General features: G+C 42.6%; 5 protein-coding genes and 1 long non-coding RNA gene across 15 annotated transcripts; all 6 read right to left on the minus strand.

Annotated features, from left to right (window-relative positions):
• Positions 1–20973: 20973 nt before the first annotated feature.
• LOC115202705 (uncharacterized) lies at positions 20974–22065 on the minus strand. Its single transcript, XR_003880023.1, has 3 exons — positions 21973–22065; positions 21421–21553; positions 20974–21257 (listed from the first exon to the last, which is right to left on the minus strand). It is a non-coding gene; the product is annotated as an uncharacterized LOC115202705 (long non-coding RNA).
• A 22241-nt stretch (positions 22066–44306) lies between these two features.
• LOC115203181 (liprin-beta-2) lies at positions 44307–77108 on the minus strand. Of its 9 annotated transcripts, XM_029767612.1 has the most exons (24): positions 76662–76679; positions 76065–76132; positions 73863–73949; positions 71865–71978; positions 69037–69168; positions 67128–67406; positions 66673–66765; positions 65813–65921; positions 64942–65003; positions 54345–54420; positions 54037–54161; positions 53699–53766; positions 53526–53586; positions 53340–53381; positions 53030–53150; positions 51347–51479; positions 51067–51195; positions 47599–47749; positions 47178–47289; positions 46919–47007; positions 46630–46752; positions 46341–46466; positions 45957–46145; positions 44307–45761 (listed from the first exon to the last, which is right to left on the minus strand). In XM_029767612.1, the coding sequence occupies exons 2-24, from the start codon at positions 76065–76067 to the stop codon at positions 45558–45560; spliced, it is 2628 nt and encodes an 875-aa protein (XP_029623472.1). In that variant the 5' UTR covers positions 76068–76132; positions 76662–76679; the 3' UTR covers positions 44307–45557. The 9 variants fall into 9 exon arrangements, with proteins under 9 accessions (XP_029623472.1, XP_029623471.1, XP_029623476.1 ...); XM_029767611.1 differs by lacking the exon at positions 76065–76132 and having other exon boundaries at positions 76662–77108; XM_029767616.1 differs by lacking the exon at positions 67128–67406 and having other exon boundaries at positions 76085–76132; positions 76662–77106.
• Positions 77109–105839: 28731 nt separating this feature from the next.
• On the minus strand, positions 105840–108729 carry LOC115203182 (serine-rich adhesin for platelets-like). Its single transcript, XM_029767620.1, has 6 exons — positions 107944–108729; positions 107688–107818; positions 107032–107221; positions 106754–106935; positions 106569–106655; positions 105840–106465 (listed from the first exon to the last, which is right to left on the minus strand). The coding sequence occupies exons 1-6, from the start codon at positions 108185–108187 to the stop codon at positions 105884–105886; spliced, it is 1416 nt and encodes a 471-aa protein (XP_029623480.1). The 5' UTR covers positions 108188–108729; the 3' UTR covers positions 105840–105883.
• Positions 108730–113489: 4760 nt separating this feature from the next.
• LOC115203183 (serine-rich adhesin for platelets-like) lies at positions 113490–117153 on the minus strand. The gene is made up of 6 exons (XM_029767621.1): positions 116368–117153; positions 116112–116242; positions 115459–115645; positions 115181–115362; positions 114996–115082; positions 113490–114892 (listed from the first exon to the last, which is right to left on the minus strand). The coding sequence occupies exons 1-6, from the start codon at positions 116609–116611 to the stop codon at positions 114311–114313; spliced, it is 1413 nt and encodes a 470-aa protein (XP_029623481.1). The 5' UTR covers positions 116612–117153; the 3' UTR covers positions 113490–114310.
• A 4756-nt stretch (positions 117154–121909) lies between these two features.
• Positions 121910–125573, minus strand: LOC115203184 (serine-rich adhesin for platelets-like). Its single transcript, XM_029767623.1, has 6 exons — positions 124788–125573; positions 124532–124662; positions 123879–124065; positions 123601–123782; positions 123416–123502; positions 121910–123312 (listed from the first exon to the last, which is right to left on the minus strand). Exons 1-6 carry the CDS (start codon positions 125029–125031, stop codon positions 122731–122733), a joined length of 1413 nt encoding a protein of 470 aa, XP_029623483.1. The 5' UTR covers positions 125032–125573; the 3' UTR covers positions 121910–122730.
• Positions 125574–130966: 5393 nt separating this feature from the next.
• Positions 130967–134022, minus strand: LOC115203185 (uncharacterized). 2 transcript variants are annotated; one of them, XM_029767625.1, is made up of 6 exons: positions 133237–134022; positions 132981–133111; positions 132325–132502; positions 132047–132228; positions 131862–131948; positions 130967–131758 (listed from the first exon to the last, which is right to left on the minus strand). In XM_029767625.1, the coding sequence occupies exons 1-6, from the start codon at positions 133478–133480 to the stop codon at positions 131177–131179; spliced, it is 1404 nt and encodes a 467-aa protein (XP_029623485.1). In that variant the 5' UTR covers positions 133481–134022; the 3' UTR covers positions 130967–131176. The 2 variants fall into 2 exon arrangements, with proteins under 2 accessions (XP_029623485.1, XP_029623484.1); XM_029767624.1 differs by having other exon boundaries at positions 132325–132514.
• Between the last annotated feature and the right edge of the window lie 10157 nt (positions 134023–144179).

Below are 144179 nucleotides of genomic sequence, written 5' to 3' on the forward strand. Positions count from 1 at the left end.
GATTCTCCTGGGTGATTGAAGCTCAGGTCCAGCTCTCTCAGATGGGAGGGGTTGGACCTCAGAGCTGAAGCGAGATAATTACAGTCCTCCTCTGTCACGCCACAGAATGATAGCCTTAGTATCTCTAGTTTACAGTTCGGATTCTGAAGACCAGCGGAGAGCCATTTCACTCCTGTATCGTGCAGGTCATCGTGACTTAGGTCCAGTTTTCTCAGGGAAGAGGAGCTGATGCCAACACTTCACAACATTTCTTGGTCAGGGAACATCTGTATAGCCCTAGTGTCTCCAGTTTACCGTGTGGATCTTTCAGTGAAGCAAAGAGAACATTCAGTCTGTGCTCCTCAACATCCTTAACCCCCTTGTTGTCATAAAAATCATAGTCATGCAGTGTCACTCTGACACTCAGGTCAAGCGCTCTCAGAGGTGAGCCCGCTGATTGTAGAATGGAGGCCAGTGTTTCACAGTACTCCTCAGAAGGTGTAAAGTCAGGCAGTTTTGCCTTTCTGCATTTCCTCACAGCTGGGCTCAGTCTCTCAAGCCCCTCCTCTGATATGTTATATTTCCTCATATCAATCTCATCCAGCACACCCCTTGACATCAGCAGTGCATTGGCCAGTGTTGAGCAGTTTGTTTCAGAAAATGTTGTGTCTGTTTGATATCCTGACTTCAGGAACTTCTGTATGTCCTCATGTGCAGAATTGTCTTTCATCTCAGTCAAGCAGATGAGGAGATTGATGTACCTATCAGGTGAGAGATTCCTTATAGAAGGCTCTCTGAGGTATTCCTTAATTTCCTCGAAAGACTCTGAGCTATTTTGGTGTCTGTGGAAGTAGGTCTTCTAGAAGACTCTGATTGGATCCCAGTGAGATGCCAAGAAGGAAGCGAAAGGAACTGGCCCAAGGGGTCCATTATCACTCTCCAAGGTTTTATCCGCGATCATCTTTAGCAACTCATTCAAGGGATGCTCTGTAGACAAATTCTTCATAAAAGACTCCTGGGCCTTGATGTTCACACAGCAGTAGAGCACTGGCTTTCATTCTCCTGCAGACTCATCTGCAGACTCACCACTGAGAGCGCTTGACCCGAGGAACTTTAAACTGTTCGATGATGATGATCATTGTGTTGTTATGTGTTAATTCCATTTAGACTACATTACCCAGCAGGTTATGCGTGGGGGGGGCAGGTGGTTGAAGAATGCCTTGCATGGCTAAACAATGGGTTTTCTAGCTGAAGTATATATTAATTAAAAGTAGTTAAACCTACGTCCCGGTTTGTCATTATACAAGGAACAAACATAACATGGTGTCAGATTGGTAGTCGCTATGACGAGACAGAGAAAAGAAAGGAGTAACTCTGCAAATTTCCGTGACGAAAATGGAACATTCTACCACAGGTCAAGTGACGTGAGTAGTCGAAGATGCTAGCTTGCAAGAGTGAGGGCAATGAGCCGCAGCAGCGACAGCGTCAGCAGTGAGAGCGAGGCTGCATTGAAATCTGTTGATGAGTAAGTTGATGAGCAACATACTGAAGTAAGAGAAATTGACACTGTTCCTGTTCTCTGTCATGGATAGGCTTAGTCCTCCTACTCCTATGCAGTTAACCTGATATGGATAGGGGGCAGTATTTTCACGGCCGGATGAAAAAACGTACCCGATTTAAACTGGTTACTACTCTTGCCCAGAAATGAGAATATGCATATTATTCGTAGAGTTGGATAGAAAACACTCTGAAGTTTCTAAAACAGTTTGAATGGTGTCTGTGAGTATAACAGAACTCATATGGCAGGCAAAAACCTGAGAAGAATTCAACCAGGAAGTGTAGGATCTGAGAAATGTAGTTCTTCTTTCTAGTCCCTTTCGAAACTACAGTATCTGTGCTGTTACGTTGCACTTTCTAAGGCTTCCATTGGCTGTCTAACGCCTTCAGAAAGTGGATTGAGCCTTCTCCTGTCTCTGGGCAGAGTATAGGAGCTCTGTTACTGAGTGGTCTGCCTGAGGACAAAGAGATTGGATATGCGCGTTCCCGCGAGCACACTGTTTTTTCTTTTCCTCCTTGAATGAATACACTATTGTCCGGTTGGAATATTATCGCAATTTTACATTAAAAATACCATTAAAATTTATTTTGAACAGCGTTTGACATGCTTCTAAGTACAGTAATGGAACATTTTGACTTTTTGTGTCTCGATTTGCGCTCGCGCGTTACCCTTTGGATAGTGACCTGAACGCACGAACAAAACGGAGGTATTTGGACATAACTATGGATTATTTCGAACAAAAACAACATTTCTAGTGGAAGTAGCAGTCCTGGGAGTGCATTCTGACGAAGATCAGCAAAGGTAATGCAATATTTCTAAAACTAATTCTGAGTTTAGGTTGCCCCGAACTTGGCGGGTGTCTGAATAGCTCACCGTGATGGCGAGCTATGTACTCAGAATATTGAAAAATGTGCTTTCGCCGAAAAGCTATTTTAAAATCTGACATAGCGATTGCATAAATGAGTTCTGTATCTATAATTCTTAAAATAATTGTTATGTATTTTGTCAACGTTTATGATGAGTATTTTTGTAAATTCACTGTAAGTTTTTGGTGGGAATACATTTTCTGAACATCACGCGCCAATGTAAAAAGCTGTTTTTGGATATAAATATGAACTTGATTGAACAAAACATACATGTATTGTTTAACATAATGTCCTAGGAGTGTCATCTGATGAAGATCATCAAAGGTTAGTGCTTCATTTAGCTGTGTTTTGGGTTTTATTGACATATATGCTTGCACGGAAAATGGCTGTGTGATTATTTTGGTCTATGTACTCTCCTAACATAATCTAATGTTTTGCTTTCACTGTAAAGCCTTTTTGAAATCGAACAACGTGGTTGGATTCAGGAGAGGTTTATCTTTCAAATGGTGTAAAATAGTCGTATGTTTGAAAAATTGAAATTATTGGATTTTTTAGGTTTTTGTATTTAGCGCCATGCGATCCCATTGGCTATTGCCTAGGGGTTCCGCTGGCGGATGGTGTTCCGCTAGCAGAACGCCTAGATGTAAGAGGTTAACAGGCAATCTAGCTGACAATTGGAACAGTTTCAAGCAGAGATTCAATATCTACCTATCAGCCAGTGGAGGAGGGGAGATGATGACAAACTGAAAGCTTCCATTTTTCTGCATGTTATTGGAGAGGATGCATTGGACGTTTACAATAGCCTTCAGCAAGACGAGGCAAACTTGACATTGACTGTGCTCATGGCTAAATTTGAGGAGTACTTTGTACCAAGCCGGAACGTCCCGTTTGAGAGATACAAGTTTTTCTCTCATGATCAGAAACAGGGAGTCAGTTTTGACCAGTATTTGGTTGAGCTGAACACTGAGCAAAACGTGTGAATTTGAAAATCTGTAAGACTCACTAGTGAAAGGCAGAATAGTCTGTGGCATACTTGATAATGGACTCGAGAAGAGATTGCTGCGTGAGCAAGATTTAACTTTGGATAAAGCAGTGAATACGTGTTGGGCAGCTGAAACCACCAGAGCACAAGCTAAAGAGCTGAGCAGGGATGAGACATCAGTGCATGCAATAAAAAGAGAGGAGCAATACACACAACGCCTTACAAAACAAAAACAAGCAAAAGAGAGAAATGTGGATTTATCCACAAGCCAAAAAATTGCCCTGCATATGGCAAATCATGTAACAACTGTGGGAAAAATAATAATTTCTCAAAATGCTGCAACGCTGAGGCTAGAAAGAAAAAGGTTCACACGGTCAAGGCAGAGATTGAATAATTATTTGTTGATTCTGTGGAAATAGGCAATGCAGTAAATGCTGAATGGATTGTGCCATTGACTGTGAATGAAACTATAATACCATTCAAGCTTGATACTGGAGCACAGGTAAACCTGTTGTCGCTGGATGACTACAAAACACTGAAGGTGAAGAGCAAAACACACCTGGTGAAAATTAACGTTACTGGTTTAAACTGGGGAGAACATACCAGTCAAAGGAAGCTGCATAGTAACTTTACAGCACAAAGGAAAACAGTTCAGAGCACAGCTGCTGGTTGTGGAAAAGAGTGTACAGCCAATTCTAGGAATCAATGCATGTGAAAAGCTCAATTTGTTGAAAAGAGTGTATGTAGTGACATCACAGACTGAAAATGACCAAGACTCGCTACTGGCTGAGTATAAGGTCATGTTTGAGGGTCTTGGATGTTTACCAGGAGAACACAAAATATGTACTGATGACAAAATTACTCCAGTTGTGCATAAATGCAGAAAAGTTCCATTTGCACTGAGGAAAAAGCTCAAGAAGGAACTCGGACGCATGGAAAAGATGGACGTCATCACCAAAATGGATGAACCTACAGACTGGGTAAGCTCACTGGTTATTGTGGTGAAAAAGAATGGCAATCTCAGGATATGTCTAGACCCGAGAGATCTCAACAAAGCAATCAAGAGAGAGCATTTCAAGTTGCCAACCAGAGAAGAGATAATGTTGCAGTTTGCTGGAGCAAAGTGGTTCAGTAAGCTTGATGCCTCATCAGGATTCTGGCAAACGAAGCTAAATGATGCAAGCTCAAGGCTATGCACATTCAACACACCTGAGGGCAGGTACAGATTTCTTCGTCTACCATATGGGATTCTCTCAGCGCCAGAGGTCTACCACAAGACAATCCACATGATCTTCGAGCACATTCCTGGAGTGGAGACCATGATGGATGACATCATCGTTTGGGGGTCCACAAAAGAAGAACACGACGCGAGAGTGAGACAAGTGCTGGACCTGACACGGAAAATCAACCTAAAACTAAACAAGGACAAATGCAAGTTTGGTGTGAAAACACTTACCTTCGTGGGAGACGTACTTTCAGAGGATGGAGCCAAACCAGACCCAAGGAAAACATCAGCCATCAACAACATGGAGTGCCCGAAGAACAAGGACGACATGAGACCCTTCATGGGCATGATCACCTACCTTGCAAAGTTCATACCTCAACTGTCAGCACAGTCCGCTCCACTCAGATGTCTTCTGGAACAGAAAAATTAATGGGAATGGTCCCATGAACAGGAAAACTGCTTCAAAAACCTAAAGAAGACAATCACAGAAGAGCCAGTGCTCAGGTTCTATGATCCAGAGAAAAGCACAAGGATTTCTGCAGACGCGTCACAGTTTGGCCTGGGAGCAGTTCTTCTGCAACAGCATGATGACACATGGAAAACCGTCACTTATGCATACAGAGCCTTGACAGGTGCAGAGACAAGGTATGCCCAAATAGAGAAAGAACAACTTGCGAGCACATACGCTTGTGAAAGGTTTCACCAATACGTCTACGGATGAGACTTCAAAGTAGAAACCGACCACAAACCATTTGTGTCAATCATGTATAAGCCACTGAATGATTGTCCAATGAGAATCCAGAGAATGTTGATCAGACTGCAAAAGTATGATGTGAAGATGATCTATACCCCGGGAAAGTTGATGTTCGCCGCCAACACTCTTTCTCGAGCAGTCAACAAGAAAGAGAGCTTCGACACACAGAAAAACATTGAGATTCAGGCCTACGTCGACATGATCGTAGCATCACTTCCTGTGTCTTCTGAGAGAATGGAGCAGATCTAAAGAGAGACCGCAGCTGACCAAACAATGACAGAGTTGAAAGAAACAACACTAATAGGATGGCCCGCACAGCAAAACAACTGTCCAAGGAGAATACAGGATTACTGGATGTGCAGAGCAGAGCTCACCATTGTGGATGACATAGTGTTCAAAGGCAACAAGATTGTCATTCCCACAACACTACGCAAACAAATGCTACAGAAAATACACAAGGGCCACTTGGGTGAGGAAAAATGCAAATGACGAGCACGAGAAGTAATGTACTGGCCAAGAATGAATCAGGAAATCAGCCACACCCCTGTTTCATGTGAACTGTGTTTGACCTACAGGTCAAAGCAGCAAGCAAAGCCACTAATGCCTCATCCAGTACCCAACAGACCCTACTACAAAGTTGGAGTTGACCTTTTTGACTGCAATGGCAAAAGTCACATTGTTGTTACCCACTACTACTCAAACTACCCTAAAGTAGCAATACTGCCAACTACCTCAAGCAAAGCTGTAATCACCTACCTAAAATCAGTCTTTGCAAGACATGGGGTTGCGTCTGAACTGCACTCGGACAATGGTCCGCAGTTCTCAAGTTTCGAATTCCGATCGTTCGCTAACGACTGGGGATTCTGACACAATACCTCCAACCCCAACTACCCAAGGTTCAACGGCTTAGCAGGGAGTTCAGTCAAATTATCAAAGGTCGGATGAAAAAGGCACACGATTGAAAGGAAGATTTCCTAAACAATCTGATGATCTACAGCAGAACGGAATTTCACCTGCACAAATGTTGATGGGATGTTGCATCAGAACCAACCTACCCATCCATGAGGACTTGCTAACACCCAGAGGTGCTCACAAAGTCAAACTTGCAAAGGAAAAACAGAAAGACAAACAAAAACAGCGGCACGATAAAAGTGCAAGACACTTACCTGAACTGAAACCTGGAGATCATGTACGACTCTGAGACATCACTACAGGAACCTGGATGCAGCAAGGGTGTGTGCAGAGAGAAGTTGCACCGCAATCCTATGAGATCCAAACGGAGCATGGATCTCAACTGAGACGAAACAGAGTGGATCTAAGGCTTCAGCCATTCACTCAAGGGATTGGGGATCATCAGGAGGATACTGCTGAAGCGTCAAATGCCTTTAGAAATGGACAATTCAGGGTGTTCAAAAAGGACTGTCAGAGCCCCTGAAAGGCTTATTGAGAATTGCTAAAAAAAAATAAAAAAATAAAAAGGGGCACCTGGACTGAATTTTTTGTTTATGTGAAAAGAAATAGAGCCACAATAGACTATTGTTGGACAGACTATATTTAGTTTAATTTTTTTTAAATAATATATCAGAATATCTTTATTGCCTTTTAATAATTAAGTGATGAGAGCAATATAAAAGAAAATTGGGCGAAAGAAATGTGTGTAATTATAAATTGCGTGTTATGCAGGTTGAGTAAACAAATGTGATGTGACGTGTAGTTACATAGAAAAGTATTTTTATTTTAAAGGAAGGAAGATTTGTTGTTATGTGTTAAAAACATTTAGACTTCGTTACCCAGCAGGCTATGCAGGGGGAGGGGGGGGGCAGGTGGTTGAAGAATGCCTTGCATGGCTAAACAATGAGTTTTCTTGCTGAAGTATATGTTCATTAAAAGTAGTTAAACCTACGCCCCGGTTTGTCATTATACAAGGAACAAACATAACAATCATGATGACTATGATTGGTCACACAGCAGTAGAACACATAACGAGCAGCAAGAAACTCCTGAAAGCTCAGGTGAACAAAGCAGTACACCTTCTTCTGATAACACAAAGACACCTTTTTAAGAATTTCTGTGCAAAACCCAGAGTACACAGATGCTTCACTGACATCAATTCCACACTCTCAGGTCATCCTCATAGAATATGATATTACCCTTTACCAGCTGTTCAAATGCCAGCTGCCCCAGTTTGAGAATGATTCCTTTGTTTGTTTCCATGATTCTTTGTGGATCATGCTCATTTTGACTGTTCTGCCTGCGGCTACGGAACCCTGACCTGTTCACCGGACGTGCTTGTTGCACCCTCGACAACTACAATGATTATTATTATTTGACCATGCTGGTCATTTATGAACATTTTAACATCTTGACCATGTTCTGTTATAATATCCACCCGGCACAGCCAGAAGAGGACTGGCCACCCCTCATAGCCTGGCTCCTCTCTAGGTTTCTTCCTAGGTTTTTGGCCTTTCTAGGGAGTTTTTCCTAGGGAGTTTTTCCTAGCCACCGTGCCTCTTTCACATGCATTGCTTGCTGTTTGGGGTTTTAGGCTGGGTTTCTGTACAGCACTTTGAGATTTCAGCTGATATATGAAGGGCTATATAAATAAATTTGATTTGATTTTGCCCATCATACTTCTTATTCTTCAGGTTTGTCTGAATAAGCACAAGGTGAGTGTACATCTCAGTCATCACTCTCATCTTCACACAACATTTCCTCAAAAACCAATCAAGTAATCCAACAGAAGACTGGTATGTGACACATGATGTAGACACTCCTCATTCCCTTTATCTGTGACATAACTCTGCTGGCCAGCTTCTTTTCATCTGAATTGCTTGTCACTGAACCGCTTCCTGAAATATTCCTCTTTCTGTTTGTCATTGAGCCCTCATACTTCAGTCTTTGGATTAATGCGCTGACGGGGTATGAGATTGGCGGCTGCTGGTCTGGATGTTATCCAGAGGAGCTTTGGGAAGCAGATTTCTTTTGATAAGGTTTGTCAGCACCACATCCACTGATGACATCTCTGTTAGATCACTCAACTTCTTGTTCTGCCTAAAATCTAATGGAAGTCTGCTTTCATCCAGACCATCAAAGATGAACGTCACTTTATGGCCAAGATATGTATTTCTGTTGGTTATTTCTTTAAGTTCAGGATGGCAGTAATGTATAAGTTCTTGAAGACTGTACTGGCTATTTTTTTTAAATCAAATTCATCTCTCTGAATGAGAGCACAAAGATGAAATCAACATCCCAATGGGCTTTTCCTTTCGTCCAGTCAAGTATCAATTTTTGCACAGAGACTGTTTTCCCGATGCCAGTGATGTGCTTTGTCATTACTGTTTTGATGGGTGCCTTTTTTTGTCACCTAAGGGTTTGAAAATGTCATTGCAGTTGATTGGAATACGTGGTGGTTTGTTTCTCCCAGATGTATTTTCTAACACCCGACCCTCATGTTCTTTATTAACCCTGTAACTGTCTCCCTCTGTGATGTAGAACTCTGTGTAAATTCTTTCAAGGAGTGTTTGATCCATTGAAATACCTTCAAACACAAATGCAAACCTCTACTTTAGACTGGCTTTATGTTTCTCTTTAACTCTCTGTATAACATCACCCACTTTCATCTGGCAGTGCTCCAAGTCTGTTGATCATGGTCCATGGCTGTCGACAGTTCCACTCAGCTCCTGGACCAAGACAGGTTCTGTCTTCAGTAGGATCCTGTGGAAGGCTGATTTGACTTTTACTCCCCTTGAATTTAAGGCCTTGAACAGCTCCCTCATTTGTTCCTCTCTGGTCCGGGTAGTGTGAATGTTTGAATACACCTCTTCATGGATCATGCACTTCTGGAGCAGGTGATCTGCTATGGGCATCACTGTGGAAACCCTCTAAATGAGATCAGCCCTGTGCCTGTCCACAAACTCAGCATCTTCATTTTCCTTTTTATTCAGTCTCTCTAGAGAGTGTTGTTCCGTTGTTGAGATAGCCAGTGTTATTCTCTTCTCTTCTCTCTTCAGTGTCTCCCTCTTCTCTCTCCTTTTCTGACTGTTCTCTCTTCTTTCTCATTCCCCGCCTTCGTTTTTAAGGTAGTGCCATCCACATCTCTGTATCCCCAGTCTCAATACAAAACATTTATTGTAACATTAATGCACTTTTCCCAGTGTGGTGTTGTGGCACTCAACTTTGACTCTCTGCCTTCCTGTCATTGAGAGTGGGGAGTGTGTGGGCAACCCATTTGAGCAAACAGGAAACCTGCTATTCACAGAGTCAAAGATGACGACGACAGAGATAATATAGAGCTGACTGGGTTTTCTGTGCATCGGCAGGACAGAGCAGCTACGTCTGGTAAGATGAGGGGTGGGGGTGTGTGTATATTTGTCAATAACTGCAGGTGAGCGATGTCTAACATTAAAGAAGTCTTGAGGTATTGCTCGCCTGAGGTAGTGTACCTCATGATAAGCTGTAGACCACACAATCTACCAAGAGAGTTCTCATCTACAGCTGAAGTCGTAAGTTTACATACACTTAGGTTGGAGTAATTAAAACTCGTTTTCAACCGCTCCACAAATTTCTTGTTAACAAACTATAGATTTTGCAAGTCGGTTAGGACATCTACTTTGTGCACGACATAAATAATTTTTCAAACAAATGTTTACAGACAGATTATTTCGCTTATAATTCACTGTATCACAATTCCAGTTGGTCAGAAGTTCACATACACTAAGTTGACTGTGCCTTTAAACAGCTTGGAAAATTCCAGAAAATGATGTCATGGCTTTAGAAGCTTCTGATAGGCTAATTGACATCATTTGAGTCAATTGGAGGTGTACCTGTGGATGTATTTCAAGGCATACCTTCAAACTCAGTGCCTCTTTGCTTGACATCATGGGAAAATCAAAAGAAATCAGCCAAGACCTCAGAGAAAAATTGTAGACCTCCACAAGTCTGGTTCATCCTTGGGAGCAATTTCCAAACACCTGGAGGTACCACATTAATCTGTACAAACAATAGAACGCAAGTATAAACACCGTGGGACCACGCAACCGTCATACCGCTCAGGAAGGAGACACGTTTTGTCTCCTAGAGATGAACGTACATTGGTGTGAAAAGTGCAAATCAATCCCAGAAAAGGACCATGTGAAGATGCTGGAGGACACTGGTACAAAAGTATCTATATCCACAGTAAAACGAGTCCTATATTGACATAACCTGAAAGGCCGCTCAGCAAGGAAGAAGCCACTGCTCCAAAACCGACATAAAAGAGCCAGACTACGGTTTGCAACTGCACATGGGGACAAAGATCATACTTTTTGGAGAAATGTCCTCTGGTCTGATGAAACAAAAATAGAACTGTTTGGCCATAATGACCATTGTTATGTTTGGAGGAAAAAGGGGAGGCTTGCAAGCCGAAGAACTCCATCCCAACCGTGAAGCACAGGGGTGGCAGAATCATGTTGTGGGTGTGCTTTGCTGCAGAGGGACTGGTGCACTTCACAAAATAGATGGCATCATGAGGTAGGAAAATTTGGTGGATATATTGAAGCAACACCTCAAGACATCAATCAGGAAGTTAAAGCTTGGTTGCAAATGGGTCTTCCAAATGGACAATGACCCCAAGCATACTTCCAAAATTGTGGCAAAATGGCTTAAGGACAATAAAGTCAAGGTATTGAAATAGCCATCACAAAGCCCTGATCTCAAACCTATAGAACATTTGTGGGCAGATCTGAAAAAGTGTGTGCGAGCAAGGAGGCCTACGAACCTGACTCAGTTACACCAGCTTTGTCAGGAGGAATGGGCCAAATTTCATCCAACTTATTGTGGGAAGCTTGTGGAAGGCTACCCAAAATGTTTGACCCAAGTTAAACAATTTAAAGACAATGCTACCAAATACTAATTGAGTGTATGTAAACCTCTAACCCACTGGGAGTGTGATGAAAGAAATAAAAGCTGAAACGAATCCTTCTCTCTACTATTATTCTGACATTTCACATTGTTAAAATAAAGTGGTAATCCTAATTGACCTAAAACAGGAAATTCTTACTCGGATTAAATGTCAAGAATTGTGAAAAACTGAGTTTAAATGTATTTGGCTAAGGTGTATGTAAACTTCTGACTTCAAATGTATATTATTCGTAGCCGTCTATTTATCACCACAAACCGATGCTGGCACAAAGACTGCACTTAACGAGCTGTATAAGGCCATAAGTGAACAAGAAAATGCTCATCCAGAAGCGGCGCTCCTAGTGGCTGGGGACTTTATTGCAGGCAACAACAACAAAACAGCATATCACATGTGCAAACAGTGGAGAAAATACACCTTTACTCCACACACAGAGATGCATACAAAGCTCTCACTCACCCTCCATTTGGCAAATCTTACCATCATTCTATCCTCCTGACTCCTGCTTACAAGCAAAAAAACTAAAGCAGGAAGTACCAGTGACTCGCTCAATACGGAAGTGCTCAGATGATGCCGATGCTACTGTTTTGCTAGCACAGACTGGAATATGTTCTGTGATTCATCCAATGGCATGGAGGAGTATTCCACTTTAGTCACCGGCTTCATCAATAAGTGCATTGACAACATCGTCCCCAAAGTGACCGTACTTACATATCCCAACCAGAAGCCATGGATTACAGGCAACATCCGTACCGAGCTAAAGGCTAGAGCTGCCACTTTCAAGGAGTCGGACACTAATCCGGACGAACCATCAGACAGGCAAAGCGTCAATACAGGACTAATATTGAATCCTACTACACCGGCTCTGACGTTCGTCGGATGTGGCAGGGCTTGCGAACTATTACGGACTTCAAAGGGAAACCCACCCGCGAGCTGCCCAGTGACGCGAGCCTACCAGTGGAGCTAGTGGAGCTAAATGCCTTTTATGCTCAATTCGAGGAAAGCAACACTGAAGCATGCATGAGAGCACCAGCTGTTGCGGACGACTGTGTGATCACGCTCTCCGTAAACCATATGTGTAAGACCTTTAAACAGGTCCACATTCACAAGGCCGCGGGGCCAGATGGATTACCAGGGCATGTACTCAGAGCATGCGCACACCAACTGGCAAGTGTCTTCACTGACATTTTCCACCTCTCCCTGACCGAGTCTGTAATACCAACATGTTTCAAACAAACCACCATTGTCCCTGTGCCCAAGAATGCAAAAGTAACCTGCATAAATGACTACCGCCCCATAGCACTCACGTTGGTAGCCATGAAGTGCTTTGAAAGGCTGGTCATGGCTCACATCAGCACCACCATTCCAGAAATCCTAGACCCACTCCAGTTCGAATACCGCGCCAACAGATCCACAGATGACGCAATCTCAATCGCAATCCACACTTCCCTTTCTCACCTGGACAAAAGGAACACCTATGTGAGAATGCTGTTCATTGACTACAGCTCAGCATTCAACACCATAGTGCCCACAAAGCTCATCACTAAGCTCAGGACCCTGGGACTAAACACCTCCCTCTGCAACTGGATCCTGGACTTCCTGATGGGCAGGTGGTAAGGTGGTAAGGGTAGGCAACAACGCATTTGCCACGCTGATCCTCAACACCGGGGACCCATAGGGGTGTGTGCTTAGTCCCCTCCTGTACTCCCTCTTCACTCATGACTGTTCGGTCAAGCACGACTCCAACACCATTGTTAAGTTTGATGACGACACAACAGTGGTAGGCCTGATCACCAACAATGATGAGATAGCCTATAGGGAGGAGGTCAGAGACCTGGCAGTGTGGTGCCATCACAACTACCTATCCCTCAAAGTGAGCAATACAAAGGAGATGATTGTTGACAACAGGACAAGGAGGGCCGAACAGGCCTCCATTAACATCGACTGGGCTGTAGTGGTGCAGGTCGAGAGTTTCAAGTTTCTTGGTATCCACATCACCAACAAACTATCATGGTCCAAACACACCAAGACAGTCGTGAAGAGGGTATGACAACAACTTTTCCCCCTCAGGAGACTGAAAAGATTTAACATGGGTCCCCAGATCCTAAAGAAGTTCTACATCTGCACCATCGAGAGCATCCTGACCGGTTGCATCACCAACCTGGTATGGCAAATGCTTGGCATCCGACCATAAGGCGCTACATAGGGTAGTGCGTATGGCCCAATACATCACTGGGGCCAAGCTTCCTGCCATCCAGGACCTATATACTAGGTGGTGTGAGAGGAAGGCCCAAAGAATTGTCAAAGACCCCAGTCATAGACGGTTCTCTCTGCTACCGCACGGCAAGCGGTACCGGAGCGCCAAGTCTAGGTCCAAAAGGCTCCTTAACAGTTTCTACCCCCAAGTTATGAGACTGTTGAACAATTAATCAAATGGACACCCAGACTAGTCACTTTACCCCTACCTACATGTACAAATTACCTCGCCTAACCTGTACCGCCGCACATTGACTCGGAACCGGTACCCTGTACATAGCCTCGTTATTGTTATGTCATTTTATTGTGTTACCTTTTGTTAGATTTTTTACATTAGTAAATATTTTCTTAACTCTATTTCTTGAACTGCATAGTGGGTTAAGTGCTTGTAAGTAAGCATTTCACGGTAAAGTCTACACCTGTTGAAATCAGGGCATGTGACAAAACATTTGATTTGATTTGTAATATTACTCAAGGTACTGTATGCTAGATGTTATACATAGATAGAAAACCCACAAAATAATTTATCCTTTCAAAAATATGTTTTTGATTTCAAAATAAAAAAATGTGGCTTGGTCAAGTGGATCAATTTACATAGCTATTACAGACAAAAAAGGACTTCCTTCCAGATATCTGTACAATGTTTTACATCACATGCCTATTAAGTGTTTAATGTATTCATGTTTCAGAACGACCTTGTCCGCTTGGGGATTCAATCTAGCACCCTTTCGGTTACTGGCCCAAGGCTCTAACTACTAGGCTACCTGCCGCCCCTAGAATTGATGCTCCACAGGTTGGCCCTTATCCCGATCTGGAGAGCACCAGAGTTAGGAGAATTTGCACCAACACAGAGTTATGCCTGGGCCTTTGGACACTGATTGCTGTGATAGCTCTTGGAGTTCTGGTCACATTTCAGAGCACGCTTGTTAAGTTCAGGCATGGTTAGAAATCATTAACCGTGTTCGAAGTGGATGGAGGAGAATGAAACTTCTTGGAAACTTCATGGAAGCCATTTATGCCCCTAAATTATTTTTGAGCAGATTTTTCAACTTCAAAGCTATTTTCCTGTGCACATATTTTGAAGAAGTCTCCATTATAGTATACAATTTTTTAAGCAACCCTATGCTTAAATTAAATAGTTTCCTACATTTATCTAGATGCTATCCATACTTATAAATGATAAATGCATGCCTAACAGTGATAGATTGCTACTATGGCACAAGTAGCCCAGAGTAACTCTCGCAGGATTCCAGCAGACTGCAGCCTGTGTGAATGAGGTCCAAAGTTGAAATGATGCTGTTTATTACTGTAATTGGCGAAAAATGGAGATCGACATTTACAGCATTCTGGTGAAGGCAGTAGTTACCTGCCTTTATGGTTTTACAGCTTATGTTTCCTTATTAGCAGCCAGCTATCAGCCTCGCTTTAAAAAGGACACAAGAATAAAAGGTATGACACATTGGACAGATTTTACTCAAAGGTGACTTGGTTCATACAGCTGCTATACTATACTCTGGGAATGTGTACAGTTGGAACTAAGAATTCCAGACCAGGTTTACTGTATATCTGACAGATGACAACCGTTCAGCTATCATGCCCTTGAGCTCAGTGAGCCATATTGCGTGGACAATGATATATTCAGAAGAGAGCAGATCAGAGCACACAAACACCAAATAATTATGAGACCATTTAGACATTGATTTGTATTCCTACATTTCCTACATTTGTGACAGCTTTTAATTAAATTGTACTACAGGTCTCTCCACAGGTGATTAGGGACCAACATACAGTAAGTAGCAGCATTCAAGTTCCATTAAAATACTTCTCAATAAGCTCTCTATAACTAGGTCCTTCATTTAACCCATTAGTGTTAACACTCAGCGTTTCAACTGGTTCAACCACATTACTTAATTATAGGTAATAAAAAGACTAGGTGAACATGTCCTATCAGTTTGATTTCAGTTTGATTGCACCTATATTCTTTTACACCCTGCACCCGAGGGGAATTTTATTACGTAATGTGTTTTTACCTTTCTGAGATCCTCATATCTTCAGGATGGTTTGGGGAGGAAGGACAGGAGGAAGAGAAGGATGCCAGCCGTATACAGACATGCAGTAAATCAATAAATCCACAGATTTAATATACTGTCCTTATCAAATTCTTATCATGGCCTTATCAAAATATCAGCTCCTAAAGCCTTATGGGTGATCTGTGAAAACATTTCTACTGCTAAATCAAATCAAATCAAATTTTATGTGTCACATACACATGGTTAGCAGATGTTAATGCGAGTGTAGCGAAATGCTTGTGCTTCTAGTTCCGACCATGCAGTAATATCTAACAAGTAATCTAACCTAACAATTTCACCACAGCTACCTTATACAGACAAGTGTAAAGGAATGAATGAGAATATGTACATAAAAATATATGAATGAGTGATGGCCGAACGGCATAGGCAAGATACAGTAGATGGTATAGAGTACAGTATATACATATGAGATGAGTAATGTAGGGTGTGAAAACATTATATAAAGTGGCATTGTTTAAAGTGGCTAGTGATACATTTAATTACGTCAAGATGGCAAGATGCAGTAGATGGTATAGTGTACAGTATATACATATGAGATGAGTAATGTAGGGTATGTAAGTAATGTAGGGTCTCGAGGTTAATAACGAGTTTGGAGGGTACTATGGTGTTAAATGCTGAGCTGTAATCGATGAACAGCATTCTTACATAGGTATTCCTCTTGTCCAAATGGGTTAGGGCAGTGTGCAGTGTGATGGCGATTGCGTCGTCAGTGGACCTATTGGGGCGGTAAGCAAATTGGAGTGGGTCTAGGGTATCAGGTAGGGTGGAGGTGATATGGTCCTTGACTCGTCTCTCAAAGCACTTCATGATGCTACTGCGGCAACTAAAGGGCATCCTCTCACAGAGAGAGACAAGAGAAATAGAACAAAATAACCTCACAAATAGTTGGACTCTTAATTCAGTAAATTAAACCATGCTGAAGCTGATCTAGTAAATCCAATTTCAATGTACTTTATGTAGGCCTATATCAGACATTATGATCATTCAGGAATATGTCCAGGCAAAGTCGTCTTCTAGCAGTCAGACAGAGTCTGTGTCTTATCCAGGTTGACACTCTGGCCCACTGTTGTTACTCTAGCATACAGTCCCACCAGGAAAACTATCAGTGTCTTATCTGTGGTGGAGTAAAGTTGGTGTGGGACATGAGTGTTTGATGAATGATTCACCCAGCTAGATAGAACAGTATGGTTAACATAATCCATAACTGGAGAATAAGGACAGCCTCTTCACAGTAATAAACTCGCAATGGAGAATACTGTAGGGGACCACATCAACAAAAACATTTTCTCATCAACAGAAATATCACTTTTGAGGGAGACATTTTATCGAGTGTAATACAACAACATGAGCTCCCACATGTTCACATTGAAAATACAGCAAACTACACCAACTTTAGTCACACATTTTCTCATCTATGACATCAAGGTTTATAAAATAAAAAGGAGGTTTTGTTTGAACTGGATAAATAGCTGTTTTTAAAACCCAGCGTGCCTCAATGTCATGTAGCCCATGCAGCAGTGCTGAGGACGGAGGCGAGGGTAGACAGCTTACACGGCCCCAGCAGAGGATCACCTCATCTGTCACTCACCCAGTGGGGGAGGTGAAGGGTAAGGAGGAGACAGGCACGCTGGCTAATCATTTTGTAATCAGGCGTCAAAACAAAACAAAAAAATGTTTATCTGATCAACGCGGGCGGCTGCCAGAGTTGACACGAGCGTTTTTTTCCCCTCCCGTGTCAGAGTGTCAGGCCTAATGGACAGCGGTGCGGAGGGGAGTTAATTATTTTTGACGACGTTCGCTGCTAATTTCCCATTTATATGGAGCCTCTTTTCTCCTCCCCCGTCAGCGAGGATTTATCAATCAAATCAGTGCCCTGCAACGGGCCTGCTGTGTGTTCACACACACACGCTAGGGTATCTGTACACCATCTATACACACATGCACACGTGCGCACAAACACACACACAATGAGTATTGTTCTCTCTCTCCCTGTTACCTCTTGAGGACGTTTGCTGTTTTTTCTGTCTTAATGAGAAAGGAGAGGCAGCATTGTCTGAGAGAAGGCAAGGGAAACCTTCTGATAGTCAGACATGCCACACAAATGGCTCACTCATAGTGTATGGGTAAATATGCTTTGCTTAAGGTACAATATACAACATAACACGTACATGCATAAGGATTGAGGAGTTACCCATGTTCATAAAGCACACATACAGTGCCTTCAGAAAGTATTCAGACTCCTTGACTTTTTCCACATTTTGTTAGTTACAGACTTATTCTAAAGTTGATTACATCGTTTTTTTCCTCATCAATCTACACACAATAACCCATAATGACAAATCGAAAACAAGTTTTTAGAATGTTGTGCTGATTTATAAAAAACAACAACTGAAATATCACATTTACATAAGTATTCAGACCCTTTTCTCAGTACTTTGTTGAAGCACCTTTGGCAGCGATTACAGCCTTGAGTCTTCTTGGGTATGACGCTACAAGCTTGGCACCCCTGTAATACTTGAAAGTACTACTTAAATCATTTTGAGGTATCTGTACTTCACTATTTATATTTTTAACGACTTTTACTTCACTACATTTCTAAAGAAAATGATGTATTTTTATTCCATACATTTTCCCTGACACCCAAAAGTACTTGTTACATTTTGAATGCTTAGCAAGACAGGAAAATGGTCAAATTCACATACTTATCAAGAGGACATCTCTGGTCCATCCCCTGCCTCTGATCTGGCAGACTCACTAAACATAAATGCTTTGTTTGTAAATGATGTCCGAGTGTTGGACTGTGCCTCTGGCTATCCATAAATTAAAATGAAAAAAATAAAATGGTGCCTTCTGCTTTGCTTAATATAAGGAATGTGAAATGATTTATAATTTTACTTTTGATACTTAAGTATATTTTAGCAATTACATTTACTTTTGACACCTACTTGGCACACACATCCACACACACACACAAAAATAAAAAAATACTATAGTTTACTATAGAATAATACACTGCTTACCTCAGAATTCTGCAGTACACTGTAGTATACTGTAGAATAATATACTACACACTGTAGTATCCGTTGAAAATGTGTAATTCTTACTATATAATTGTATAGTATATTGTAGAATACTATAGTTAATACTACAGTATACTATAGACTGCAAAAACACCATGGTAAATATTACAGTAATGTTTGCAAAAACACTACAGTTTGCAAAACACTACAGTAATTACTATAGTATATGCTATAGTATTATATTTGCATATACCCTGCCCATTCCCCTCCCCCATATCACAATTTGTGCCACCCACATGTGAGAAACCTACATGCCAAGTATAAACCATGTTTGTGTTCCCTACAGTTATAGGGACACAACTGTTTCCAGGTTATATCCACCAGGCAGGGTTTTGAGAAAACACCTCCAACATGGACAACATTCTGAGATTGGCAGAAGACACTCAGAGCTTTTAACAGGAAACAAGTAACCATTGCTGTGTTCTTTGACATCAAAAAAGCATTTGAAAATATGTGGCACAACGGGCTGCAGGATGCCAACTTGAAGCTTCCAAAACAGATGGTTGTGTTTTTAAACATTTTTTTTTAGATCAGCGGGAAATAGCAGTGGGAATGATTATGTCTTACAGGTTCAAGGCTCCGCCCTCAGCCCACTCCTATTTGTAATGTACATTTCAGATATTTATTACCCCAATCCTAGAGAAGACCATGTCTCTGTTCGCTGATGACCTATGCTACTGTGCATCTTCTTTCAACTTCCCCCATGCAGCCAAAAAAGCTTAAAAGAAGCATCAATGAAATTGAATCGTGGTCAAACATGTGGAGAGTAAAACTGAACCCGCTAAAAACCCAGTGTCTTATTGTCCAAAACAAGAAAGACAAACAAAACAGTTGACCTCACTCTCTAAGGGCAAATACTTAAGACCACTCGCATTCCAAGAAGACATGAAGTGATGCGCCCATATTTATACTATAGTTGTCACGTCCTGACCAGTATTAGGGATTATTTGTAATTGTAGTTTGGTCAGGACGTGGCAGAGGGTATTTTGTTTATGTGGTTCGGGGTGGTGGTTTATTTAGTAGGGTGTTTGGTTAGTTAGTTCCGGGTTTTGGGGTTATGTTCTGTGTTAGTATTTCTATGTTCTTTCTGGTTAGTTGTATAGCTATGTCTAGTTAATTGGGGTTGGACTCTCAACTGGAGGCAGGTGTTTTCTAGTTGCCTCTGATTGAGAGTCCTATATATGGGTATGTGTTTGGTTTAGTGTTTGTGGGAGATTGTTTCTTGTTTTGCTGTGTGTGCCTGACAAGACTGTCTAGTTCGTTTTTGTATACGTGTTTATTTTGGTTTTTCCTTCTTTGTCCGTAATAAAGATGAGTATACACTTCCCTGCTGCATTTTGGTCCTCTCCTTACGACAACCGTGACAATAGTAAACTGTCAAAACTACAGTATACTACAGTCATGTCCAAAACACTTAAGTAAATACTACAGTCTCTATACCATAGTATACAATAGTATTTCTCACACACACACACACACACACACACACACACACACACACACACACACACACACACACACACACACACACACACACACACACACACACACACACACACACACACACACACACACACACACACACACACACACACACACACACACACACACACACACACCAGGGGCCTCATTTATACAAATGTTCTTAGATTTAAACTTTAACTTAGTCGTAAGATCATTTCCGACGTTGTGCTTACGATCGATTCATAAAAGATACTGAGCATAAAAAAGCCTTGCTTAGGCAGGTTCTAAGAAGCCCATTTGTAACTTTCGCATCTGTGATCTATAAATCTCAAATTAACTTAAAATTGATGGCACCTGACGGTGCCTTACAATCAGATATTTCCCCTTATAGAATGCTAGCACAAATTAGGGTTTTGTCAGGATTTGCCATGGACCAAAAGAGAAAAGCAATCTTTTTGGAAGGCGAGATCACGGTGATGGTAGAGGAGATTGAAAACAGGCAACGCGTATTATTTGGTGGAGTAAATAGTGGGTTGACAAACAAAGCCAAACAGGTAGCTTGGGAGTGTGTCGCTGCTGCAGTGAACGAGGTGGGGCAGCAAGACAGAACTGTGGCTGATGTGAAAAAGAAATGGTCTGACAAACTGCAAGGGATAAAAAGAATAGCCATACATAACCGCAGCATTAAGGCAACGGGAGGGGGGCCTGGCACGCCGGAGCTCTCCCTAATGGACCAGCGCATCGGGGCAATCATTGGGGAAAGTGCATACACTGGCACATATTTTTCATATGGTTAAATTCCAAGTTTTACATGGTTTAGCAGTAACATCGGAAACGGTGAAGTTGGCGTGTGAAACCCACATGACTACATCACTGGATCACGGTAAGTAATTAAGAGAATGTGAAACTTGGTTGTCAGTAAATTAATGGGCGGGTGAGTGTGCCCCCTCCACCAAGGGAAGCTGTGTTGCAGCCCGTGCACCCTCCACCCAAGGATAAAGTGAGCGAGGCTCCCAAATCAGCAATTGCCAGGAGTGAGGGGAAGGTTTGGCCACAGGTGTCGAGGGTCCATCCACATCTGCAGTTCGCATGTTGACCACCTCAGTTCTGCAAACCCAGAACGAGTTCAACACATTGGTTGGGCAGATTGTGACTGAACTCGGAAGAATACGCAGTGTATTGATTCATTTACATAACACTTGTTGAACGTTTTCCACAACGTAAATAAAAAATCTATGCTTTGTATGTTGTCTGGCATTCTGTTTCTTACCACAAATCTCTCTATGAGCTGCTGCCGCCTCCTCACTGTATCAGCCGGGGCAGGTGCCCGTTGGGTGGTGGGTTAGGAGGCTGTTCAGGGTCCATTCTAATCTCCACATCCTTTTCAATACCATGCATCAGGGCTATGTTGTGGAGCACACCACATACCAGTATTATGCATGTCACTTTTGGGGAGGGAAACCACTCATTCTTAAAACAGGCCAACATTTTATATTTAGGTTTGAAATTGCACACCCCAATGTTCTTGTCAAACAAACTTGCACTACAGTTACTGAGATGTCGACTTGAAATCTGTTTGCATTTTGTTGCAATGCTAGTGGAAATGACAGGAATCAGCCGATTATTCTTTTACACTAGCATTGCTACAAAATGAACAAGCTTCAAGGGGACATCTCAGTAACCATAGGGCCAAATTAAAAACTTTTTTCAGCTATTTGGCCAGAACCTTTGGGTGTGCAATTTCAATAAAATGGTATGTTGCTTTAAGTTGACCCATTTTAAAACTACATTTAAGTTGAGTATTTTTATTAAATGAAGTTACCTTCTCTGGCTTGTAGAGGAGTTTTCCACCTGATGCAACAAGGCAATGCCTCCTGCTCTTCAGCAGTCCGATGGTGCGCTCCACAACCAACCTCGACAAAAGGGAGTGAGAAGCCACTCAGTGGATAGGCCCTGTTGCCTAATAGGGTAAAACCGTTGTGTTACATTATTTGGACGATTAATAGGCTACACTGGAAAAAAAAAGAACTCAGGAGGAAGCCACCCGCCTCCACTCTCACCAGCTTCTAGACGCAGGCTTACTCTGCTGTGGCTCTGAATGAATGAGTCGTGCGTAGACTCTGACCACTTGCAGCATACATTTAGTAGTTGCATTCGGATATTGCAGATGATCTGAACATTCAATGAATGGAAATTCTTCTTGTTATCATATACATATTCATCTACAGACGGTGCGCGTAAGGCAATATGCGTGCAGTCAACTGCACCTATGACACCTGGGAAATTAAATGAGCGGACAAACTCGGGCTTTGACGCGCAGCTGTTCGTCGGCTTTAAATGGGAAAGTAATGTGTCTCGTGGACAATACGTGTAGAATCGCCTCGATCACTTGTGGCAGGATGAGGCTGAATGATGGCTGTGATATACCCCGACCTGTCACTCATTTCCATCTGGAATGTCCCAGTAGCGAGGAATCCCAGAGTGGATTGGACAGATACGGGTATGGCATGATTACAGCGTGTCTTCCTTTCCAGATTAGGGGCTGTTAAGCACAGTTTTCAATGTCTTCCAATAACGCAAGAGCAGCCATGGTTACTTTAAAAAAAATGGACACTATTTATAGGACATCGCATCCTGTTTTGAATTCAAAACACCTTACGTCTGGCAAATAATTCCTCACACCTTTAATTGATCATCCCTAACAAATTGTTCATAAAGCTAATGCAAAGTTCACCACAGGCTAGGACGCAAATGCGTCCCAAACTGCAATACGCCTACATAACCAGCAGGAAAATCACTTTGTGTAGAGATAAGATCATTTCCATGTCAAAGTAAGGTTTTATAAAAAACTACTTATACTTGGTTTTCTGCGTAAGTCATACTTAAGATCAAAATTGATCGTAAGTCCATTTTATAAATGAGGCCCCAGTACTTTATACAGCTGTCAGGACCTGTGTATTTGGCCCTATTCCTAAACTGTATTTGAGCTGACTGGTCCTGTCTTCACCAGCTCTGTCACTGTCCCATCAAGTCTCTGCATCATCACTCACAAGAATGTTAGCTCCTCTACACAGGCACGCATGCATGCATGCATGCACACACACACACTCTCACATTTTCTCACACATTACACGACCATAACCACTCATTTTATGTGAACCATAAAATGAATCATTGCTGCTCCTGAAGATACAAGAAATGTGTGTGTGTGTGTGTAACAAGAGTGATGTGTGTGTTACTGTATAATGGTTCTGAAATGTAAGAGTGGTTTAGTTCAGGGTGACTCAGGGAGTACCAGTGGCCTTCAGCTCTGACAGCAGCTGTCTTACAGAGGAACACCAGCACGATTGGCAGGCAGGTGGGGCTGCTTGTGTTAGAGAGAGGTAGAGAGAGAGAGAAGGAGAGAGAGAAAGACTGTCCTTTAACAAACTGAGTGACACAACATCAGAGGGGACACTGTCACTGTAGACAGAACCTCTGTCACTTCCTCTGTCCCTTCCTCTGTCACTGTCCCTTCCTCTGTCCTTTCCTCTCTGTCATTCTTTCCTTTTGATCCCCCTTTCCTTCCTCCTTTTCTCTCTAATGCGGTCTCTTCATCCCTTTCCCTCATTGTATATCACTTTCTTTTGCTATTCCTGTCATTTTTTCCCCTCTATCTCCCTCTTCTCTTCACTCAAAATGCCCTCTGCCCCTTTCTCAACCTCTCAATTGGTGAAAACCATTGGGGTTTGCTGACAGATCCATTTTGAGTGCCAAGACCTCTTATGCCCGGAGCATTCACTCCACTACATCACTGAGCCGAACCACAGATACCCATATTTCACTTTGCCCTACCCTTGCCAATGAGCAGTACTGTATATGAGATGGATGGATGAATGAATTGATGGCTAGATGGATGGTTTTATGGACCGACCTATGGATAGATTGATAGATGTCCATACCTGGGTTTACCTCAGTATGCAGACCGTTAGTTCATCTAAGAACCCAGAAAGCCCCAACCCCACAAGCTCTGTGGTGCAGAGCAGTCTCATTCCATCTCCCCCTAACGCCGCCAACCAGAGCTAAATCCAACCCACTGACAGCTGGCTCGCTGACCCAAGGAGCCTCTCTTAAACCCTTTTACATTATTATATGTTATCCTAATGGTAGCAGTCAGCATACTAAATAGCAGTATTGTGCCTGATAAACGATGGGCCTTTCAGCTGATATATGTGGCAGGGCCAAAAGTGAGGAGCGACGTTTTATTCCTGGCCATCAATCTGGCCCAGGATCCCTGGTCCTGGAGGAGATGGTGTTAATTCATTTTAAAGGGACTCGGCAGGCTGGGGGGGAGGGGGGGGGCTGAGGGGTGGTGATGGGCCCTCACCCCGTGATTGAGATCCCCAAAGCGGAGCTGCTTTATGGGCCTCTTAATTTAGAGTGTCAGGCACTGCCACAGACGCCTCGTCTGTGAATTAAAGGGGAGAAGATGAGCACTTGGGGCTGACCACAGCGGGAGAGATGGATTAGCAGCAGTAGAACAAGCTCACCTCGCCGTGTGTGTGTGTGTGTGTGTGTGTGTGTGTGTGTGTGTGTGTTTGACTCTCAACACATTCAAAACAAAACAGGCCCCCCTGTAAAAAACGAGGGCGTTAGGGCAGGCTGAGGGACTGAGACCATTGCAGGTGTATTCACTCCACGCCAGACTCCTAAATTATTTATATTCACCATCCATCTTTGATTGGATGGGAAGTGTTGACATCCATATATCTTGTAGGTCATAGATATAAATGACAATGCGCAGACATGCATGTCCCTAGTGTCCCCTCGCACTCCATATGAGGAACAATAATCAATCTCTCGCTCTGACGTCGAATCCCTGGCAATGGAACAAACCAGACGCAGCTGAGAGACTCTGACTAAACAGTGGCACTGTAATATGTATTTACTACAACAACAATATATTACAAAACTGAACATTACCATCTTTTTGGGGGAGATTGTTTAAAAAATCTTATTTTGAACAATTTATTTTTAGACTCATTCACTGCTCAAAAGTATCTGCTGAATGGATAAGCATCAATGTATGATTTCAATCAATCAGAGAGATAAATCCTCTGTGTTGTGCCAGCCGTGCTCCATTCTGTAAGAGACAGGCTTTCTCTCGGAATACAAACCAGATCCCCAATTTGTCAGGGACACAATGGCAACGCTGGCAGAGCACATTTGCATCATTGTGTGAGCAACAAACAGAATTGCTTTCATCATTGATTATTGTCTTTTTGGAGAGATGAGGCGTCCCTGAAGAGGAGTTGAAACGGTTGGACATCAATCAGATCAGTAAATGTATCTTCCCTGACCTTTTCTTGTCATTAAAAGATATGCAGAACGTATAGGCTTGGGAAATGAGTAAGTTACTTACTGTGAAATGGAATAACCAAAACTCCCAAGAAAAATATCTAAGCGGTAATATTACTCTATGACGAATCTTTTCCTGAAATTATTTTAGAAGAAGACGAGGGAGCAATGTTATACTCTCAGTTGAATCAAAACAAAAGTCCTCTACTTTACCAAAATTAACGACATGGTATCAATAGCTCTATGTTATCAATAGATGTTCAATCTAGAGGAAAAAGAAATGCACACCTATTTAGGCGAGGTGCTGGCTAGCAGAGTGGAAAACTTGAAAATAAAGGAGAGCTGCACACTCTAAGAGCTCAGATCCTGTCACGCCATGGCCATAGAGAGGTTTTTGTTCTCTATTTTGGTTAGGCGTGGGTGTGACTAGGGTGGGCATTCTATGTTCCATTTTCTATATTTTGTGTATTTCTTTGTTTTGGCCGGGTATGGCTCTCAATCAGGGACAGCTGTCTATCATTGTCTCTGATTGGGAGCCTTTTCCCACAGGGTTTTTGTGGGTAGTTGTTTTCTGTCTTGTGTTTTTCACCTGACAGAGCTGTTGCGCTTTGTTCTACTTTGTTTTTGATTCAGTGTTCAGAACTAATAAACATGATGAACACGTACCACGCTGCACCTTGGTCCTTTTCTTGCAACAACCGTTACAGATCCAAAAATGTAAGGTCCAACGTTATACCCCGATAAAGACAGCTTACCTGTCGAAACGTTGGACACTACATTTTTGGATCTGAGCTCTTAGAGTGTGCGACTCTCCTTTATTATCAGTAGATGTTCAATCATTATCTTATCATGTGTCTCCTTAAACGAGGGAAACAAGACAGACTAATCTCTATTCAGCTCTAGTAAACACCAGTAAATGTGCTTATGTAAGACAAGAGGGACATGTTTATCCAACAACACCCTTTCAGACATGCCGTCTCTGCCTGGCAACTGTACTGTTTAACCATTACACCTAAAGAGTGTCCAAGCAGCATCACTTATCAGGGGTGTTTGTAGTATAGGATAAAAAGGCTTCATAGAATTGACTTAGCTTCACACAATGAAATATTGTGAAAGACAATTCAGCTACTTTTTAAATCATTGCACTCTGTGTATGCCTCTGCTGCTTGCTGCTTTGACCCAAAATGGAGACTTGTCAGTGTCATAATGTCATCACCCACAATGCATTGGGTCACACCGCTTGTTTCATACAGGTTGTTTGAGCAGGGCAACTTGGGCCTAATTGAAGATGCATATCACACTGCAACAGTTGCATATTAACACAAAATCAGAGACCAATTGATCATTAGGCCGTCGATATGTAGTTTGCATAAAATTATTCCCCTTAAATAGTCTATGTTTGAGGTGACACAGGGTTTGCTCATCAATAATGCAAATGGGACATTAGGGCATTAACAGGCTGTCTATGGGAGTGAGGGAGCGCTGGTCTTCTGTAAGTTAATATCCAATACACCCTTCCATGCCAGAGAAAGGGAAAGGGGAGACCTAGTCAGTTGTACAACTGAATGCATTCAACTGAAATGTGTCTTCCGCATTTAACCCAAAACCAGCTGTCTTAAACAACATCCACATCATTGGGGCCCGGGGAGCAGTTGTTGTTGGTGGTTAACTGCCTTGCTCAGGGGCAGAACGACAGATTTTAACCTTGTCGGCTCAGGGATTCGATCCATCAACCTTTCGGTTACTGGCCCAAATAGATGCTATTTATACTTATTGGAGAGTTTTGAGCACCATTTTGGGTAAATAGTGGACTGAAATGGTTGAGCTGATACAAAGTTCAGGACATACTCAGTATTGTTTACGCAAAGTTTAGGGAGGTTGTGATATCTGATACACATTGAATGAAAGAAAATGTCTGAATTGGCCATTTTTATTTGTTTAAGTATACTTTTCCAAATGGAATGCATTTTATTAACCTGTAAACTGATGTATTCTGTGTAACATAAAATGAATTATTTCTGAGGAAATGTTCCAAACGGGAGTCCAATAATCCTGAGGAGAATTCCCCAAGAAGACATGGAGTCAGGGCCTGTCTCAAACCTCATCCTCCATCTCGATCCATAAATGCTCCTGGCTGCCATCTGCAACCTTGAGACACCTCAGCTCCCACCACCCACCCATCCCTCCATCTTCACCTCCATTGGGTGTGCCAATAACGCGCATAGAGAGAGAGTGGCAGCGGAAGGAAATGTTGTCTGCTAAAGCGATAGTGTCGTCTTAGCTCAGGGGAAGGGGACGTCAACGTGATCCATCACACCATTGATTCCCGCTGGAGGAAAGGATTCAAATCCGCAGGCCGAAATGGAGAGCCGCAGCAGCAGTGTGTGTCCGCAAAATGTCCTCAACTCTCAGAGAGGGCTGGATGTATTCTTCATGCTTTCTTTCACACTGGAAGAGTATGAATATTAGAGGAAAACAGGGGATAGTTTCACCACTCTCTTGCTCTTGGGCATGTCATGTCTCAAGTATGACTAATTAGCATCATGTGACTGCCTATACTGGAAAAGCAATGAGACCAGAGTAAAACCCCTGAGTGCGGATATGAAGAGCAGCGTCACCAAATACCATCTAGTATTTTTCAAACAGTTGCGCTCTATACAGTATCACATTTGTAATAACACTGATTTAGGAAGGGGAAAGTGTTACAAACTCAATGGAAAACAATATGGATTCTCCAATTGAGTTTACATGACAGAAATAAGGAAAATTAAGGAACGGTGCTAATTAAATTTCCAATCTGTTTATCAGCTTCTGAAACCTGGGACAGAGCATACAGATAGATATAAGGCAGCTAAATGAGATAAAGAGGTAGGGAACAGTGAACGCTGTGTTTTTGATTGCATTCGCTAATATGTAGATTTGTTGAAACCTTCAGCAGTCCTATGCAGATATGACAAACGGTATCATAATCAGAGCTGAACTATGTGATCAGTTACAGTGCATTCATGAAAGTATTCATACTCCTTGACATTTTCCGCATTCTGTTAGGTTACAGCCTTATTCAAAAATGTATTAAATCGTTTTTTTAATCTACACACAATTACCCTGTCACGACTTCCGTCGAAGTCGGTTCCTCTCCTTGCTCGGGCGACGCTCGGCGGTCGACGTCGCCGGTCTTCTAGCCATCGCCGATCCACTTTTCATTTTCCATTGGTTTTGTCTTTGTTTTCCACACACCTGGTTTTCATTTCCCAATTACTGGTCATGTATTTAACTTTTTTAGGATTGGTGGCAGCATTCAGGAATTTTGGATGAAAAGTGTGCCCAAAGTAAACTGCCTGCTACTCAGGCCCAGAAGCTAGGATATGCATATAAGATTTGGATAGAAAACACTCTAGAGTTTCTAAAACTGTTAAAATTATGTCTGTGAGTATAACAAAACTTATTTGGCAGGCGAAACCCCGAGGACAAACCATCCAGGATTTTTTGTTGTTGTTGAGTTGACAGTGTTTTCAATTGGTTTTCTAGGTGGATCTAGATTTCTAAGGCACTGGCTTGCAGTTCCTATCGCTTCCACTGGATGTCAACAGTCTTTAGAAATTGGTTGAGGTTTTTCTTTTGAGTAATGAAGAAGTATGGCTGTTCAGAACATGGGTCGAGTCTAGTGTACTGACCTGAAAGCTCGTTCCACTCGTCCGGTATTGAACACAGTTAAATCCCGTCTTAAATTTGATTGATTATTTACATTAAAAAATACCTAAAGTTGTATTAGGAAAGTTGTTTGAAATGTTTGGATCAAGATTACAGGTAACTTATTAGATATTTTGTAGTCATGTTGCGCGAGTTGGAACTGGTGTTTTTTTTAATCAAACGCGCCAAATAAATTTACATTTTGGAGATATAACGACAGAATTTATCAAACAAAAGGACCATTTATGATGTTTATGGGACATATTGGAGTGCCAACAGAAGAAGATCTTCAAAGGTAAAGCATTAATTATATTGTTATTTCTGAGTTTTGTGTTGCACCTGGCGGGTTGAATTATGATTGTCATGTGTTTGTTTGATGGGGTGCTGTCCTCAGATAATAGCATGGTTTGCTTTCGCCGTAAAGCCTTTTTTGAAATCTGACATGGTGGCTAGATTAAGAAGAAGTTAAGCTTTAATTTGGTGTATTGCACTTGTGAATGTATGAAAGTTCAATATTTCGAATAATGTTTTTAGAATTTTGCGCTCTGCCATTTCACCGGATGTTGTCGAAACGTTCCGCTAGCGGAACCCCTAGCCGTAAAAGGTTAACCTGTCTGGGCTAGGGGGCAGTATTTTCATGACCGGATAAAAAACGTACCTGATTTAAACTGGTTACTACTCTTGCCCAGAAACGAGAATATGCATATTATTAGTAGATTTGGATAGAAAACAATCTGAAGTTTCTAAAACTGTTTGAATGGTGTCTGTGAGTATAACAGAACTCATATGGCAGGCAAAAACCTGAGAAAATTCCAAGCAGGAAGTGGCCTGTCTGAGAATTTGTAGTTCTTCTTTTGATTCTCTATCGAAACTACAGTATCTGTGGGGTTACGTAGCACTTTCTAAGGCTTCCATTGGCTCTCTAAAGCCTTCAGAAAGCAGATTGAGGCGTCTCCTGTCTCTGGGCAGAGTATAGTAGCTCAGTTTCTCAGTGGTCTGCCTGGTGACAAAGAGATTGGATATGCGCATTCACGCGACCACGCTGTTTTTTCTTTTCCTCTTTGAATGAATACACTATTGTCCGGTTGGAATATTATCGCTATGTATTTGGACATAACTATGGATTATTTGGAACAAAAACAAAATATCTTGTGGAAGTAGCAGTCCTGGGAGTGCATTCTGACGAAGATCAGCAAAGGTAATACAATTTTCCTAATACTAATTCTGAGTTTAGTGTGCTCGAACTTGGCGGGTGTCTGAATAGCTCACCGTGATGGCTGAGCTATGTACTCAGAATATTGCAAAATGTGCTTTCGCCGAAAAGCTATTTTAAAATCTGACATAGCGATTGCATAAAGGAGTTCTGTATCTATAATTCTTAAAATAATTGTTATGTATTTTGTCAACGTTTATCAAGAGTAATTTAGTAAATTCACCGGACGTTTTCGGTGGGAATACATTTTCTGAACATCTCACGCCAATGTAAAAAGCTGTTTTTTGATATAAATATGAACTTGATTGAACAAAACATGCATGTATTGTATAACATCATGTCCTAGGAGTGTCATCTGATGAAGATCATCAAAGGTTAGTGCTTCATTTAGCTGTGTTTTGGGTTTTATTGACATATATGCTTGCTTGGAAAATGGCTGTGTGATTATTTTCGGCTATGTACTCTCCTAACATAATCTAATGTTTTGCTTTTGCTGTAAAGCCTTTTGAAATCGGACAATGTGGTTAGATTAACGAGAGTCTTATCTTTAAAATGGTGTAAAATAGTTGTATGTTTGAAAAATTGAAATTATTGCAATTTTTAGGTTTTTGTATTTCGCGCCACGCTGTTCCACTGGCTGTTGAATAGAGTGGGACGTTCACGTCCCACCTAGCCCATAGAGGTTAACCCTCTGTTTCCCCCATGTCTTTGTGTGTGATTGTTTATTGTTCAGGTTGGTACGTTTCCGGCAGTTTTTTTCCGGGTGCTGTTTTCACCCGTGTTTTGTGGCAACCGTTATTGTTCGCACATTGGTATGTTTACTGTGTGCTATTTCTCTAGTAAAGTGCGTTGTTCACTCATCTCTTCTCTCCTGCGCCTGACTTCATGCACCAGCTACACCCACCGCCTGACATACACCATAATGACAAAGCAAAAACAGGATCTAGGAAATTTTTGCAAATGTATGAATAATAAAAAACAAAAATATCACATTTACATAAGTATTCAGAGCCTTTACTCAGTACTTTGTTGAAGCACCTTTGGCAGTGATTACAGCCTTGAGTCTTCTTGGGTATGACACTATAAGCTTGGCACACCTGTATTTGGGGAGTTTCTCCGATTCATCTCTGCAGATCCTCTCAAGCTCTCTCAAGTAGGATGGGGAGCGTCGCTGCACAGCTATTTTCAGGTCTTTCTGGAGATGTTCGATCGGGTTCAAGTCCGGGCTCTGGCTGGGCCACTCAAGGACATTCAGAGACTTGTCCTGAAGCCATCCTGCATTGTCTTGGCTGTGTGTTTAGGGTTGTTGTCCTATTGGAGGGTGAACTTTCACCCCAGTCTGAGGTCCTGAGCACTCTGGAGCATGTTTTCATCAAGGATCCCTCTGTACTTTGCTGCCTTCATCTTTCCCTCGATCCTGACTAGTGTCACAGTCCCTGCCACTGAAAAACATCCCCACATCATGATGCTGCCACCACCATGATTCACCATAGGGATGGTGCCAGGTTTCCTCCAGACGTGACGCTTGGCATTCAGACCAAAGAGTTCAATCTTGGTTTCATCAGACCAGAGAATCTTCTTTGTCATGGTCTGAGAGTCCTTTAGGTGCCTTTTGGCAAACTCCAAACGGCTGTCATGTGCCTTTTACTGAGGAGTGGCTTCTGTCTGGCCACTCTATCATAAAGGCCTGATTGGTGGAGTGCTGCAGAGACGGCTGTCCTTCTGGAAGGGTCTCCCATGAATGGCACACATACACAATCCATGTCTCAACTGTCTCAAGGCTTAAAAATTCTTATTTAACCTGCCTCCTCCACTTAATCTGCACTGATTGAAGTGGATTTAACAGGTGACATCTATATGGGATCATAGCTTTCAGCTGGATTCACCAGGTCAGCCTATATCGTGGAAAGTTCAGGTGTTTCTAATGTTTTGTACACTCAGTGTATGTTTCTTTGCTTAATAATCACCTTTGTATTTTTCACATTATATTTTTGCAATACAATGTTTGTATCTCTAAATACTGTGTTCCATTCTGTTAATGCTTTGCGTTCTCAGAGAGAGAGGACTACTGGCTGTTGAAATACTGTATGTTATTATCAAACTAAGGGGCCTCTCTCATTAAGGCAAACCGCTGGATTATCTCTCTCTAGCTCTCTGTCTGTGTGTGTGTGAGAGAGGTTGCCAGAGTGTGTTCATGTCATGCATGTCATTGCCTTTGAGAGGTGAAGGCTTACTTAACACAGGACAGATGGAGGTATTTGCTAATTTTTTAAGTACTCTTAAAAGTACTTTTGCTCCCCCAGAAACACTTTTAGTCAGAACATCTAAACAGAAACAGAACATTTAAGATGATTATGTTGTGAGAGGAAACACTAATGAAGGTGTGTTTGTGCGTGTCTGTAGGGGTGCACATATGTTACGTGTATGGCAGCAGAGCAAAGAGCACGTGAAAGAGAAATTATGCCAACACATTTCATTTCCATTAAAACGGACAGTTAGCGTTCTTGCATTACTCGCCAAAGTAAAGAGTGGAGGTTTACCTAAAACACCCTGTGTTGTCATTTCTACTGCAGGGACAAGCTTGTTTTCATTGTAAAAAGCAGTGGAATGGAGCAGTCCTTAAATCACTTCAACACAGCATTTATTAAGGAAAGAAGGCATACACATACATCTCAGCCACCTTTCAAACCCTAATTACAGGAGCAGGCTAATGCATATGCAGTGGAGGGCCCATCTAAGATATATAAATACAAGATCAACCCTGTTGATGTTCACTGGCTTTGGAGGTAGTCTGTATAATATTGGATTGACAGAAGGATACCAAGCCAGTGGTCCGCACTGGAACATCCCATTACACGCATCCCTGGGCGCCGATGACGTGGACGATGATTAAGGTGGCCCCCCATGACCTCTCTGATTCAGAGGTGTTGGGTTAAATGCGGAAGACACATTTCAGTTGAATGCATTCAGTTGTACAACTGACTAAGTATCCCCTTTCCCTTTCCCCAGATACTCATACAGTAGCCTATACACGAGCACGGATGCACACACACACACATACAGACACGCGAACGTACTCCCACACACACAAACAAATGTACGCACACACACGCGCACCCACTAGGCATCCATAAACACTCAACAAAAGTACACACTTTGGCGAAACACTGCACACTGACTGAAGGGGGAGACTCTGTTTGACCTAACTAGGGAAACATACCTTTTTTAAGACTATTCATGCTTGTCTGTTTTGTTCATTACAATTTCATCTGATCGATATCGCTGTTGAATTTCAAAGAGAAATTAGGACTGGTTGAATAATATCGTGTCAACGACAGTGTAACTTATACTGAAACCGTACTGATGATGTTCCAGTCAGTCTCCAGAGTGAGTCAGCCTGAGGAGAAGTGAGGGATAGGAAGGTCTCAGGAGCCTCTCTCTGGATCAGTGGTGCTACTACACTGTTTCTGATTATATCTATGTGGACAATTTTCTGTGTAGAAATCGTAGCTCTTTTTTTCCTGATTCTCTTGGCAGTAAGAATACCCTGGCACACGTCGAAATCTATCTATCTATCTCTCACTCACTCTACTCTCGCTCCCCTCCTCTGTCTCTCATTCCCCTCTCATCTCTTGTCTATCCCCCCCCCCTTCACTTCCCTTGTTCAAGCTGCCGTCTCAGTTTGTAACCTGGCCCCAATGGCCTGTTTGCCATTCTGCTCATTACCAAACACAGGAAGGTTTTTCGGAGTTCAAGACTCCATATTGATCAGTCACAAGACCCTGATATCAACCTCTATCTCTTGTGTTGGCCCAGTGTTAGCCAATCCTCCAACAAGGAACACAGCTATTGATCAACATTCTAATTCACCTAGCAGATATAATCAGATAACCCCAATACAGCCCCAAAAAATGAATAACCTCATTTGTTCTTCGCTAAGACAGTGTAGCATAATTTGTAACATATTTCATAAAATCATTACACATAATAAGGCCTTGATCAATACGTTTTTAGATAGCAAAGTTTTACAAATAAAGTGTCAGAAATGAAAAATGTCAGCATTCACCAAGAGAACGAGTGCGTGCTCCACCTCCACCCGCCATGCCACTCGCGATGCCCTAACTCTGCCATCCTCCTCTCTGAATGCCAGCGCACCAGGGGTCTCGTTAGCCCTCTATTACAGATGTGACGAGCGTCCCATAATGGGCCAATTATCCCAAAACTCTAAATTTCACTCCAAAGGAAAACGACTGTGTAGTGATTAATGGGAAACACTTTAGGGGGAAGAGTAACACAACGCTGCTGGATGGGGAAGAAATATGTATCAGTCAGCCACCACTACAGATGCTTCCTCCCTTCTGACAACTGCAATTCATTTGAGATGCTATTAACATGCATAATTATGCTAATCAAGTGGTAATTAAGTGCCAATTCATCAGAGACTGTTTTTTGTGTGTAATTTTGTGGAACACGGTTAGTTTGTTGTTGTTTTCTTCCTCTATTTCCTTTCACAATATTGTCTCAGTGTTGTGTTCACGTTACATCCACTGTATCAGCCCTCTGCTCCATGTCTCCTCTCATATTGGACAGTACACATCATCGCATCCAAGACTCACAATCAACCTTCGTAACACTTTTCAAGAGAAGGCCTCAAATAGAAAGTAGCCTATGCTGATCAATATAAAAGGAACAGTTATTGCCAAGCTGCCAGCAGCGACTTTGACATACTGTTTGTTACAAAGATATTAAACCGACCATGTTTGATACAGCCGTGTTCTTAATTTATCCTCCATTCAGTTCGTCCACTACTAGCTTCACCCCTAATTAATGACTCGCTCACTTTTCAAAATCTGATATAGGCCTACTTCATCCATAATAGCATCCATCACACTTCTCTACATGGATATCACTGGGAGTGAAATAATCCCTCTCTACAGCCCGTTGACTGTGACTCTGGTAGTCTAACCATGCTGGGTCTGTCTTAAAGTAGCTACAGTATATAAGACCATAGGCTTGTATGAATCTGATCTCTCTCACTCTGTCTCTCTGTCATTCTCTCTCTCTCTCTCTGAACAGCTCACTGACTCTACATGCGAAAGCTTGCTCAGAGGGCATTGAACAATGGCCAGGAAATCCAACAAATAACTCTGAACCTCAATGCCACCCTACGCATGGCTTGAGTGGTCTGACAAAGATACTACAGCTTTTTGGATGTACATAGGATAAACCTTTTAAGAACCCTTTTTGGTTCCAGGTAGAACCCTTTTGGTTCAATGTAGAACCTTTTCCACAGATGGCTCTACATGGAACCAAAAAGGGTTGTACCTCGAACTAAAAAGGGTTCTCCTATGGGGACAGCCGAAGAACCTTTATGGAACATATTTTTCTAAGAGTGTAGGCTATGCCTACTATCGTTATGTGCAGGCCTAGTCCAGTGACCCAATTTTGTACACAAACTCAATAAAAAATAACAATATAAAAAATACTCCAAATATAGTTTGGTATATTGTCTACAATACAACTTGTTTCTATTTGTGTGTCCTAGTAATTTGTGTCGGTCAGTGCCCTATTACATAGGAAAGCACATATGAAACATAATTTGCTGTGGCATCCCTCTGTCCAGTTTCACCCTGAGAGTCAGACAGGTGTTCTCATTGGACTTGAAGGTCTCTGATGATTGATGTCACTCTTGATCACCACTAACGCTGGCCTGGGGTTACGAAACTGCTAGTTTCCCACCAACATGGGATCTCTTTGGAGTTTCAGCACTTTTAGGATGTTTTTGGCAGCTGCAACAACCTCCAACGCTACATCGAGATAGACAGAGTCTCACAACAAGAGGCATCATTTCTCTTTCCCTGTCTTTCGCTGTCTCTCTCGCTCTCTCTTTCCTGTCATTTCAAAAAACTAAACTAAAACACTGTATTAGAGTTTCTAAATTGACCAAAGCGTACTAGCGTACGGCGGGCAGCCGTTTATAGTTTTTATAATTTAAAGGCGACATGGAAGTAGTGCAAAAGCATTGTGCAAAGTCCCAAAATTACCATAAACCTCATTATAAACTGGCAGCGTTATTTAATTGGAAGCTTTTCATCCACAATGTGCATTATGAAGAGGCAACTATTTATATATCAATTTACTTCACTCTAGTTAAAGAATCGGCTCTTCATATCACACATTGTTGAAGAAAAGTGTCAAATGAATTCATACTGCGAGATCATTTGAATTTTTACGGTATTGTTAGGTCTTTCTATAATGCTTTTGCATTACAAAAATGGAAATGTAGCCCTAAGTCTTTGTTTCCAAAATACATGGACATTGATTTAATTCTGCATCCTCAAATACTGTACATGTGTGAATCTGGCCAGCTCTGTTGTTGTGGCACATGTTGTTGTCTGTGCTCCCCTCTAACAGTTAGCAGGCCTTGACAGATCTATTTAATAACCCAGGCTGTGCCCTTCTCTACACAGCAGTCTGGCCCGGTTCACAGGAACAAGGCTGAGAAAACAGCCAAGCGAGAGGTCACCATAACACACTGTGCAAATGTCTGACCTCAAAATCTTTCCTCCATCTCTCCCTCTCCCTAAACGTTTTCATGTCTATTTTTCTTCTCCTGCTCTCTCCTTCTATACTACAGCTCATGTGTTCCTCTTTCTACACATCTCTGTCTCGCTATCCTGTATACAAAATCTCTTCTTCTTCTGTCTCTCCAACACCGCTCTCCTCCTCTCCTTCCTCTCTATTCCTCCCCAGTTTGAAGACACAGAGGGCCCCAGGTTCCTCAGACTCCCCATGACCCCAGCCTATGAATGAATGATAACTGCATGGCCGGACACATAAAGACTCTTTATGGTGGTGGACCTGCAGCTGGTGCTCCCAGGGTGTCATGTTTATGATGTGGAGGAGAGAGAAGAGAGGCGCTGAAAGGCAAGTCCAAGGCACTGAAAGGCACGGCTGCATGCTCCCGGCTTGGGGAATGTAAAGCAAAATCAAGTTATGTTGCTTCATGTAATATATACTGGACTCAAAAGCCACATGGATGGATAGTAATTTAGTACATTTATCATAGATGATCACAGAGTTTAGAGAGAACATTTTCTATCATACTTTTTAATTAACACCAATATTGGCTATAATCTCCCATTGTTACATGAAGAAAAAGGCCTCTGAAATAACCTCCTATTTGAAAAAATGAAAGCAACAGTAGAGGAAGTATACCATTTCTGTATTCAACTCCTTCGTCTGAGTGAATCAATCAAATCTCAATGATGTTGTCTGTACAGTAGGCTGTGGTTATGTTGTTCCATTAGATTCCACGAGTGGGAGAGATACATCTATCCTATTCCTAAAGGTCTGTGTGCAGCGTTTGCTAAATGACCTCAGAGAGCAATGACATGATGCTCGATCTCTTGTGTGTTGAAGGACTCCTTAAATGTCTCTATAATTCTCTCATCTCTCCGTGACTGATCTCTCCCCTGTCTCAACATGTTCTCACCACATTTTTCAGGCAGCGAAAAGGCCAGTCCTTTTTCAGCTCCTAAGCACACATGACAGGGAGTTGTCTCGGGAGCCTGTAAAAAGGCCCTCGGGTGCCGCGGGCGGCCGATCATAACAGATCTCAGTTAGTCCTCTGAATCATACCCCATCAAGCTTGTTTTGGGACGTTAGTTGGGCTGTCTGTTTGTCTGTCCAGCTCAGACCACTGGGAGAGGGAAGGACAGATGGACAGGCAGAGGTTGGAGAATCACTGAAAAGGCACATTCTGAAAGATTTCCCATGCTTCCAATTGCTCATTCGAAACATCCTGAAATATAACTCAATTTTGAAGAATAAGACAACATAAAGGAATTCACTTGGTATATTTTAACTGGGAATTGAAATTAAACATGACAGATGTACTATGCAGAAATCGTTCAGCCAAATTAGTTTGCCTAATTTCAGTTTATGTGAAAAAATAAGTATGTATAGTGTAGAGAATCACTGTACTATCTTTCTCATAACCAAAAAATATACTATTTTCAGCTGTTTGAAGCTGGTGAACAAAACTGAAAGTAAAAGATGCAAAAACTAAACTTAAGAACGGGATGCATAGAAATAGCGACATAGAACAGATCTATGGCTTCTTAGACTTGCTTTCAATGATAATGACAGATCTATAACTCAGATGTCTATGTGAATGTGGACTGGTCGCCCAAAAATGTACATATTGCAGCTTTAATGCTAGAGAAACACACAGTATAAGACAGAGCGACACACAGATAGGACTGCTCCATTTGATACAGTGAAGGTTGCGACAGACAGACAGGCAGGTTGGATGGAGACACAGAGGTCTTGATACAGCACAGCCGGATAGGACAAGATAGGCTGTGAGGTTTGACGAGGCAGAAGGAGGCTTATGCGGACGTCTGGCTGCTCCTTTTGACGGCATGTCAGGCTTGGCTTGCAGGCTGCTTGGCCACGTCCGCATTACGCACTCATCGTTGTGGCAGGCCTGTCAGAAAACTCTGGTGTGCGGGAGACAGATCCGACCTCGGCTCGCCCAACGACCAGTGTGTGACGTATGTGCCACCCTGCCAAGGAATATGTTCCCCAAACTGGCAAGCTGGTGGCAAGCCTGTTGACAAGAACGACCAGTGACATCATACAACAACATGATCACGCTCCGCTCCAGACATCTGAAGGAGCTCAAGGATCAAACAGACAGACACACCGACAGGATGATGAAGGGAGGTGCTTTCAGATTTGGTTGTTACTGTGACTTCTAACACTCTTGATAGAGAAAGCAAGTTTGCTCTTTACAGAAAGAAGACAGGTTTGATTAAAAAAAATCTATAACAATTGTAAAACACCAACAACATACAAAAGCAAGCAAGCAGGCACACTTACAAGCGGAGTAGGACTTTGTCAAGATGGTCATTTTTCAATGCCTTACCGATCCAAAGTGATACATTTCAAGTGAATGGACAGGCACAGTGGGAGAATAATGTGTAATCATTAGCAAAGGGTTTACAAATTATTTATGTAATATAAGCCATGATAATTTACTCAGACTTTTTCCTGACTGCCATTAACAAGTAACTTGGAATCCAATAAATGTCACAATCGCTTTCACTTAATTAAAACAATAGATATCATATAGCAAAGCGTGCTGTCATTCATACCCTAGTTTCCTGCACACTGCCATTTACAGCCAATGCTTTATGAGAGAGGGTGACACAAATAATAGTCATTAAACTGTCAGCCAATGGGAGCTGGATCACATTACCGAAATTAGCTAAGACGCACCATTATAAACAAGGCCTTCGCTCTACACAAGCACACACACCCAAACATTACAGGAGGGAAACAGGCCAAAAAGGAGGAGAGGAAGGGTCTTTCTACTTACTGCTAACACTTACAAGGTAGTTCAAAGGCATACCCCCCAGCTTTAAGGTTGTTTCCACACGGAATGCTCTTTTGTCCCCACCATATTTGGGTGGTTGAGTTGAAAAACTGTGTCTGATCCCATTAGGGCATCTGTCTTGACCATCCTGACTCCCATTAGGGCATCTGGCCAATGGCCATCCTGACTGTGACGTCTTGTTAAATAAGTGTCCATCGGACCACGCAAGATGAGCCTTTGTGCTTGACCGGTGCCGTGACATCCAATCATGTCCTCTGTGTTGGCATTATACCCCTGTTCACCTCCTGCCCGTCAGAGAGACATTTGGGGGGTGTTGTCATCATGTATGTCCTGACAAATGTGTTACATTGAGATGAGGGGCTATAACAGAGATAGTATTAGTATTACCATGACCCCGCTGACGCCCTGACTAACACCAGCAGGACTGGGAACTTTACCATTATAAAGTACATGGGGAAAGGAACAATGAGAGACAAGAGTTCTCATTATCATTCTGTAAATCGACTTTAAAAAGTGTTTACTTCCAGCCACGTCCAACCTTTGTTAGATGACAATAGGCACTTTCAATCGAAATTAATTGACACACTCATTTCTCTTAGTTGAGAGATTATAATGGCCTGACAGCACAATACAAAATTGTAGAAAATGAGCAATCAACGACAGTGTGTTATAAGTGGTGTTAGTAGGCTTTGTCACGGCAACCTATTCTACAGACAACACTGACACCTGCTGGTGTGGAACATCAGTCTAATCTTCACTGTCCAACATGATATTTACAGTTCTGCCATTGCCAAACTTTTCTGAAACTACCACATGAATAAGGCCAATCACATACAGACAACGTCCTACAGTTTAACCCACAGACCAATATCTTTATATATATACCCCATCTCCCCTCCAGCCTCAGCCTTATCCCTGTCCCCTCCAACCCATCCCATCCCCCACACCCACTCCGTCCCTCCTCCTCTCTTCCTCTAATAAGCATTTAACATGGGCCATTGATTGGTGTGGCACACGTATCGGTGGGACTAATTTATTTATGATCTTGTCATTTCCAATCATTGATCTGGATGTCCTTCGTTAGGGAACTAATGATATGCAGAGGTAAAAGATTCACTAATTATTGTTTTTGGTCTAGTTGAGGCTGTACTGCAGGAGTAGAGTGCTCCAGAAGGGAGATGACTGCAGAAGGACATGGCTCAAGAGCTGAGGTGACTGCTGGAGGAGAGGGTTCCAGAGGGGAGGTGACTGCTGGAGGAGACAGCTCCAGATGGGAGGTGACTGCAGGAGGAGAGGGCTCCAAAGGGGAGGTTTCTGTAGACTGCAGGAGGAGAGTGCTCCAAAGGGGAGGTTTCTGTACTGCAAGAGAAGAGTGCTCCAAAGGGGAGGTTTCTGTAGACTGCAAGAGGAGAGTGCTCCAGAGGGGAGGTGGCTGTAGACTGCAGGAGCAGAGAGCTCTAGATGGGAGGTGGCTTTAGGATTAGATGGCTCCAGAGGGGACATGACCAGTGTCCTCGGCTGTCAGACTGCAGGACATTAGGACAACCACTGAAACATAATCCTTTGCGCTAACATTATTTTAATGGTTTGTCTGTCCAGTTTCATCTACACTTGTAAGATATCCAGACACAATGCATGCCTGACAACCTCCATGTGGTCTACACCTGTCTACAAATGTGGGTACAATCAGGATGAGGACACAATCAGGACAAAGGATGCATGTTAGCACCCAGTATAAACGGGGCTAGAAACATTGACAACAGGTTACATCCATAGAGAATGTTAGAGGCATCTAATGGCCAAAAGGCATGGATAGCGGCATTGAGGGCCTCCACCATTTTAATGTAGTCACAGATTCTCCGTTATATTGACCAGATTCTAAAGTGGCCGCGCTAAAAATGAAAAAAACATGTCTTAAAAAATGGAAGGCAGTCAGGAGGAGGCAAGATCAGGTGGGACCATTCTAGCCAATAAGAGGGGAGATGCGCTCCAATATAAAGGGCTCTATTCAATTAGATCCGCTTTTGCTGACATCCGCATAGCCAGGGGCGTAACTTTCACAAATTCTGAAATTGCATTTTTGTCCAAACCCAGTTTTATCATTGGAATGTGATACAAAATTAGGCAACTGTGTGCTTTAGGACCATGCGGACGCCTCTAAGCGTCGGGTAAGCTGTTTGGAGTGTTTATCTGACTGGATTACAATCTTTACAAAATAATAATAAACGTCCCCCCCGCTTCTAAAACCATAGTTGCGCCCCTGTGCATAGGGGTTGTTTTGATGTGTCGGAGGTGGGACTGCGTTAGAGCTGTCAAATCCACAAGTGGCTCCCAACATTATACCAAAAGCAGACATTGTCATTGGCTGCACGGAGTCGCATAAACATAAATCCTTTGTTCACAAGTTTAAACACTGGAAAGCAAGATGTAACCTACACCTAAGTCAGGATGACAGAAATCATTATTTAATTTCATGATTTTTAAGTTTAGGCATTAACGCTGAATGGTTAAGGTAAGGGTTAAGGTTTGGGATAGGCTTAAAACTAAATCTCAAAAACAACTTTCTATTGCTGGATTTGAACATGCATCCTTCAAAATCAGAGGCAGATGCTTACACCCATCCACCATACTCAGCAAAACTGAAACATATTTGAAGTTAACAGCACTCACTGTTGCCCCCAGTGGCCGGTTTCGCATCTCCCAACGTCCTCAGACATGGATTGATGTCACATACTGACTTGAATCTAGGCCAAAGTGTTTTTTTCTCAAAGTTGTCAGGATGTCACATGTCCTACTTATATCAATACACTCGTAACAACCTAAGCATTGTGAAGCTTCTATTCAATCAAATAAGCCACACATAGCAAATAAGCCTCTCATTGACCTACAAACATAAAACTTATCGCTTGGTGAGCGAAAAAAAAAAAAAAAAAAAACGCCACCTGCTGGAGAACACAGATTTTAGGCCCAGTTATCCCTGTTACTTCGCCTCTTGCTCTCTGACATAGTCAACTGGGTGGGACTTTCAACTTCATTGGCTGATCCTTCCTTGTAACACTGTTGGAGTCAAGTCCAACCAGGTCATCAGGAGGGATCAGCCAATCATAAAGAAGAAAATGGACTACTTCAAAATGGAGATTGCCTCAGTGGCACTGCGCATGCTGTCAGACAGTATCATGGCACAGATACAAAGATGATGAGACCATGGTATTATGATCAGCTAGGTTGGTCATGTAGCCAGGATACAGGCTACTCACATGTATTGTCATATAACCCTAGTCTGGTTCATGTAAACTGAAAATGTGAGGAATATTATTTTGAGACACTTTAATACATCCTTGATGGTCAATGAAACCAATGTAAACTGCTGAGAGAGAGAGGAGAAAGAAAATGCACCAAAGACATACAGCAATTAATCCATAACATGCATTATAGGTATTTCGCTCCATATCCACTTACACTGAAGTGGTAATGCATTATGTTGACGATTGGTGCTGCACTAGTAAACTAGACTGCACATACGCATGGCACTATGCATCTACACAGAACTGCATAGGTCTTTGAGTTATGTACATACTAACTAGGAAACGAGGTCAAACACTTGATAGAGAATGTATATTATATTGTAATGAGAATTAAAGGGGAAACCTTGGAAAAAATGGTTTACCTTCATGCTGAGCCTTTGATTTAAAATACTTGTCTAACGGGGTTATTCCTGTTTTGTTATTCAATTCTATAAAACTCAAATAAGGGAATCCAATCCTGAGACATGTCCTTGCCTTTTTAAAACAGTAGAGTGCAGTGCTAGACCAGTCAAACAGATCACCTGATGTACTTTTTTCCCCCTCTTTCAGACATCGTCATGAACTATTCTTTGTCTGTTCAATGTGAACAATTATATCTCTGTCAAAGAATAACTTTCACTGCCATGTCTACAAAATCAGTCGTGGACAAGCAAAGGAGTGAAGTGATTGTCTGAAGCTGGGTAAATCATGTGACATTCCAACTGCGAATGGTGAAATGCAAGAAAAGCCCTAATGTAAATTGCCCTGTTGAATCTGTTTCTTTTCCGCACTTATTTCCTAATAAAGATAACATGTCTTCCTGTTTGTACTTCAAGATGTTGGTACTCTAATAGTGTCTGAACTGGTCATTCATGTTTTGTTCTTCCAATCCAACTGTTAGATACATCTGCCTTTGACATATGAAGGAAAACACTCAATTTCATCATTAACAGAATAACATTCTTGATCAAAGACGATGCATTGATAAACTGTATATATAGTTTTACAGCCATTGATTTCCCTCTATCATAGCTGAATAAATGGTGTGGGCTTTCAACCTAAAAATATCCTTCAGAGAGCCATCCTCCACTTCAGATCTTCACGAGGGTGAGTACACAGGGTTTTCTGGGAATTTCTGCTAGTTTATTTTCTGCTTCTCACAAGTTCCAAAGCAGAATCTGTTCACAGCGTTGTCTCTTCACATTGGAATAACACATAGGTAGACTATACAGAAGTTAAAGCATAACTTTAATGATGGACCTGAGGATACAACGAAGACCATAATGTTGCAATAACATGGTACGTAACAGTAGTCCAACATACTGAGTTATACTCCACCCACTGTAGCATTGTAACTTGAGCCATAGCGTCACTGAAACACCATGGGGGAAATTTACATACTGTATGATAAAGAACATATCTTTAGTTCTCTGAAAAACAATGCTGAAACTCACCATGTTGTCCTCAGAGTCTGAGCTAGAGACAGAACTGTCCTCAGTGGATGCCTGATAGAACATTAATCAGCAACCTGAAAACTTTAGCATTCATGGCTTACCAGTCAGATGATAGATGTAGCAATGCTGTAAATTCAGGTGTGCATTGACGGAATAATTATTTGAAGCCGCTGTAGCGTTGTCTATAAGCCATGTGTGTTATAGTGGAGCCAGCAAGAGCACTTTGCTTCAGAGTCAGTATTGGCTAGTGTGGCCTCAACCACCTTCCACCACATTAAATAATGCATTTAGGATTAAAATGAACTAAACGATCAAACATTCAGCATACAAAACACAGTCACCTACAAATTATTCTTTATTTTCAATATATAATTATAGGCCAATTGAGTTGGGTATTGTGTGCTAACCTGAATTATCATGAGAGCACCTTGTATTATGATTTTGCCAGTTATTAAATATAACACAAAATAAATCAAAGAAGCTTATAGAATTGGTATTAATTTGTACGATAACTCAAGGCAGCCAAGCTAATAGCTAAGCTAAATCCAGCAAGGTAAGGAGGAAGGCTACAACGGTCAGTAACATGAGGGTTGTGTTCTGAAGCAATGGCAGAAGACAGGAAAATTGAATCCATCTCATTTTTCCAGGAATGCAGAGAGCAGCTTCCAAAGGGAACCATTATACAACCATAGCATTATGAATCCTCATTTAGCCTGTCAGGTCAGTCATGATTGCAACATATCCAGGTCAATTATGCATCTCCAGTAAATAAGTAATTAGCACATCCAGCTAATTATCATACAGCATGTCCAGCAAATACCCAATTAGCACATCCTGCTGATATTCATTATATGCACACACACTGTAGCTTGTCCAGTGAATCACCATTTGGTGAAAAAAAATTTTAAATTACACAGAATCACAAAATCAGCACCTTGATTCAGGGAGAGCGGGGATGTGTTTACATCGGCATGTGGGGTGAAAAGCCATAAGATTTGCAGTCATTGGCTGAGGGGAGCGTCAGTGTCAGCTTTTGGGCCCCACCTGCTCCTGCCTCTCTGGCTCTCTGTCCAGGATGGGGCTGAGGCCTCGGACGCCTGTGTACGGCCGGTGGGAAACCCCATTCATGGCCGAAAGGCCCCCACTGTCTATAGGGCAGATGTAGTCCGCCAAATTATCTGGGCTCCTCTTCCTCAGGTGACTGAAGTGGGTGAAACCAAGCTTCTTGGGCTGAAATAATACAGGAAGACAAGGGCTTAAGCTAGGGTCCTCTGTACACAATATGTACATTGAACAATAACTACTGTGGATTATTTCAAAAACTCTCAACATCAAATTAAGCAGATTTCATTACATGTACACAGTATTCACAGCAAATTATACAGTAATCATGGGCCTTCTTCCATGGACACACAGCAGTCGTACCCGGACTTTGGCGGTGGTAGTGAGGGGTGCATGGCCGGTGGCGTTGGCATACTCCCGTTTCTCCAGAGTGGCCTGCGTCCCCACCAGGGAGGTGAAGGCGGTGGCCAGGTGGCGGCGGAGCAGGGTCTTCTGAGGGGGGATGTTCAGCAGCATGGCCAGGGTCTCAGAACTGAACCGCGGCTCCAGAATCTAAAGTACAGGGGTAGAGGACAGGGCTGGAGCTCACTCAGGTAGGAACAAAATCATTTTTAAGTGTTGAATCACGATTCTCCAGTCTTCTTCCAAAGTGTGTTCCTGCAGATGACAGGGGGTGTGCAACTGCACACTTCAGAAAAGTTTGGGGAATTGGAACGCATGCATGGTTCTGAGGTGCAGTCCACTCACGATGAGACCTCCATGGACCCCACTGCCCCGTAGGTTGGGTGCATACTCAGCCAGGTCCACTGCCCGAAGCCACTCCATCACACGATGGTTGGACCATTGGATCACTTCTGAGGGAGAGGGGTTTCTCTGACCAGGGAGAGAGAGAAATGAGAGAGTTCCTCCACTGAGCAGTAAAATCTTGTCATTATACAAATATTAACTCATTTCTCAGCAATCATTCTAACTTTTCCTCTCGTCCATCTTTTGCTTCTCCCCTCATTTCCCTCCTCAGGGTCCCCTACCCTCTCACCTCCTCTCCAGGCCTGCGTCGGAGGCAGTGGGGGTTGAACTTGTTGACGTGGAGGACGTGGATAGCACACTTTATACTGAGGTGATGGAGCTGACTGGTCACCTTCAGGAAAAGCAGGTCATTCTGGAAAACAGTTCAGATACTGTACTTCAGTTGGAAAGCTAGGGTGTATTCACTCTATGGGATCCCTTTTATAGTAATTGTATATTAATGGTGATGATATCACATGAGAGCATGTAAACATTTTTTGAAGGATTCACTTTTAAAAAATCTAATTGTTTAGCTTTACCACGGTGAGATACTGGAGCATCCTGCCATCCACTCGTCCCTCGTGGAAATGGTCCTTGTACTGAGGAAGGCCTATGTCATCCAACCATCCTGCACATGACCAGAGTAAACCATTTTAACTTCCTTTTAAACAAGGAACATTTTCCAGCAAAATATCCTACAGACAATGCAGTTGACTCATTGTGCACCTCAAATACCACACTTCTGGCAATGTCTGAATATAGTAGATTTTAATAGTACAGCTTAAGTTGTAGACGTACGTGTAACCCAGATGTGGTCTAGTTCAGAGGACTTTTCCAGGGCTTTAGTACTGAACCCCCTTAGAGCCAGCTGTAGTTTCTTCCTGTGTAGCGGGTGTTTGATACCCATTTCCTTTGGACACAGAAACACTTACATTAAAATAAGGTTCCCAAACACATGCAAGGTTTTACTGTGGTTTCCCAAAGCTAATCAATGACTGTTTATAAGTTCAGAACATGATCCTTATTCCTGCAGTGTTACATATTCTCCAGAGAGTTATGACAACGCTGTGTCCATATGGAATCCTGCTGAGACTGAAAAGTTCTGAGTGACTGACACAACCTACTTGGTACCCTGAGGCTGTCCTAATATATGCACCATACAAGCAACAATTTTGTATGTTAAGTTCATCAGGGTAGCAACCCTCTCGCCCTCAATGACCTTCTCAAAGTCCTGTGGCCTTGCAGACAGGAGCGTCTGTCCGTTGTCGACCCACTGCCGGGTCAGGTTGACGTACTGACCCAGACCATAGTCCTCCAGCCAACCACACACCTGCTCCCTGGTCCACTGGCTGAATGGAGTGTTCATATCCCTGATAGACAGAATGAGAGAGACAGAATGAGAGAAATTAGATTAAGAATTCGTGACAGCGAAAACACTGATGAAAAACCTTGTTTTGCTTCTGTCTACATGTATTGTATTTGGCCTACTCAACATCTATACGATGTGAACAGTATACCCTATATTAAAACAGGTGCAGTAGCAAACGTGTGACTCATTTTAGTAAAGTAGGCATAAGTCGCACGTCAATACTATACCGGAGACAATTGTTTATTAAATTACATAATTAATCAAAGCTTTTTCTTCAGAAATGTATTCTGGAACATACGAACTTTCATGTTCCTTTAAAAACTTATGCAGTCTGTAAATGAAAATTGTTTGTTAAATTACGAGCCTAGTTGGTTTAACCACGGAAAAACACAGTAAAGGGGGATAACTAGTCAGTTGTACAACTGAAATCTGTTTTCTGCATTTAACCCAACCCCTCTGAATGAGAGGTGCGGAGGGCTGCCTTAAAATCGACATCAACGTATTCAGCGCGTCGGGATTTTTACCTTGTCAGCTCGGGGATTCGATCCAGTAACCTTTTGGTTACTGGCCTAACGCTCCTACCTGCAAGGCTACCTGCCACTAGCCATGATTGGCAGAGAATGGTTAGGCTGGACATGCCGAGAGAAGAGTTCGGATTGGTCTGCCATGTAGCATGCTTCTGTCTATAACATGAGCTGCTAAGTATGTTAAGAATCCTTTCTAAAGTGGCTTTTTTGAAAGATATCACGAAGACCTGCAGTGTTGCTATGGCTCTTCACTTTCTGGGAGGACAGTTTTGAAATCAGTGGAATGCCTGATGGAAGCAGAATATGATAGCTAAGGAGAAAATGCAGGCGTTTGATTGCAAATGCAGAGGGAGTCAAAGAACACAGAAGGCTGTAGTATAATTTTGTCTGGATTACATTTTCAAACTAAGGGCAACCATGGCATTTGTGACAAAGAGGGAGAAGCGTTTATACGGATAAGAGAGTCTAGCTACATTTTCAGATATTTTTCATTGCACATTAAAGCAAACTGATAACGTTAGCTGGCTGGCTAGCTAGCTAACATTACATGTATGATCTGTGTAGTAATGTTATTTGTATCTCAGAGCTATTTACATTGCTAGTTATAGACTAATGTTAGCTAGCTACCTAACATTGAACCTAGCTAGTTTGTTAGCTTTAACTACCTGTAGATTCATGCAGGGTAGTAATATTATGAGTTGGGATTATGGTTCATTGTTTAGCTAGCTACATGTCTAAACAAAAGACTCCACTATGCAAGTAACCATTTCACTGTACCGTTTATACCTTCTAACAAGCTAGAAACTAAGCAAAAACATTGTTTAGAAAGTTCCTTTTAGTTGCCTGGTTTGCTAGATTGATATATATACACTGCTCAAAAAAATAAAGGGAACACTTAAACAACACATCCTAGATCTGAATGAAAGAAATCATCTTATTAAGTACTTTTTTACATAGTTGAATGTGCTGACAACAAAAATCACAAAAATAATTAATGAAATCCAATTTATCAACCCATGGAGGTCTGGATTTGGAATCACACTCAAAATTAAAGTGGAAAACCACACTACATGCTGATCCAACTTTGATGTAATGTCCTTACAACAAGTCAAAATGAGGCTCAGTAGTGTGTGTGGCCTCCACATGCCTGTATGACCTCCCTACAACGCCTGGGCATGCTCCTGATGAGGTGGCGGATGGTCTCCTGAGGGATCTCCTCCCAGACCTGGACTAAAGCATCCGCCAACTCCTGGACAGTCTGGTGCAACATGGCGTTGGTGGATGGAGCGAGACATGATGTCCCAGAAGTGCTCAATTGGATTCAGGTCTGGGGAACGGGCGGGCCAGTCCATAGAATCAATGCTTTCCTCTTACAGGAACTGCTGACACACTCCAGCCACATGAGGTCTAGCATTGTCTTGCATTAGGAGGAACCCAGGGCCAACTGCACCAGCATATGGTCTCACAAGGGGTCTGAGGATCTCGTCTCGGTACCTAATGGCAGTCAGGCTACCTCTGGCGAGCACATGGAGGGCTGTGCGGCCCCCCAAAGAAATGCCACCCCACACCATGACTGACCCACCACCAAACCGGTCATGCTGGAGGATGTTGCAGGCAGCAGAACATTCTCCACGGTGTCTCCAGACTGTCACGTCTGTCACGTGCTCAGTGTGAACCTGCTTTCATCTGTGAAGAGCACAGGGCGCCAGTGGCGAATTTGCCAATCTCGGTGTTCTCTGGCAAATGCCAAACATCCTGCACGGTGTTGGGCTGTAAGCACAACCCCCACCTGTGGACGTCGGGCCCTCATACCACCCTCATGGAGTCTGTTTCTGACCATTTGAGCAGACACATGCACATTTGTGGCCTGCTTGAGGTCATTTTGCAGGGCTCTGGCAGTGCTTCTCCTGCTCCTCCTTGCACAAAGACGGAGGTAGCGGTCCTGCTGCTGGGTTGTTGCCCTCCTACGGCCTCCGCCACGTCTCCTGATGTACTGGCCTGTCTCCTGGTAGCGCCTCCGTGCTCTGGACACCACGCTGACAGACACAGCAAACCTTCTTGCCACAGCTCACATTGATGTGCCATCCTGGATGAGCTGCACTACCTGAGCCACTTGTGTGGGTTGTAGACTCCGTCTCATGCTACCACTAGAGTGAAAGCACCACCAGTATTCAAAAGTGACCAAAACATCAGCCAGGAAGCATAGGAACTGAGAAGTGGTCCCCACCTGCAGACCACTCCTTTATTGGGGGTGTCTTACTAATTGCCTATAATTTCCACCTGTTGTCTATTCCATTTGCACAACAGCATGTGAAATGTATTGTCAATCAGTGTTGCTTCCTAAGTGGACAGTTTGATTTCACAGAAGTGTGATTGACTTGGAGTTACATTGTGTTGTTTAAGTGTTCCCTTTATTTTTTTTGAGCAGTGTATTAAATGCATGGATTTATTGGTGTTAAAAAGCAACCAGTTATGCCATTTTTATCTAATATAAAAAAACGTTCAAATGTTGCTACATAAGACCAAACTGAGGCGGTCGGTCACATATTGGGCACACTTTATTTGGATAGTCCGGAATTTCTGTAGACGCTCTGCATATGGGCATACTACCAACAAGCCATCTGTTGATAAGCAACTGTTTGCTAATATAAGGTTACGGTTAGGTTTAGAGTAGGGGTTAAGGTTAGTAGAAAAGTTACTGATATAGCATCTGCATACATTTTTATTTCATACCAATAATCTATTGGGGAATTAGGTGGTGTCAAGGAGTCATCCCCAAACCCAGTCTTACCGAACAGAGCTGCCAGACTCAGGGGTCCGGGTCAGTCTTGGCCCCGCTGTGGCACGCAGCCCCCCTCTCCTAAACTGGTTTGGTTCCAGGTCCTCCCCCTGCAGACCCCCTGACTGGGTCCGCTTGATCCTGGAAGAGGACAGTATTTGATTTCATAGACATACTGTACATAACATACAAGACTTGGGTGTCATTCACATCCCAAAGCTTGCCATTTTAGGTGAGGTACATATGCTCAATTTACTGTTTCTATTTTATAAAAAAATATATACCCACTCACTTTCCCCAGAGCTTTCTGATACTTTTATTGTTCTTCAGGTGATCTGGTGAGCCAATAGTCTGTTGACCTGACTCCACTGAAGACTGGGGTGAAAGGTCAGAGGATGCAGTGTCATCCATTTTCTCTGTCTTTCCTGTAAGGGGGGAAAGAACTAAAATAATCTTTATTTTCTAGTTGTGTATCTATCATTGAATCATTTCAACCGGACGTTTACATCTGGGCGAAGGTTCTGGTTTAGCTTTCATTAGAGTTGCTTTTGAAAATAAAAGCAATCAACTGGTTCAAAAAAGTAATTTCTTTCCAGGACCGCAAAACAATTAGCTGATTTTATCTTTGTGCAAGTAAGTTTCATACATGCGGTGAACCTTCAATCTTAATGACTGAATTCTGTTTATTGCCAATAGCCTGTGGAGAGATGACTAGCACAAACATGTTAATTAACTCATAGCTAGTGCCATGGACACCTTTGTGTACATATCCCTGAAATATAAAGAAACATGTATTGGAAATTCCAAATTGTATGCAGTCAACTTACACACAGCACTGACACACACATTTACCCCACCAGACATGCCACCAGGGGTCTTTTCACAGTCCCCAGGTACAGAACAAATTCAAGGAACCGTACAGTATTATACAGAGCCATGAGTGCATGACTCCCTTCCATGTTATGTAGTACAAGTGAACAGCAAACCTGGTTTAAAAAAAAAAATAAAAAAAAAAAAAAAAAAAAAAAAAAAAAAAAAAAAAAAAAACTGGTAAAGCAACACCTCACGGCACAATGTCTCCCCCATGTGACCTACTTGTGTGCATGCACCGACATGAATGTGTAACTGATTGATGCACACGCACTTAAAAGCATTAACATGTTTTATATGTAAATTGTAAAGTATTTTGTTTGTCTTTTTAGTTGTGTGTCAGACCCCAGTAACACTCATTGATAAGCCCACTAGGGGATTGGTAGAGCTTTGCTTTCTCATGTTTGTATTGGAGGCCTTTGGCTCTAACCGACCACCCAACAGGAGAGCACATAGAAAGGGGTTCCAGCTGCTGGGCCTGTTTATGTGCACAGCACAAAATCCCACCACTGCATCCATAATATGGCACCAGTTACAGCTGGGAGGCCAAAATAGATTCATTTTGTGGGAGGATCATATACTCATGGGCTTGATTTCTGCCACTCCAAAGCCCAGGGTGGAGTTGGGGTGAGTGTGGTCCGTGAGAGAGGGTGGGGTTGTGTGGACCTTGGTCATTTAGAAAGAGAAGGTGGAATTGAGGTAAGCGTGGTCTGAGAGAGGATTGGGTTGGGTTCAGTGTGGTCGATCAGAAAGAGGGTGGGGCTGTAAACATGGTATATGTCAGGCAGTCAGGAATATCCCTGAAAACCTTTGCTCCAGCCTCGCCGCTATTAGCTTTGATCACAGTGCCACTAATCAGAGACCTGTGTATTTGCTCTGTCTCAAAGGGAGGACCAGGTCTTGGTCTGATCCGATATCAGGGGCTTTGTGCTCTGTTGTGTAGAAGGGGCCAGACCTAAGCACATATGTTGTTTTCTCAGAGCAGGTCTGTCCACCATACAACACAAGGCACAGTGAAACCTACAGTATATTCTGAGGTGAAGGTGTCTGAAGCACTTATGGACAGTGTGTGTCCGGGGGGAGGGGGGTGCTTCTTCAGGCTTACTTGAGTCTCCATCTTCACTCCCCTCTGGAGACCTTTGGCTCTGTCTCTCACTGCACTCTCCATGCTCTGGGAGGGAGGCCTTAACCGGCAAGGTCTGGCACCTGTTATCTACAGGCCCATTCTGGAGAAGAAACACAGATAAATGAAACAGACCAATAATGTTTTATTTTACTTTTAATTCAGATTTTTTTCTGTAAAATTCTGATTGACAAGACACAAAACAATCATGGGTCAGAAGTGTAACCCAAACAAGAAAGAACAGTAATGGTTAGATATGAAAAGTGAAGAGTTTTGTTCAAAGTAATAATACCTCATTAGACACTTCAAACTCTACAGGAATCACCACTACATGCTAGAGGTAGGAAAGGTGAAGAACAGTCATTAGTTGACGAGTTAGTGCTGTGATACAGATTGGGAAGAAAAGTGTAAAGCGCTTTCTAGTCAGATTTTCCTACTCTGGGCAGTAAATGTTGACAGGTGAAAATGTCTCCACTACCTTTGGTGAAGATCCATTCTGTAGGTTGTCCATACTGCTTGATAAAAGTTGGGGATGCGTCCTGATAAAAATACATCATCATCTGATCATTCCCAATGAAATATTGATTAGTGCAGTCCCTTGTGCCATGTGTGTGAAGTCCATTAAGAGGTGTTCCATTCCCAGAGTCTCACCAGAGTTCTCTTTCCTTCTGGGTTGGCAGGTGGGACACGAGCTGGGGGGACGAACTGCTGAAGGACATCTGGACCAGAGGAGAGATGGAGATAAGGACAGGGAACGAGGAATATGACTGTAGTGCCATAGCCTCTAGTTCAATAGTCAAAAGACTTGTGGGAAAATGAGACTTCTGAACCATATTGGGCAGGATCAATCATGTTTTAATGCAAAGGCACTTTCAACCTTCTATTATGCTGATACTGAAAACTGGAGTAATTGTCAGTGTATGCTTGGGGCTGAGAGAACAATGTCCCCCCCCCCCCCCCATCTGAACATTCCCCTTCCTCTGACCCACCTCAGTCTTTGTGTTCTCAGGGAGTGCACTGGGAGGAACTGTCCTCATCACCACTCCATGCTCCTCTTCCTCGCTACTGCTCGACAGAGTCCTCTCATTGGATACTGAGAGGATAGTGGGTGAAGCTATCAAAGAAAGTGTCATTGCTTCATACCATCATGAGTAATGGAAATGTTCTGCTTTCTCTGGTTCATTATACATTTGAATGTAACTAATGTTTTACCCTTTTGGTGGCTTTAATTAAAATACATATAAAAAAAAATCTGTAACTAGAGTAGTACTATATGTATGGTAGGGAAGATTGTTACCTTGTCTTGGGGTCACAAGGTCTCTGAACTGTCTGCACTGGACTAAGAGCAGCGTGAGCTCCTCAATACGCTGGTCCTGTAACAGGGAGATGAATCCATACAGTGACTTGCAAAAGTATTTCTTCACATTGTACCTGAAAGTGGTATTAAAATTGATTTAATTGTCAATCTACACAAAACGCCAAAGTGGAGAAAAAAAAAAATTTAGTAACTCAAATATTCAAGTATTCAGCTCCAAGAGTCAAAACATGTTAGAAACACCTTTGGCATCAATTACAGCCATGAGTCTTCTTGGGTAAGTCTAAGAGCTTTGCACAGCTGGATTGTGCAATATTTGCCAATTATTTTTTAATAACTATCATCACTTCCTGTTTAACATGAAATGAGGGAGAGCTCGGTTGTGTTTTGAAAACTTTCTTAGTAGCTAGCTAACTTTTAAGTTTGGATCCCGTGACACAGTTGCTGGGACTGCTAGTCTCTGTCCAGTGATCTTGCCAACTTAGTCCAGGTCTGAGGATCCATTTACCTAGCTGCCTATCAAGTTAGCGGGGGTGAATGCAGCCCGCGAAGCGGTATCCCATTGTGGCTGGGACCGCAGATCGTCCCGGGTTTGTGGCTGTCTAGATCCCTGCTGTTTGTCATTAACAATCTTCCCTGTGACCTGCCCTGTCTGGAACTGCGAGGAGTAACAGTGTAACCTGTTGCTAGCTACCATGACAAGGTTCTACAAGCAGTTGTTACAAGAAAATAGCTTTAAGTGTTTTGTCAAAATACTGGTGGATTCAACTAACTGAAGAAAAGTTTGCAGTTCTCCCAGGGTCAGCACAATGAGTAGAAACAGGAGAACGGTAAGATGAACAGTCTAAGTCATTGAGAGAGGACATCAGTTCCGTGTGAATCCATGACAATAATGATGGATAAATCAGACTATCAAGGTGGAACAACATGGTTGTGGGCGGAATTGCAGAATCTCCATGAGACCTGGACGGAGTCAGAGGACAAAGTGAGGGAAATGATCTGAGAAATTGAAGATGGACCAGTTTGAGGTAGAGTGCGCCCACAGGACTGGAAAACCCACCACCGACCCAGGTGAAAGGCCCAGGTCGATAGTAGTCAAGTTCCTGAGGTTCAAGAACAAAGTAGAGGTTCTGGAAAGATCCAGGAACTTGATAAGAACGTATATCTTCCTCAACCGGGTCTATCCTGAAGCTGTGCGCCAGAAAAGGAAATAACTTATCCCAGCCATGAAAGCTGCCAGAGTGCGTGGGGACATTGCTTAAATCCCCTATGATAGGCTCAGTCCACTCTCCCTCCCAGAAGCCTGGAAGGGATGAGAGAACCAAGCCTATGGGTTTGTAGCTTCAACCCCGCAACAAACACACACCAATTGATTAATGGACTGCTGAATGTAAATATTTTTCTCTTGCTTTGTTTGCTATTTTCAGTATGTCTCTGATACACTACCCAGGAAAGGGCTGAAATTAGCCCATATCGAGATATGTAGCATTAGAAATAAGGTTAATGAAATCAATAACTTGCTAACATTCATATATTAGCCATTTCTGAGACAATTCATTTGATGATACAGCAGTAGCAAAACAAGGAAATAACATGTATAGAAGAGACAGACATGCTCACAGGGGAGGTGTTGCTGTATATACAGTGCCTTTGGAAAGTATTCAGACCCCTTAACTTTTCCCACATTTTGTGACCTCCTTATTCTAAAATGGATGAAATAGTCCCCCCCCTTCAATCTACACACAGAACCCGATAAATGATAAAGCAAAAACAGGTTTAAAAAACCCGGATATATCACATTTACATAAGTATTCAGACCCTTTACTCAGTACTTTGTTGAAGCCCCTTTGGCAGTGATCACAGACACGAGTCTTATTGGGAATGATGCTACAAGCTTGCACACCTGTATTTGGGAGGTTACTCCCATTCTTAGCTGCAGATCATCTCAAGCCCTGTCAGGTTGGATGGGGAACGTCGCTGCACCACTATTTTCAGGTCTCTCCAGAGATGTTCGATCGGGTTCAGGTCCAGGCTCCAGGCTCCAGCTAGGCCACTCAAGGACATTCAGAGCTTTGTCCCGACCCTAAGCACAGTCAAGACAATGCAGGAGTGGCTTCAGTACAAGTCTCAATGTCCTTGAGTTGCCACACCAGAGCATGATCCAACATCTCTGGAGACCTGAAAATAACTGTGCAGCGACACTCCCCATCCAACCTGAGAGCGCTTGAGAGGATCTGCAGTGAATGGGAGAAAAGCCCCAAATACAGGTGTGCCAAGCTTGTAGCGTCATACCGAAGACTCGACGCTCAAAGCAATGTTTTCGCGTTGTCCTTATGGGGTATTGTGTGTAGATTGATGAGGGGTTAAAAAACAATTTAAGCAATTTTAGAATAAGGCTGTAATGTAACAATTTGGAAAAAGTCATGGGGTCTGTATACTTTCCAAATGCACTGTATATTCAGTCATATCCCTGTAATGCTTAGAGAAGAGCTTATGTCAAATGTTATTGAAGTGTTGTAGTTGCAGGTTCTCTTGGCAAATCTAAAATACTTTTCTTTTGTGGTGTTGCTATAGCCCACCAAGTGCTAACAGTCAGTATCTAAATGTGTGAAAAGCTTGATAGTGTATGTGATGTAAACAGAGGTCTACTTTCATGGGGTCCTGAATATTGCCTGGGATTCATCAAGCTGTCTGCTCAAGAGGAAGCTTCACTGTAACCAGTGTTTTTAATCTGGTTCAAGTTATTAAAGTCAACCTATGAGGGTGTTTACAAAAACAGAGGAACAAGATCCACATGTATCGATCACATTTTGTTAAATACTGTAGAACTTTGTTCTAAAGCTGTGTCCGTACCCATTGGATGCAGTGATCACACCAGTGGCTATAGTCAGGAAAGCCAACGTTACAAAAGCTGGTCCTAAAATAGTGTAAGAGATCATACAAAATAATTTGCAGTGACTCTTAAGTCGATGTTACATACATTTGTTGGTCTGACGTGATTAATGAAAGGAGCATCCAAATGCTGCACTTGATGAATTTATGAAATTGCTTCTTCCAATTATTGATAAACATGCACCTGTTAAGCTGTGGGTCTAGTATTTGCACGGCCGGATAAAAAAAAACATACCCGATTTAAACTGGTTACTATTCTTGCCCAGAAACTAGAATATGCATATAATTTGTAGATTTGGATAGAAAACACTAAAGTTTCCAAAACTGTTTGAATGGTGTCTGAGTATAACAGAACTCATATGGCAGGCCAAAACCTGAGAAGATTCCATACAGGAAGTGCCCTGTCTGACAATGTTGTCCTTCAGTTGCATCTCTATCGAAAATACAGCATCTCTGCTGTAACGTGACATTTAAGGCTTCCATTGGCTCTCAGAAGGCACCAGAAAGTGTAATGGGGTGTCTGCTGTCTCTGGGCGAAGAACAGCAGGAGAATGTGAGTGGTCAGCCTGGGAACAGTGACACTGGAGATGCGCGGTCACGAGAATTCTCAATTTTTTTCTTTCAGCATTTGAATGAATACAACATCGCCCAGTTGGAATATTATCGCTATTTTACGAGAAAAATAGCATCAAAATTGATTTTAAACAGCGTTTGACATGCTTCGAAGTACGGTAATGGAATATTTTGAAATTTGTCACGAAATGCGCTCGCACGTCACCCTTCGGATAGTGACCTGAACGCACGAACAAACAAAACGGCGCTATTTGGATATAACTATGGATTATTTGGAACCAAAACAACTGTTGTTGAAGTAGAAGTCCTGGGAGTGCATTCTGATGAACAGCAAAGGTAATCCAATTTTTCGAATAGTAATTCTGAGTTTGGTGAGGGCCAAACTTGGTGGGTGTCAAAATAGCTAGCCGTGATGGCCGGGCTATGTACTCAGAATATTGCAAAATGTGCTTTCGCCAAAAAGCCATTTTAAAATCTGACACCGGGATTGCATAAAGGAGTTCTGTATCTATAATTCTTAAAATAATGTATTTTGTGAACATTTATCATGAGTAATTTAGTAAATTCACCAGAAGTTTTCAGTGTGTGTGCTAGTTCTGAATATCACATGCCAATGTAAAAAGCTGTTTGATATAAATATGAACTTGATTGTTATACAATACATGCATGTTTTGTTCAATGTCCTGGGAGTGTCATCTGATGAAGATCAAAGGTTAGTGCTGCATTTAGCTGCGGTTTTGGTGACATATGCTTGCTTTGAAAATGGCTGTGATTATTTTTGGCAGGGTACTCTCCTGACAATCTATTTTTACCAATGAACTGCCACTAAACCAAGTGTCCATGTATGCTTATGATTCAACCATATGTGTCAGAAACCACAGCTAATGAAGTCAATGACACCTTTAACAGAGTTGGTCTGTTTTGAAAAGAGTGGCCGGTAATAAACTAGTCCTGAACATCTAGAACTAAGAGCATTGTATTTGGAATAAATCCTTCCCTAAGTGCTAGACCTCAGCTGAATCTGGTAATGAATGGTATGGCTGTTGAACACCTTGAGACTAGATTACTTGGCAATAGATTGTAAACAGTCATGATCAAAACAAAGATTAAAGGGTTTTAAAGATGGGTGGAGGTCAGTCCGTTATAAAGAGATGCTCTGCTTTGACACCACACTCCAAAAAACAAGTTTCGCAGGCTCCAGTTGTGTCTTATCTGGATTATTTTCCAGGCGTGTGGTCAAGTGCTGCAAGGAAAGACCTAGTTAAGCTGCATCTGGCCCGGAAAAGTGGTACATTGTAGTCAGAGGGTTGATGTATACTATGCATGCCAGTTTCTTGGCTAAGAGTTTACCTTTAACTAGCCAAGTCGGTTAACTTTTTAGTGACAGGGGGCAGTATTTGGAAATTTGGATGAATGACGTGCCCAAATTAAACTGCCTACTACTCGGGCTCAGAACATAGGATATGCATATTATTAGTATATTTGGATAGAAAACACTCTGAAGTTTCTAAAACTGTTTGAATGATGTTTGAGTATAACAGAACTCATATGGCAGGCAAAAACCTGAGAAAAATCCAACCAGGAAGTGGGAAATCTGAGAATTGTAGTTCTTTGAATCCCTATCGAAACTAGTGTCTGTGGGGTCACGTTGCACTTCCTAAGGCTTCCATTGGCTGTCAGCCTTTAGAAAGTTGTTTCATCCTTCTCCTGTTACTGGGCAGAAAATAGGAGCTCAGTCAATCAGTGGACTGCTTAAGGACAAAGGACTTGGTTATGCGCGAGCCCGCCGTTCCTTCTTTTTCTTCTTGAAAAAAATACGCTATTGTCCGGTTGGAATATTATCACCTAGGTTAAAACCTGTTGAGGATCTTATCCCGATCTTATCCCGGTATTGGGATTCATTGTCATGTGACCATGGCGGGGAATTCAAAACTGCAAGAGTAATCATTTCAAAAAATCAAATAATCAACTATTTTCCTCCATTTGAAAGATATATCTCCTAAATCTAACCACGCTGTCCGATTTTCAGAGGCATTACGGAGAATGCATAAAGTTAGGTTATGTGAGGAGAGTACATTGACAATAGCTGCGTGTAATGTTTAGCCAATTCAAAGAAGGGCATCAACAGACAGAAAACTAGCTAGAATTATGCACTTACCTTTGACAATCTGCATCAGATGACACTCATAGGACATTATGTTATACAATACATGCATTTTTAGTTCCATCAAGTTCATATTTATATCCAAAAACAGCATTTACAGTCGCGGTGAAATTCAGAATTTTTTTCGGCTCGAATGCACCCAGTGAATCCAGCATTACAAATCACGGAATTACTATTCGAAAACATTGGTAAATTATAATATTGTCATTCAAAGAATAATATATTATCATCTCGTAATTGCTACCGAAGGGCCAGATCTCAAAATAACTTTACTGGGAAATCACATTTTGTATAAACTGGGTACTATGCTAACAACAATAAGCTATATGCTAAGCTAAGCTAAGCTATACCGTTAGCATTAGCATCATCTAATATCGATAATAACATTCTAAATATCCCCTTACCTTTGATTATCTCCATCAGAAGGCGCTGCCAGAGATCCCAGGTCCAGAACAAATGTGGTTTCTTTTGACAAAGTTCATAATTTATGTCCAAATAGTTAGCGTTCAGTAGGCTCCCACAAAATGAGGTGGGCAGTGTAAAGTCACGTCGAAAAACTAAAGAAAACCTAGTAAATAATCTATTTACGTTTGTTTAAACATGTCAAACGTTGTTTAGCACTAATCTTTTGTTCCATTTTTAACGTGAAACATCAGTAAACATCAGTAATATTTTCACACAACCTATCAAGTGTCTAGAATAAACGATAATGACAAAGGCACTCTTCTCAGATTCATGCGCAGGCGCAAAAAATGAAGTGATGACGTGTCAACTTGTAAGCTTTCTAATTCGGTGTGTATTTATCACAGATGCTTCAAACAACTTTCTAAAGATCGTTGACATCTAGTGGAAGCAGTAGGAGTTGCGAACTGAATCCTTTCTCACTGTGGTATCTTTAAAACAATGACACTAAATAGTACAGTCACAAAATTCTCTTTTTTTTTAATCTATTTTTCACAGGTTTTTGCCTGCAATATGAGTTTTGTTATACTTACAGACACCATTCAAACTGTTTTAGAAAATTCAGAGTGTTTTCTATCCGAATGTGTTAATAATATGCATATCCTAGCTTCTGAGTTGGTGTAGGAGGCAGTTAAAAATGGGCACATATTTCTTTCAAAATTCTCAATACTGCCCCCGTGGCCCGTAGAGGTTAAAAAGACCCTAAGGATTGATTGTAAACAATGTTTGACATGTTTCTACGAACAGTAATGGAACATTTTGACTTTGTGTCCTGATTTACACTCGCACATTATGCCTTTGGATAGTGAGCTGAACGCACAAACAAAACGGAGGTATTTGGACATAAATAGAGTATTTTGAACAAAACAAACATTTATTGTTGAAGCAGGAGTCCTGGGAGTGCATTGACAAAGATCAGCAAAGGTAAGAGAATATTTATAATACTAATTCTGACTTTAGTTGACCCCAGAACTTGGCGGGTATCTGTATAGCTTAGCCATGTACTCAGAATATTGAAAAATGTGCTTTCTCTGTAAAGCTATTTTAAAATGACACAGCGGTTGCATTAAGGAGAAGTATATCTATAATTCTTTCAATAACTGTTGTAAATTTTAACAACGTGGAGTATTTTTGTAAATCGATGTGCTCATTCACCGGATGTTTTGGTGGGAATACATTCTGAACATCACGCGCCAATATAAAAATGGGGTTTTTGAATACAAATATGAGCTTTTGCGAGCAAAACATACAAGTATTGTGTAACATGAAGTCCTATGAGTGCCATCTGATGAAGATCAAAGGTTAGTGAATATTTTATCTGTACTTTTTGTTTTTGTGATGCATCTCCTTGCTTGGAAAATGGCTGTGTGGTTTTTCTTGTGAAGTTTGTCCTAAAAGTCTAATTTTATGCTTTCAACGTAAAGCCTTTTTGAAATCGGACAATGTGGTTAGATTAACAAGAAGTTTCTTTAAAATGGTGTAAAATAGATGATTGTTTGAGAAAATTAAATTGCAATTTTTGCTGTTTTGTATTTTGCGCCATGCCATTTCACTGGCTGTTTGTTGAATAGTGTGTCCCACCTAGCCCAGAGAAGTTAACAAATTCATATTTACGATGACGGCCTACCCCGGCCGACACTGGGCCAATTATGCACCACCCTATGGGACTCCCAATCACAGCCGGATGTTGAGGAAAGACTGACTGCATCACTTATTTAAGAAACAGTAGTGTTAAAATCCCAAATTGTTTGCATAGTCAACTTACACACAGCTCTGACGCATACACGTCACTAGGGGTCTTTTCACAGTCCCTAAACCCAGAACAAATTCAAGAAAACATACAATATTACATAGAGCCATTATTGCATGGAACTTCATTCCATCTCATGTAGCTCAAAATCGGCAAACCTTGTTTAAAAAAATATTCAGGTTAATCAACTCATTGCACAACAACTCTCCCCCATTTGACCGAGAGTTTGTGTTGATATGTAGGCTACGTGCATGTTAAAGTAGTCTTGTACTTGAGCTGTTCTTGTCTATTAATGTTTAGTATTATATAATGTTCCATGTTCTGTGTGGACCCCAGGAAGAGTAACTGCTGCTTTTGCAACAGCTAACAGGGATCCTAATAAAATACATTCAAACATTGATCCCCAACATCTTGATAGAGGTTCATGGCTAAACAGCAATGAGGCTTTTCCTGAAAAACCCAAGTACTTGCCATGTCAAGCATACCCATACCATTACGCAGTCACCACTATTATTGAAAATGATGAAGTTACAGGCAAATCTAAGTTACATTTAGGCCAAAAAGTGTATTTCTTTGCATTTTTGCAGTATTACTTTAGTGCCTTGTTGCATACATTCTGTACATTCCTATGCTTGTCACTGTCATTTAGATGATTGTGGCATCACCACAATGTTGTTGATACAGCCTCAGCTCTCCCAGCACAGCCATTGAACCGTAGCCATTTAAAAAAAAAAAAAAAAAAAAAAAAAAAAAAAATCACCAATTGCCTCATGGTAACATCCCTGAGCAGTGTCATTCCTGTCCAGCAGCTCAGAAGGACCATCTTTGATGTGTCTGGGTGGTTTAATACATAATTATCAACCAGATCATGCTTAAACCTCACTAGGGTAGGGGACACTATTTTCACCTCCAGATGCCCAAAGTAAACTGCCTATTACTCAGGCCCAGAAGCTAGGATATGCATATAATTGGTAGATTTGGATACAAAACTAAAGTTTCCAAAACTGTTTAAACAAGTCTGAGTATAACAGAATTGATATGGCAGGCAAAAACCTGAGAAATCCATCCAGAAAGTGGGATTTCTTATGTTTGTAGTTTTATATTGAATGCCTATACAGTATCCATGACTTAGGACTCAAATTGCACTTTATATGGCTTCCACTAGATGTCAAGTCTTTAGAAATTGTTTCAGGCTTGTAGTGAAAAATGAGGGAATAAGACAGCTGAGTAAGTGGATAGTGCAAAGTCCCCAGACCTGTTTGCACCTTTGTTTTTCTTTTATATTGAAAAAGCCATTGTCCGGTTGAAATATTATTGATTATTATGACTAAAAACCTGACATGTTTCTACGAACTTTACTGATACTATTGGATTTTGTCTGCCTGTTGCGACTGCCTTTGAGTCATTGGATTACTGAACAAAACTGAGGTTTTTGGATATAAAGGACTTTAATCGAACAAAACAAACATTTGTGAAACTGGGAGTCTTGTGAGTGCAACCATATGAAGATCAAAGGTAAGTGATTAATCTTATCGCTACTTCTGACTTTTGTAACTCCAATACTTGGCTGGTAACTAGTGTGTGCTGGGCGCTGTCCTCAGATGGTATGCTGTCGACGTAAAGCCTTTTTGAAATCTGACACCGCGGTTGGATTAACAAGAAGTTAATCTTTAAGCCGATGTATAACACTTATACATGTTTTATGAATTTAAATTATGAGTTTGTTTTTGAATTTGGCACTGCAATGTCACCAGATGTTGGCCAGGTGGGACAGTAGCATCCCACATACCCATAAGAAGTTAGACTTTCATTGTCAGATTGGTTGTTACCCATCACTGCTCTTTGAGGCTTTTGCAAAGCTCTGTGGTTGTGCTTGAAATGCAACACTTGATTGTGGGACCTTAAATGTGTGTATGGGGTACAGAGAAAGCATTAGGGGTTGACTGGATTTTTAAATGACTATTTCAGTGCGAGTCCAGGTAATTTGTGATATGTTAAGCCATATTTTACTCTTGAACTAATTTAGGCTTACCTAAACAAAAAGGGGATGAATACTTAAAAGTAACAATCACATTAGCATATTCTCTAGATTGTTGACATCCATTAATCCCACTAACAAAAGTTGAACTAATCCAAAGGGTCTGAATACTTTAGCAAGGCACTAATTGGCTTTCTCCATATGCTTTTAACATAAGAGTTGAGAAATGTGGAGTGTGACATGGGCACAGCTGGAAATCAGTAGTGGTAACTGAGTGCATGCGTGTGTTTTGAAGTGGTGCCAGTGCCCCTGGCCTGGTCTATTTTCTCTTAATGGACCAAACTCCAAAATTAGGTCTGGCATAGCCAAGACTCATTAATTGTGGCTTTGCCTAAAATGGATGGCTGCGGAGAGAGCGAGCACACATGAGGCCTATTTGTTCAAAGATCCAAGATTCCACCCGTGGCCACAACTAAGAGCACAAAAGCTCAGTGCTGTAAATGGCGGTGGGTGGTGCTACTGATGTATGGTTATGTACGCCATCAGCCTTCCAGCAGCTCCTGCCATTCAAACAGTGATGGTCGTGCTGTGTATGCCAACATTGCTTAATGTATACAATGGCACCCAACTGTATACACTGTACAAAGCAATGGGATCACAGTTCAATGTTTTATTTTGCGATGTATAGCAAATGATCTCACTACTGGACCAAGAGAGACAAACATGCATTAATAGTAACCGTCGACAGCCGCCTACGCACCTTGTCATCATTGGCAACCAGCAGTGCCTCCATCCCCGTCTTTAACCTTTGGAGCTCCTGGTCTGTCGAAAGAGGAGTCAGTGTAGTTGCCATCATGTACCTTATGTATGCAGTACCATAATATGACAATGTATTTGCAATCTTTCATTTTCTACCCCATTTAGGTATATAGTTGGGATATGTAAAATCGATGGAGCAGAGCTTTTCTCAGAAGGAAAACATCTCACCTAGCCAGTGTGGGAAAAAAAAGAAAAAAAAAGTATGAGCTAAGGGTCCATACAATAAAGCAGAAATTAAGTAGAGAAAGTTGACAGGCAGCCATGGGCAATGGAAAAGATTTCTGAAAAAGAAACTTAGTCTGGTAGCAAGAGCACAATGCCATATCAAGGTTGTTACTGGACACCAGCTGGCTGACATTAAGAAACAGATCAAGAGTACCTTCCCAGTGGAAATGATGTATTCTGATCAGGGGTTCAATAATCTACTCAGATGAAGAAACATGAGCTCATAATGTTACCAGGAAGCCAAGGTCCATTCCTGGGTTTGATTTCTTTGGAGCCCCACAACAGGGTATGAAAGAGTGAAATGAGTGCATTCAGGTAAGGGACAAGATGAAGTAGTGTTTTAAAGTTGTTAAAATAGTGTTAAGGCTTACGCTTATTGTTGAGCCTTCTCCTATACATATCCTCTAACAGTGGAAATGCAAAGTGGAAAGAGAACCATTGTTAGACACCACTCAGTCGCAGCATGTTATTGATCCATGGCATACAACCTGTTGAGTCACCAAGAAAGGCCACACAGCTCCTTCATTACAGAATAACAAACCCTGTAATAAAGTTATGCACTTCTTCCAAACTGCTTGTGTGCTTACCTCTCTCGGAGGTCTCAGTGGACAGTGGTCTGGCCAGGAGCTGTGCGTGCAGGCTGTCTATCTCAGCATTCTTACTGAGCAGGAGCTGCTGGAGGTCTGATATCTGTGCCTGTGTGGGATAGGGGGACAGGGTAAGATCAGGAGCATGCATAAGCTAAAAAAAACTCAAGACAAACTAAGTCACTCATAACAAAAACCTCCACATAAAACTGTTGGAGACTAAGTTTATTGGTGGTGTAAACTGTTTAGCAGATACAGCAAAATACACCTGAAATCTAAAGCAGACATTTACATGATTTGGCTGGTTCAACTTTCCAGAGCAGGCTATACGTTTTACATAGGGCACACTAAAGTTCACAGTAACGCAACATGACCATGTATAGCAAATAAATACAATTTAGGAAGGCTTTGATACACTAGCAGTGATTGAAGTTAAAATGCATAGTGTGAACAAAAAGCAGATGGGCAGATGAAGCGAGTCAAAGTAAAAAATAGCTCAATGAAGTAGTTCAGGAAAATGAGAAATAGAAGTAGAGTGCAGGGGAGTGAAAGTGAGCAAAATAGCCAGGTTGAGAGAGCCATCGAGGTATGGCAATGGGGTGTGTTAACCAAGGTATTGTAATACCGCAAAGAGAAACCAAGGAACTGTGTCACCATTTAAATCCATTTCTACAAAGAAAATGGTCTGCAGATTTGTTAAGAAAATAGCCTTTTGTGAATGACTTGTCTGTAAGACTCATCTAACTGGGCAGAAAAGCAGATTGGACATGGTTTAGGAAGGCTGTAGTTAGCAGAGGAATCTGGGCACTACTAGTACAGTCTAGACATAACAGGAGAGGAGGTAGGCTAACGTGTTTAACCTTTGTTGCTTTGAGTCTCCTCTCATACTGGGACTTCTGGTCTTCAAGATGGTCTACTTTCTCCTTGAAAAGTCTGAGCTCTTGAAGTATGACCTGGGGACATTGATAAAAGGATATACAACTTGTACATGTCATTGTCACAAATGTACATCAGATAATGGATTGTTTTAATGGTCTGGAGACTGTCAATTAGTCCATGAGTTCTATCTGCTAACTACTTACACAACACCACAGTGAAATGCCTCTTAAATGATGCAGTACATGCATCAACCCCCTTATCTACACAAGTCATGGGATTGCATTGGGTCTCATCAACTATGCATGTGTAAGTTGTGGTGAGGGGTTCCTTAGTGCAAGCATAGAGCTAAGTGTCAGAGCCTTGGGATCATTCCATACACAGTGATAGGACGACTACATGCTTAGGGTCAAAGGTCATGCAGACATTCTCTGCCTACACTCTCTCCACAGCAGCACTGCTCCTCAGAAGTACTGGAGCTATTCTCCACGCCTGGGATCACGTCAGGAGGCCCCTCCAGCCCACTGTCATGTACCTCCTCTGGGCTACCCTCACAGGCGAGTCCCTGGTCTGGGTTTTGGGCCTCCGTGGACCCAGTGTCGCAGGCCTCCTGTGGGCTGCTGTCAGCCTGGCCTGTTTTCTCCCAGATCCTGCAATTGATTTCCTGCTGAAACCTACACATCTGCTCCTGCAGCTCACTAATCAAGTTCACAACACTCTGACAAAGGGAAGAGAGAAATAAGGAAAATGAAACCAAAGAGGAAAAAAATATGTAATAATAAAAAAATAAAAAAATAAAAAAAAGAGTTGTGTGTGGTGTTCAATGATATACTACAACATTTTCTACACTAATTTAGTTAATAAAGTAACAGATGGAATGTTTAAAGCCATGCAGTGATTTGGGTTGATATGTCTGAGTGAACCACAATGAGAAACAAAGCGCTGCGAGATGAGCCCTCTGTTTTGAACATTCCACTGATGTGCCATGTGTGACCATTCAAGCATATCGTATGTGTGTGAGATCTAAACACCCTGGGCCTGTGAAATAGTCTTGTCAGGTTAAATATGCTTTTGACCTACTAACGTGAGAACAAGAGGTACCTAATCTCACTCGTGTGTATGCTACTGTCACATGAAAGGAAGTCTAGTCCATTAGAGCAGGGCATGTTCTCATACTTAGAGCATAAACAACCATAGCGCTATACCTGGACTGTGGAAGTATCACATGGTGTCCAGTATAGAGGATATGACAGATATGGAGAGCTGTCCACAGCTATATATAACCATGAGCTTAGTGACTCCGCTCCACAGCAGGGAGGCCTCCAAAATGAGTGTCAATGTGCACGTGCGCATATTCACACACATACGATATGCTTGAATGGTCACACATGGCACATCAGTGGAATGTTCAAAACAGAGGGCTCATTCTCTCCAGTCAGCTGTCATAGGGAAGGAAGTGTGTGTACATGACCAGAGCAGAAAGACTATTGCAACACATGTCCTTATATTACTAAATGTACTGAATATCCTCTACATTATAAACCACAGGTATGGATAATTTCCTGTCTAAATTATGCTACCCGGTCTTGAAAGGGGTGGGGTTTCCTCATTTGACACTAACCACCTGCCTCTGCAGCTCATATAATAGGCCAGTCATGATTTCAACAGGACTTTAGACTAAAACGTTAAACCTGTCGCCGAGTTAAAGCCTACTCACCCTCAGGTTTACCCAGTCATCCATCATGCCATCACAGCTTCACATAGTAGTGGATGTGCTCTGGGGCACAAAGGCTCTTTGACAAGCCATGTTTTGACAGTAACTACATACAGTAATGGATCAGGTTTTGCAGTAGTTCTGAGGAAAAATGTTGGACCTTACCTTCATGTGGTGATGGGTGTAGGTAACCCAACATACCATATGGGCTTAAGCAAACATACATTTCAGGTTGAACTAAAACACAGAGCCATGACTCCATGGAGAGTAGTTTCATTCCTAGGTAGTCCAGGAAGAGGGTGGAGTACATTTTACTCTGTCTTTAGAGTATGTTTGTCATAAAGTCAGCAGCACTGTTGTATCAGGACTTGTACATGCACTCCTGTCATTTCCGAGCAAATCTCACTTCACTAAATCGAAGTATCACAAGGGATGTGAAACAAACCCCCTTAGAGAAGTGAAATAATTCAGCTTCCCTATACATGTATAAACTCATTCTAAAAAAATAAAATATAAAAAGTAATCAGTCTTGCTACAGTACAGTCTGTCTCAGGGACTCAACTCTAACCGCCTCAGTCATACATAAGTTTAGGATTATACTCATCACCCCCCATTTGTGTGTCTGTGTCCTTACCTCTGCTTTATGCTTCCTCTCTACTCCATGAATCTGTTTCTCCTCCATGTCCACCAGTTTCAGTTTCAGGTAAGACACCTCTCCCATCAGATCCAACTTCTGACTCTCCAGTGACGTCCTGCTAAGGAGCTCCTGCCACCAGGAGAGACACGTGTTAACACCAATCATGCAAATGGACACAGACATACACCATTAGATACACTAGTACAACCACACCAAGCCCAAACAGAACTTTTACACTGGACACTAAAGAAGCTACCGTCTAGCTCTGTTCAGTTCTCTCAAAGTCAGACGCTGTCTACACGGCTAAATATACACAGCCTCTGGGCACTATTTTTACTGCCCCTCTCACAGGCAGACACACGAGTACAACGCATGCAGAGAAGAGCGTGAAAGAGCCCACAGAATCCTGCACAGTTCCCATACAACAACAACTAGAAATACTGTAGAGGCTCAGCACGTGCCTTCCTATTTAAATGAGGATTGCTATAAATCAAATATGATGCTGATTAGGACCTTGCTTGGTCCACTAATTATCCCTCTTTATCAGAAAAACTGTCTGCTTTGAAAGTCCCTATTTCACTGAAATGCTAATTAGGTTGAGTTCAGGCAGGTGCAAAGTCTCAGAGGCTGCCCAATTCTGATATTTTTTTCACTAATTGGGATTTTGACCAATCAGAGCAGCTCTGAAACAGTGCTGATGTGAAAAGATCTGATGTGATTGGTCAAAAGACCAATTAGTGAAAAAAATATCAGAATTGGGCTGCCTGTGTAAACACAGCCTAAGAAAGGTCCAAAGAAAATATCGGAAGCACTGAGGCAGTCCAACCATGGGCATTTAAAAATGTAGCTGTTTTGAAGAGAAAAGGGTTTGTTTTCTGAGAGGTTTCTGGGAGAGTGCACATGGAAAATATTAGAGCTGTGTCACTAGTAAGAGATTTGCGGCTCAGGTCCAAAGCCTCATAATGACCACGTCTCAAGGAAACAAACCCGGCCCTTCAGAACAACCCTGCTGTACAGAGTTAACCTGGGGTGTATTCATTATGGAAACGGTTTACCGTTTAACCTCTACGGGATTGGTGTCTCCCCTGTGGGACGGTTGAGCTAATGTAGGTTAATGTGATTAGCATGAGGTTGTAAGTAGCAAAAAAAATCCCAGGACATAGACATATCTGATATGGGTAGAAAGCTTCAATTCTTGTTAATCTAACTGCACTGGCCAATTTACATTAGCTATTACAGTGAAATAATACCATGCTATTGTTTGAGGAGAGTGCACAATTATGAACTTAAATGTATTAATAAACCAATTAGGCACATTTGGGCAGTCTCCATACATCATTTTGAACAGATATACAACGGTTCATTGGATCAGTCTAAAACTTTGCACATACACTGCTGCCATCTAGTGGCCAAAATCTAAATTGCGCCTCGGCTAGAATAACAATGGCCTTTCTCTTGCATTTCAAAGATGGTACAATAAAAAATATATTTTTACCAGATCTATAGCTGTTCTCCTACATTTTCACATTTCCACAAACTTCAAAGTATGCATATCCTTGCTTCAGGTCCTGAGCTAGGTATGTCATTTTAGGTGAAAATTGTAAAAAAGGGTTGGATCCTTGAATGGAAACAAACGGAGCAAAACAAACGTATCTTTTGGACAAATGCAGGTAGGTCCCTCCCCATTTCATTTATTTTGCTTCTGTTTAATAAACTTTTTGCAACAGAATCGAATTTTGCAATGGCTACCAAATGAAATGCATTGAAGGCATTTAAAGACAGTCTAACAAAGACTGCCTAGTATACAGAATTTTTTCAGGGGAACTTTGGAGCAGTTGAAAGCCTCTCCTTGGAAGAATGATATACTGTAGCAAAAACGCTTACTAGTATGCTAAGTTTGTCCTACCTCAGTTTCCAGTTTGTATGGACTGACGATAGTCCTTTTCATGCATGTTGCTGTCATGAAGTTATCTTAGCTTAGTTGTAAAGAGGATCCTTGATTCTGACTGAGTTTGAACTCTACTTCACCACACAGGAGTGGAAGACATGGACACACCACCTCTACTGATGACAGAGCACTCCCCCTTTTCTCGCTCTCTCGCTCTCTCTCAGCCTGAGGCGATGTGTCTGACCTCATCTGGGTGGTAAGGGGTGTGACCGACTACACTCCCGATCCTGTGCACACCTGCCCAGACAGACCAGCCCTAGAGCGGAGCACCATGAACAAACCTACCAGAGCAGACGGCCGCTGCACTCCAAGAATCAGTCCTGGATGGGAACAGACCACACTAAATATTTGGGTTGTCAGAGATCTAGAGCCCGGCTCACTGGAATCCCTGGGAGGAATTTCCTCCTGGGAAGCTGGACTCTCTAGGAGGCAGTCTACCATGAGACTCAGCATGTCTAGACAGTCTACTAGGAGACAGAGCATGTCTAAATCTAGTCTGCTAGTGGACTGAATATAAGACTATTGTATGAGGAGTATTTTTGCCATGGATGTGTGCTAGTCTTAAAATACAAAGTAGTAGATGAAAGCTTTGGATGTTCCCTGCTCACACATGCATTATTTTAAAGTATTCTAGTCATACATAAAGCAAATGTCATGTTGTCAGTCTAAGGGAGAAGGCATAATAGTTGTGCTGCTGTGATGCAGACTTTCAGATCCCAATTTCAATAGAAACGGGAAGATACGGAAGTGAACCTGATAACCACACAAAACGAGGAAGTTGATATCATACCGAAGCCAGTCTAAACTGAGACTGTGAATAAGGTTGAGGTTCAAAGGTTTGTATGAATGGAAGAGGACCAGTGTGTGAGGTCCTTACCTGCCTCAGCATCTCTTCTGTAGAGTCTAGCTTGTGTTGGTGTTCCTCCAGGGAACTTTCCAGATCACTGATCTTTACTCCCTGAGCTTCCACCTGGTCCGTCAGAACGCTCACCTGTGTGTGTGTGTGTGTGTGTGGGGGGGGGGGGGGGGGGGGGGGGAATGGAGGAGAAACTCAATACTTCAACATTTCTGACCCCTCCTTTCAATGTTGTCAACCCTCTTCAAGAGGGCCTCAGGACTACCTGGCATGATGACTCCTTGCTGTCCCCAGTCCACCTGGCCATGCTGCTGCTCCAGTTTCAACTGTTCTGCCTGCGGCTACGGAACCCTGACCTGTTCACCGGACGTGCTTGTTGCACCCTCGACAATTACTATGATTATTATTATTTGACCATGCTGGTCATTTACGAACATTTTAACATCTTGACCATGTTCTGTTATAATATCCACCTGGCACAGCCAGAAGAGGACTGGCCACCCCTCATAGCCTGGTTCCTCTCTAGGTTTCTTCCTAGGTTTTTGGCCTTTCTCAGGAGTTTTTCCTAGGGAGTTTTTCCCAGCCACCGTGCTTCTTTCACATGCATTGCTTGCTGTTTGGGGTTTTAGGCTGGGTTTCTGTACAGCACTTTGAGATTTCAGCTGATGTACGAAGGGCTATATAAATAAATTTGATTTGATTTGATTTGATTTGTTCATCCTTCATTCCCACACTCTCTTTCTCCCTCCCTCCCTCCCTCCCTCCCTCCCTTCTTCCCCCCTTCCTGGCTCCACCCTTTACTCCTTCAGACCTGGGAAGTTATCTAACCCCAACAACCACATACACTTTCTCAAAGTCATTAAAATCACCTCTCTTTGCCTGCCATCCATTTCACAACATATCAGCTCCTTAATTGATATACACTTCACACTGCCAGATTAAACAGTGCACATATTTCCAAAGCTGAATGAAGGACAGGAGTTTTTCTCAGTTCAGCCCATCAGGCCGGCTCTGCACTACTCATGATATCGATAAAGCTGTTGAGAAAACAAACTAGCGAAAGAGCCAATCAGTTACAAAAGGCAGGGCTCAACCAGCCAATCAGGTGGAGTTTAGTGGAGGAACGCGTTAGTGTGTACATGAGACCTATACGCAACAACAAGACATCACATCTGCCAACAAACAGAGGTGTGTTGTAGCCAGCAAGTCTGGACCTGACTGCAGAAAAGCCCTTACACAACAGCACTGAGAACTAGTGTACACACACACACACACACACACACACACACACACACACACACACACACACACACACACACACACACACACACACACACACACACACACACACACACACACACACACACACACACACACACACACACACACACACACACACACAAGAAGTACCTCCCTTGTACCTAACCCTTGTTGACAACAAAACAACTACACTGCAATTAAGGCAAACCACTGGATTAGCACCCCCCCTCTCTCTCATATATATATATCTCTCTGCCTCTCTCTCTCTGCCACCCTCTCTTTCTATCTCCCTCCCTCTTTCTCACTTCCTCTCCCTCTTTCTCTCTCCCTTCCTTTCTTATGACTGATACATGATAGAGCTACTACTGTTTATATTTTATAGAGGGCACCAAGGGGCCAATGCAGTGTAATGTATCCTCTTGTATTGCAGTAGGCTCATATTCAACTCTCTCTGTTTCTCTGTCTCTTTCTCTCTCCCCCTCCATCTCTCTCTCTCTTCCTCCCTCTCTTATGACTGATACATAAGGGGGCCAATGCAGTGTAATGTATCCTCATGTATATCACTAGGCTCATATTCAACTCGGGGGATTCAACTTCAGCTGAATTTAAATAATAATTTCTGTAGGTGAAGGGCATATCCATTACACAACTCTTTTATATATGCCAATGTGCAGCGAAACACACTATTCTCTCCCATACAAACACACAAATGCAAAACAGACACATGCATGCATTGTTTATGCCATAAGGTAATCTTACCTGGAGGACAAGGGACTCTTTGTCTCCCTCTAAGCGTGTCAACCGTTCTTGGTAAGTCTCGCCGTTCACAGGGGACCGCTGGTTTACCTACAGAGGAGCGGTCAGTTACTGGTCAATTTGTGGTCAGTACAAATACAACTGTGAAGTGAGAGGAGTTACCCACAGTGTCAGCTCTACCATGAACCAGGGCTCTCTGAAATGAAAGCTCAGACTCTGGAGAGAACAACAAGAACACACACACACACACACACACACACACAGCACTGGTATCACATTTTAAATAACCTATTGTGGCCGTGGAATGAGAAGGTCGTGAGTGTGAAATTCTGTAAGAGGTTTATGCTTCTTAAGCTTTCATCAAATGATGTTGAACCTTTTAGTATTCTAAGAATTTGATATTTGCTTCTCGACCAAGTGTGCAAGACCTCGGGCCTTCCTAAATAATGGCTTAGCCGTTCATATAAAGAATGAAACAAAATTAGAGCAAATTTCTGAGAAATCCAGACTTTTTAAAACCACAACCATGGAACGTTTGTGGCACAGCGACTGTGAGGACTATGTAAGAATAGACTATGTAAGAATACTCTTCAGATCTAACTGTTGAAGATTCAGAATCCACAGCATGTGGCTGGTGTTTAACTTCCTTCAAGAGTCATAGGAAAAAGAAGACAAAGTATGCATATAGCCATATATCTTTTGAACAATATAATTTGCAAATGCCTTCTCTCTTCAGCTATTTCAAGTGCTGCAAATGACACATTTCTGCGCAACATAAACATCCTGTAAACAAGTCCAAATAAGCAAGTCAGTTTGGTAAAAGAGAAAGAAAGAGACTTCGTATATAATCATCTATCAGGCCATTTTGTGTCCAAGTTAACCCGTAACAACGAGGTCCAGATGGTACCAGCCAGCAAAGAGTTAATCAAGTCTCCCTAATGACAACAAGATGGTGAAGGAGAATTCAGGAATGGGCTGATCGTAACTAAATCCAGTCTAGTCCTACCAGGTCTATTTCAGGGGCTTCCTGTACTGGACCTCCTAGAGAAAGGACAAAGTCTGAAGTGAAAACACGTTGCCCATCCATTCATCTATTCTCCTCAGGTACTATGACCTCTTGACCTGTCTGGTGTTTATCTTTCACGCATCCCAGTATGCACTTCTCCCGACACATGTTTCCTGCCCCTAATTGGTGATTGGTCACTGGGACCTTGATTGCTGATTGGCCGCAGGGACCGTAAAACAGGTTAAGCCTGGTGCACAAGCTCACCATACCAGATCTGGTTCCCATTTAGTGACTCGTTTAAATGTTTTCCTGCTATCCTAGATAACATCCATTCAGCCACAGACTCAGATTAGCCTACACATTCTTCACTGAAATTCAGTAAAAGTTCCTCAACAGATGGATTGACAGATTAGCCATATTGCTAATTGAACCATACGGAAATCAAGTTTTCCTGTTATCGTACCATGTATGAAGGCTATGTAGAAGCTCATCCAATCATAATCGACTGCAGAGTTATGGATATAGTTCCCTTAAGGAAAAGCAGCTTTAGTCAATCTGTTTTCTCTGTGAGAGCTTCCCATGTCTGGAACCCACTGCCATCAGACACACATAACTGCACCACCTATCCCACCTTCACAAAAAAAAAAGAAATGGTTAAAGGCCAATCAGACTTGTGAACATAATCCCCAGCTGTGTATTGCCGCTTTCCATGTTGTCTGTAGCATGTGAGGTGTGGAAACACTGTTGCTTTTATATATTTTGTTTTGTTGCTTTTTGTGCTATTGTTCTATGTTGCTCTGCATGTACTCACTGCTCATTGTTTGTCTGTATTGTAATTGTTTTAAGAACCTGCCCAGGGACTGCGGTTGAAAATTAGCCGGCTGGCTAAAACCGACGCTTTTACTGAATCGTTGATTAATGTGCACTGTCCCTGTAAAAATAAAAATGAACTAAACTTATATAAGTAAAATATGATATTATTCCTGTTCAGTAAAGAAACACAGGGAGAGTTGGGTCCCGTGTGGCTCAGTTGGTAGATGCCAGGGTTGGATTCCCATGGGGGACCAGTACGAACAAGATAATAAACAAGGTATGGAAATGTATGCTCTCACTACTGTAAGTAGATAAGAACGTCTGCTTAATGACTAAAATGTCAATGTGAAATGAGAGTTCAAAGTGTTTTCCAGAAAGCTGGTTACCATGTTTTATTGAATGCTACCTGTTGTTCTTCAACAATTCCCAGGCTTTTCCCTATACCGGCCTTGTTCTGTGAAGGTGAGAAATTACAGACAACAGAAAAGGTGAGTACTATGCTGCCCTACCAAGCAAAAAGGCAGTAACTGCTCATTTAGTCGAAAATTAGTTCATGTCATTTTTGCAACATTAAATACATGCTTAATCATGTGGACTAGTATCCTGCCTCTATTGTATTGTGTTTTGGAGAAAATGGGGGTCATGCTAGCAGTAACTGCATAAAGTTACTGTGAAACCAAGGTAAATAAAAGCCATTTTTCTCAGTTTCACGCTATGAGCAGTTACTGCCTTTTTGCTTTTTAGGGCAGTATGACGCACAACTTTCCAGCTTACGGTAAAAACAGGTGAGTCTGTATCAATGTTTCTAACTGTGTTACAATGAGCAACTCCACAACACAAGTCTTTCTCCATGTGCATCTCCAGTATGCAAGGTATTTCACTGTCTGTGGACAATAACAATAACCAGATTCCTCTATACAGATGCAGTACAGATGTATAAGCAGGGTAAATGCATGAAAGTGAAACCTCAAGAAGTCTCTTACCTTTTTCAGCCAGGCAAAATGCTTATAGAAATCTATGTTATACTCCATTCTGTTGGCCCATTGTAGCTTTGACTATTTCCTTCCTCAAACTCTACACGGCAACTTATCCTGGCAAGGCAATGAGGCTCCACACACACAGAGAGAGAGAGAGACAGAGAGCGAGAGAGAGAGAGAGAGAGAGAGAGAGAGAGAGAGAAAAGAAAGTGATTAATAAAGTAGAGCTCAGAAAGAAAGATACTATATCACTGTTAATCTCCCTGAATCCTTCTATCTTCTTCCTCTTCCCCTCCTTCCCTCTCTCTTGCTGCAGAGAGACTGTAGTGGGGACCCTATGGTGTGCTGTGTCTGGGTCCGACCCTGGCAGTGTGGTTTGGAGCCCAGATAGAGGCAGGCTGAGAAGTGGCTAGTCACTAATATCAGACTGCAGCTCTACGACTCAGACAACGCCAGCTGGCTCCTCTCCTTCCCTTTCTTCTCCCTTTTTTCCTCCCCTCTCTCTCTCTTATTCTCTTTCTCTCACGCACACACACACACACACACACACACACACACACACACACACACACACACACACACACACACACACACACAAACACTCTCTCTCTCTCTTTCTCTCGCTTTCTGTCTGTCTCTCTCTTTTTATGCCTCTACCTCTCCGTCTCATACACAAACATTATCACTTTGTTCTTTTTGGCTCTACCCCCCCTCTCTCTCTGAAGTACCCCTCGATGTAGCTACTTTTGTGATCTCTCTAAAGGGGCACGGAGAGAGGGAGCATTCTGCAACACATGCTTGTCACAGATGTGGTACAGACCAGGAATGGTAGGTAGACAGAGAGGAGGGGGAGAAGGAAGAGAAATAGGAGATTAAATAGGCGTGAAGAGAGGGATGGAGGGTAGGTGAGGAGGAAGAAGAGGGAGGTTTTTTACGTAATTTCCGGTCACAACTTGCAGACTTGTTTACGTGCTGCTGTGCGATTTTGTTGCCAACCTAACTTTGCTACCTGACAACTTTATGGTTTTTACTTTTTAATTACCGTTTATATTTTTAGTTTTTCCCTCACTCAACTTTTTTTCATTCAACTTTTTCACTCCGGACGTTTTATCTGGACATGGTTCGTCAGGACCTCCAACAGCCGAAGCTAAGTAACATTAACATGATGCCTTCTAATTGCAGTCGCTGTACTCATAATATACAGGAGAACGATCGCCTTACGGCGAGGATAGCTGTGCTGCAAGCCCAGCTTCAGACGCAATCGTTAGGCAAGGGTAATTTCAGTGTAGGAAAGGATGAAACAGCATCTGTGCCACCAGTAAGTACAGATAGTAACGTTAGTATAAATCCCCTCACACGGTCCCCGCAGCCGGACAACTTTCTCATGGCTTCTGGAGGGAAATGCTGACGGAATGCTCAACCGGTGTCGCTCATTCAGCCGACAGAAACTTTCAACCAGTTCTCCCCATTAAGCAGCGAGTCGCAGTCAGAGACCGAGCCTTCTCTGGTCTCTACTCCTCCCGTTCCGGGGTCTGAGACGCCAAATTTTCCCACCGTTAGCTCTGACAAATTGAAAACCCTAGTCATTGGCGACTCCATTACCCGCAGTATTAGACTTAAAACAAATCATCCAGCGATCATACACTGTTTACCAGGGGGCAGGGCTACCGACGTTAAGGCTAATCTGAAGATGGTGCTGGCTAAAGCTAAAATTGGCGAGTGTAGAGAGTATAGAGATATTGTTATCCACGTCGGCACCAACGATGTTAGGATGAAACAGTCAGAGGTCACCAAGCGCAACATAGCTTCAGCGTGTAAATCAGCTAGAAAGATGTGTCGGCATCGAGTAATTGTCTCTGTCCCCCTCCCAGTTAGGGGGAGTGATGAGCTCTACAGCAGAGTCTCACAACTCAATCGCTGGTTGAAAACTGTTTTCTGCCCCTCCCAAAAGATAGAATTTGTAGATAATTGTCCCTCTTTCTGGGACACCCACAAACTCCTCCCCCAAGCCTGGCCTGTTGAGGAGTGACGGACTCCATCCTAGCTGGAGGGGTGCTCTCATCTTATCTACGAACATAGACAGGGCTCTAACTCCTCTATCTTCGCAATGAAATAAGGTGCAGGCCAGGCAGCAGGCTGTTAGTCAGCCTGCCAGCTTAGTGGAGTCTGCCACTAGCACAGTCAGTGTAGTCAGCTCAGCTATCCCCATTGAGACCGTGTCTGTGCCTCGACCTAGGTTGGGCAAAACTAAACATGGCGGTGTTCGCCTTAGCAATCTCACTAGAATAAAGACCTCCTCCATTCCTGCCATTATTGAAAGAGATCGTGATACCTCACATCTCAAAATAGGGCTACTTCATGTTAGATCCCTCACTTCAAAGGCAGTTAAAGTCAATGAACTAATCACTGATCATAATCTTGATGTGATTGGCCTGACTGAAACATGGCTTAAGGCTGATGAATTGACTGTGTTAAATGAGGCCTCACCTCCTGGTTACACTAGTGACCATATCCCCCGTGCATCCCGCAAAGGTGGAGGTGTTGCTAACATTTATGATAGCAAATTTCAATTTACAAAAAAAAACAACAACGACGTTTTCGTCTTTTGAGCTTCTAGTCATGAAATCTATGCAGCCTACTCAATCACTTTTTATAGCTACTGTTTACAGGCCTCCTGGGCCATATACAGCGTTCCTCACTGAGTTCCCTGAATTCCTATCGGACATTGTAGTCACAGCAGATAATATTCGAATTTTTGGTGACTTTAATATTCACATGGAAAAGTCCACAGACCCACTCCAAAAGGCTTTCGGAGCCATCATCGACTCAGTGGGTTTTGTCCAACATATCTCTGGACCTACTCACTGCCACAGTCATACTCTGGACCTAGTTTTGTCCTGTGGAATAAATGTTGTGGATCTTAATGTTTTTCCTCATAATCCTGGACTATCGGACCACCATTTTATTACGTTTGCAATCGCAACAAATAATCTGCTCAGACCCCAAACAAGGACCATCAAAAGTCGTGCTATAAATTCTCAGACAACCCAAAGATTCCTTGATGCCCTTCCAGACTCCCTCTGCCAACCCAAGGACATCAGAGGACAAAAATCAGTTAACCACCTAACTGAGGAACTCAATTCAACTTTGCGCAATACCCTAGAGGCAGTTGCACCCCTAAAAACTAAAAACATTTGTCATAAGAAACTAGCTCCCTGGTATACAGAAAATACACGAGCTCTGATGCAAGCTTCCAGAAAATTGGAACGGAAATGGCGCCACACCAAACTGGAAGTCTTCCGACTAGCTTGGAAAGACAGTACCGTGCAGTATCGAAGAGCGCTCACTGCTGCTCGATCATCCTATTTTTCCAACTTAATTGAGGAAAAAAAGAACAATCCGAAATGTATTATTGATACTGTCGCAAAGCTAACTAAAAAGCAGCATTCCCCAAGAGAGGATGGCTTTCACTTCAGCGGTAATAAATTCATGAACTTCTTTGAGGAAAAGATCATGATCATTAGAAAGCAAATTACGGACTCCTCTTTAAATCTGCGTATTCCTCCAAAGCTCCGTTGTCCTGAGTCTTCACAACTCTGCCAGGATCTAGGATCAAGGGAGACACTGAAGTGTTTCAGTACTATATCTCTTGACACACTGATGAAAATAATCATGGCCTCTAAACCTTCAAGCTGCATACTGGACCCTATTCTAACTAAACTAGTGAAAGAGCTGCTTCCTGTGCTTGGCCCTCATATGTTGAACATAATAAACGTCTCTCTATCCACCAGATGTGTACCAAACTCACTAAAAGTGGCAGTAATAAAGCCTCTCTTGAAAAAGCCAAACCTTGACCCAGAAAATACAAAAAACTATCAGCCTATTTCGAATCTTCCATTCCTCTCAAAAATGTTAGAAATGGCTGTTGCGCAGCAACTCACTGCCTTCCTGAAGACAAACAATGTATACGAAACGCTTCAGTCTGGTTTTAGACCCCATCATAGCACTGAAACTGCACTTGTGAAGGTGGTAAATGACCTATTAATGATGTCAAACTGAGGCTCTGCATCTGTCCTCGTGCTCCTAGATCTTAGTGCTGCATTTGATACAATCGATCACCACATTCTTTTGGAGAGATTGGAAACCCAAATGGGTCTACATGGACAAGTTCTGGCCTGGTTTAGATCTTATCTGTCGAAAAGATATCAGTTTGTCTCTGTGAATGGTCTGTCCTCTGAAAAATCAACTGTAAATTTCGGTGTCCTCAAGGTTCTGTTTTAGGACCACTATTGTTTTCACTATATATTTTACCTCTTGGGGATGTCATTCGAAAACATAATCTTAAATTTCACTGCTATGCGGATGACACACAGCTGTACATTTCAATGAAACATGGTGAAGCCCCAAAATTGCCCTAGAGAAGCCTGTGTTTCAGACATAAGGAAGTGGATGGCTGCAAACGTTCTACTTTTAAACTCGGACAAAACAAAGCTGCTTGTTCTAGGTCCCAAGAAACAAAGAGATCTTCTGTTAAATCTGACAATTAATCTTGATGGTTGTACAGTCGTCTCAAATAAAACTGTGAAGGACCTCGGCGTTACTCTGGACCCTGATCTCTCTTTTGAAGAACATATCAAGACTGTTTCAAGGGCAGCTTTTTTCCATCTACGTAACATTGCAAAAATCTGAAACTTTCTGTCCACAAATGATGCAGAAAAATTTATCCATGCTTTTGTTACTTCTAGGCTGGACTACTGCAATGCTCTACTTTCCGGCTACCCGGATAAAGCACTAAATAAACTTCAGTTAGTGCTAAATACGGCTGCTAGAATCCTGACTAGAACCCCAAAATTAGATCATATTACTCCAGTGCTAGCCTCCCTACACTGGCTTCCTGTTAAGGCAAGGGCTGATTTCAAGGTTTTACTGCTAACCTACAAAGCATTACATGGGCTTGCTCCTACCTATCTTTCCGATTTGGTCCTGCCGTACATACCTATACGTACACTACGGTCACAAGACGCAGGCCTCCTAATTGTCCTTAGAATTTCTAAGCAAACAGCTGGAGGCAGGGCTTTCTCCTATGGAGCTCCATTTTTATGGAATGGTCTGCCTACCCATGTGAGAGATGCAGACTCGGTCTCAACCTTTAAGTCTTTACTGAAGACTCATCTCTTCAGTGGGTCCTATGATTGAGTGTAGTCTGGCCCAGGAGTGTGAAGGTGAACGGAAAGGCTCTGGAGCAACGAACCGCCCTTGCTGTCTCTGCCTGGCCGGTTCCCCTCTCTCCACTGGGATTCTCTGCCTCTAACTCTATTACAGGGGCTGAGTCACTGGCTTATTGGTGTTCTTCCATGCCGTCCCTAGGAGGGGTGCGTCACTTGAGTGGGTTGAGTCACTGACGTGGTCTTCCAGGTCTGGGTTGGCGCCCCCCTTGGGTTGTGCCGTGGGGGAGATCTTTGTGGGCTATACTCGGCCTTGTCTCAGGATGGTAAGTTGGTGGATGAAGATATCCCTCTAGTGGTGTGGGGGCTGTGCTTTGGCAAAGTGGGTGGGGTTATATCCTTCCTGTTTGGCCCTGTCTGGGGGAATCGTCGGATGGGGCCACAGTGTGTCCTGACCCCTCCTGTCTCAGCCTCCAGTATTTATGCTGCAGTAGTTTATGTGTCGGGGGGCTAGGGTCAGTCTGTTATATCTGGAGTATTTCTCCTGTCTTATCCGGTGTCCTTTGTGAATTTAAGTATGCTCTCTCTAATTCTCTCTTTCTCTCTTTCTTTCTCTCTCTCTTTCATTCTTTCTTTCTCTCTCGGAGGACCTGAGCCCTAGGACCACGCCTCAGGACTACTTGGCCTGATGACTCCTTGCTGTCCCTTGTCCACCTGGCCGTGCTGCTGCTCCAGTTTCAACTTTTCTGTCTGCGGCTATGGAACCCTGACCTGTTCACCGGACGTGCTACCTGTTCCAGACCTGCTGTTTTCAACTCTCTAGAGACAGCAGGAGCGGTAGAGATACTCTCAATGATCGGCTATGAAAAGCCAACTGACATTTACTCTTGAGGTGCTGACTTGTTGCACTCTCGACAACTGTGATTATTATTATTTGACCATGCTGGTCATTTATGAACATTTGAGCATCTTGGCCATGTTCTGTTATAATCTCCACCCGGCACAGCCAGAAGAGGACTGGCCACCCCTCATAGCCTGGTTCCTCTCTAGGTTTCTTCCTAGGTTCTAGCCTTTCTAGGGAGTTTTTCCTTGCCACCGTGCTTCTACACCTGCATTGCTTGCTGTTTGGGGTTTTAGGCTGGGTTTCTGTACAGCACTTTGAAATATCAGCTGATGTAAGAAGGGCAATATAAATACATTTGATTTGATTTGATTTGAAGAGGGGGGGAATTGGAATGGGAGGGAGGGGGATAGAGGAGTTGAAGTGGAGTTAGGTGGGGAGAGTATTAGATGTTCCTTTCCTTACCCTGAATATGCATAGTAAGTATGTGATAAAGTTTATGTGCAAATAAAATCAACATCAAAATGCAAGCAGGATGGAGTGGATAAGGAGAAGAAAGAGGAGGAAGGGATGGAGGAGGGGAACTAACTGCTCCCAGTCTGAGCAGCAGCAGCTACCTCTGGATATTATTACCAGTGGAGAGGGGATGGGAGGGGGCATCCACCCCTGAATAAAGACCACCACAAAACAGACCTTATGCCTTCATGTACCCTTTAAATACTGTACATGATCTATAGTTGTTCACACCGAAATTTTGTCTGGCCTCCTACAGTGCATTACATTATTTGCAGGTAGAGTTCTCAGAAATCATAGGCTCTCTATGTGGGAAAGGGGGATACCTAGTCAGTTGTACAACTGAATGTATTTAACTGAAATGTGTCTTCCGCATTTAACGCAACCCCTCTGAATCAGAGAGGCGTGGGGGGCTGCCTTAATTGACGTCCATGACAGCAGCACCCGGGAACAGTTGTTGGGGGTTATCTGCCTTGCTCAAGCCTCCTTTCAGTTACTGTCCCAATGCTAGGCTACCTGCCACCCTCCTGGCTGGTGGAAATGAGCTTGATTCAATAGCTGCCGTTACTGCAGAACGGATTTAATCATTGTAGCCATGTGTTGTACAATGGAACCCAGAAACAAGGTTTCCTGAAAAAAATACACCACACTGGCCAGTTTAGTGTGTAAAATGAGTTTAAGCTGTGTTGAAGTTACTCACCCCCCCTTCTCCAGCCACTCTAATAGGGTGTGTGCTGTGTCTATGGGGACCTGTCTCCTCATGGACTCCTGGTCCACCTGGCCCTCCAGGGCTACCCTGAGATCCTCTACCAGCTGCAGCACCTTGATGTCGGGGATAATGGCTGGGGTCAGGGCAGGAATGAGGGCAGCGTCCTATCCCTGGGAAGGGTAACCCTGGGCCCCAAACTTCAAGAAGGTCTCGCAGATCCCTCCTCCCAATAAAATGAAATCATTTAGGTTAGAGTTATGGTTATGGTTAGGGCAAAGATCATAGTGGTGATACAGCCATCAGAGCCTTGACGCTAGCTATCCCAGAGTCAAGCAATCCATTTTGACTTTTTGATTTTCTGAAATCGGATTACTATAAACTGTTCGGTGTTGAAAATATTGTATGTGACCGCTCCACAAACAGGCTGTCAGAATTGCTGAGTGAAAGTATTATATGCTGATGAATGTCTCATGTAGGTTTGAATTTCCAATGCGAGTCACTGAATACATCAACATACTGTGTGAAATAATTGAAAACATCCAAATGCTACCTATCCAGACCACTGGAGGGCACACTCCCACTAGAACACTAGCTTCTACAGTGCCTGAATGCTGTCAGCTTTGAAAGTGTTCTCTATAGAGATATTGTAAGAACATTGTATGTTGTATTGACCACCTCTATGAGTAAAGGCAGTGTGTCAAAGTGCTGTGTTCTGATGGTCTTTTAAATATTGCACTAGTCTGCACAGATATATATTCATGATCTCATGTCACCTTAGTTGTTGCCCTATTCCGGGAATTGCTAGAATTAGCATTATTAGCATTATGCTAGCCTGTATTACCATCTCTATGGGTGATGTCACTGTTTTCTCATTCTTAGAGCATTGTGCTGGGCGTCATTAATACTATGCTATCTCCACTATTAGAGCTGTGTGTCTTGTGCTCCTTACAGGAACCCCAACAGAGTCATCTGATATACTGCTGTGATTGTGACAAACAGTGGGGACTGAAATGTATCACCCTGTAACAACATGGAGAGAGAGCTAGTTGAAGAGTGAGGTGGACAACTACAGACAAGGATGAAGAAAATATAAATCAAACCTTACTGTTGTATTTGTCTTTCTTGCTAGCACCGATTTTGCTGACAGCTGCTTTATTGTGGAGCGTTTTTACATTCTATGACTGTGATATGTTGTTTTATGGACCTTAGTTGAATGCACTGACTGTAAGTTGCTCTGGATAAGAGTGTCTGCTAAATGACCAAAATGTAAATGTAATAAAAATGATAGAGTATGAATGGAATAGATCAGGTGGGGGAAGAAGAGAGGCAGCTTCAAAGACAAGCAGAAAGGTTGATGTACAGTAGCCTACTGACAAGGACCAACTAATCAAAACCTGCAGAGTTCCCCCCAGTAAATATGCTCTAGTTGGAACAAACTCAATCCCAGTATCTCAAACTTCAAAATCACAAGAGGAACTTTCCTTTCCTCATTTCATGTAAAATGTAAAGTACACAATTTTTTTGATTATGCTTAGAAAGAACTGAATACATTGTAACATTCCTACTCTAAGTTAATCTATTTAAATCTCAATTAAACCTTCAAGACAATATCAAATACCAGTCTAAAGAGAGCAGTAATTGCAAGCCAGGTTGTCTTTGAGGAGGTCTTAATAAAATGGAAACTTACCAGCGATAATGTCATCCATTTACTCCAAGGCTGCCTCCATTTGCTCCAAAGCTGCCTCCAGCATGTGGCTGGCATCTGACGCCATGGCAACGGGCTACTTCATACACTGTTACTCACCGGATCACCATGCACCGGTAGGAGAAATTGAAATAGAGAAAGAGAGAGAGAGGGGATGGAGGGAGTGAGAGTAAAGTTGGAGAGAGGAAGGTTTGAGAGAGACGGAGAGGGGCAGAAGGAGCAGAAGGGAGGGGAGTAAGAGATGGGACAATTTTCAATCATGAACTAAAATGCAAAACCAGTCAAAGAGATTCTAATCAGCACTCAGATGACTGCAGCTTTAAGGAGTACTCCATTTACAGCAAAACAAGAACAGCCTTTTTTCCTATGTAAATATCCTCCATGGATGTGGCTTTTGGCTTTAAATGTTCCTCTCATTTTGCGGGCGGAGTTCTTGCCATTGTCAGCAGTCCTATCCACTTGGGATGGGAGCGCAACCTTGGCATTGTTTGTGTTTTTGTTTTATTGGGCCTCCTGAGTGGTGCAGTGGTCTAAGACACTGCATCGCACTGCTAGCTGTGCCACTAGAGATTCTGGGTTCGAGTCCAGCCTCTGTTGCAGCCGGTGAGACAAGAATGTAACTACCAATTGGATACCATGAAAAAGGGGTGGTAAAAAAAATATAATCTTGTTCAAGTACTTAATTTGTCTTCCCTTTATTTCTAAAACTTGTGAACTTCATTTATATGTCCTGAAGGTAACTGAAATAAATGACTATCTCCCTGTAGCTCTCGCTTCTGTCATCATGAAATGCTGTGAGAGACTTGTCAAGGACCATATCACCTTCACCTTACCCGACACCCTAGACTCAATACAATTTGCATACCGCCCCAAAAGATCCACGGATGATGCAATCACATTCACACTGCACACTGCCTTATCACTGCCTGGTATAGCAACTGCACCCTCCTCAACTGCAGGGATCTCAAGAGGGTGGTGCGGTCTGCCCAACTCCTGGTGGCACAATGCCTGGCTGTCAGGACAACTACAGCACCCGGAGTCACAGGAAGGCCTAGAAGATCATCAAGGACCTCAGCCACCCGAGCCACAGCCTGTTCACCCTGCTACCATCTAGGTGGAGACAGGTACATCAAAGCTGGAACCAACACACTGAAAAACAGATTCTATCTCCAGGCCATCAGACTGTTGAAACCTTAGTGTGTCACGCCCTGACCTGAGAGAGACGGTTTATTTCTCTATTTTGTTAGGTCAGGGTGTGGGGTGGGCATTCAATGTTTTGTATTTCTTTGTTTTGGGCCGAGTATGGTTCCTAATCAGAGGCAGCTGTCTATCATTGTCTCTGATTAGGAATCATACTTAGGCAGCCTTTTCACACCTGTGTTTGTGGGTAGTTGTTTTCTGTGTAGTTTTCTGTACCTGACAGAACTGTTGGCTTGTTTCGTTTTGTTATTTTGTTCAAGTGTTTCATAGTGAAATAAAATCATGAACACTCACCACGCTGCGCTTTGGTCCCCTCTCTACGACAGCCGTTACAAAACTACCCACCACAACTGGATCAAGCAGCGTGCCCGGGAGGAGATGGATTCCTGGTCTCTGGAGGAGTTGCGAGAGAGGATAGACTGGACTTGGGGGCAAGTATTGGAGGGATACAGAAGCCTGCCGGGGAAGCACGAGAGGCAGCCCCCAATTTCTTTGGGGGTGCACACGGGTAGATTGGCGGAGTCAGGGTTGAGACCTGAGCCAACTCCCCGTGCTTATCGTGGTGAGCATGTGCCTGCTCCTCTCACTCTCCCGCCAGTGCACCTCCACAGCCCAGTACGTCCTGTGCCTGCTTCTCGCACTCTCCCTCCAGTGCGCCTCCATGGCCCAGTATACCCTGTGCCAGCTCTGCGCACCCGGTCTCCAGTGCATCTCCCCAGTCCGGTGAGACCTGTTCCAGCTCCACGAAAGAAGCCTCCAGTGATGATCTATGGTCCGAAGCCTCCAGTGATGATCCATGGCCTGGAGCCTGTGGTGATGATCCATTGCACGAAGCCTCCATTGATAATCCATGGCCCGTTGCCTGTAGGGATAATCCATGGCAAGAAGCCTGTAGAGATGATCCATGGCACAAAGCCTCCAGTGATGATCCAAGGCGCTGATCCTGTAGTGATGATCCATGGCACGGAGTCTGCAGCGACGGTCCCAGTCCGGAAACTACAGCGACGCGCCCCAGTCCGGAGCCTCCAGCGACGTTCCCCAGTCCGGAGCCTCCAGCGACGCTCCCCAGTCCGGAGCCTCCAGCGACGCTCCCCAGTCCGGAGCCTCCAGCGACGCTCCCCAGTCCGGAGCCTCCAGCGACGCTCCCCACCCCAGAGCCTCCAGCGACGCTCCCCAGCCCGGAACCTCCTGAGATGGCCTGCAGCCTGGAGCCTCCTGAGACGGCCTGCAGCCCAGAGTCTTCAGCGGCGGCCTGCAGTCCAGAGTCTTCAGCGGCGGTCGGCAGTTCAGAGCCTCCTGCGGTCTGGTTCCTCCGGTGACACAGAAGCGGGAGATCAGTGGGCGGAGTGGGGGCTACGCCCCAAACCAGAGCCGCCACCAAGAATAAATGCCCACCCGGACCCTCCCCCATAGGTTCAGGTTTGCGGCCGGGAGTCCGCACCTTTGGGGGGGGAGACAGTTTATTTCTCTATTTTGTTAGGTCAGGGTGTGGGGTGGGCATTCTATGTTTTGTATTTCTTTGTTTTGGGCCGAGTATGGTTCCTAATCAGAGGCAGCTGTCTATCGTTGTCTTTGATTAGGAATCATACTTAGGCAGCCTTTTCCCACCTGTGTTTGTGGGTAGTTGTTTTCTGTACTTGACAGACCTGTTGGCTTGTTTTTGTTTTCATAGTGAAATAAAATCATGAACCCTCACCACGCTGCACTTTGGTCGCCTCTCTACCACAGCCATTACATAGTCACTGTTACTAATCGGCTGCCACCCAGTACTCCACCTTATACCTTAGAGACTTATATTCCGGAGTGACATTGCTCGTTTTAATATTTCTATATTTCTTAATTGTCTTGTGTTTATTTTTTTCATGGCTTGTATGATTTTTATGGCTGTTATTTGGCCCTTAGGCTGAGAATACAGAAGTTAAATACTGTCTTACTGGAAACAAGGTTGAATCAGTATAAAGATGATACTGACCAGCAGGACGGACATACAGTAGGAGGTCAGGATGACAGACAGTTGGATACTGATAACCAATGCAAACATGGACCAGTGGCTGTCATAACAAAGTCCAAGTGAAAACCCTATGGGTGATGTAGACAGAATAGTGACAGCCATCATCTCTGTCACTACACCCTGTTTTGGACTATTTGCAGTATAATTACACGCACATGCGTACACACACAAACCTACTCACAGGAAAATGTATATAAATCTTTAAACCTAATGCACATTGTCACGTTGTATTACATCCTCAGTTCACAGATGTAATCATATAATCCTCTTATTTGGTCTATATACAAATCTAATTGTTTTTGTCACAATACAACAGGTTTAGACCTTACAATGGAATGCTGACTTACAAGCCTATTAGGGCTAGGGGTCAGTGTTCGGAAGTGCGGATAAATTACGTGCCAAAAGTAAACTGAAGCTAGCATATGCATATAATTGGTAGCATTGGATAGAAAACACTCTGAAGTTTCTAAAACTGTTAAAATAATGTCTGTGAGTATAACAGAACTGATATTGCAGGCAAAAACCCAAGGAAAATCCATCCAGAAGTATTTTTTTGAGGTCACTGTCCATCTCAACGCTTGTCGATGGGATATACACATAATGTTGTCAATTTTGATCCCGTTAACGGGATCCGTGAGCTAAGATTAACAAAGTTAACCATTTAACTGTAGTGTCCAAAATGTCTTTCAAGTAGTCAGGCATTCCCTTGGCAGCAAGAGCCTCTCGGTGGACGATGCAGTGTACCCAAGTGGCGTCGGGAGCAACTGCTTGCACACGCGTTACCCCTGTCATGGCTTTTGCGCCATCAGTACAGATACCAATATGAGCAGCAGCTACGTTTGGCTACATATGGACCGTTAGTGGAATTCCTGCGAGAGAGTAACGGTTAATGTGATTGGATGTTAATTATTTGACTAGGCTACCAGTATTTTACATTGTGTTGTTACTTCGCTGAACACTAGATGGTTTCATTTTATTTTTGGCAGTGAAACGAGGGTACTCAGGCGAGAAAAAAGCCTCACCCAAATGTATAGCCCCGTTGGAAAATATAAAAGGACTATTTGAAAATGTGAAGATTTTAAAAAAATGATTTAAAAAAAATAATCTGAATTACATTTTTATTTGGCGTACCCCCGACCCCAGTTTGGGAATACCTGCTCTACAGGATTGGTGTCCCCCCACGTGGGACGGTAGAGCTAACGTAGAGCTAACGAGGTTGTAAGAAACAAGAACATATCCCAGGACATTGTAACGGTTGTCGTCTGGAATGGAGGACCAAAACGCAGCAGGAATGTGGATGCTCATCTTGTATTTATTTTAAACCAAGAAACACCAAAATAACAAAAGAAGAACTCACAAACAACAAAACAGTCTTGTCATGCTCACACACGCAAAACAAGAAACAATCTCCCACAACACCAAACCAAACAATTACCCATATATAGGACTCTCAATCAGAGGCAACGAGAAAGCACCTGCCTCCAATTGAGAGTCCAACCCCCCATCAACCTAAACATAGACATACAACAAACAAGAAAGAACATAGAATACAAACCTAGAACATAACCCCAAAAACCCGGAAATAATAAATCAAACACCCTACTAAATAAACCACCACCCCGAACCGCATAAAACAAATACCCTCTGCCACGTCCTGACCCAACTACAATAACAAATAACCCTTATACTGGTCAGGACGTGACAGACATAGACATATCTGATATGGGCAGAAAGCTTAAATTACTGACCCTCTAACTGCACCTTCAATTTACATTAGCTATTACAGTGAAAGAATACCATGCAATTTTTTGAGGAGTGTGCACAGTTACGAACTTGAAAATGTATTCATTAAACATTTAAGCACATTAGGGCAGTCTTGATACAACATTTTGAACAGAAATGCAATGGTTCATTGGATCACTAAAACTTTGTACATATACTGCCGCCATCTAGTGGCAAAAATCTAAATTGCGCCTAGATTCCTAAGTCATATATTGGCCTTTCTCTTTTCATTTCAAAGATGATGAAACAAAAACAAACCAAAAAACACCTTTTTACCAGATCTAATGTGTTATATTCTCCTACGTTAATTTCACATTTCCACAAACTTCAAAGAGTTTCCTTTCAAATGGTATCAACAACATGCATATCCTTGCTTGAGCTACAGGCAGTTAGATTTGGGCATGTTATTTTAGACAAAAATTGAAAAAAATTGTCAGATCCATAAGGAGCCTTTTGGACGTAGACTTGGCGCTCCGGTATCACTTGCCTTGCAGTAGCAGAGAGAAGAGTATGACTTGGGTGACTGGAGTCTTTGACAATTTTGGTATAGAGGTCCTGGATGGCAGGAAGCTTGGCATCAGTGATGTACTGGACCGTACGCACCACACTCTGTAGCGCCTTACGGTCGGATGCCGTGCAGTTGCCATACCAGAGACGGTGATGCAACTGGTCAGGATGCTCTCGATGGTGCAGCTGTAGACCTTTTTGAGGATGTGGGGACCCATGCCAAATCCTTTCAGCATCCTGAGGGGGAAAATGTGTTGTCGACCCGCTTCAATGCACCCTCGTCAATGTGAATAGGGACCTGTTCTGCCCTCCTTTTCCAGTAGTCCACAATCAGCTCCTTTGTCATGATCACATTGAGGGAGAGATTGTTGTCCTGGCACAACACAGAATGTTGTAATAGCGTTCCCCACTCTGTTGCAGAGTGAAATCCACTACTGCAGTAGGCTGCTATAAACTAAATAAACACATACAGTATCAGTCAAAAGTCTGGACACACCTACTCATTCAAGGGTTTCTCTTTATTTTTACTATTTTCTACATTGCTGAATAATAGTGAAGACATCAAAACTATGAAATAACACATACGGAATCATGTAGTAACCAAAAAAGTGTTTAACAAATAAAAAATATATATAATATTTGAGATTTTTCACAGTAGCCAGTAGCCACATTGATGACAGCTTTGCACACTATTGGCATTTTCTAAGACAGATTCTTAAGGTAGCGACCTGCAATGCTTTTCAGTTATCAGGTGTGCCTTTAAAAGTTAATTTGGGGAATTTCTTTCCTTCTTAAAACCTGTTAGGGCTCCGATTCCATTACCGGGATCAAATTCGACAACATCCGGTGAATTTGGAGAGCGCCAAATTGAAATTACATGAACATACAAGTGTCTTACATCATTTAAAAGCTTAACTTCTTGTTAATCCAACCCGCTTTGTCAGATTTCAAAAAGGCTTTACGGCGAAAGCATGCCATGCGATTATCTAAGGACAGCGCCCAACATCAAAATACTTTTTCAAACCAGCACAGGCGTCACAAAAATCACAAATAGCGATAAAATAAATCACTTACTTTTGAAGATCTTCCTCTGTTTGCAATCCCAAGGGTCCCAGCTACACAATGAATGGTCGCTTTGTTCGATAAAGTCCTTCTTTATATCCAAAAATGTCAGTTTAGTTGGCGCCATTGATTTCAGTAATCCACTCGTTCAACAGGCATGCAAACGAATACAAAAGTTACCAGTAAAGTTCATCCAAACAAGTCAAATGATGTTTGTAATTAATCCTCAGGTACTCTAATATCTAAATAAATGATAATATTTAAGTAGGAGAATAGTATGTTCAAAAGGGAGGATACATAACGAAGAGCACGCACCTTATTCACGCGCGCAACAAGACTACTTTTCTAATGAGGGACACCTTGGATAAACTACAACTACTTGTTCATTTTTGAAGAAACAAGCCTGAAACCCTGTCTAAAGACTGTTGACATCTAGTGGAAGCCATAGGAACTGCAATCTGGGTCCTATTTATTTGTAGGCTAGCATTGACATTTCGGATGGATTTTCCTCGGGTTTTCGCCAGCCATACAGTTCTGTTATACTCACAGACATTATTTTAACAGTTTTAGAAACTTTAGAGTGTTTTCAATCCAATACTACCAATATTATGCATACCTAGCTTCTGGGCCTGAGTAACAGGCAGTTTACTTTGGGCACGTCAGTCATCCGAACTTCCGAACACTGCCCCCTAGCCCAATCAGTTGTGTTGTGACAAGGTAGAGGTGGTATACAGAAGACAGCCCTATTTGGTTAAAGACCAAGTCCATATTAATGCAACAAGAGCTCAAATAAGCAAAGAGAGTCCAGACATGAAGACATGAAGGTCAGTCAACATGGAACATTTTAAGAACTTTGAAAGTTTCTTCAAGTGCAGTCGCAATACCATCAAGTGCTATGATGAAACTGTCTCTCATGAGGATCGCCACAGGAAAGGAAGATCCAGATTTACCTCTGCTGTAAAGGATAAGTTCATTAGAGTTACCAGCCTCAGAAATTGCAGCCCAAATAAATGTTTCACAGAGTTCAAGTTACAGACACATCTCAACATCAACTGTTCAGAGGAGACTGCCTGAATTAGGCCTTCATGGTCAAATTTCTGCAAAGAAACCACTACTAAAGAACACCAATACGATGAAGAAACACGAGAAATGGACATTAGACTGGTAGAAATCTGTCCTTTGGTCTGTTGAGTCCAAATTTGAGATTTTTGGTTCCAACCTCTGTGTCTTTGTGAGTAGGTGAACGAATAGTCTTCGCATGTGTGGTTCCCACCGTGAAGCATGGAGGAGGAGGTGTGATGGTGTGGGGGTACTTTGCTGGTGACACTGTCTGTGATTTATTTAGAATTCAAGGCACATTTAACCAGCATGGCTACCACAACATTCTCCAGCGATGTGCCATCCCATCTAGTTTGCACTTAGTGGGACATTTGTTTTTCAACAGGACAATGACCCAACACACCTCCAGACTGTGGAAAGGCTATTTGAAGGAGAGTGATGGAGTGCTGCATCAGATGACTTGGCTTCCACAATCCCCCGACCTCAACCCAATTGAGATGGTTTGGGATGAGTTGGACCGCAGAGTGAAGGAAAAGCAGCCAACAAGTGCTTAGCATATGTGGGAACTCCTTCAAGACTGTTGGAAAAGCATTCCAGGTGAAGATGGTTGAGAAAATGCCAAGTGTGCAAAGCCGAGTGTGCAAAGCTGTCATCAAGGCAAAGGGTGGCTAATATATTAAATATATTTTGATTTGTTTAACACTTCTTTGGTTACTACATGATTGCATATGTGTTATTTCATAGTTTTGATGTCTTCACTATTATTCTACAATGTAGAAAATAGTAAAAATAAAGAAAAACCCTTGAATTAGTAGGTGCGTCCAAACTTTTGACTGGTACTATATGTTTGCCAATGAGTTGTAATCACACACACCCAAGGGTCGATACGTAGACTACTTACTAAATCGCAGATAAGGTTGTTATTTCATAGCACTCTGGCTGCATAGTTGCAGAGATGCAATCACTGGAGGAGTGATAACCTACCAACTGAACTGCACCACAACAAAATGTATCAGATTAGACAGATTATATCAAGTCCTTGACCAGAACCAGAGTACAGCATCATCCTACCACCCCTATCTTTCGTTATTTCAAGGTCTTTGGTACACTATTAGAAAGAAAAGTGCTATCTAGAACCTACAAGGGTTATTTGGCTGTCCCCATAGGAGAACCCTTTGAAGAACCCCTTTATTTTCCAATTAGAACCCTTTCCACAGAGGGTTCTACATATTACCCAAAATGGTTCTACCTGGAACAAAAAAGGGTTCTCCTATGGGGACAGCCGAAGAACCCTTTTTTAAACTTTTTTTCTAAGAGTGTGTAATGAACATTTCGACTTGTAGGCCTATTTTAGTCACAACCAGTCGGTTGTTGGCAAAATAAATGCTTTTATTTCTGGCCAGGGAATAACAAAACACATTAATGATATGGTACATGCACTGTGTTTTCTCCCACAAACCTCTGCACCGCTCAACACAATCCAAGAGGAAAGAAACAACCTTCTGGATGTACTGTGAAAAACACAGCTCAGATAGCTGTTATAGTGGGGAAGAAGGCATCATAACATTGTTCTACAGTTGGAGTATTTGAGATATTATCTACACACCCTCCCCTACCACCTGCTCTATCCCTTTCCTCTCCTCTCCCCTCTCCGGCCCCCTATGCTCGACAAAACATACCTTCTACTGTTACATCTCCAGTTGAGTTTCCTTCCTTTCAAGTAAGTACAGTCACTGTTGCTCCTCTGATCCATTTGCATTCACCTGTGTGTTCTTTTGATAGTGTACGTGTCCTATCAGCAGAGACGGTAGAGAAAGCAAAACATCTCACAGGCAATTTTTTTTCTTATCGGGCAGGGTGGGGTGAGCGGGGGTGAAGGGGGAATAGGTAGACCAGAGCCAGCTGTTATCGGGCAGATTCCTGTTGAAAACAATTGTGAAGGTTCCTGTCTAAGTGGGCGTTCCCTCTCCTTTGTGACCATCTTTGAGAATGCACGGTGGAAAAGCCCACTTACACAGACAGGAACTTTGACTTTTTTGTTTTTATGGTTAACAGGCTTTATGTAGCATCTTCATTATCCACCATCTTTGCTATCTGTGTAGGAGAGCATGGCGAGGCAGTGATGTGCTGCTATGCCTTACAAGGCCACCAGAGAGCATCAAATCACTACGTACAGTATGTCAATGACCAAATGTTGTGTGTATGGCAATCATGAATGGTGTTCTGTCTAATATACTGTTTAGCAAAAAACACATCATAAAATAGTCTACACATCATAACATAGGCTACACATCATAACATAGACTGCACATCATAACATAGACTGCACATCATAACATAGACTGCACATCATAACATAGGCTACACATCATAACATAGGCTTTACATCATAACATAGGGAACACACAAGTGCAAGATGGAGTGGGGTAACTGAATTGATTCGCTTAAAAAATGTCAGTCCATTTATCCAATGAATACTCCTGTTTTCTCTCTCTCTCTCTCTCTCTCTCTCTCTCTCGCTCTCAGAGTCTTTTATCCTCCCACGACAGTTACACACATAATATGTTTTATATCCAATGATAGTAAAGATCATTATTGTTGCCATTAATTTGAAAATGATCAAAACTGCCAGTTCAGTGTTTGGCTACAGTTTGGCCATACAGCTCTGTAAAGGCAGAAAGGCTCGTAAAGTCCAGCGAAGATTAGATTGCTTCCCAGGGCAGTGAGCCTGGGTGAATCCTCAGAGAGCTCCACACAGAGATTGGTGCGGAGAGATCAGAGTGGTGCCTCCTGGGTAGTGATGATGTACAAACCTTGGCCTCTCCTGAAGACAATAACAAATGCCTTCATCCTCCAGCCAAGCCCATTAGCGGCCAGATAAATGCAGGGTGTGTGTCTTTCATAGGGGTTTACATGTGGGTGTGTTGGTAGGAAGTGTTTTGTAGAGGGACAATGTGTGTTTTCTTCTATGTGTGTCTGTCAGTGTTTTTATCCACTCTACCCAGTCTTCCTTTCAGACCCCTAGACAATTGTATGGCCACAGGGTGTATCCTGATGGCTTATTGGATTCCTTTTAGTGATGTCCATTAGCTAAACAAATACAGGCCATGTCTCTGTGTTACGACCTCCATCACTGTGGTCACAGGCATGATCCACCGTTGATCACAGGATCAACATTTTAACTTCATACATGAAACCAAGCAGAACTAGGTAGGGTGAGGAATCATATACAGGTGCTACTACACCTGCATTGCTTGATGTTTGGGGTTTTAGGCTGGGTTTCTGTACAGCACTTTGTGACATCAGCTGATGTAAGAAGGGCTTTATAAAAACATTAGACTGATTGTTTGATATACTGTACCTTGGTATTCTGGTCTAGAGGTGTTATCTCAGTGATTGTTGCAAGGTGTTGTAATAACAGAATCAATACACAAATATATGTGTATTTGTGTGTAGTCATTCCTGTTTATCTGCCTGCGTTTGTGCGTGTGTGTACATGCATGCGTCTACCTGTGTTTGTGCGTGTGTGTACGTGCATGCGTCTGCCTGACTGCTGGGTTTAGTGAAAATGACATTCCGTCATCGTGATGACACTGACCTTCTCTCCACCAATGTGTTCTGGCTAATGCAGTTCCCAGAGAGTGGAGAAATCAATTGCTCAGTCAGGACAGGAGGTGCACTGGTTCACCATGGTCAGTTTACTGACTGCTGCACTGAGCACATCGTATCCCCTCTTGATTTGATTTGATTTATTAGGCTCCCCATTAGCCGACACCAAGGGTGGACAGCTAGTCTTACTGGGGTCCGACATATAACGAACAAGATATTACAAACAAAAAACTTTACAATTTACATACATTTAAAAACATTAACATGTAGTCTGTGTGTGCATCTATCAGTTACACATACATTTCAGTACAAACACACAACAAGTAAGTCACATTGGGGAGAGGTGTTGTGCTGTGAGGTGTTGCTTTATTTGTTTTTTGAAACCAGGTTTGCTGTTCACTATAGCTGTGCTATCTGAGATGGGACTTCCATGCACTCATGGCTCTGTATAATACTGTACGTTTCCTTGAATTTGTTCTGGACACAGGGAGTGTGAAAAAAAACCTGGTGGCATGTGTCACGTCCTGACCCTTGTAAGATGCCATTTTCTATAGTAAAGTAGGTCAGGGCGTGACAGGGGGTGTTTTGGGTGGTTTTCTATGTTTTCTATTTCTATGTTTAAGTTCTAGTTTTTCTATTTCTATGTTTGTTTGGGGGGGGTTGATCTCCAATTGGAGGCAGCTGGTCCTCGTTGCCTCTAATTGGAGATCATATTTATTTATTTTTATTTTTTTTTATAGTGTTTTGTGGGTAGTTTTCTGTTTTGTTGTCTGTTGCCTGACGGAACTGTTTGCTGTTGTTTTGTTTCTTTGTTTGTTTAGTTTTCTTTAAAGAATAATCATGAGCACTCAACATGCCGCGCCTTGGTCCCCTCTATACGACGCACGTTACAGAACTACCCAACACAATTGGATCAAGCGGCGTGCCCGGGCAGAGATGGATACCTGGTCTAATGAGGATTGGATTGAAAGGAGAACCTGGACTTGGGGCCAGGTAATAGCCAGGTATCGTAGCCTACCGGGGAAGAACGAGAGGCAGCCACAAAAAAATTTTGGGGTGGGGCACACGGGTAGTTTGGCGGGGCCAGGGGTGAGACCTGAGCCAACTCCTCGTGCTTATTGTGGTGAGAATGTGCCTGCCTCTCGCACTCTCCCTCCAGCGCGCCTCCATAGCCCAGTACGTCCTGTGCCTACTCCTCGCACTCTCCCTCCAGTGTGCCTCCATAGCCCAGTACGTCCTGTGCCTACTCCTCACACTCTCCCTCCAGTGCGCCTCCATAAGCCCAGAACGTCCTGTGCCTGCTCCTCGCACTCTCCCTCCAGTGCGCCTCCATAGCCCAGTACGTCCTGTGCCTGCTCCTCGCACTCCCTCTCCAGTGCGCCTCCATAGCCCAGTACATCCGGTGCCTGCTCCTCGCACTCTCCCTCCAGTGCGCCTCCATAGCCCAGTACAGCCGGTGCCTGCTCTGAGCACCCAGTCCTCAGTGCATCTCTCCAGTCCGGTGAGACCTGTTCCAGCTCCACGAGAAAAGCCTCCAGTGATAATCTATGGTCCGAAGACTGTAGAGATGATCCATGGCACGAAGCCTCCACTGATGATCCATGGCATGGAACCTGTATTGATGATCCATGGCATGGAGCCTGCAGCAACGGTCCCTAGTCCGGAATCTACAACGATGCTCCCCAGTCCGGAGCCTCCGGCAACGCTCCCCAGTCTGGAGCCTCCGGCGACGCTCCCCAGTCCGGAGCCTCCGGCGACGCTCCCCAGTCCGGAGCCTCCGGCGACGCTCCCCAGTCCGAGCCTCCGGCGACGTTCCTCAGCCCGGAGTCTTCGGTGGCGGCCTGCAGCCCAGAGCCTCCGGCGGCGATCTACAGTCCGGTTCATCCGACGACGATCCACGGTCCGGTGTTACAGAAGCAGAGGGATCTGCGGGCGGCGTGGGGGTTACGCCCCGAACCGGAGCCCCCTCCGCTGCTGGAGAATCTGCTGGATGGTAAGGTTCTGGGTACTGCACTAGAACCGCCATAGACAATTGTCACCCTCCCTTTTTGTTTTGTTATTTTTTATTTTTTTTTGGCATTCAGAGTTTGCACCTTTGGGGGGGTACTGTCACGTCCTGACCCTTGTAAGATGCCATTTTCTATAGTAAAGTAGGTCAGGGCGTGACAGGGGATGTTTTGGGTGGTTTTCTATGTTTTCTATTTCTATGTTTAAGTTCTAGTTTTTCTATTTCTATGTTTTTTGGGGGGGGGGGTTGATCTCCAATTGGAGGCAGCTGGTCCTCGTTGCCTCTAATTGGAGATCATATTTTGTTGGGGTTTTTTCTATTGTGTTTTGTGGGTAGTTGTTTTCCGTTTTGTTGTCTGTTGCCTGATGGAACTGTTTGCTGTCATTTTGTTTCTTTGTAAAAGTGTTTAGTTTTCATTAAAGAATAATCATGAGCACTCAACACGCCACACCTTGGTCCCCTCTATACGACGCATGTTACAGCATGTCTGTAGGGTAAGTGTGTAAGTTGACTATACAAACAATCTTATAAAAACAAGAAGTGATGCAGTCAGTGTTTCCTCAGCCAAGAGAGGCTGGCATGCATAGTATTAATATTAGCCCTCTAATTACAATGAAGAGCAATATGTGCTGCTCTGTTCTGGACCAGCTGCAGCTTAACTAGGCCTTTCTTTGCAGAACTTGACCATATGACTGGACAATAATCAAGATAAGATAAAATTAGAGCCTGCATTAATTGCTTTGTGGAGTGTGGTGTCAAAAAAGCAGACCTTTACCCATCTTTACAACCACTGAATCTATATGTTTTGACCATGATAGTTTACAATCTAAGGTAACACCAAGTAATTTAGTCTCCTCAACTTGTTCAACCGACACTTCATTCATTACAAGATTTAGCTGAGGTCTGGAACTTAGGGAATGATTTGTACCAAACACAATGCTCTTAGTTTTAGAGATGTTCAGGACCAGTTTATAACTGGCCACCCATTACAAAAATGACTGCAACTCTTTGCTAAGGGTTTTATTGACATCATTAGTTGTGGTTACTGATGCGTATATCGTTGAACTATCAGCATACATGGACACCCATTCTTTGTTTAATGCCAGTGGCAAATCATTGATATGAATAGAAAAAGGTGAGAGGGCCTAGAGAGCTGCCCTGCGATACACCACACTTTACATGTTTGACATTAGAGAAGCTTCCATTAAAGAAAACCCTCTGAGTTCTATTAGATAGATAGCTCTGAATCCACAATATGGCAGAGGATGAAAAGCCATAATGTCACGTCCTGACCAGTAAAGGGGGTTATTTGTTATTGTAGTTTGGTCAGGACGTGGCAGGGGGGTGTTTGTTTTATGTGGTTCGGGGTTTGTTGGGATGTGTGTTTATGTAGGGGGGTGTTTGTTTAGAGTATTCTGGGGTTGTTGGTTATGTTCTATGTATTTTAGTTCTATGCTCTGTCTATGTTGTGTATTTCTTTGTGTTGGCCTGGTATGGCTCTCAATCAGGAACAGCTGTATATCGTTGTTGCTGATTGGGAGTCAAACTTAGGTAGCCCTGTTTTCACATGTCCCTTGTGGGAAGTTGTTTTTGCACTGCTAGGGTTAGCCTGCAAAACTGTTTAGCTGTCATTCGTTTTCTTGTTTTTGTTACGTGTTCAAGTTTATTAAAATAAACGTTAAAATGAGCACTCAACCCGCTGCGCCTTGGTGTACTCCCTTTGACGGCCGTTACACATAACACATTCATTTTCTCAACAACAGGTTATGGTCAATAATATCAAAGGCTGCATTGAAATCTAACAGTACAGCTTCCATAATCTTCTTATCAATTTCTTTAAACCAATCATCAGTCATTTGTGTCAGTGCGGTACATGTCACGTGTCACATAATTTCTCAATTAGCAGTAAGTCAGCCAATCAGATGTGCAGCCCGACTTATTGGCCACTTCTTTTTCCCCCATCTCTTTCAACCATACAGTTTTGTAATTCCTCATCAATCCACAGAGTTCTAACAGTAATTTTCTTAACAGGTGCATGTTTATCAATAATTGGAAGAAGCAATTTCATAAATTCATCAAGTACAGAGTCTGGATGCTCCTTATTAATCACATCAGAACAGAACAACAAATATTTTTAACATCATCCACATAATAGTCACAGCAAAATCTTTTATATGATCTCATACATTATTTTAGGACTAGCTTTTGGAACTTTGACATTCCTGGATATAGCCACTGCGTCCAATGGGTATGGATACAGCTTTAGAACAAAGTTCTACAGTGTTAGTAAAAATGTAATAATAATTTATAAAAAGACATGTGGATGATCTTGTTCCTGTAGTGTTTGTAAACACCCTGGTAGGTTGATTATTAACCTGAACCAGATTGCAGGCACTGTGACAAGCTTCCTTTTGTGTGGACAACTTGATGAAAACCAGTCAATATTCAGGTCTCCAAGAAAGTAGACCTCTGTGTTTACATCACATACACTATCAAGCATTTCACAAACATTATTTAGATACTGACTGTTAGCACTTGGTGGTTTATAGCAACACCCCAAAAGGAAAGGCTTTAGATGTGCCAAGTGATCCTGCAACCATAACACTTCAATAACACATGACAAAAGATCAGGAAAATGGCTCTGAACATACTGTATATAGCAACACCTCCTCCATAAGCATTCCTTTCTCTTCTATAGATGTTATATCCTTGTATTGCTACTGCTGTATCATCATATGAATTATCTAAGTGTGTCTCAGAATGGCTGATGGCTGTTTGCTGTTGATGAGGAGGATTTAAAGAGATGGGGGGTTAATAGTGCCAACCTGTTCAATCTCACTCACTGTGTCATCCTGTAACAGGAGTGGAAGATGTGGAAATACACTAGCTCTACCAATGGATTACTTTAATATCTCTATCGGGTCTAATAATCCTGTCATAGTGAGGAACTGACATTCCATTGGCTGCTCTCTCTCACTCTCGCTCTCTCGCTCTCTCTCTCTCTCTCTCTCTCTCTCTCTCTCTCTCTCTCTCTCTCTTTCCATACCTCCTCCCTCTCCCTCTACCTTCCATCAGTGTGCTCCACCAATAAACTAGTCTGTGGAGAACTTCAAAGTAGGTCCTCATGGCTCCCCACTCCCCAGTGTAGGGATGGAGAGATGCTATGTCTGTTCCATGAGCTCTTACTGACAGAGCAATGTCTGTGTAATTAACAATACAACTCTACTGTTTAGAGGAAGGGAGAAAGATACAGCTGATAAAGAGTATCAGTATCATATAGTATCATATTATCACAGAAGTCAGCTTCCAATCACTTATTTGTTCAATAATTTTGTAGTAGAGCAGTTGTTCCCAACTCCAGTCCTCCAGTACCACTAACAGTACACATTTGTATTGTAGCCCTGGACAAAAACTTGTCAAGGACTTGATGTTGAGTTGACAACTAGAATCAGGTGTGTTTGTCCGGGGCCACAACTAAAATATGTATTGTTGGGGGCAGTGGAGGCTGCTGATGGGAGGACGACTCATAATAATGGCTGGAATGGAGTGAATGGAATGGTATCACACAGATGAAAACCATGTGTTTGATACCATTCACTCCATTCCGGCCATTATTATGCTCGAGTGACGCAGCGGTCTAAAGCACTGCATCTCAGTGCTAGTGGTGCCACTACAGACACCCTGGTTCGAATCCAGGCTGTATCACAACTTGCTGTGATTGGGAGTCCCATAGGGTGTTGCAACATTGGCCAAGCATTGTCTGGGTTTGGCCGGTGTAGGCCATCATTGTAAATAAGAATTTGGTCTTAACTGGCATGTCTAGTTAAATAAAGGTTAAATAATAAAAATCATTAAAAATGAGACATCCTCCACTGGTTGGGGGTGCTCGAGGATCGGAGTTGGGAAACACGGTAGTAGAGTATAACTTCAATGTTTTTGTCTATCAAACCCATTCATTGTTTCAGTGTCTTGCACCATGCTGTATATATTCTCCCCTGTTTCTTCCCATGATGGCTCATAATGTCTCTGATTGCTCAGGGGACATTCATACATCTCTGTCTTATTGCACTCCCTCTGAATCTAGGCACAATTGAGAAATAGTTGACTGTTCATTCCAACCCTCAGTCATACACCACACACACACACACACTCACACACTCACACAGACACACACACACAAACACACATATATGCATTTGCAACCACGCATGCATGCCTAGGATCGCATACACACACATTTCATCATGTCCAATGAACAGGGCCAGCAAAAACAGCAGATGACAGACCGTAATAGAGCCTGGCTGTCAAATCAAATTTATTTAAAAATCAAATTTATTTATAAAGCCCTTCTTACATCAGCTGATATCTCAAAGTGCTGTACAGAAACCCAGCCTAAAACCCCAAACAGCAAGTAATGCAGGTGTAGAAGCACGGTGGCTAGGAAAAAATCCCTAGAAAGGCCAGAACCTAGGAAGAAACCTACAGAGGAACCAGGCTATGAGGGGTGGCCAGTCCTCTTCTGGCTGTGCCGGGTGGAGGTTATAACAGAACATAGCCAAGATGTTCATAGATGACCAGCAGGGTCAAATAATAATAATCACAGTGGTTGTCGAGGGTGTAACAGGTCAGCACCTCAGGAGTACATGTCAATTGGCTTTACATAGCCGATCATTCAGAGTATCTCTACTGCTCCTGCTGTCTCTAGAGAGTTGAAAACAGCAGGTCTGGGACAGGTAGCACGTCTGGTGAACAAGACAGGGATCCATAGCCGCAGGCAGAATTGTTGAAACTGGAGCAGCAGCACGGCCAGGTGGAAAAGGAACATCAAGGAGTCATCAGGTCAGGTAGTCCTGAGGCATGGTCCTAGGGCTCTGGTCCTCCGAGAGAGAGAAAGAAAGAAAGAATGAAAGAGAGAAAGAAAGAAAGAAAGTGAGAAAGAGAGAATTAGAGAGAGCATACTTAAATTCACACAGACTGGCACTCATACCATCACGGCTGTCTAATCATCCCCAGCTTACAATTGGCTCATTCATCCCCCTCCTCTCCCCTGTAACTATTCCCCAGGTCGTTGCTGTAAATGAGAATGTGTTCTCAGTCAACTTAACTGGTAAAATAACGGTAAAATAAATAAATAAATAAACACAGGACACCGGATAAGACAGGAGAAGTACTCCAGATATAACAGACTGACCCTAGCCCCCCGACACATAAACTACTGCAGCATAAATACTGGAGGCTGAGACAGGAGGGGTCGGGAGACACTGTGGCCCCATCCGACGATACCCCCGGACAGTGACAAACAGGCGGGATATAACCCCACCCATTTTCAATGTGTTGTCAGTAGTATCCCCCTGAGGATAGACTGGTCACTTAAAGCTATGATGGGTCAGGTCAATGGATACTCGTAGCTCAGGATCTAGAATAGCCCCTGGCATAGATAGCCTACCGAAGTGTGAAAAGAGTGTGGATCTCTATTAATGGTCCTCACTGAAGTAATATGTACCTAACTGTGCAGTCATATGAAAAGTACTTGGATTAAAATGATGATGTAATATTTTGTTTAACAGACTTGTTGGAGACCTCATCAATGTTACAGTCTCTAAGAGGAAAGAAATGGCTTCTCTCAATGTCCTTGTAACGAGATTACTGTGATGCCCTGACCACTTCATGTGGATAGAGGACTGGGTGTGAGCGTGTGTGTGTGCTTTTGTGTGTGTGTGTAGGTGTGTGTATGTGCATGTCTGTGTGTACGTGCATGTCTGTGTGTACACCTGGGTGAGAGACCCTTTGATCCCCTTATTGGGTAGATTAATATTTAAATTCATAGATGGACACATCTCACCATCCCTCCTACTGTCTCTCCTCTATATCCACCCATTCATCCCCCTCTCTCTTCTCTCCCTCCCCTTTCAGAGTTAAAATGTTCTGCATCTTTTCTAGATTAACAGTCATCAAAAACGTCATGTTTAATTACATACATATTACAGTATCTATGTTATGTTGATTTCATTCCATGTCTACTTTGTCAACAGTATGTTGATGTCAGGCTGATCTTTATTGTGGAGAGTGCACTCATGTACAACTAGGGGGATTTTCAGGTGAAGGACAGCTTGGCTGTAGCCCTAAACGATGTGCTGCTACTACTACTTCTCAGCTCATTATCCATGCATGTAGGCCACTGGAATATGCAGCTCTGGGGAGGCTGTACAGCTGGTGACCACAGGCATGACAGAAACAGAAAAGTGAAGTTTGTCCGATATCTTACCTGTGAGAATTCATAAAATACCTAAATTCTCAAAGTGATTTTCTAACGGAGCATTTTTCACCTGGTATTTTATCACTTAATTGAATAGTTTCAAAGCTCTCTATTCTGTCACCATTCAAGGTGATAAAACGACACATACAGAATGTGTGCTAATCAATTACTCTGATGACACCAATATATCCTCCCCTCCTGTAATATAGGCAAAGAGAATGATGTGCTGTAGTATGAGGATGTTCCCACCATCCTTATTTAGATTGACTTACTTAACCAATCTCCCTGTAATCTGTTGGAAACCCACCAGTAACACAGCACCTTCAGGTGGCCCAGATATGTGGTGATAGGAGGACTCTATTTGATGCATGTGAAACAAAGGTAATTAGGCCCTGAGTTTGCGAGGTGTTATTAAAATGCTAAACAGTTTAAGGGCTGGATAACATGACAATCTAAACCTCATCTGGATGTTGGAGGGAAGGACAGAGGGAGAAAATAGAACACATCTGATTTGTATTCGCTGCAGGTGGATGTTATTTCATACATTACAGAATGCAATATGCCTATGGATCATTATTGTCCAAATGAACTCTATGCTGATGTATTCACTCTCCCCTACCTGTAGTGGTTTGCTTGTTCCCATGGCAGTAATATTTATTATTTTTGGTGAATTCAAACAAATAGGTCTAATCTAAACATGCTGCGCCACATATCAACAGTAGTGAACATAAAAAATGTTTTATTAATTGATCATAGTATAGCTTTTGCTACATTGAAATGTTCATTAGGCCTATTGACTCTTCAGAGATGCAGAGGCAGCTCGGTCTCCACTGTCAACATGGAGTCATGAAGTGCTGCATGCACCAGCAGCTTTGCATCCTCATCGGCATTATCAGTATCGGGGATAGCGGAGGCAGCCATATCCTTCAGCTCATTGTCATCTTCATACTCAGCGATGAGGTCTTTCAGGCTGGTCACACTGATGGATTTCTCCATAGAGGTGTCTGTTAGGGTGGAGATCAAATCTTTAGCAGAGTCATCCTTCACATCCTCATCAGTTGTGATCATGTCCTTAGTGCTCTCAGGGGTCAGTGCCATGTCAAGAGTGGAGGTCTGGGTAATGGAGTCTGACGTGTGAAAATCTATCATGGTCTCCGATGAGACCGTGGAGATCTGGCTCTGAGAGGTGGCAGTGGTCTGTGAGTCTGTGTTCATATCTGTTGTCTGTGTTTCCATCTGCGCATGTGTCGAAGTGTTAGTAGAGGATGGCTTTCTCTCTGTCCTAGTTGCCATAGACGAGGTGGTCAGAGGGACTCCAGGTAGCTGCCACTCCAGCGGGAGGATGGCCAGGCTCCTAGCCAGGGAAAACTGAGAGAGGGAGCTCTACACGGAGGAAAAGGGTGGTTAGGTTGAGGTCATAGGGGAAATTGTCTAGATGTTTGAATCTCTGTCTGTCCGTATAGTAATTTAGGTTTCAGTAACTTACGTGGGCACGTGGTAGAGTTGGAGAGTCAGGTCTTATGTATATTTCCTCCACAGGGGTCTTCACTTGCCGGGGTGTCCTTCGATTTTCCTGCATAACACAATTGTAACACCCAATGATGACACAGCATTATGGGAAAAATCTTTTGCTCACAATAAAATATGATACAGCATGTTTGGTTGTCTCACAGAGTTAGGTCTTTGTCCCGAATTAGTTCCCTTGTCTGTTTCTGGTGTTGTACTTATGGGTTCGTGGTCTTGAGATGATTTCAACAGCTGAACTTCAGTCCGGTCTTTCTCCCTCCCCACCTTTCTCTTACTCTTGTCCTTTACCCTTTTGGTTGTAACATCACCTCCAGACAAGTCCGAGCCTGTGTAGATTAGACATTTTGATTTTGAAGACACTTTCTTCCAAGTGGAGCCTATCTCAATCTATATCTAATCAACAGACACCCCATAACACTCACCAGTATCAGATGCATTATCTTTGTCCTGGTCCTTTCTACTCTGTCTGTTCTGAGAGGGACAAGTCTTCCTCAGCTTGACTTTCCCACAACAGCAGAAGAGAGTAAACAGCTGCAGTGCCGCCACAGCTGGATGGATGTTCTTCTTCTTCTCTTTCTGCTGTGTCTCCTTTGCTTTCTCCTTGGGGGAGACCTCAGTGTCGCAATCAGTACATCAGTTAGAAATCTACTGATATTTCAAACTACAATATCAATGTTGAATATATGTAGCCAATGAGCTCTAGCTTGATTGGCAGCAAATATTATTTCCTAAGTGTGTTTGCATGTCATAATGTTACCCCATAATAACTAGGGTTAGTGCTGTCCGTGATCCTTGGGACGTCCCTACCCTAAACCCTAACATTAACCCCTACCTTAACCATTTCAATTTCAAACGTCAAAGGTCAGAGTTGGGACGTTCCATGGATTCCGTATAGACGTTTCCTAATAACTTTTAGGGCCTACCCCATCCGAAGGGGCATTGTGACATTATCACATTTGTCAAGCCATGTCAAAGGATCAAAATCAACACAATATGCTGTGTTTTCCTTATTATGGTCATTATCAGTTGTCAAATGCATTGGTAAATCCTCATTAATAAGCACATTTGGATGTCTTACCGAGTTAGGTCTTTGTTTAATGTCTTTTTCTTTTTCCGGTGTGGTTCTGCATTTGTGGTCCTGAGATTCAATGTAATATTTCTCTCCCCCAACCTTTCCTTTACTCTTGTCCTTGATCCTTTTCACGTCACCTGCAGAGTAGTCCAAGCATGTAAGTGAAACATTTCTAAGACATGTGACCTGTTTTTTTCAATGTGAAGCTTAAATAATTGTACTATGTAGCAGCACTAATCAATATACAACTCCTAACACTCACCAGTATCAGAGTCATTATTGTTGTTTGTCTCGTTTATCGTTGTTCCCTTTCTCCCCTCACCACTCTGGGAGGGATCAAAGGGTGTTTTCTTCACCTTGACGCAGCTCAGCAGTGTAAACAGCTGAAGAAAGTTCAGGGCTTGAGGGATCCTCTTCTCCTTGGGTTTATCTTTATGTTCCTGTGTCTCCTTTGGTTTCTCCCTAGGGGATACCTCAGGGACAGGGTCACTTAGTCTCTGACCCATGTCACGACAAGGTTGCTGTAACAAGGTATTGTTGTAATCAATCAAATCAGTTATAGGTTGAGAGATCGTCCGAATGTAGCTAATGCGATCTACCTGAGCTTGTCTGACAGTTTTAATGTTTACTTAGATTATGACATAAGTGTGTTTCCTTGGCAACATGTTACCTCATAATGTTCCCTTATAATAACTAGTGCTCCGTCCCTGGAAAAGAGCATTGTGACATCATCAAGTTAGTTACCTATCCACATATCCACTCAGAACACTGGAACAGCCTATTTCTATAGACCAAGTCTGCCTGAAGGTCTGTATGTCTGTCTGTCTGTACAGATGTAGGATCTTAATTTGATCACTCTTTTGTTTCTGAGATTTGTACTGCAGAACAAGAAATGCAAACTTGGATTGTATTACATTTTAAAATGTCAGACTTGATTTGCCTAAATAAACAATGTATCAAACCTTACAAAATTATTATCCACATAATCATTCAAACTTCCTATAGCTGTAAGATTATTTTCCTGCTATAGCAAACTGGATCAAATTAAGATCCTACAACTGTATGTCTGTCTCTGTTAGGAGTGTGTATCGGAGGCGAAGTCAGGTGCAGGAGAGCAGAGTGTAGTGTACAAGCGCACTTTTTTCCGGTCAAAATGACAGCACTGTCACGTCCTGACCAGTAAAAGGGGTTATTTGTTATAGTAGTTTGGTCAAGGCGTGGCAGGGGGTGTTTTTTTTGTGTGTTTTGGGGTTTTGATGTATGTTCTATATTTTACATTTCTATGTTCATTCTATGTTCCCTATCCTTGTTTTGTATTTCTGTGTTTTGGCCTGGTATGGCTCTCAATCAGGGACAGCTGTACTTCGTTGTCGCTGATTAGGAGCCATTCTTAGGTAGCCATTTTTCCACCTGTCTTTTGTGGGAAGTTGATTTTGCATAGCTGTGAGTAGCCTGCAATACTGTTCGTTTGTTGTGTTTTGTTTATTGTTTTGCTGGTTCATGTTAATTAAAATATGATGAACCCAACCCACGCTGCGCCTTGGTATACTCCTTCAGACGGACGTTACAAGCACACAAAATAACATAAAATGTGCCCAAAACACAGAACATAGACAAAAAGTAGTGCGCATAACAATATCCACAATATCAAAATACACGTAACATGATCTTCATCAGATGACACACCTAGGACATTATGTTATACAATACATGCATGTTTTGTTCAATCAAGTTCATATTTATATCAAAAAACAGCTTTTTACATTAGCATGTGACGTTCAGAACTAGCATACCCCCCGCAAACTTCCGGGGAATTTACTAACAATTTACTAAATTACTCACGATAAACGTTCACAAAAAGCATAACAATTATTTTAAGAATTATAGATACAGAACTCCTCTATGCACTCGATATGTCCGATTTTAAAATAACTTTTCGGATGAAGCACATTTTGCAATATTCTAAGTACATAGCCCAGCCATCACGGGCTAGCTATTTAGACACCCGGCAAGTTTAGCCTTCACCAAAATCAGATTTACTATAAGAAAAATGGTCTTACCTTTCCTGTTCTTCGTCAGAATGCACTCCCAGGACTTCTACTTCAATAACAAATGTAGGTTTGGTCCCAAATAATCCATCGTTATGTTCCATCAGCGACGTTTTGTTCGTGCGTTCTAGACACTATCCGAAATGGTAAATCAGGGTCGTGCGCATGTCGCATTTCGTGACAAAAAATTTCTAAATATTCCATTACCGTACTTCGAAGCATGTCAACCGCTGTTTAAAATAAATTTTTATGCAATTTATCTCGTAACAAAGCGATAATATTCCGACCGGGAATCTGGGTTTCGGTAAAAAGAGGGAAAAACAGAAAGGCGGGGGCGACCAGTGCACGCGCCTAAGCCTTTTGTCTGCTGATAGACCACTTAGCAAAAGCGCTCGTGTGTTTCAGCCAGGGCTTTGAATTACGTCATTTAGGTTTTTCCCGGGCTCTGAGAGCCCATTGGAGCCGTAGGAAGTGTCACGTAACAGCAGAGATCCTTTGTAATGAATAGAGATGACAAAGAAGGGCAAGAAATGGTCAGACAGGGTACTTCCTGTACAGAATCTTCTCACGTTTTGGCCTGCCAAATGAGTTCTGTTATATTCACAGACACCATTCAAACAGTTTTAGAAACTTTGGAGTGTTTTCTATCCAAAGCTAATAATTATATGCATATTCTAGTTTCTGGGCAGGACTAATAATCAGATTAAATCGGGTATGTTTTTTATCCAGCCGTGAAAATACTGCCCCCTAGCCATAAGAGGTTTTAAGCTTGAATGGGCTAGTGACTGTGACAGCATGGAATTCAAAGTAGGAGATAGACAGATGGGTCAGGGGAGAAAGAGAGCATGTCCACTTGGGAGAGATGAGGATTCCAGTGCCACCACCCCGCTGACCAGATGATCTCGGGGTATGCGAGAACATGTGGTCAGATGAGGAGAGAGCAGTAGGAGTAGCAGTGTTTTCTGTGGTAATCCATGTTTCCGTTACCCTCCAGTCGAGGGACTGGAGGGTACCATAGGCTGAGATGCTTGTCTCTACCTCTCCCTCTCTCTGCCTGTACCCATATTCAACCTCTGCCTTCACCCTATTGCAGCAGTTTATTTTCTCATCATTTGCCTGAATCATGTTGCAAGGAGAGAGTGTTCTGAGCACAGGTCAATCACTCCACAATGAGAATGATTATACAGTTGATTATCCAGTGCCACATTCAACAGACTACTACTGTTGGCAATCAGAATACATGCTTGTTGTAGTCCAAGAGTTGACTCAGTGAATACATGCAACCCAGTGGGCAAGAGTCATGGCAACACGTCTATTCATACCTCCTCAATGTCTGCACTATTGAAAACAGATCGCCGCCACATGTAGCGTAAGAGATAGCAAGCCTCCCTGGCTCAGAGCCTGTTAGTGTCAGCTTTTAAGTGCTACATGTCAGCCTGATAATTACTCTGTGTGTCATCCTCTGAGGCGATTAGTGATAAAAGCTCACACAACATGATAGGCTAACACCTCTGTAGGCACCTGGATGGATCACAGTAGTTTATCCATTTCACTCAGACCACTAATGATATGTTTGCAGGTATGCACACACAAACAAACACACACACACACACACACACACACACACACACACACACTCACACACACACACACACACACACACACATATGCATTTGCAACCACGCATGCATGCCTAGGAACGCATGCACACACATTTCTGAAGACACACACACACACTGTCCATCATGTCCTATGAGCAGGGCCAGCAAAAACAGCAGCTGACAGACTGTAATAGAGCCTGGCTGTCAAATCATATTTATTTATAAGTCAAATCAAATGTATTTATAAAGCCCTTCTTACATCAGCTGATATCTCAAAGTGCTGTACAGAAACCCAGCCTAAAACTCCAAACAGCAAGCAATGCAGGTGTAGAAGCACGGTGGCTAGGAAGAACTCCCTAGAAAGGCTAGAACCTAGGAAGAAACCTAGAGAGGAAGCAGGCTATGAGGGGCGGCCAGTCCTCTTCTGGCTGTGCCAGGTGGAGATTATAACAGAACATTGCCAAGATCTTCAAATGTTCATAGATGACCAGCAGGGTCAAATAATAATAATCACAGTGGTTGTCGAGGGTGTAACAGGTCAGCACCTCAGGAGTAAATGTCAGTTGGCTTTCCATAGCCGATCATTCAGAGTATCTCTACTGCTCCTGCTGTCTCTAAAGAGTTGAAAACAGCAGGTCTGGGACAGGTAGCACGTCCGGTGAACAGGTCAGGATTCCATAGCCACAGAATTGGCAGAATTGTTGAAACTGGAGCAGCACCATGGCCAGGTGGAAAAGGGACAGCAAGGAGTCATCAGGCCAGGTAGTCCTGAGGCATGGTCCTGGGGTTCAGGTCCTCCGAGAGAGAGGAAGAATGAAAGAAAAAAAGAAAAAAAGAAAGAAAGAAAGAAAGAAAGAAAGAGAGAATTAGAGAGAGCATACTTAAATTCACACAGAACACCGAATAAGACAGGAGATGTACTCCAGATATAACAGACTGATCCAAGCCCCCCGACACATAAACTACTGCAGCATAAATACTGGAGGCTGAGACAGGAGGGGTCGGGAGACACTGTGGCCCCATCCGACGATACCCCCGGACAGTGACAAACAGGCAGGATATAACCTGGCCCATTTTCAATGTGTTGTCAGTAGTATCCCCCTGAGGATAGACTGGTCACTTAAAGCCATGATGGGCCAGGTCAATGGATACTCGTATCTCAGGATCTAGAATAGCCCTGGCATAGATAGCCTACCGAAGTGTGAAAAGAGTGTGGATCTCTATTAATGGTCCTCACTGAAGTAATATGTACCTAACTGTGCAGTCATATGAAAAGTACTTGGATTAAAATGATGATGTAATATTTTGTTTCACAGACTTGTTGGAGACCTCATCAATGTTACAGTCTCTAGTGGAAAGAAATGGCTCTTCTCAATTTATTTTACCTTTATTTAACTAGGCAAGTCAGTTAAGAACAAATTCTTATTTTCAATGACAGCCTTGTTCAGGGGCAGAACCATAGATTTGTACCTTGTCAGTTTGGGGATTCGATCTTGCATCCTTTCGGTTAGTAGTCCAACACTCTAATAACTAGGCTACCCTGCCGCCTCAATGTCCATGGAACTAGATCACGGTGATGCCCTGACCACTTCATGTGGATAGAGGAGTGGGTGTGAGCATGAGTGTGTGCTTTTGTGTGTGTAGATGTGTGTACGTGCATGTCTGTGTGTACGTGCATGTCTGTGTGTACACCTGGGTGAGAGACCCTTTGATCCCCTTATTGGGTAGATTAATATTTGAATTCATAGATGGACACACCCCACCATTCCTCCTACTGTCTCTCCTCTATATCCACCCATTCATCCCCCTCTCTCTTCTCTCCCTCCCCATTCTGAGAATAATATGTTCTGCATCTTTTCTAGATTAACAGTCATCAAAAACGTCATGTTTAATTACATACATATTACAGTATCTATGTTATGTTGATTTCATTCCATGTCTACTTTGTCAACAGTATGTTGATGTCAGGCTGATCTTTATTGTGGAGAGTGCACTCATGTACAACTAGGGGGATTCTCAGGTGAAGGACAGCTTGGCTGTAGCCCTAAACGATGTGCTGCTACTACTACTTCTCAGCTCATTATCCATGCATGTAGGCCACTGGAATATGCAGCTCTGGGGAGGCTGGTGACCACAGGCATGACAGATACAGAAAAATGAAGTTTGACCGAAATCTTACCTGTGAGAATTCATAAAATACCTAAATTCTCAAAGTGATTTTCTAACGGAGCATTTTTCACCTGGTATTTTAACACTTAATTGAATAGTTTCAAAGCTCTCTATTCTGTCACCATTCAAGGTGATAAAACGACACATACAGTATGTGTGCTAATCAATTACTCTGATGACACCAATATATCCTCCCCTCCTGTAATATAGGCAAAGAGAATGATGTGCTGTAGTATGAGGATGTTCCCACCATCCTTATTTAGATTGACTTACTTAACCAATCTCCCTGTAATCTGTTGGAAACCCACCAGTAACACAGCACCTTCAGGTGGCCCAGATATGTGGTGATAGGAGGACTCTATTTGATGCATGTGAAACAAAGGTAATTAGGCCCTGAGTTTGCGAGGTGTTATTAAAATGCTAAACAGTTTAAGGGCTGGATAACATGACAATCTAAACCTCATCTGGATGTTGGAGGGAAGGACAGAGGGAGAAAATAGAACACATCTGATTTGTATTCGCTGCAGGTGAATGTTATTTCATACATTACAGAATGCAATATGCCTATGGATCATTATTGTCCAAATGAACTCTATGCTGATGTATTCACTCTCCCCTACCTGTAGTGGTTTGCTTGTTCCCATGGCAGTAATATTTATTATTTTTGGTGAATTCAAACAAATAGGTCTAATCTAAACATGCTGCGTCACATATCAACAGTAGTGAACATTTGCTGCATAAAAAATGTTTTATTAATTGATCATAGTATAGCTTTTGCTACATTGAAATGTTCATTAGGCCTATTGACTCTTCAGAGATGCAGAAGCAGCTCGGTCTCCACTGTCAACATGGAGTCATGAAGTGCTGCATGCACCAGCAGCTTTGCATCCTCATCGGCATTATCAGTATCGGGGATAGCGGAGGCAGCCATATCCTTCAGCTCATTGTCATCTTCATACTCAGCGATGAGGTCTTTCAGGCTGGTCTCACTGATGGATTTCTCCATAGAGGTGTCTGTTAGGGTGGAGATCAAATCTTTAGCAGAGTCATCCTTCACATCCTCATCAGTTGTGATCATGTCCTTAGTGCTCTCAGGGGTCAGTGCCATGTCAAGAGTGGAGGTCTGGGTAATGGAGTCTGACGTGTGAAAATCTATCATGGTCTCCGATGAGACCGTGGAGATCTGGCTCTGAGAGGTGGCAGTGGTCTGTGAGTCTGTGTTCATATCTGTTGTCTGTGTTTCCATCTGCGCATGTGTCGAAGTGTTAGTAGAGGATGGCTTTCTCTCTGTCCTAGTTGCCATAGACGAGGTGGTCAGAGGGACTCCAGGTAGCTGCCACTCCAACGGGAGGATGGCCAGGCTCCTAGCCAGGGAAAACTGAGAGAGGGAGCTCTACACGGAGGAAAAGGGTGGTTAGGTTGAGGTCATAGGGGAAATTGTCTAGATGTTTGAATCTCTGTCTGTCCGTATAGTAATTTAGGTTTCAGTAACTTACGTGGGCACGTGGTAGAGTTGGAGAGTCAGGTCTTATGTATATTTCCTCCACAGGGGTCTTCACTTGCCGGGGTGTCCTTCGATTTTCCTGCATAACACAATTGTAACACCAATTGATGACACAGCATTATGGGAAAGATCTTTTGCTCACAATAAAATATGATACAGCATGTTTGGTTGTCTCACAGAGTTAGGTCTTTGTCCCGAATTAGTTCCCTTGTCTGTTTCTGGTGTTGTACTTATGGGTTCGTGGTCTTGAGATGATTTCAACAGCTGAACTTCAGTCCGGTCTTTCTCCCTCCCCACCTTTCTCTTACTCTTGTCCTTTACCCTTTTTGTTGTAACATCACCTCCAGACAAGTCCGAGCCTGTGTAGATTAGACATTTTGATTTTGAAGACACTTTCTTCCAAGTGGAGCCTATCTCAATCTATATCTAATCAACAGACACCCCATAACACTCACCAGTATCAGATGCATTATCTTTGTCCTGGTCCTTTCTACTCTGTCTGTTCTGAGAGGGACGAGTCTTCCTCAGCTTGACTTTCCCACAACAGCAGAAGAGAGTAAACAGCTGCAGGGCCGCCACAGCTGGATGGATGCTCTTCTTCTCTTTCTGCTGTGTCTCCTTTGCTTTCTCCTTGGGGGAGACCTCAGTGTCGCAATCAGTACATCAGTTAGAAATCTACTGATATTTCAAACTACAATATCAATGTTGAATATATGTAGCCAATGAGCTCTAGCTTGATTGGCAGCAAATATTATTTCCTAAGTGTGTTTGCATGTCATAATGTTACCCCATAATAACTAGGGTTAGTGCTGTCCGTGATCCTTGGGACGTCCCTACCCTAAACCCTAACATTAACCCCTACCTTAACCATTTCAATTTCAAACGTCAAAGGTCAGAGTTGGGACGTTCCATGGATTCCGTATAGACGTTTCCTAATAACTTTTAGGGCCTACCCCATCCGAAGGGGCATTGTGACATTATCACATTTGTCAAGCCATGTCAAAGGATCAAAATCAACACAATATGCTGTGTTTTCCTTATTATGGTCATTATCAGTTGTCAAATGCATTGGTAAATCCTCATTAATAAGCACATTTGGATGTCTTACCGAGTTAGGTCTTTGTTTAATGTCTTTTTCTTTTTCCGGTGTGGTTCTGCATTTGTGGTCCTGAGATTCAATGTAATATTTCTCTCCCCCAACCTTTCCTTTACTCTTGTCCTTGATCCTTTTCACGTCACCTGCAGAGTAGTCCAAGCATGTAAGTGAAACATTTCTAAGACATGTGACCTGTTTTTTTCAATGTGAAGCTTAAATAATTGTACTATGTAGCAGCACTAATCAATATACAACTCCTAACACTCACCAGTATCAGAGTCATTATTGTTGTTTGTCTCGTTTATCGTTGTTCCCTTTCTCCCCTCACCACTCTGGGAGGGATCAAAGGGTGTTTTCTTCACCTTGACGCAGCTCAGCAGTGTAAACAGCTGAAGAAAGTTCAGGGCTTGAGGGATCCTCTTCTCCTTGGGTTTATCTTTATGTTCCTGTGTCTCCTTTGGTTTCTCCCTAGGGGATACCTCAGGGACAGGGTCACTTAGTCTCTGACCCATGTCACGACAAGGTTGCTGTAACAAGGTATTGTTGTAATCAATCAAATCAGTTATAGGTTGAGAGATCGTCCGAATGTAGCTAATGCGATCTACCTGAGCTTGTCTGACAGTTTTAATGTTTACTTAGATTATGACATAAGTGTGTTTCCTTGGCAACATGTTACCTCATAATGTTCCCTTATAATAACTAGTGCTCCGTCCCTGGAAAAGAGCATTGTGACATCATCAAGTTAGTTACCTATCCACATATCCACTCAGAACACTGGAACAGCCTATTTCTATAGACCAAGTCTGCCTGAAGGTCTGTATGTCTGTCTGTCTGTACAGATGTAGGATCTTAATTTGATCACTCTTTTGTTTCTGAGATTTGTACTGCAGAACAAGAAATGCAAACTTGGATTGTATTACATTTTAAAATGTCAGACTTGATTTGCCTAAATAAACAATGTATCAAACCTTACAAAATTATTATCCACATAATCATTCAAACTTCCTATAGCTGTAAGATTATTTTCCTGCTATAGCAAACTGGATCAAATTAAGATCCTACAACTGTATGTCTGTCTCTGTTAGGAGTGTGTATCGGAGGCGAAGTCAGGTGCAGGAGAGCAGAGTGTAGTGTACAAGCGCACTTTTTTCCGGTAAAAATGACAGCACTGTCACGTCCTGACCAGTAAAAGGGGTTATTTGTTATAGTAGTTTGGTCAAGGCGTGGCAGGGGGTGTTTTTTTGGTGTGTTTTGGGGTTTTGATGTATGTTCTATATTTTACATTTCTATGTTCATTCTATGTTCCCTATCCTTGTTTTGTATTTCTGTGTTTTGGCCTGGTATGGCTCTCAATCAGGGACAGCTGTACTTCGTTGTCGCTGATTAGGAGCCATTCTTAGGTAGCCATTTTTCCACCTGTCTTTTGTGGGAAGTTGATTTTGCATAGCTGTGAGTAGCCTGCAATACTGTTCGTTTGTTGTGTTTTGTTTATTGTTTTGCTGGTTCATGTTAATTAAAATATGATGAACCCAACCCACGCTGCGCCTTGGTATACTCCTTCAGACGGACGTTACAAGCACACAAAATAACATAAAATGTGCCCAAAACACAGAACATAGACAAAAAGTAGTGCGCATAACAATATCCACAATATCAAAATACACGTAACATGATCTTCATCAGATGACACACCTAGGACATTATGTTATACAATACATGCATGTTTTGTTCAATCAAGTTCATATTTATATCAAAAAACAGCTTTTTACATTAGCATGTGACGTTCAGAACTAGCATTCCCCCGCAAACTTCCGGGGAATTTACTAACAATTTACTAAATTACTCACGATAAACGTTCACAAAAAGCATAACAATTATTTTAAGAATTATAGATACAGAACTCCTCTATGCACTCGATATGTCCGATTTTAAAATAGCTTTTCGGATGAAGCACATTTTGCAATATTCTAAGTACATAGCCCAGCCATCACGGGCTAGCTATTTAGACACCCGGCAAGTTTAGCCTTCACCAAAATCAGATTTACTATAAGAAAAATGGTCTTACCTTTCCTGTTCTTCGTCAGAATGCACTCCCAGGACTTCTACTTCAATAACAAATGTAGTTTTGGTCCCAAATAATCCATCGTTATGTTCCATCAGCGACGTTTTGTTCGTGCGTTCTAGACACTATCCGAAATGGTAAATCAGGGTCGTGCGCATGTCGCATTTCGTGACAAAAAAATTCTAAATATTCCATTACCGTACTTCGAAGCATGTCAACCACTGTTTAAAATAAATTTTTATGCAATTTATCTCGTAACAAAGCGATAATATTCCGACCGGGAATCTGGGTTTCGGTAAAAAGAGGGAAAAACAGAAAGGCGGGGCGGCCAGTGCACGCGCCTAAGCCTTTTGTCTGCTGATAGACCACTTAGCAAAAGCGCTCGTGTGTTTCAGCCAGGGCTTTGAATTACGTCATTTAGGTTTTTCCCGGGCTCTGAGAGCCCATTGGAGCCGTAGGAAGTGTCACGTAACAGCAGAGATCCTTTGTAATGAATAGAGATGACAAAGAAGGGCAAGAAATGGTCAGACAGGGTACTTCCTGTACAGAATCTTCTCACGTTTTGGCCTGCCAAATGAGTTCTGTTATATTCACAGACACCATTCAAACAGTTTTAGAAACTTTGGAGTGTTTTCTATCCAAAGCTAATAATTATATGCATATTCTAGTTTCTGGGCAGGACTAATAATCAGATTAAATCGGGTACGTTTTTTATCCAGCCGTGAAAATACTGCCCCCTAGCCATAAGAGGTTAAGCTTGAATGGGCTAGTGACTGTGACAGCATGGAATTCAAAGTAGGAGATAGACAGATGGGTCAGGGGAGAAAGAGAGCATGTCCACTTGGGAGAGATGAGGATTCCAGTGCCACCACCCCGCTGACCAGATGATCTCGGGGTATGCGAGAACATGTGGTCAGACGAGGAGAGAGCAGTAGGAGTAGCAGTGTTTTCTGTGGTAATCCATGTTTCCGTTACCCTCCAGTCGACGGACTGGAGGGTACCATAGGCTGAGATGCTTGTCTCTACCTCTCCCTCTCTCTGCCTGTACCCATATTCAACCTCTGCCTTCACCCTATTGCAGCAGTTTATTTTCTCATCATTTGCCTGAATCATGTTGCAAGGAGAGAGTGTTCTGAGCACAGGTCAATCACTCCACAATGAGAATGATTATACAGTTGATTATCCAGTGCCACATTCAACAGACTACTACTGTTGGCAATCAGAATACATGCTTGTTGTAGTCCAAGAGTTGACTCAGTGAATACATGCAACCCAGTGGGCAAGAGTCATGGCAACACGTCTATTCATACCTCCTCAATGTCTGCACTATTGAAAACAGATCGCCGCCACATGTAGCGTAAGAGATAGCAAGCCTCCCTGGCTCAGAGCCTGTTAGTGTCAGCTTTTAAGTGCTACATGTCAGCCTGATAATTACTCTGTGTGTCATCCTCTGAGGCGATTAGTGATAAAAGCTCACACAACATGATAGGCTAACACCTCTGTAGGCACCTGGATGGATCACAGTAGTTTATCCATTTCACTCAGACCACTAATGACATGTTTGCAGGTATGCACACACAAACACACACACACACACACACACACACACACACACACACACACACACACACACACACACACACACACACACACACATATGCATTTGCAACCACGCATGCATGCCTAGGAACGCATGCACACACATTTCTGAAGACACACACACACTGTCCATCATGTCCTATGAGCAGGGCCAGCAAAAACAGCAGCTGACAGACTGTAATAGAGCCTGGCTGTCAAATCATATTTATTTATAAGTCAAATCAAATGTATTTATAAAGCCCTTCTTACATCAGCTGATATCTCAAAGTGCTGTACAGAAACCCAGCCTAAAACTCCAAACAGCAAGCAATGCAGGTGTAGAAGCACGGTGGCTAGGAAGAACTCCCTAGAAAGGCTAGAACCTAGGAAGAAACCTAGAGAGGAAGCAGGCTATGAGGGGCGGCCAGTCCTCTTCTGGCTGTGCCAGGTGGAGATTATAACAGAACATTGCCAAGATCTTCAAATGTTCATAGATGACCAGCAGGGTCAAATAATAATAATCACAGTGGTTGTCGAGGGTGTAACAGGTCAGCACCTCAGGAGTAAATGTCAGTTGGCTTTCCATAGCCGATCATTCAGAGTATCTCTACTGCTCCTGCTGTCTCTAAAGAGTTGAAAACAGCAGGTCTGGGACAGGTAGCACGTCCGGTGAACAGGTCAGGATTCCATAGCCACAGAATTGGCAGAATTGTTGAAACTGGAGCAGCACCATGGCCAGGTGGAAAAGGGACAGCAAGGAGTCATCAGGCCAGGTAGTCCTGAGGCATGGTCCTGGGGTTCAGGTCCTCCGAGAGAGAGGAAGAATGAAAGAAAAAAAGAAAAAAAGAAAGAAAGAAAGAAAAAAAGAAAGAGAGAATTAGAGAGAGCATACTTAAATTCACACAGAACACCGAATAAGACAGGAGATGTACTCCAGATATAACAGACTGATCCAAGCCCCCCGACACATAAACTACTGCAGCATAAATACTGGAGGCTGAGACAGGAGGGGTCGGGAGACACTGTGGCCCCATCCGACGATACCCCCGGACAGTGACAAACAGGCAGGATATAACCTGGCCCATTTTCAATGTGTTGTCAGTAGTATCCCCCTGAGGATAGACTGGTCACTTAAAGCCATGATGGGCCAGGTCAATGGATACTCGTATCTCAGGATCTAGAATAGCCCTGGCATAGATAGCCTACCGAAGTGTGAAAAGAGTGTGGATCTCTATTAATGGTCCTCACTGAAGTAATATGTACCTAACTGTGCAGTCATATGAAAAGTACTTGGATTAAAATGATGATGTAATATTTTGTTTCACAGACTTGTTGGAGACCTCATCAATGTTACAGTCTCTAGTGGAAAGAAATGGCTCTTCTCAATTTATTTTACCTTTATTTAACTAGGCAAGTCAGTTAAGAACAAATTCTTATTTTCAATGACAGCCTTGTTCAGGGGCAGAACCATAGATTTGTACCTTGTCAGTTTGGGGATTCGATCTTGCATCCTTTCGGTTAGTAGTCCAACACTCTAATAACTAGGCTACCCTGCCGCCTCAATGTCCATGGAACTAGATCACGGTGATGCCCTGACCACTTCATGTGGATAGAGGAGTGGGTGTGAGCATGAGTGTGTGCTTTTGTGTGTGTAGATGTGTGTACGTGCATGTCTGTGTGTACGTGCATGTCTGTGTGTACACCTGGGTGAGAGACCCTTTGATCCCCTTATTGGGTAGATTAATATTTGAATTCATAGATGGACACACCCCACCATTCCTCCTACTGTCTCTCCTCTATATCCACCCATTCATCCCCCTCTCTCTTCTCTCCCTCCCCATTCTGAGAATAATATGTTCTGCATCTTTTCTAGATTAACAGTCATCAAAAACGTCATGTTTAATTACATACATATTACAGTATCTATGTTATGTTGATTTCATTCCATGTCTACTTTGTCAACAGTATGTTGATGTCAGGCTGATCTTTATTGTGGAGAGTGCACTCATGTACAACTAGGGGGATTCTCAGGTGAAGGACAGCTTGGCTGTAGCCCTAAACGATGTGCTGCTACTACTACTTCTCAGCTCATTATCCATGCATGTAGGCCACTGGAATATGCAGCTCTGGGGAGGCTGGTGACCACAGGCATGACAGATACAGAAAAATGAAGTTTGACCGAAATCTTACCTGTGAGAATTCATAAAATACCTAAATTCTCAAAGTGATTTTCTAACGGAGCATTTTTCACCTGGTATTTTAACACTTAATTGAATAGTTTCAAAGCTCTCTATTCTGTCACCATTCAAGGTGATAAAACGACACATACAGTATGTGTGCTAATCAATTACTCTGATGACACCAATATATCCTCCCCTCCTGTAATATAGGCAAAGAGAATGATGTGCTGTAGTATGAGGATGTTCCCACCATCCTTATTTAGATTGACTTACTTAACCAATCTCCCTGTAATCTGTTGGAAACCCACCAGTAACACAGCACCTTCAGGTGGCCCAGATATGTGGTGATAGGAGGACTCTATTTGATGCATGTGAAACAAAGGTAATTAGGCCCTGAGTTTGCGAGGTGTTATTAAAATGCTAAACAGTTTAAGGGCTGGATAACATGACAATCTAAACCTCATCTGGATGTTGGAGGGAAGGACAGAGGGAGAAAATAGAACACATCTGATTTGTATTCGCTGCAGGTGAATGTTATTTCATACATTACAGAATGCAATATGCCTATGGATCATTATTGTCCAAATGAACTCTATGCTGATGTATTCACTCTCCCCTACCTGTAGTGGTTTGCTTGTTCCCATGGCAGTAATATTTATTATTTTTGGTGAATTCAAACAAATAGGTCTAATCTAAACATGCTGCGTCACATATCAACAGTAGTGAACATTTGCTGCATAAAAAATGTTTTATTAATTGATCATAGTATAGCTTTTGCTACATTGAAATGTTCATTAGGCCTATTGACTCTTCAGAGATGCAGAAGCAGCTCGGTCTCCACTGTCAACATGGAGTCATGAAGTGCTGCATGCACCAGCAGCTTTGCATCCTCATCGGCATTATCAGTATCGGGGATAGCGGAGGCAGCCATATCCTTCAGCTCATTGTCATCTTCATACTCAGCGATGAGGTCTTTCAGGCTGGTCTCACTGATGGATTTCTCCATAGAGGTGTCTGTTAGGGTGGAGATCAAATCTTTAGCAGAGTCATCCTTCACATCCTCATCAGTTGTGATCATGTCCTTAGTGCTCTCAGGGGTCAGTGCCATGTCAAGAGTGGAGGTCTGGGTAATGGAGTCTGACGTGTGAAAATCTATCATGGTCTCCGATGAGACCGTGGAGATCTGGCTCTGAGAGGTGGCAGTGTTCTGTGAGTCTGTGTTCATATCTGTTGTCTGTGTTTCCATCTGCGCATGTGTCGAAGTGTTAGTAGAGGATGGCTTTCTCTCTGTCCTAGTTGCCATAGACGAGGTGGTCAGAGGGACTCCAGGTAGCTGCCACTCCAACGGGAGGATGGCCAGGCTCCTAGCCAGGGAAAACTGAGAGAGGGAGCTCTACACGGAGGAAAAGGGTGGTTAGGTTGAGGTCATAGGGGAAATTGTCTAGATGTTTGAATCTCTGTCTGTCCGTATAGTAATTTAGGTTTCAGTAACTTACGTGGGCACGTGGTAGAGTTGGAGAGTCAGGTCTTATGTATATTTCCTCCACAGGGGTCTTCACTTGCCGGGGTGTCCTTCGATTTTCCTGCATAACACAATTGTAACACCAATTGATGACACAGCATTATGGGAAAGATCTTTTGCTCACAATAAAATATGATACAGCATGTTTGGTTGTCTCACAGAGTTAGGTCTTTGTCCTGAATTAGTTCCCTTGTCTGTTTCTGGTGTTGTACTTATGGGTTCGTGGTCTTGAGATGATTTCAACAGCTGAACTTCAGTCCGGTCTTTCTCCCTCCCCACCTTTCTCTTACTCTTGTCCTTTACCCTTTTTGTTGTAACATCACCTCCAGACAAGTCCGAGCCTGTGTAGATTAGACATTTTGATTTTGAAGACACTTTCTTCCAAGTGGAGCCTATCTCAATCTATATCTAATCAACAGACACCCCATAACACTCACCAGTATCAGATGCATTATCTTTGTCCTGGTCCTTTCTACTCTGTCTGTTCTGAGAGGGACGAGTCTTCCTCAGCTTGACTTTCCCACAACAGCAGAAGAGAGTAAACAGCTGCAGGGCCGCCACAGCTGGATGGATGCTCTTCTTCTCTTTCTGCTGTGTCTCCTTTGCTTTCTCCTTGGGGGAGACCTCAGTGTCGCAATCAGTACATCAGTTAGAAATCTACTGATATTTCAAACTACAATATCAATGTTGAATATATGTAGCCAATGAGCTCTAGCTTGATTGGCAGCAAATATTATTTCCTAAGTGTGTTTGCATGTCATAATGTTACCCCATAATAACTAGGGTTAGTGCTGTCCGTGATCCTTGGGACGTCCCTACCCTAAACCCTAACATTAACCCCTACCTTAACCATTTCAATTTCAAACGTCAAAGGTCAGAGTTGGGACGTTCCATGGATTCCGTATAGACGTTTCCTAATAACTTTTAGGGCCTACCCCATCCGAAGGGGCATTGTGACATTATCACATTTGTCAAGCCATGTCAAAGGATCAAAATCAACACAATATGCTGTGTTTTCCTTATTATGGTCATTATCAGTTGTCAAATGCATTGGTAAATCCTCATTAATAAGCACATTTGGATGTCTTACCGAGTTAGGTCTTTGTTTAATGTCTTTTTCTTTTTCCGGTGTGGTTCTGCATTTGTGGTCCTGAGATTCAATGTAATATTTCTCTCCCCCAACCTTTCCTTTACTCTTGTCCTTGATCCTTTTCACGTCACCTGCAGAGTAGTCCAAGCATGTAAGTGAAACATTTCTAAGACATGTGACCTGTTTTTTTCAATGTGAAGCTTAAATAATTGTACTATGTAGCAGCACTAATCAATATACAACTCCTAACACTCACCAGTATCAGAGTCATTATTGTTGTTTGTCTCGTTTATCGTTGTTCCCTTTCTCCCCTCACCACTCTGGGAGGGATCAAAGGGTGTTTTCTTCACCTTGACGCAGCTCAGCAGTGTAAACAGCTGAAGAAAGTTCAGGGCTTGAGGGATCCTCTTCTCCTTGGGTTTATCTTTATGTTCCTGTGTCTCCTTTGGTTTCTCCCTAGGGGATACCTCAGGGACAGGGTCACTTAGTCTCTGACCCATGTCACGACAAGGTTGCTGTAACAAGGTATTGTTGTAATCAATCAAATCAGTTATAGGTTGAGAGATCGTCCGAATGTAGCTAATGCGATCTACCTGAGCTTGTCTGACAGTTTTAATGTTTACTTAGATTATGACATAAGTGTGTTTCCTTGGCAACATGTTACCTCATAATGTTCCCTTATAATAACTAGTGCTCCGTCCCTGGAAAAGAGCATTGTGACATCATCAAGTTAGTTACCTATCCACATATCCACTCAGAACACTGGAACAGCCTATTTCTATAGACCAAGTCTGCCTGAAGGTCTGTATGTCTGTCTGTCTGTACAGATGTAGGATCTTAATTTGATCACTCTTTTGTTTCTGAGATTTGTACTGCAGAACAAGAAATGCAAACTTGGATTGTATTACATTTTAAAATGTCAGACTTGATTTGCCTAAATAAACAATGTATCAAACCTTACAAAATTATTATCCACATAATCATTCAAACTTCCTATAGCTGTAAGATTATTTTCCTGCTATAGCAAACTGGATCAAATTAAGATCCTACAACTGTATGTCTGTCTCTGTTAGGAGTGTGTATCGGAGGCGAAGTCAGGTGCAGGAGAGCAGAGTGTAGTGTACAAGCGCACTTTTTTCCGGTAAAAATGACAGCACTGTCACGTCCTGACCAGTAAAAGGGGTTATTTGTTATAGTAGTTTGGTCAAGGCGTGGCAGGGGGTGTTTTTTTTGTGTGTTTTGGGGTTTTGATGTATGTTCTATATTTTACATTTCTATGTTCATTCTATGTTCCCTATCCTTGTTTTGTATTTCTGTGTTTTGGCCTGGTATGGCTCTCAATCAGGGACAGCTGTACTTCGTTGTCGCTGATTAGGAGCCATTCTTAGGTAGCCATTTTTCCACCTGTCTTTTGTGGGAAGTTGATTTTGCATAGCTGTGAGTAGCCTGCAATACTGTTCGTTTGTTGTGTTTTGTTTATTGTTTTGCTGGTTCATGTTAATTAAAATATGATGAACCCAACCCACGCTGCGCCTTGGTATACTCCTTCAGACGGACGTTACAAGCACACAAAATAACATAAAATGTGCCCAAAACACAGAACATAGACAAAAAGTAGTGCGCATAACAATATCCACAATATCAAAATACACGTAACATGATCTTCATCAGATGACACACCTAGGACATTATGTTATACAATACATGCATGTTTTGTTCAATCAAGTTCATATTTATATCAAAAAACAGCTTTTTACATTAGCATGTGACGTTCAGAAGTAGCATACCCCCCGCAAACTTCCGGGGAATTTACTAACAATTTACTAAATTACTCACGATAAACGTTCACAAAAAGCATAACAATTATTTTAAGAATTATAGATACAGAACTCCTCTATGCACTCGATATGTCCGATTTTAAAATAGCTTTTCGGATGAAGCACATTTTGCAATATTCTAAGTACATAGCCCAGCCATCACGGGCTAGCTATTTAGACACCCGGCAAGTTTAGCCTTCACCAAAATCAGATTTACTATAAGAAAAATGGTCTTACCTTTCCTGTTCTTCGTCAGAATGCACTCCCAGGACTTCTACTTCAATAACAAATGTAGTTTTGGTCCCAAATAATCCATCGTTATGTTCCATCAGCGACGTTTTGTTCGTGCGTTCTAGACACTATCCGAAATGGTAAATCAGGGTCGTGCGCATGTCGCATTTCGTGACAAAAAAATTCTAAATATTCCATTACCGTACTTCGAAGCATGTCAACCACTGTTTAAAATAAATTTTTATGCAATTTATCTCGTAACAAAGCGATAATATTCCGACCGGGAATCTGGGTTTCGGTAAAAAGAGGGAAAAACAGAAAGGCGGGGCGGCCAGTGCACGCGCCTAAGCCTTTTGTCTGCTGATAGACCACTTAGCAAAAGCGCTCGTGTGTTTCAGCCAGGGCTTTGAATTACGTCATTTAGGTTTTTCCCGGGCTCTGAGAGCCCATTGGAGCCGTAGGAAGTGTCACGTAACAGCAGAGATCCTTTGTAATGAATAGAGATGACAAAGAAGGGCAAGAAATGGTCAGACAGGGTACTTCCTGTACAGAATCTTCTCACGTTTTGGCCTGCCAAATGAGTTCTGTTATATTCACAGACACCATTCAAACAGTTTTAGAAACTTTGGAGTGTTTTCTATCCAAAGCTAATAATTATATGCATTTTCTAGTTTCTGGGCAGGACTAATAATCAGATTAAATCGGGTACGTTTTTTATCCAGCCGTGAAAATACTGCCCCCTAGCCATAAGAGGTTAAGCTTGAATGGGCTAGTGACTGTGACAGCATGGAATTCAAAGTAGGAGATAGACAGATGGGTCAGGGGAGAAAGAGAGCATGTCCACTTGGGAGAGATGAGGATTCCAGTGCCACCACCCCGCTGACCAGATGATCTCGGGGTATGCGAGAACATGTGGTCAGACGAGGAGAGAGCAGTAGGAGTAGCAGTGTTTTCTGTGGTAATCCATGTTTCCGTTACCCTCCAGTCGAGGGACTGGAGGGTACCATAGGCTGAGATGCTTGTCTCTACCTCTCCCTCTCTCTGCCTGTACCCATATTCAACCTCTGCCTTCACCCTATTGCAGCAGTTTATTTTCTCATCATTTGCCTGAATCATGTTGCAAGGAGAGAGTGTTCTGAGCACAGGTCAATCACTCCACAATGAGAATGATTATACAGTTGATTATCCAGTGCCACATTCAACAGACTACTACTGTTGGCAATCAGAATACATGCTTGTTGTAGTCCAAGAGTTGACTCAGTGAATACATGCAACCCAGTGGGCAAGAGTCATGGCAACACGTCTATTCATACCTCCTCAATGTCTGCACTATTGAAAACAGATCGCCGCCACATGTAGCGTAAGAGATAGCAAGCCTCCCTGGCTCAGAGCCTGTTAGTGTCAGCTTTTAAGTGCTACATGTCAGCCTGATAATTACTCTGTGTGTCATCCTCTGAGGCGATTAGTGATAAAAGCTCACACAACATGATAGGCTAACACCTCTGTAGGCACCTGGATGGATCACAGTAGTTTATCCATTTCACTCAGACCACTAATGATATGTTTGCAGGTATGCACACACAAACACACACACACACACACACACACACACACACACACACACACACACACACACACACACACACACACACACACACACACACACACACACATATGCATTTGCAACCACGCATGCATGCCTAGGAACGCATGCACACACATTTCTGAAGACACACACACACTGTCCATCATGTCCTATGAGCAGGGCCAGCAAAAACAGCAGCTGACAGACTGTAATAGAGCCTGGCTGTCAAATCATATTTATTTATAAGTCAAATCAAATGTATTTATAAAGCCCTTCTTACATCAGCTGATATCTCAAAGTGCTGTACAGAAACCCAGCCTAAAACTCCAAACAGCAAGCAATGCAGGTGTAGAAGCACGGTGGCTAGGAAGAACTCCCTAGAAAGGCTAGAACCTAGGAAGAAACCTAGAGAGGAAGCAGGCTATGAGGGGCGGCCAGTCCTCTTCTGGCTGTGCCAGGTGGAGATTATAACAGAACATTGCCAAGATCTTCAAATGCTCATAGATGACCAGCAGGGTCAAATAATAATAATCACAGTGGTTGTCGAGGGTGTAACAGGTCAGCACCTCAGGAGTAAATGTCAGTTGGCTTTCCATAGCCGAGCATTCAGAGTATCTCTACTGCTCCTGCTGTCTATAAAGAGTTGAAAACAGCAGGTCTGGGACAGGTAGCACGTCCGGTGAACAGGTCAGGATTCCATAGCCACAGAATTGGCAGAATTGTTGAAACTGGAGCAGCACCATGGCCAGGTGGAAAAGGGACAGCAAGGAGTCATCAGGCCAGGTAGTCCTGAGGCATGGTCCTGGGGTTCAGGTCCTCCGAGAGAGAGGAAGAATGAAAGAAAAAAAGAAAAAAAGAAAGAAAGAAAGAAAGAAAGAAAGAGAGAATTAGAGAGAGCATACTTAAATTCACACAGAACACCGAATAAGACAGGAGATGTACTCCAGATATAACAGACTGATCCAAGCCCCCCGACACATAAACTACTGCAGCATAAATACTGGAGGCTGAGACAGGAGGGGTCGGGAGACACTGTGGCCCCATCCGACGATACCCCCGGACAGTGACAAACAGGCAGGATATAACCTGGCCCATTTTCAATGTGTTGTCAGTAGTATCCCCCTGAGGATAGACTGGTCACTTAAAGCCATGATGGGCCAGGTCAATGGATACTCGTAGCTCAGGATCTAGAATAGCCCCTGGCATAGATAGCCTACCGAAGTGTGGATCTCTATTAATGGTCCTCACTATAATAATACGTATCTAACTGTGCAGTCATATGAAAAGTACTTGGATGAAATGATGATGTAATATTTTGTTTCACAGACTTGTTGGAGACCTCATCAATGTTACAGTCTCTAGTGGAAAGAAATGGCTCTTCTCAATTTATTTTACCTTTATTTAACTAGGCAAGTCAGTTAAGAACAAATTCTTATTTTCAATGACAGCCTAGGAACAGTGGGTTAACTGCCTTGTTCAGGGGCAGAACCATAGATTTGTACCTTGTCAGCTTGGGGATTCGATCTTGCATCCTTTCGGTTACTAGTCCAACACTCTAATAACTAGGCTACCCTGCCGCCTCAATGTCCATGGAACTAGATCACGGTGATGCCCTGACCACTTCATGTGGATAGAGGAGTGGGTGTTAGCATGAGTGTGTGCTTTTGTGTGTGTAGATGTGTGTACGTGCATGTCTGTGTGTACGTGCATGTCTGTGTGTACACCTGGGTGAGAGACCCTTTGATCCCCTTATTGGGTAGATTAATATTTGAATTCATAGATGGACACACCCCACCATCCCTCCTACTGTCTCTCCTCTATATCCACCCATTCATCCCCCTCTCTCTTCTCTCCCTCCCCATTCTGAGAATAATATGTTCTGCATCTTTTCTAGATTAACAGTCATCAAAAACGTCATGTTTAATTACATACATATTACAGTATCTATGTTATGTTGATTTCATTCCATGTCTACTTTGTCAACAGTATGTTGATGTCAGGCTGATCTTTATTGTGGAGAGTGCACTCATGTACAACTAGGGGGATTCTCAGGTGAAGGACAGCTTGGCTGTAGCCCTAAACGATGTGCTGCTACTACTACTTCTCAGCTCATTATCCATGCATGTAGGCCACTGGAATATGCAGCTCTGGGGAGGCTGGTGACCACAGGCATGACAGATACAGAAAAATGAAGTTTGACCGAAATCTTACCTGTGAGAATTCATAAAATACCTAAATTCTCAAAGTGATTTTCTAACGGAGCATTTTTCACCTGGTATTTTAACACTTAATTGAATAGTTTCAAAGCTCTCTATTCTGTCACCATTCAAGGTGATAAAACGACACATACAGTATGTGTGCTAATCAATTACTCTGATGACACCAATATATCCTCCCCTCCTGTAATATAGGCAAAGAGAATGATGTGCTGTAGTATGAGGATGTTCCCACCATCCTTATTTAGATTGACTTACTTAACCAATCTCCCTGTAATCTGTTGGAAACCCACCAGTAACACAGCACCTTCAGGTGGCCCAGATATGTGGTGATAGGAGGACTCTATTTGATGCATGTGAAACAAAGGTAATTAGGCCCTGAGTTTGCGAGGTGTTATTAAAATGCTAAACAGTTTAAGGGCTGGATAACATGACAATCTAAACCTCATCTGGATGTTGGAGGGAAGGACAGAGGGAGAAAATAGAACACATCTGATTTGTATTCGCTGCAGGTGAATGTTATTTCATACATTACAGAATGCAATATGCCTATGGATCGTTATTGTCCAAATGAACTCTATGCTGATGTATTCACTCTCCCCTACCTGTAGTGGTTTGCTTGTTCCCATGGCAGTAATATTTATTATTTTTGGTGATTTCAAACAAATAGGTCTAATCTAAACATGCTGCGTCACATATCAACAGTAGTGAACATTTGCTGCATAAAAAATGTTTTATTAATTGATCATAGTATAGCTTTTGCTACATTGAAATGTTCATTAGGCCTATTGACTCTTCAGAGATGCAGAGGCAGCTCGGTCTCCACTGTCAACATGGAGTCATGAAGTGCTGCATGCACCAGCAGCTTTGCATCCTCATCGGCATTATCAGTATCGGGGATAGCGGAGGCAGCCATATCCTTCAGCTCATTGTCATCTTCATACTCAGCGATGAGGTCTTTCAGGCTGGTCTCACTGATGGATTTCTCCATAGAGGTGTCTGTTAGGGTGGAGATCAAATCTTTAGCAGAGTCATCCTTCACATCCTCATCAGTTGTGATCATGTCCTTAGTGCTCTCAGGGGTCAGTGCCATGTCAAGAGTGGAGGTCTGGGTAATGGAGTCTGACGTGTGAAAATCTATCATGGTCTCCGATGAGACCGTGGAGATCTGGCTCTGAGAGATGGCAGTGGTCTGTGAGTCTGTGTTCATATCTGTTGTCTGTGTTTCCATCTGCGCATGTGTCGAAGTGTTAGTAGAGGATGGCTTTCTCTCTGTCCTAGTTGCCATAGACGAGGTGGTCAGAGGGACTCCAGGTAGCTGCCACTCCAACGGGAGGATGGCCAGGCTCCTAGCCAGGGAAAACTGAGAGAGGGAGCTCTACACGGAGGAAGAGGGTGGTTAGGTTGAGGTCATAGGGGAAATTGTCTAGATGTTTGAATCTCTGTCTGTCCGTATAGTAATTTAGGTTTCAGTAACTTACGTGGGCACGTGGTAGAGTTGGAGAGTCAGGTCTTATGTATATTTCCTCCACAGGGGTCTTCACTTGCCGGGGTGTCCTTCGATTTTCCTGCATAACACAATTGTAACACCCAATGATGACACAGCATTATGGGAAAGATCTTTTGCTCACAATAAAATATGATACAGCATGTTTGGTTGTCTCACAGAGTTAGGTCTTTGTCCCGAATTAGTTCCCTTGTCTGTTTCTGGTGTTGTACTTATGGGTTCGTGGTCTTGAGATGATTTCAACAGCTGAACTTCAGTCCGGTCTTTCTCCCTCCCCACCTTTCTCTTACTCTTGTCCTTTACCCTTTTGGTTGTAACATGACCTCCAGACAAGTCCGAGCCTGTGTAGATTAGACATTTTGATTTTGAAGACACTTTCTTCCAAGTGGAGCCTATCTCAATCTATATCTAATCAACAGACACCCCATAACACTCACCAGTATCAGATGCATTATCTTTGTCCTGGTCCTTTCTACTCTGTCTGTTCTGAGAGGGACGAGTCTTCCTCAGCTTGACTTTCCCACAACAGCAGAAGAGAGTAAACAGCTGCAGGGCCGCCACAGCTGGATGGATGTTCTTCTTCTTCTCTTTCTGCTGGGTCTCCTTTGCTTTCTCCTTGGGGGAGACCTCAGTGTCGCAATCAGTACATCAGTTAGAAATCTACTGATATTTCAAACTACAATATCAATGTTGAATATATGTAGCCAATGAGCTCTAGCTTGATTGGCAGCAAATATTATTTCCTAAGTGTGTTTGCATGTCATAATGTTACCCCATAATAACTAGGGTTAGTGCTGTCCGTGATCCTTGGGACGTCCCTACCCTAAACCCTAACATTAACCCCTACCTTAACCATTTCAATTTCAAACGTCAAAGGTCAGAGTTGGGACGTTCCATGGATTCCGTATAGACGTTTCCTAATAACTTTTAGGGCCTACCCCATCCGAAGGGGCATTGTGACATTATCACATTTGTCAAGCCATGTCAAAGGATCAAAATCAACACAATATGCTGTGTTTTCCTTATTATGGTCATTATCAGTTGTCAAATGCATTGGTAAATCCTCATTAATAAGCACATTTGGATGTCTTACCGAGTTAGGTCTTTGTTTAATGTCTTTTTCTTTTTCCGGTGTGGTTCTGCATTTGTGGTCCTGAGATTCAATGTAATATTTCTCTCCCCCAACCTTTCCTTTACTCTTGTCCTTGATCCTTTTCACGTCACCTGCAGAGTAGTCCAAGCATGTAAGTGAAACATTTCTAAGACATGTGACCTGTTTTTTTCAATGTGAAGCTTAAATAATTGTACTATGTAGCAGCACTAATCAATATACAACTCCTAACACTCACCAGTATCAGAGTCATTATTGTTGTTTGTCTCGTTTATCGTTGTTCCCTTTCTCCCCTCACCACTCTGGGAGGGATCAAAGGGTGTTTTCTTCACCTTGACGCAGCTCAGCAGTGTAAACAGCTGAAGAAAGTTCAGGGCTTGAGGGATCCTCTTCTCCTTGGGTTTATCTTTATGTTCCTGTGTCTCCTTTGGTTTCTCCCTAGGGGATACCTCAGGGACAGGGTCACTTAGTCTCTGACCCATGTCACGACAAGGTTGCTGTAACAAGGTATTGTTGTAATCAATCAAATCAGTTATAGGTTGAGAGATCGTCCGAATGTAGCTAATGCGATCTACCTGAGCTTGTCTGACAGTTTTAATGTTTACTTAGATTATGACATAAGTGTGTTTCCTTGGCAACATGTTACCTCATAATGTTCCCTTATAATAACTAGTGCTCCGTCCCTGGAAAAGAGCATTGTGACATCATCAAGTTAGTTACCTATCCACATATCCACTCAGAACACTGGAACAGCCTATTTCTATAGACCAAGTCTGCCTGAAGGTCTGTATGTCTGTCTGTCTGTACAGATGTAGGATCTTAATTTGATCACTCTTTTGTTTCTGAGATTTGTACTGCAGAACAAGAAATGCAAACTTGGATTGTATTACATTTTAAAATGTCAGACTTGATTTGCCTAAATAAACAATGTATCAAACCTTACAAAATTATTATCCACATAATCATTCAAACTTCCTATAGCTGTAAGATTATTTTCCTGCTATAGCAAACTGGATCAAATTAAGATCCTACAACTGTATGTCTGTCTCTGTTAGGAGTGTGTATCGGAGGCGAAGTCAGGTGCAGGAGAGCAGAGTGTAGTGTACAAGCGCACTTTTTTCCGGTAAAAATGACAGCACTGTCACGTCCTGACCAGTAAAAGGGGTTATTTGTTATAGTAGTTTGGTCAAGGCGTGGCAGGGGGTGTTTTTTTTGTGTGTTTTGGGGTTTTGATGTATGTTCTATATTTTACATTTCTATGTTCATTCTATGTTCCCTATCCTTGTTTTGTATTTCTGTGTTTTGGCCTGGTATGGCTCTCAATCAGGGACAGCTGTACTTCGTTGTCGCTGATTAGGAGCCATTCTTAGGTAGCCATTTTTCCACCTGTCTTTTGTGGGAAGTTGATTTTGCATAGCTGTGAGTAGCCTGCAATACTGTTCGTTTGTTGTGTTTTGTTTATTGTTTTGCTGGTTCATGTTAATTAAAATATGATGAACCCAACCCACGCTGCGCCTTGGTATACTCCTTCAGACGGACGTTACAAGCACACAAAATAACATAAAATGTGCCCAAAACACAGAACATAGACAAAAAGTAGTGCGCATAACAATATCCACAATATCAAAATACACGTAACATGATCTTCATCAGATGACACACCTAGGACATTATGTTATACAATACATGCATGTTTTGTTCAATCAAGTTCATATTTATATCAAAAAACAGCTTTTTACATTAGCATGTGACGTTCAGAAGTAGCATACCCCCCGCAAACTTCCGGGGAATTTACTAACAATTTACTAAATTACTCACGATAAACGTTCACAAAAAGCATAACAATTATTTTAAGAATTATAGATACAGAACTCCTCTATGCACTCGATATGTCCGATTTTAAAATAGCTTTTCGGATGAAGCACATTTTGCAATATTCTAAGTACATAGCCCAGCCATCACGGGCTAGCTATTTAGACACCCGGCAAGTTTAGCCTTCACCAAAATCAGATTTACTATAAGAAAAATGGTCTTACCTTTCCTGTTCTTCGTCAGAATGCACTCCCAGGACTTCTACTTCAATAACAAATGTAGTTTTGGTCCCAAATAATCCATCGTTATGTTCCATCAGCGACGTTTTTTTCGTGCGTTCTAGACACTATCCGAAATGGTAAATCAGGGTCGTGCGCATGTCGCATTTCGTGACAAAAAAATTCTAAATATTCCATTACCGTACTTCGAAGCATGTCAACCACTGTTTAAAATAAATTTTTATGCAATTTATCTCGTAACAAAGCGATAATATTCCGACCGGGAATCTGGGTTTCGGTAAAAAGAGGGAAAAACAGAAAGGCGGGGGCGGCCAGTGCACGCGCCTAAGCCTTTTGTCTGCTGATAGACCACTTAGCAAAAGCGCTCGTGTGTTTCAGCCAGGGCTTTGAATTACGTCATTTAGGTTTTTCCCGGGCTCTGAGAGCCCATTGGAGCCGTAGGAAGTGTCACGTAACAGCAGAGATCCTTTGTAATGAATAGAGATGACAAAGAAGGGCAAGAAATGGTCAGACAGGGTACTTCCTGTACAGAATCTTCTCACGTTTTGGCCTGCCAAATGAGTTCTGTTATATTCACAGACACCATTCAAACAGTTTTAGAAACTTTGGAGTGTTTTCTATCCAAAGCTAATAATTATATGCATATTCTAGTTTCTGGGCAGGACTAATAATCAGATTAAATCGGGTACGTTTTTTATCCAGCCGTGAAAATACTGCCCCCTAGCCATAAGAGGTTAAGCTTGAATGGGCTAGTGACTGTGACAGCATGGAATTCAAAGTAGGAGATAGACAGATGGGTCAGGGGAGAAAGAGAGCATGTCCACTTGGGAGAGATGAGGATTCCAGTGCCACCACCCCGCTGACCAGATGATCTCGGGGTATGCGAGAACATGTGGTCAGACGAGGAGAGAGCAGTAGGAGTAGCTCTGGTAATCCATGTTTCCGTTACCCTCCAGTCGACGGACTGGAGGGTACCATAGGCTGAGATGCTTGTCTCTACCTCTCCCTCTCTCTGCCTGTACCCATATTCAACCTCTGCCTTCACCCTATTGCAGCAGTTTATTTTCTCATCATTTGCCTGAATCATGTTGCAAGGAGAGAGTGTTCTGAGCACAGGTCAATCACTCCACAATGAGAATGATTATACAGTTGATTATCCAGTGCCACATTCAACAGACTACTACTGTTGGCAATCAGAATACATGCTTGTTGTAGTCCAAGAGTCGACTCAGTGAATACATGCAACCCAGTGGGCAAGAGTCATGGCAATACGTCTATTCATACCTCCTCAATGTCTGCACTATTGAAAACAGATCGCCGCCACATGTAGCGTAAGAGATAGCAAGCCTCCCTGGCTCAGAGCCTGTTAGTGTCAGCTTTTAAGTGCTACATGTCAGCCTGATAATTACTCTGTGTGTCATCCTCTGAGGCGATTAGTGATAAAAGCTCACACAACATGATAGGCTAACACCTCTGTAGGCACCTGGATGGATCACAGTAGTTTATCCATTTCACTCAGACCACTAATGATATGTTTGCAGGTATGCACACACAAACACACACACACACACACACACACACACACACACACACACACACACACACATATGCATTTGCAACCACGCATGCATGCCTAGGAACGCATGCACACACATTTCTGAAGACACACACACACACTGTCCATCATGTCCTATGAGCAGGGCCAGCAAAAACAGCAGCTGACAGACTGTAATAGAGCCTGGCTGTCAAATCACATTTATTTATAAGTCAAATCAAATGTATTTATAAAGCCCTTCTTACATCAGCTGATATCTCAAAGTGCTGTACAGAAACCCAGCCTAAAACTCCAAACAGCAAGCAATGCAGGTGTAGAAGCACGGTGGCTAGGAAGAACTCCCTAGAAAGGCTAGAACCTAGGAAGAAACCTAGAGAGGAAGCAGGCTATGAGGGGCGGCCAGTCCTCTTCTGGCTGTGCCAGGTGGAGATTATAACAGAACATTGCCAAGATCTTCAAATGTTCATAGATGACCAGCAGGGTCAAATAATAATAATCACAGTGGTTGTCGAGGGTGTAACAGGTCAGCACCTCAGGAGTAAATGTCAGTTGGCTTTCCATAGCCGATCATTCAGAGTATCTCTACTGCTCCTGCTGTCTCTAAAGAGTTGAAAACAGCAGGTCTGGGACAGGTAGCACGTCCGGTGAACAGGTCAGGATTCCATAGCCACAGAATTGGCAGAATTGTTGAAACTGGAGCAGCACCATGGCCAGGTGGAAAAGGGACAGCAAGGAGTCATCAGGCCAGGTAGTCCTGAGGCATGGTCCTGGGGTTCAGGTCCTCCGAGAGAGAGGAAGAATGAAAGAAAAAAAGAAAAAAAGAAAGAAAGAAAGAAAGAGAGAATTAGAGAGAGCATACTTAAATTCACACAGAACACCGAATAAGACAGGAGATGTACTCCAGATATAACAGACTGATCCAAGCCCCCCGACACATAAACTACTGCAGCATAAATACTGGAGGCTGAGACAGGAGGGGTCGGGAGACACTGTGGCCCCATCCGACGATACCCCCGGACAGTGACAAACAGGCAGGATATAACCTGGCCCATTTTCAATGTGTTGTCAGTAGTATCCCCCTGAGGATAGACTGGTCACTTAAAGCCATGATGGGCCAGGTCAATGGATACTCGTAGCTCAGGATCTAAAATAGCCCCTGGCATAGATAGCCTACCGAAGTGTGAAAAGAGTGTGGATCTCTATTAATGGTCCTCACTATAATAATACGTATCTAACTGTGCAGTCATATGAAAAGTACTTGGATTAAAATGATGATGTAATATTTTGTTTCACAGACTTGTTGGAGACCTCATCAATGATACAGTCTCTAGTGGAAAGAAATGGCTCTTCTCAATTTATTTTACCTTTATTTAACTAGGCAAGTCAGTTAAGAACAAATTCTTATTTTCAATGACAGCCTAGGAACAGTGGGTTAACTGCCTTGTTCAGGGGCAGAACCATAGATTTGTACCTTGTCAGCTTGGGGATTCGATCTTGCATCCTTTCGGTTACTAGTCCAACACTCTAATAACTAGGCTACCCTGCCGCCTCAATGTCCATGGAACTAGATCACGGTGATGCCCTGACCACTTCATGTGGATAGAGGAGTGGGTGTGAGCATGAGTGTGTGCTTTTGTGTGTGTAGATGTGTGTACGTGCATGTCTGTGTGTACGTGCATGTCTGTGTGTACACCTGGGTGAGAGACCCTTTGATCCCCTTATTGGGTAGATTAATATTTGAATTCATAGATGGACACACCCCACCATCCCTCCTACTGTCTCTCCTCTATATCCACCCATTCATCCCCCTCTCTCTTCTCTCCCTCCCCATTCTGAGAATAATATGTTCTGCATCTTTTCTAGATTAACAGTCATCAAAAACGTCATGTTTAATTACATACATATTACAGTATCTATGTTATGTTGATTTCATTCCATGTCTACTTTGTCAACAGTATGTTGATGTCAGGCTGATCTTTATTGTGGAGAGTGCACTCATGTACAACTAGGGGGATTCTCAGGTGAAGGACAGCTTGGCTGTAGCCCTAAACGATGTGCTGCTACTACTACTTCTCAGCTCATTATCCATGCATGTAGGCCACTGGAATATGCAGCTCTGGGGAGGCTGGTGACCACAGGCATGACAGAGACAGAAAAGTGAAGTTTGACCGAAATCTTACCTGTGAGAATTCATAAAATACCTAAATTCTCAAAGTGATTTTCTAACGGAGCATTTTTCACCTGGTATTTTAACACTTAATTGAATAGTTTCAAAGCTCTCTATTCTGTCACCATTCAAGGTGATAAAACGACACATACAGTATGTGTGCTAATCAATTACTCTGATGACACCAATATATCCTCCCCTCCTGTAATATAGGCAAAGAGAATGATGTGCTGTAGTATGAGGATGTTCCCACCATCCTTATTTAGATTGACTTACTTAACCAATCTCCCTGTAATCTGTTGGAAACCCACCAGTAACACAGCACCTTCAGGTGGCCCAGATATGTGGTGATAGGAGGACTCTATTTGATGCATGTGAAACAAAGGTAATTAGGCCCTGAGTTTGCGAGGTGTTATTAAAATGCTAAACAGTTTAAGGGCTGGATAACATGACAATCTAAACCTCATCTGGATGTTGGAGGGAAGGACAGAGGGAGAAAATAGAACACATCTGATTTGTATTCGCTGCAGGTGAATGTTATTTCATACATTACAGAATGCAATATGCCTATGGATCATTATTGTCCAAATGAACTCTATGCTGATGTATTCACTCTCCCCTACCTGTAGTGGTTTGCTTGTTCCCAAGGCAGTAATATTTATTATTTTTGGTGAATTCAAACAAATAGGTCTAATCTAAACATGCTGCGTCACATATCAACAGTAGTGAACATTTGCTGCATAAAAAATGTTTTATTAATTGATCATAGTATAGCTTTTGCTACATTGAAGTGTTCATTAGGCCTATTGACTCTTCAGAGATGCAGAGGCAGCTCGGTCTCCACTGTCAACATGGAGTCATAAAGTGCTGCATGCTCCAGCAGCTTTGCATCCTCATTGGCATTATCAGTATCAGGGATAGCGGAGGCAGCCATATCCTTCAGCTCATTGTCATCTTCATACTCAGCGATGAGGTCTTTCAGGCTGATCTCACTGATGGATTTCTCCATAGAGGTGTCTGTTAGGGTGGAGATCAAATCTTTAGCAGAGTCATCCTTCACATCCTCATCAGTAGTGATCATGTCCTTAGTGCTGTCAGGGGTCAGGGCCATGTCAAGAGTGGAGGTCTGGGTAATGGAGTCTGACGTGTGAAAATCTATCATGGTCTCCGATGAGACCGTGGAGATCTGGCTCTGAGAGGTGGCAGTGGTCTGTGAGTCTGTGTTCATATCTGTTGTCTGTGTTTCCATCTGCGCATGTGTCGAAGTGTTAGTAGAGGATGGCTTTCTCTCTGTCCTAGTTGCCATAGACAAGGTGGTCAGAGGGACTCCAGGTAGCTGCCACTCCAACGGGAGGATGGCCAGGCTCCTAGCCAGGGAAAACTGAGAGAGGGAGCTCTACACGGAGGAAGAGGGTGGTTAGGTTGAAGTCATATGGGAAATTATCTAGATGTTTGAATCTTTGTCTGTCCGTATAGTAATTTAGGTTTCAGTAACTTACGTGGGCACGTGGTAGAGTCGGAGAGTCAGGTCTTATGTAAATTTCCTCCACAGGGGTCTTCACTTGCCGGGGTGTCCTTCGATTTTCCTGCATGACACAATTGTAACACCCAATGATGACACAGCATTATGCGATAGATCTTCTGCTCACAATAAAATATGATACAGCATGTTTGGTTGTCTCACAGAGTTAGGTCTTTGTCCCAAATTAGTTCCCTTGTCTGTTTCTGGTGTTGTACTTATGGGTTCGTGGTCTTGAGATGATTTCAACAGCTGAACTTCAGTCCGGTCTTTCTCCCTCCCCACCTTTCTCTTACTCTTGTCCTTTACCCTTTTTGTTGTAACATCACCTCCAGACAAGTCCGAGCCTGTGTAGATTAGACATTTTGATTTTGAAGACACTTTCTTCCAAGTGGAGCCTATCTCAATCTATATCTAATCAACAGACACCCCATAACACTCACCAGTATCAGATGCATTATCTTTGTCCTGGTCCTTTCTACTCTGTCTGTTCTGAGAGGGACAAGTCTTCCTCAACTTGACTTTCCCACAACAGCAGAAGTGAGTAAACAGCTGCAGGGCCGCCACAGCTGGATGGATGCTCTTCTTCTCTTTCTGCTGTGTCTCCTTTGCTTTCTCCTTGGGGGAGACCTCAGTGTCGCAATTAGTACATCAGTTAGAAATCTACTGATATTTCAAACTACAATATCAATGTTGAATATATGTAGCCAATGAGCTCTAGCTTGATTGGCAGCAAATATTATTTCCTAAGTGTGTTTCCATGTCATAATGTTACCCCATAATAACTAGGGTTAGTGCTGTCTGTGATCCTTGGGACGTCCCTACCCTAAACCCTAACCTTAGCCCCTACCTTAACCTTAACCCTTACCTTAACCATTTCAATTTCAACATCAAAGGTCAGAGTTGGGACGTTCCATGGATTCCGTATAGACTTTTCCTAATAACTATTAGGGCCTATCCCATCCGAAGGGGCATTGTGACATTATCACATTTGTCAAGCCATGTCAAAGGATCAAAATCAACACAATATGATGTGTTTTCCTTATTGTGGTCATTATCAGTTGTCAAATGCATTTGTAAATCCTCATTAATAAGCATGTTTGGATGTCTTACCGAGTTAGGTCTTTGTTTAATGACTTTTTCTTTTTCCGGTGTGGTTCTGCATTTGTGGTCCTGAGATTCAATGCAATATTCCTCTCCCCCAACCTTTCCTTTACTCTTGTCCTTGATCCTTTTCACGTCACCTGCAGAGTAGTCCAAGCCTGTAAGTGAAACATTTCTAAGATATGTGACCTGTTTTTTTCCAAGTGAAGCTTAAATAATTGTACTATGTAGCAGCACTAATCAATATACAACTCCTAACACTCACCAGTATCAGAGTCATTATTGTTGTTTGTCTCGTTTATCGTTGTTCCCTTTCTCCCCTCACCACTCTGGGAGGGATCAAAGGGTGTTTTCTTCACCTTGACGCAGCTCAGCAGTGTAAACAGCTGAAGAAAGTTCAGGGCTTGAGGGATCTTCTTCTTCTTGGGTTTATCTTTATGTTCCTGTGTCTCCTTTGGTTTCTCCCTAGGGGATACCTCAGGGACAGGGTCACTTAGTCTCTGACCCATGTCACGACAAGGTAGTGTATTGTTGTAATCAATCAAATCAGTTACAGGTTGAGAGATCGTTCGAATGTAGCTAATGCGCTCTACCTGAGCTTGTCTGACAGTTTTAATGTGGTCTGAGATTATGACATAAGTGTGTTTCCGTGGCAACATGTTACCTCATAATGTTCCCTTATAATAACTAGTGCTCCGTCCCTGGTAAAGGGGCATTGTGACATCATCAAGTTAGTTACCTATCCACATATCAACCCAGAACACTGGAACTGCCTATTTCTATAGATCTAGTCTGCCTGTATGTTTTTATTTTCCTGCTGTAGCAAACTGGATCAAATTAAGATCCTACAACTCTATGTCTGTCTCTCTCTTTCCTTCTCTCTACCTCTCCCTCTCTCTGCCTGTACTCATATTCAACCTCTGCCTTCACCCTATTGCAGCTGTTTATTTTCTCATTATTTGCCTGCATCATGATGCAAGGAGAGAGTGGCTGAGCACAGGTCAATCACTCCACAATGAGTATGATTATACAGTTGATTATCAAGTGCCACATTCAACAGACTACTACTGTTGGCAATCAGAATACATGCTTGATGTAGTCCAAGAGTTGACTCAGTGAATACATGCAACCCAGTGGGCAAGAGTCATGGCAACACGTCTATTCATACCTCCTCTATGTCTGCACTATTAAAAGCAGATCGATGCCACATGTAGCGTAAGAGATAGCAAGCCTCCCTGGCTCAGAGCCTGTTAGTGTCAGCTTTTAAGTGCTACTTGTCAGCCTGATAATTACTCTGTGTGTCATCCTCTGAGGCGATTAGTGATAAAAGCTCACACAACATGATAGGCTAACACCTCTGAAGGCACCTGGATGGATCACAGTAGCTTATCCATTTCACTCAGACCACTAACGATAGGTTAGCATGTATGCACGTAGGTGCACACACACACACACACACACACACACACACACACACACTCTATTGTCATACAGTAATGGTTGGTGTAGGTGGACCATGGGTCACGGTTGTTAACCAGACGAGAGGCGACAGCAGGCTGGCTGTCATAAAGGTGCTCAGAGAGACCTGTGACACTGCGCATACTAATGGTAACTAAATTATTCATCTGTAGCTCGGCAACATCCAACAGCAGCGCAGCTAGCTAACGGCCTGGTTTATATCAGTCAGGGATGAGAGGCCTTATCTACATCACAGCAACTCTAACCAACGGCCTGAGTGATGCTATATGCTAGACAGAGGAGAAGAGAGGGACAATAGAAAAGAAACAGACTGCAGCTAGCTGAATGTAATGGGGAGCAGATATGGAAGAGGATGTTCTACAATGCAGTTGCACCAATCTCTGTCTGTTGACAGCCCTAGAAGTAGGGGTGATAAACGCTCTCTCTTTATGGTGGTCCATGACAATGACCTGTGAAAGAGCAGTATTGACGAGCTGCGTTAAAGCAGTAAGACCATGAGATGGAGTGTTTTATTTCCCATGGGATGTGGGACCTGAAGTAAAAGGCAATGTCTTGGCTTGATATAATGATAGAGAAAAAAGCATTGAAGAAAAAATACATTGCCATTGGCCTCCCTAGCTGGGATGAGATAACAGAGAAATCATCACTGTGTGGCAGGTGGAGCATGAAGAAGCCCCAAATGGCCATGTAAAAATCTTAATCTGTGGTGGACAGGACAGTGGTAGAGTTCATGGAGGTACCCAGACAGCAGAGCTGGTGTGAAGGATGTGGCATCATACAGCGAGATGCAACACTACAACAATGGTACTAATTTATTGATGTTCTGTGATGAGGAAAGTGGTGCTCTCTCCATACGACATACAACACACACACACACACACACACACACACACACACACACACACACACACACACACACACACAGAGAAAGACAGTTTATCTGCCCCTGTCGTCTGGTGGTGAACTCCATAGAGATCCTATTAAATTACTAAAGGGGCTATAACATAATCCCTCAAAGTTATAGAATGTAGTGATAATGGCAGCCATTTTCATCAGAGAGAAATCCAAACCAGTCTAATTAGAATTAATGGCAGTAGAGGCATCGGTGATGCATTTCCTGTTTTTACTTCTGCAAGAAAATAAAAGGCATGAGAAATATCAGAAATTGTGTAACATAAATAAAATAAAATAAATGACATTTTATTGGTCACATACAAATGGTTAGCAGATGTTAATGCGAGTGTAGCGAAATGCTTGTGCTAGTTCCGACAGTGCAGTGATATCTAACAAGTAATCTAACAATATC

Source organism: Salmo trutta, chromosome 12, assembly GCF_901001165.1.
Source record: "Salmo trutta chromosome 12, fSalTru1.1, whole genome shotgun sequence".
Lineage (NCBI taxonomy): Eukaryota > Metazoa > Chordata > Actinopteri > Salmoniformes > Salmonidae > Salmo > Salmo trutta.

Coding starts and splice junctions, on each gene's coding strand:
- LOC115203181 (XM_029767610.1), bottom strand. CDS start 74,946: ATGGATGGGCAACGTGTTTTCACTTCAGACTTTGTCCTTTCTCTAGGA. Junction 67,407..69,036: donor AGAGGAAGCATAAAGCAGAG/GTAAGGACACAG, acceptor TCCCTTTGTCAG/AGTGTTGTGAACTTGATTAG. Junction 47,008..47,177: donor AGACCACATCTGGGTTACAC/GTACGTCTACAA, acceptor GGTCATGTGCAG/GATGGTTGGATGACATAGGC.
- LOC115203185 (XM_029767624.1), bottom strand. CDS start 133,480: ATGGGTCAGAGACTAAGTGACCCTGTCCCTGAGGTATCCCCTAGGGAG. Junction 132,229..132,324: donor AGATAATGCATCTGATACTG/GTGAGTGTTATG, acceptor TAATCTACACAG/GCTCGGACTTGTCTGGAGGT. Junction 131,949..132,046: donor CGGGACAAAGACCTAACTCT/GTGAGACAACCA, acceptor TGTGTTATGCAG/GAAAATCGAAGGACACCCCG.
- LOC115203184 (XM_029767623.1), bottom strand. CDS start 125,031: ATGGGTCAGAGACTAAGTGACCCTGTCCCTGAGGTATCCCCTAGGGAG. Junction 124,066..124,531: donor TTAAACAAAGACCTAACTCG/GTAAGACATCCA, acceptor TGCGACACTGAG/GTCTCCCCCAAGGAGAAAGC. Junction 123,783..123,878: donor AGATAATGCATCTGATACTG/GTGAGTGTTATG, acceptor TAATCTACACAG/GCTCGGACTTGTCTGGAGGT.
- LOC115203182 (XM_029767620.1), bottom strand. CDS start 108,187: ATGGGTCAGAGACTAAGTGACCCTGTCCCTGAGGTATCCCCTAGGGAG. Junction 107,222..107,687: donor TTAAACAAAGACCTAACTCG/GTAAGACATCCA, acceptor TGCGACACTGAG/GTCTCCCCCAAGGAGAAAGC. Junction 106,466..106,568: donor CAACTCTACCACGTGCCCAC/GTAAGTTACTGA, acceptor TCCTCCGTGTAG/AGCTCCCTCTCTCAGTTTTC.
- LOC115203183 (XM_029767621.1), bottom strand. CDS start 116,611: ATGGGTCAGAGACTAAGTGACCCTGTCCCTGAGGTATCCCCTAGGGAG. Junction 116,243..116,367: donor CAATAATGACTCTGATACTG/GTGAGTGTTAGG, acceptor ACTACTCTGCAG/GTGACGTGAAAAGGATCAAG. Junction 115,363..115,458: donor AGATAATGCATCTGATACTG/GTGAGTGTTATG, acceptor TAATCTACACAG/GCTCGGACTTGTCTGGAGGT.